Raw genomic sequence first — 121,896 nt, forward strand, 5'->3', positions numbered from 1 at the left:
TAGAGTCTTTGATTTTTCTTGAGGCAGAAACAGTAGATTATTGATAAACTTTCACCCTCCCCTCCCCCTTGCTTATCTAGGTAGGTGGGAATCATAGAATCCTATAGGGCAGAAGAGGCCATTCAGCCCATCAAATCTGCATTGACCATAATCCCACCCAGGCTCTATCCCCATAACCTCATTCATTTACTCTAGCTAGCCCCCCTAACACAAAGGGACAATTCAACATGGCCAGTCAACCTAAACCTGCACATCTTTGGAATGTGGAGCAGAAGTTACAATCAAATTAGCCATGAGTTTATTGATTGGAGGAGCAGTCTTGATGGGCTGAGTGGCCTCCTGTATTCCGAAGTTGTATCTATGTTTGCATGTTTGTATCTTTTATGTCTATCTGAGAAAGCAAACTCATGCAATCATTCCAAAGCTAATGCATCTGGAGATTAAAAACTGATTTCGCGTTTTTTTCCCTCAGAATTTTGCTATCTTATTTCAAGTGTTAAACCCAGTAAAGCAATTCCTTTTCCCTGAACGATGAATTCACAATCTGACCCAAGCCAACCATGAAATGCTCAAGGTTGGCCATGTTATAATGCTGGTACGTACGCAACCATTTTCCCTGTGTCAGTGGGAGTGTTTCGTCTTCTCTGCAATGTTAAACTTGTCTTCTGTCACCTGCACAATCTACCAGACAAATAACAATGACAAATAACTGTGGACCCAGCACTGATCCCTGAAGCACACTAATCTTCCATATTGGAGGAAGTTTTGATTTGAGTTGATTTATTATTGTCACATGTATGGGATACAGTGAAAAGTATTGTTTCTTGCGCGCTATACAGACAAAACACACTATTCATGGAGTGCATAGGGGAGAAGGAAAGGAGAGGGTGCAGAATATAATGTTACAGTCATAGCTAGGGTACAGAGAAAAATCAGCATAATACAAGGTTGGTCCATTCAAAAGCCTGACGGCAGAAGGGAAGAAGCTGTTTTTGAGCTGGCTGGGACATGAGCTCAGACTTTTGTATCTTTCCCTCACAGAAGAAGGTGGAAAAGTGGGCAGAATTTTACCAGCTCACCATGCACATCGATGGGTGGAGTGAGCTGGTAAAATTGCGCGAGAGCCGAGATATCAGGATAGCGCCCAATTTCTCAGCTGTCACGATTTTACGAGAGCTAGATTTCTGGTGAGGTCAGCCTCTCGCTGGAAATAGGCAAGAGGCTGAATACATTATTTAAATTTATTGATATTGTGTTTTACATGTGATTAGCGAGCCTGGCACTCCATCACCTAGGTTGCTTGCCGTTATGGCCTCGCTACGAGAAGTTCTTTCCGGTGAGGTAAACACCTGGTCTGCATGAACGGGGAACAATCATGTTGGCCTTGCTGGTAGAACTGGAGGCCATTGAGGCTCCATGGGACAAGTAGGGGTGCCACTTGGGCAGTGTCAGCCTGGCAGTGCTACCCCAACACTTTGGCACTGCCAGCCTGATCTATGGGGTGGGGCTTGGCTTGGGTGGGCTTATGGGGTGGGGTTTATGGGGGTAGGGGATTATGGGTGGGGCTTTTAGGGGCAGCCCGAATGGGAAGAGAGAGGGGAGCACTGCTAATCTGCAGGTCCAATAGGTATGGGGATGAAGGAGGGCCCTCTGCCACTGTACATCGTGATTGTTGTGGAGGGTGCAATCGGTCTGAGTAGCGGTGGCTGCATTTCAGGCAGTGTGGGGTTCATGAATGGCTGCGGGGAAGGGGGAAGTTTGTTCAGGCGGCCTGACTGTCAGACGTCTAGCTGCTGCTATTACACGTTCAGAATCAGAGGTCTGCGCATGCGCAATAGCTCCCTCTGCAGGCTGGCTGGTGAATTAAGGCCAGCCTACTGCCTATAGCAGCTAGAAATAGTCTAGACTATTTTTCCTTGCACTATGTGCACTAGATTGGGTATGAAAACCTGAAGGAAACCCACATAGACATGGCGTGAATGTGCAAACTCCACACAGACAGTCATCCAAGCCATGAATCAAAGCAGGGACCAAGTAATGCCACAAATGAAGGCATTACTTGGTCCCTGGTGGTTTGAGGCAGCAGTGCTAACCACTGCAACTCTCCTATTTTCACGCTAGTTGGTTACTTAGAATCATTCTCGTAAAATTCTATCCAGTATGTCCTGGGTGCATGGAGTCCTTGATTAAACTGGCTGCTTTCCGAGGCAGTGGAAAGTGTAGATTAGTCTAATGAAATGCACATCAATACTCTCTTTTTCAGCATCTTATTTATTTTATTCAGATACTGTAATTCCTCTTTCCAAGAGGAAAGGATTACACATTTCATGCTTCCAGGGTTTTTATTTTGCTGATAAGTTGAAATGTTCTGATCATTTTGGTTTATTTTTTGACACATTAAAGAAAAGCCTGTTTATTTTTAACTCAGATTGATAAACACAAAGCCTAGCACTCAGAAAAGCCGAGTGATAATATACTGGAGTTAAAGCTAAACTAAATGCAACTTGTTCAGAGTAATTAGTAAATAATTATGTTTGTGTACTACTAGAGCAGCGCTCACGTTGAATTTGAAGTAGGTTTCCTAAAGACAAGATGAGGATGGCACTGTGAGACAGTGGTTAGCACTGCTGCCTCAAAGCACCAGGGACCAAGTAATGCCTTCACTTGTGGCATTTCTTGGAATCTGCTTTGATTCCTGGCTTGGGTGACTGTCTGTGTGGAGTTTGCACATTCACCCGTTGTCTGCATTGGTTTCCTCCGGGTGCTCTGGTTTCCTCCCACAGTCCAAAGATATGTGGGTTAGGAGGATTGGCCAAGCTAAATTGCCCCTTACTGTCAGGGGGGTTAGCTAGGGTATATGCATGGGGTTATGGGAATAGGGCCTGGGTGGAATTGTGGTTAGCGCAGACTCAATGGGCTGAATGGCCTCTTTCCGCACTGTCAGGGTTCTATGATTCGATAATATTCTGAATTCTCTTTTCAAAAAAATATCTGATATTGTGCAGAAGGCAATCTGAGCTAGAATGTTATTTATAATGCTGCAGGCAATTCATTGTTTCCCTTTCTGCATGTGCTCTTAATAAGCATAAAGCACAATTGCCAATTCTATAAAACTAAAAGCCAAAACATTTTATTATTTGGGAATCACTTCAAAGCATCCCGATCGGCTTTCTTCCTCCAGATGAATGAAAGGTTTTTTTCTGAATACTCATCAATTTTGATTTGCGATTCATCTTAACTATTTACTTCACTTGTGGCATTACTTGGTTTCTGCTTTTATTAGGCAATTAATTTGCAAGAAAATTCATCGCTGCCCATTGGTGGATCAAGTCAATGGCTGCAGCTGGCAGTGTGAGATTACTGCTCACTGATTACCAACTGCATAATATTATTGAAAGTGTCTTTCATTCTAAATAAACATAATTCTATAAAATATTGCCTGGGGTTTCCAAACCATTAGCTACTGTTAAAACCTTGTAAATATTTATAACAAAGCTATTTAGTTTCTTTTTATGCACAGAATCAACTCCATTTGATCTTCACTGGCAGGCTTTTGATGACCACTGCTATTTTTAATTCATTATCACATTTTGGTTAAAAATGAACCTCTAAAGTTGATACGTATTCTGTTGCTGCACATATGAAATTATGATAAATTAGCTTCATGTGTATCCCATGCTGAGGTTAACCTGCAGCAGTGTGTAAATCAGTTCTCCTGGGTCTGCAAAGAGTTTGGACTGACAGTCAGCCTCAGAAAGGCCAAAGTTATGGGCCTGGATGTGGAGAGTTCCCTCAGCATCAACAACCTCACTCTGGAGGCCATTGGCAGGTCCACGTACCTCAGATCAATGATTTGCAGCAGCCTGTCCCTTGATGCTGAAATCAGCACCAAAATTGCCAAGGTGGCAGATATCTAGTCATAGATGAGAAAGCAAATGCGGGCCAAGAGTAACTGATCAAAAATAAAAAGCTCTGTGTGTACTAGTATTGTATTCTCAGTGACCTCCTTTACCATTGAGGGATGGATAACTTATGCAAGCCAAGAAAAGTGGCTGAACAGCTTCCATCTCCACTGCTTCAGAAGAATATTGGGCATCTCTCCAGAGTGCTGGGTATGAAAGTCCACCAGTGTGCAGGGACTCTCAGCAATTTCACCCTCTGGAGTAAGCGGAGATTCCATCAGCTCAGTCATAAGCTGAAATGATGACGGCTGCCTCCACAAACACACACTTTATGGTCGCCTGTGTCTGTGATATGAGGGTGTCTGCATTGAGAATTCAAGTTGACTGGGATCAGAATCCTTGCTACTGATCAGAGAGTCTGGAGACAAGCAATCAGGAAGGACATGGGAAAATGCAGAGGATGAAAGAAATGATCAATGGTGGCAAAGAGAGCCAGCTGGAAGAGAAAAACATCAGTCTACCATAGGCCAACACTACTCATCCTTGTCAGCTGCCACTGACAAATTGACCTCTACAGCTACAACAGGCAGTGTTCAATGTAGAAATGGCATTTTGATTTGATTTATTATTGTCACATGTATTAACATACAGTGAAAAGTAGTGTTTCTTGCATGTTATACAGACAAAGCATACCGTTCATAGAGTACATAGGAAAGAAGGAAAGGAGAGGGTGCAGAATATAGTATTACAGTCATAGCTAAGATGTAGAGAAAGATCAACTTAATATAAGATAGGTCCATTCAAAATTCTGATGGCGGAATGGAAGAAGCTGTTCTTGAGGTGGTTAGCACATGATCTCAGACTTTTATATCTTTCTCCCAACAGAAGAAGGTCGAACAAAGAGTATGTCCAAGGTGCTAGAGGTCCTTTATTACGCTGGCTGTTTTTCCGAGGCAGCAGCAAGTGTGAACGGAGTCACAGATGGGAGGTTGGCTTGTGTGATGGACTGCATTATGTTCACAACCCTTGAGAGTTTCTTGTGGTCCTGGTCAGAGCAGGAGCTATGAGGTGCAGCCCATCATCTCCTAAGATGGATATATGCCATTAACAAGTGCACAGACTAAAATCTGCACAAAACCTTTACTCTTTCAATGTATTTTATGTGATAATGCGTACACGATAGGTGGGGTATTATGGCCTCACTCGATCCGAAACTGTAAAATTCTGCCCAAGGTCAACAGACATTTCCACGTTCCCTTGCCCGCTCCGATTCCTGTGGTGGGCGAAGCTGTAAAGTTCCGGCCAATGACTTTGGGAGGTTGGGCAAAAATTAAGTCCATAAGACAGCTGCTCCACTGTTCATTCAAACTGATATTTTTTCTCATTCCCATTCTCCTGCCTTTTCGCCATAACCCCTGATCCCCTTATTATCAAGAACCTAGCTATCTCCGTCTTAGGGACACTCAATGACCTGGCTTCCATAGCCTTCTGCGGCAAGGATTTCCACAGATTCACCACTCTGACTGAAGAAATTCCTCCTCATCTCTGTTTTAAAGGATCTTCCCTTAGCCTGAGATTGTGCCCTCTGGTACTAGCTTTTCCTACTGGTGGAAACATCCTGTCCGCGTCCACTCTATTCAGGCCTCGAGGATCCTGTAAGTTTAAATAAGATCCACCTTCATCCTTCTAAACTCCTAAAAGTATAGACCCAGAATCCTCAGCCATTCCTCACAGGACAAGCTCTTCATTCCAGGAATCATTCTTGTGAACCTGCTCTGGATCCTTTCCAAGGCACATCCATCCTCAGATATGGGATTCAAAACTGTTCATAGTTCTCCAAATAGGGTCTGACCAGAGCGTTATACCACCCCAGAAGTACATCCCTGCTCTTTTATTCTAGCCCTCTCGCCATGAATGCTGACATTGAATTTGCCTTCCTAACTACCAACTGAACCTGAATGTTAACCTGAAGAGAATCTTGAATAATGACTCCCAAGTCCCTTTGTGTTTTTGATTTCCGAAGCATTTTCCCATTTAGAAAATAGTCTATGCCTCCATTCCTCCTTCCAAAGTGCATAACTTCACACTTTTCCACATTGTATTCCATCTGCCACTTCTTTACCCACTCTCGTAGCATGTCCAAGTCCTTCTGCAACTCCCCTCCTCCCCGCTTCCTCAATACTCCCTGTCCTTCTACATATCAGCCAATCCTCTATCCATGCCAAGCCCTTAACATCATGGGCTTTTAACTTATTTAACAGTCTATGTGGCACCTTGTCAAAAGCTTCTGGAAATCTAAATGAATCACATCCACTGGTTCTCCTTTATCTAACTTCCTCATTACCTCCTCAAAGGACTCTAACAGATTTGTCAGACATGATCTCCCCTTGATAAAGCCATTCTGACTCAATCCTAATTTATCATGCACTTCCAAGTACTCTGTGATCTCATCTTTAATACTGGACTCTAAAATCTTCCCGATGACTGAAGTCAGACTAAATGGCCTATAATTTCCCATCTGCTGCCTCCTTCCCTTCTTAAACAGCAGTGTTACATTAAGTACTTTCCAGTCTTCTGGTATCCTCCCTGCCTCCAGCGATTCCTGAAAGATCACCACCAATGCCTCTACAACTTCCTCAGCTATCTCTTTTAGAACCTTGGGGTGTAGTCCATCTGGTCCAGGTGAGTTATCCACCTTCAGTCCTTTCAGTTTCCCCAGAACCTTCTCCTTAGTGACGGCCACTACACTCATCTGTGCCTCCTGACTCTCCTGGAGCTCTGGCATCCCACTGGTGTCTTCCACCCTGGAGACTGATGCAAAGTAACTATTCAGTTCCTCTGCCATTGCTTTGTTTCCTATTATTTCTCATTGTCCAGTGGTCCAGTGGCTATTTTTGCCTCTCTTACTTGTGTGTGTGTATATATATATATATATATAAATAAACTCTTCCTATCTTCTTTTATATTACTGGTCTCCCCACAGAAGGTGACTTTGGGTCGTAGGGAGTGCCTCAAAATGTTGCTCAGATGTTCCTGTTGGAAATGAGGCAAATATCATCCATTGTGTGTGTGTCTATGTGTTGGCGGGGGGCGGGCGGGGTGCCACCTTCCCATCCTTCCTTTCTGATTTGAGTCCAACAGGTTTATTTGGAATCACGAGCTTTCAGAGCGCTGCTCAGGTGAAGGGAGGTTAGTTCACACCCATCTGACGAAGGGGCAGCGCTCCAAAAGTTTGTGATTCCCAACAAACCATGTTGGACTTTAACCCAGAGACTTCTTACTGTGCCCCCATCCCAATCCAACGCTGGCATCTCCACATCATCCCTGATTTGTAACAGTGGGGAAATAAGACAGTGATGACATTGCAAGGTATGTGTGGATTCCCCTGCTTGCTCCAGCTGCAAGGTTGGCGGGAGCGGCGCGCGTGCACGATGGCGGGGGGGAAGGAAGCGGCACGCGCGCGCTCGATGGCGGGGGAGGCGCGCGCGCGTTCCCGGAGGCGCGGGCACAGGTTGCTGCTGGGGTGGGAGGGTCAATACAGGCAAAAAAAAACTCAGAGCAAATGCCAAGGTGCGAAGCCAGTGTGTGTGTGTGTCTGAGAGCCTCATGCAAAGCGCACAGTGTGTGCAGAAAGTTCAGCAGCAGCACATTCCCGAGTGCAACCCCTCACCTGGGGGTGGGGGAACTGAGGGAGGACAACAGGGGCCCCCACCCAAGGGGGGAGGACAAGAGGGTCCCCTCTCCCTCCCCGGGGAGGGGTTGCTGAGGAGTTTTGGGGAGGTGTTTTGTTTTGTGTTAGTTGAAGCTCACTCACACATGCTGCATCCCCTCGCCGGTGGAGCCAGCCCCCGGGGGCGAAGATGAGTGAAGAGGCTGCGAGCCCCTCAGGCGGCGCCGGGGGGAGAGGGCGACAGAAGGACAAGCTCCCACCCATAGTGACAGCCTCACTGACGCCAGCCACAGCTCCCGCGGTACGTTCCTTGTGTTTATTTTTTATTTTTTGTTTTTAAAAGTTGTTCCGTAATATTGAGTTCACTCACTCAGTCAAGTCGTTTGGACCAGTCTGATTGTCACAAGACTTGAAGAGACCGGGAGGAAGATGGCTGTTTGGAAACTCTCCCAAATGGCACTGTTTGCCTTTTTGTTCCAAAATCTGGAATTGTTTGTTTTAAAATCACTCTTCAGTATGACCAGTTTATGGAATGAGAGGCAGAAACAGCAATGCATTTGATGCTCTAAGTTGCCACCTCTACCCCCCCCCCCCCCCCGCCAAGAGCCCACCCCCTGGGCTACCGCTCATACCTTGTGCCACCTCCACTCTTTTGACACCTTACGAAACTTTCAGACTCTTGAGGGCAAGGTAATTCACCACAAAACATCGATTTGGAAATTGCTGCATGTAAAGTTATGAGAGATTGTTTGTCAGTTTTGATTTTAAGCTTTCCTGAGATAGTGTCACTTAAAAAATTTGATGTTAAATCTGTTTTCGGTTACAGTCTGCCTCTTACTCAGATACTGTAAAAAGGGTTGAAAAATTAATTTGATTAACTTGTTGGCCAGACTTTGAATTAGCCTTAAAGTCTACAATTTTGATTGAAATTATTAATGCCACATGTATTAGGAAAAGTAATGTTTCTTGTGCACTGTAGAGCCAAAATGTACTGTTCATAGAGTATATAGGGGAGAAGGAAAGGAGAGGATATGGAATTTGTAAATGTTAACTGGTCGTTAATGCTATGACATGAGCAGAGTTTCTATTCATGCAGTAATGTCACATCTTGTAAATATTTTCAATATGAGGTAGAATTTTAACAACTGGATAATTTGGTCAACAAACAATAATTTGTGTAATATTTTACCGAAAAGGTGTAAGTTTATTTTCAATGCTGATTTATTTGTCTGCTAATCTCTGGCGAGTTGACCAGTTGTGTGATCATGTTTGAAACAGCTAAGTAAAATGTTGCATTGCAATAATGTGACAAATTGAGCTGAAGTTTGTAGGATTGACATAGCAGGCTACAAGATGAAGGAATGTAAAATCACTGGCAACAGCGCACCCCTCTCTGGTGAGCTCAATGCATACTATGCCCGTTTTGAGCAAGAGGTCAAGAAACTGCACCCTCCAACCCAGAAGCCTCAAACGAACCTGTATTCGAGGTCACCATTTCAGACGTCGAGACGTCATCTTGAAAATCAACCCACAGAAAGCGACTGGCCCAGTTGGGATAACCAGACAAGCACATAGATCCTGCACAGATCAGCTAGCAGGAGTATTTGCAGACATCTTCAACCTCTCTTTACAACAGTCTGAGGTTTCTATCTACTTCAAGAAGACGACCATAGTCCCGATACCAAAGAAAAGCCAGGCAGTATGACTTAGTGACTGTCGTCCAGTGGCATTGACATCAATCATTGTGAAGTGCTTCAAAAGGTTAGTTATGGCACGAATCAACTCCGGCCTCCCAGATTGCCTGAATCCACTACAGTTTGCCTATTGCCATACCAGGTTCACAGCTGACGCCATCTCTGTGGCCCTGCACTCAACCCTTGAACACCTTGAAACAAAGACACCTATGTCAGACTTCTTTTTATCAGCCTTCAACATCATTATTCCCATGAAACTCATCTCCAAACTCCGTGGCCTGGGGCTCAGCTCCTCCCTCTGCAACTGGATCCTGAATTTCCTAACTCTCAGATTGCAATCAGTAAGGATAGGCAACAACACTCCTCCAACTTGATTTTCAAGTTTGCTGATGACACCACCATAGTGGGTCAGATCTCAAACAATGACGAGATGAACAACAGGAAAGAAATAAAGAATTTGATGAACTGATGCAATAACAATAATTTTCCCTGAATGTCAACAAAACAAAGGAGATAGTCAGTGACTTCACGAAGCATAGTGGAGGACATGCTCCTGACTACATCAATGGGGACGAAATAGAAATGATGAAGATCTTCAGGTTTTTAGGTGTCCAGATCACCAGCAACCTGTCCCTGTCCTTCTATGTCGACACTGTAGTTAAGAAAGGCCACCAATGCCTCTACTTTCTCAGAAGACTAAGGAAATTTGGCATGTCAGCTACAACTCTCACTAACCTTTTATAGATGCACCATAGAAAGCATTCTTTCTGGTTAAATCACAGCTTGGCATGGCTCCTGCTCAGCCCAACACCACATGAAACTGCAGAGGGTCGTGAATGAAGCTCAGTCCATCACTCAACCCAGCTTCCCACCTATTGATACTGTCTACACTTCCTGTTGCCTCGGAAAAGCAGCAGCATAATCAAGAATCCCATGCACTCTGGACATTCTCTCTTCCACCTTCTTCCATCAAGAAAAAGGTACAAAAGTCTGGAGGACAAATACCAACCAAGTCAAGAATAGCTTCTTTTCTGCTGCTTTCAGACTTTTGAACGGACCTATCTCGTAGTAAATTGATCTTTCTCAACACCTTAGCTATGACTACAACACTACATTCTGCACTCTTTCCTTTCCTTCTCTATGTAAGGTATGCTTTGCCCGTATAATACCCAATAAACAATACTTTTCACTGTATACTATTACATGTAACAAATCAAATCAAACATTATCAATTAACTTTTTTGGTGACTAACTTTTAAATGCATTCCAATCACCAATTACAAAGAAGGTTCCATTTTGAATTACAATTTAATAGAACTACTTGCATTTATATATTAAGAAAAGCAAAACACGGCAGATGCTGGAAACCTGGGATAAAGACAGTGCTAGTAAATCTCAGTAGGCGTGGCAGCATTTGTGCAGAGTGAAATCGCTCTGCAGAAGAGTCATACGGACTTGAAGCATTAACACCGTTTCTCTCTCCACAGATGCTGCCAGACCAGCTGAGTTTTTCCAGCATTTTCTGCATTTATATAGTGCCTGTAACAGAGTAAAACATTCCAATGTGTTTCATGAGAGTTTAATCAGGCAAGAATTGATGATGCCTAACAAATTTGATTGAATTCTTTGAGCATGTAACTAAGTATATGGATGAGGATAGTGCAGTTGGTGTAGTTTACATGGATTTCCCCACGTGGGAGACTTATTAAGAAGGTTAATGCACATGGAATACAAAGTGATTTGATAAGGTGGATTCATAATTGGCTTAGTGGTAGGATTCAGAGGATGGTGATGGATGGCTGTGTTAGTGACTGGAGGCCAGTGACCAGTGGCGTACCACAGGGATCCATGCTAGGCTCCCTATCGTTTGTCATTTATATAAATGACATAGATGACTACGTGGGGGGTAGGATCAGTAAATTTGCCAATAATACGAAGATTGGCCGGGTGGTTAACAGTGAGGTCGAGTGTCTTGAGTTGCAGGAAGATATAGATGAGATGGTGAAATGGACAGATAATTGGCAGATAGAATTTAACCCTGAAAAGTGTGAGGTGATGCACTTTGGAAGGAGTAATTTGACAAGGAAGTATACTATGAAAGGTCTGACACTGGGAAGTTCTGAAGAACAAAGGGACCTTGGCATATTTGTCCATAGATCCCTGAAGGCGGAAAGACAGTTTAATAGGGTGGTGAAAAAGGCATATGGCACAATTGCCCTTATCAATCAGGGTATAGATTACAAAAGCAGAGAGGTATGATGGAGTTGTATAGAACTTTGGTGAGGCCACAGCTAGAGTGCTGTATGCATTTCTGGTCGCCACATTATAGGAAGAATGTGAATGCACTGGAAGGGGTTCAGAGGAGATTCACCAGGATGTTGCCTGGGATGGAGCATGGGTTGTGTTGTTTTCTTGTTTTCTCTGGAGTAGAGAAGACTGAAAGGTGATCTGATTGAGATGCTCATGATTATGAGGAGCATGGACATGGTGGATAGGGAGCAGCTGTTCCCCTTCATTGAAGGGTCAGTTATGAGGGGACACAAGTTAAAAGTGAGGGGTGGGAGGTTTAGGGGCGACCTGAGAAAAAACCTTTACTCACAAGGTGGTGATGGCCTGGCATGCGCTGCCTGAGAGGGTAGCATCCTTTAAAAAGTACCTGGATGAGTATGTGGCACACCATAACATTCGAGGCTGGGCGAAGTGCTGACAAGTGGGATTAGGTGGGGCAGGTCAGGGCATTTCATGTGTCGGTGCAGATTTGATGGGCTGAAGGGCGTCTGCTGCACTGTAGGATTCTATGAAGAGCTGGGTTTTAAGGATTGTCTCAAAGGAAGACTGAGAGATGTGGGTTTAACAAGGGAATTTTGCAACTTAAGAGTTTTCATAGGTGATGGCACATCTGCCAACGTTAAGTAAAGGAAGTGGGTAATTAATATGAAGAGATCAGAATGTGAGGAACACAGTTCTTGGGAAGCAAGCTGCAGCCTAGACAGATGTCAGGCCGTGGAGAAAAAGATCCGAATTCTGAAATCAGTCTGTCTGTGGATCAGGAGCCAGTGACAGCTGACAAATACAGAGTGGCACAGTAGTTAGCACTACTGCCTCACAGCTCCAGGGACCTGGGTTCAATTCTGACCTTGGGTCATTGTGTGTGTGTGTGGAGTTTGCACATTCTCCCTGTGTCTGCGTGAGTTTCCTCCCTCTCACTCTGGCACCAGCATAATTAAGAATCCCAGGCACCCTGAACATTCTCTCTCCCACTTTCTTCCATTTGGAAAAAGATACAAAAGTCTGAGGCCACATACCAACCGACTCAAGAATAGCTTCTTCCCTGCTGCCATTGAGTATTTGAATGGACCTACCTTACATTAAATTGATCTTTCTCCACACCCTAGCTGTGACTGTAACACTACATTCTGCACTCTCTCGTTTTCTTCTCTGTGAACGGTATGCTCTGTATAGCGCGCAAGAAACAATAGTTTTCATGTGTGATAATAATAAATCAAATCAGAAATGTGTGGGTTAGGTTGATTGGCCATTCTAAATTGCCCTTTAATGTCAGGGAGATTAGTGGGGTAAATATGTGGGATTATAGGGATAGGGCCGGTATGGGATTATTGTCAGGCTCAATGGGCTGACTGGCCTCCTTCTGCACTGTAGTGACTCTGTGATGCGAACCTGCTGCAAGCTAGGGTACGGACATCTGATTTAGATAACCTAAGTTTATAAAGCATGGAAAACAGTTGAGTAGTTAAGAGGGTGTTGGAATAATGGAATCTGGAGTAATATGGCCTCAGTTAGGTGACACAGTGGTTAATAGTGCTGCGTCACAACACCAGGGACCTGGGTTCATCTCTGGCCTCGGGTATCTGTGTGGAGTTTGCACGTTCTCCCTGTGCCTGTGTGAGTTTTCTCTGGATGTTCAGGTTTCCTCCCACAGTCCAAAGATGTGCAGGTTAGGTTGATTGGCCATGCTAAATTGCCTCTTAGTGTTGGGAAGCCTAGCTAAGGTAAATGCATGGGGTTCTGGGGATAAGGCCTGGGTGGGATTGTGATTGGTGCAGACTCGCTGGGCCGGATGGCCTCCTTCTGCACTGTAGGATTCTGTAATTCTATTTGCATGACAGGCAGGTAGGATGCTTTTTACTGGCTTTGGCCCTGACAAGAGGAGGACAAGATCATGAAAAGACAGAAGTCATCTGTCACTGCCTTCGTTGACACCACAACGTGCTATACTGAGCTTCTCAAGGCCACTTGAGATAAACAGAGACTGTGAGCAGATGAGAGCATTGCTGTTATTGGAGATACCTATTGAATAGTTATTGAGTGAAATGTTTGAGAAAGGTTGAATGAAGATAGGTCGCCCATCAGATTGTCATTAACGTTATGGTCGGAACTCTACCACCTCGCCCGCCATGGAATCGGTGCTGACAAGGGTCCGACAATGGAAATCTCTGTTGGCCTCGGGCAGTAATTTCTGGTCTAGCCCAAGCGCAACCGTAAAATCCTGCCCAATGTTGTTTTCTGAACTGGTATGATTTACTCAACCAGATAATGTGTCATTTTTATATAACTGTAGGATAATGCCAGCACAGTTTGCTCAGACCTAGTGACGCGTTGTGGTACTCAGGAGGGGAACAGAAAGTATTAAGGAAACTATGACTTCTCATCTTGCTGCTACTAGTTGTTAGTTGCAAAAAAATTGATGTTTTCTTTCTTCAATTAATGCTCTGATTCTTAATTGCACTCTTCAAATGATATGGGCCTAGGTTACTGTCAGAATTACAACTTAGCAACCTAGTGTCTGGTGTCCATGCAACGATGGGGAAGTGATTTTCCTTCCAACTTGGACTCAGTAACAAGAACAGGTGAGTGATGTATGCCGCGACACAAATAACATTTCTAGTGCCCAGTTTCATGGCCTCTTCAGATCAGATGATAGCAAATTGGAGAGAAGTTGCATGTGCTTTAGATTTTTGATTCCTTTTCGATTACCTCTGCTCACACAGAATGATCAGAACCTCTCCTCAAACAAAGATATTCACTTGGGGCCCACCCAGAAGGAATATTCTGATGTTGCAGCAAGTATTTCAGTCACACATTTAAATAGAAAAACGGAATCACAATTGACATTTTGACTTCTTTTTGCAGAGCAATTTGATTTTAAATACCTTTACTGTTCTTGTTCTCTCCCACAATTCGCGGCTCATTTTTTTTCAGAAAATATCAACATTTCATTAAAAAGCATTAATCTGATAGAATCATTTCAGGGATTCAAGGAAGTAAAAATGTTTCTCTCTAAATCTTAATTGATTATTTGGGGTGAAATTGGAAATTCAATCCCAGAAGTGGAATCAAAGAAAACTAATGCTGAGACTTTTTATAGTGTGTGACAAACTTGTGGCACTCCCTGTTTGTTGGTTCTGCATGTGTTTGGGGAATGTGACTGCAGACAACAGGAAATTTGTTAAATGGCTGCTGTAATGCAGCAGTGTAGGCCATGGGCCAAGCTGCCAGAAGGAGAAGATCAGACAGATAATCCTCAAAGTAACTTCTCAGAAGAGAGTGGGAAGAGATTAATGCCAGAATCTTAGGATGTTCATACAAAGTTCAGTAATCTCACCAGAGTTGTCAAAAATCTTCCCTCATGACCTGATTTATTGTCTCCTCACACCTGCAACATTTATAGAGCCACGAAGCTCAACACTCCCTTAACCCTCCCACAATCAATGCATAGCAATCTGTGCCTTGACAAAGCGTTGCCTGGACTTGAAATGTCAGCTCTTTTCTCTCCTTACAGATGCTACCAGACCTGCTGAGATCTTCCAGCATTTTTCCTTTTGGTTTCAGATACCAGCATCCACAGTAATTTGCTTTTAATCTACTGCTTTCTCCTCTGCCTGTCGCACTCTGCATCTCCCTATCTCAGCATTACCTCATGTTGCACACAACAGCTACACTATTCAACCATAACTGGTACCTTCTCAAAATGTCTACATGAGGTTGCCACTAACAAAATTCTTTATTTCTTAAAGGTAAACAGCATGCATATTAGAACATGATGCTTTGTGTATAGCAATGTTTAAAAAAGGAGGTAGACAAAAGGCGGGTAACCATAGGCTGGTTAGCTTAGATTCAAGCATTTTGCCTACTATAGAAGTTATCATCAAGGATGAAATAGTGAGATATTTGGATATAAATTGTTCCATTGGTGAGACATAGCATGGGTTCATGAAGGGCATGCCATGTTTGACTAATTTGGTGGAATTTTTTGAGAACATTATTAGGGTGCTTGGTACTGTGAGGGTTAATGTAGCATTAGGGAAACAGTACTACCCATATTATGATGGAAAGTTAATCACATGGGACTGTAGAATCTAGTAGTGAGTCTGGTAGAAGTTAGCACCTTGTCAGGTGTATGTATGTATATAGTGTGTGTTATTAAAGTTATTGTTCAACCATACAAGCCTGTGGACCTCTTTATGAGGCAACGTTACAACAATCGACAGCAACAAGAGAAAGTAAGAATCCTTATGCTTTGTGTATAGCTCTGTTTGAAAAAGGAGGTAGACAAAAGGCGGGTAACTATAAGCCAGTTAGCTTAGATTCAAGCATTTTCCCTACTACAGAAGTTATCATCAAGGAAGAAATAGCGAGATGTCTGGATATAAATTGTCCCATTGGTAAGACACAGCATGGGTTCATGAAGGGCATGTCATGTTTGACTAATTTGGTGGAATTTTTTGAGAACACTACGTGTGCTTTGGACGTTGGGGAACCTATGGGTGTGGTGTACCTGGATTTCCAGAAGGCATTTGACCAGGTGCTGTGCCAAAGACTGCTACATAAGATAAAGGTACACAGTGTTACGGGTCATGTATTAGCATGGATAGAGGATTGGTTAATTAACAGAAAGCAAAGAGTGGGGGTAAATGGGTGTTTTTCCGGTTGGCAATCAGTGACTAGTGGTGTGCCTCAGGGATCAGTGTTGGGACCGCAATTGTTTACGATTTGCATAGATGATTTGGAGTTGGGGATCAAGTGCAGTATGTCAAAATTCGCAGATGACACTAAGACGGATGGCAGAGCAAAGTTTGCAGAGGATACTGAAAGTCTGCAAAGGGATGTAGATAGTCTAAGTGAGTAGGCAAGGGTCTGGCAGATGAAGTACAGTGTTGGTAAATGTGAGGTCATCCATTTTGGTAGGAATAACAGCAAAATGGACTATTATTTACATGGTAAAAAATTGCAGCATGCTACTGTGCAGAGGGACGTGGGTGTCCTTGTGCAGGAATCTCAAGGAGTTTGTTTCCAGGTGCGGCAGGTAATTAAGAAGGCAAATGGAATTTTGTACTTCATTGCTAGAGGGATGGAGTTTAAAAACAGCGAGGTTATATTGCAAGTGTATAAGGTGCTGGTGATGCCACACCTGGAATACTGTGTACAGTTTTGGTCTCCTTATTTGAGAGAAGATATACTGGCACTGGAGGGGGTGCAGAGGAGATTCACGAGATTAATCCCCGAGTTGAAAGGATTGGCTTATGAGGAGAGACTGAGGATTATAATTATAATTCAGAACAATGCGAGGAGATCTTATAGAAACATATAAGGTTATGAAGGGATTAAATAAGATAGAAGCAGGGAAATTGGTTCCACTGGCGGGTGAAACTAGAACGAGGGGGCATAGCCTCAAAATAAAGGGGAGCAGATTTAGAACCAAGTCGAAGAGGAGCTTCTTCACACAAAGTGTTGTGAATCTGTGGAATTCCCTGCCCAGTGAAGCAGTTGAGGTTACCTTATTGAATGTTTTTAAAGCAAAGATAGATAAATTTTGAACAGTAAAGGAATTAAGGGTTTTGGTGAGCGGGCGGGTAAGTGGAGCTGAGTCCACGAAAAGATCAGTCATGATCTTATTGAATGGTGGAGCAGGCTCGAGAGGCCAGATGACCTACTCCTGCTCCTAGTTCTTATGTTTTTATGAACACCTATGGAGCAGCCTGAACCATTACAGTGGTGAAACCCTAATGGTGCTCCCCCATCCATTGCCTTATTTTGGATCCTTGGTTGCCAATTGCTGTATGACTATGCTTGCGAAAAGAAAATGACTTTCTGTATTCACTGGCTGAAAATCACTGACTACATTTTAAAAGGACTAAAACAGCTGAGCCAACTAGTTTGTAATTTCTGCACAGATTCCGAACTATCTCAAGTCTTGAAAGTCTTAATTAAATGTTCATGGATGTCCATCCCTTGAGTGGACATGCTGATTCAAAAGCATTTGTGGTGTTCACACCACCTATTATTGTCTATGCACTTATCAAAACTGAAAATCCAGACCAAAACTCATTCCAGACCCCACGTCTCCAGCCTCAACACTTAATAAAGCAAGCAAGGGGAAACCCAGTTCATAAGTAGGTGTGAATAGCCACCGTACATTTCCCGTTGAGTAGCAATAGCTTCTAACTTATAATCATCAATGGAAGTATTAATCATGTAATCACAAGATCAAAACTGGCTTCAAATAACATATCTGATTTACTCCACAAATCAGGGAGGAACAAGACTGTCTGGAAGCTAAGAGAAGAGCAGATCTTTGTGGACCTGATGCTCCAAACATCTTGTAAACTTGAACCCTCTCTGCCATTTGATTATCCATGTGCAAGAGATAGAGATTTATTTTTAAAAAATCATCCTAGTGGCTGCTGTCTCCAGAAGGCAAGATACGTTGACCTCCAACTTCTTCAAGCCTTGACATTAAATTCTGAGGAACCACCAAGTAAGCCTACAAAACTCCTAAATCTTTAACTTTTATTGGACTCAAAAGCCTGTTCAGTCTATCCTCACACTCTGACTCATTGGCATGTGTATGCGCATGAGAAGTTGGAGCATTTTTAAAATTATTTTACGTACTTTGGGCGACTTAAAATAAGCATTATTCTTTTGAAAAACTCACATAAAACCTGTCTCTTTGTGTCTTTTATAGTCTTAGCACTTAAACAGTTAAACACTCACCAAATTGGCAAGCATCCTCATAGAAAAAGACTTGTGGTTAAACGAGGGTGGGAAAAGAGAGGATCTATTCTATCTCTCCTCACCTGATCATATCATGCTTAAAGGACAGGAACTGAGCAATTCAATTGTTGGGCCATCCTGTTTTGTGTTTTTTTGTATTTAGAATATAAACGTGTCGAAACCTGCTGAAATAAAGGTGAGTAGCCTGTAAACATCTTACCCCTCAGCACGCACGGACACATGGAACGCATATATTTTTGTTGGACTGTCTGGAAGTGAGGTATGGCTTTGTTAATAAGATACTTCATCTTGTTGTCTTAGGGATATGAAAAGCTGGCAACACAAACACTTTAACTTGCGTCATTGCGGCTGTCTCCTTTGTGAGCTGTTTGATAAGTATCCTTTGTCGCTGTAACACAATATGTTGATGTAACGTTCCAGAATCTGATTTAAAACAGGCTTTCTCGCAGTTTCTCCCTCAACCTATTTCACTTCCACGATTTGAGAAATATTGAGGTGTGCAAAAGCCACTTTTACCAGCATGTGAAAATTATTGTACTCTTAATGTTACCTGTATTCGCCAGAGTAAAGATTTTCCATGATTAGTACTTTCAGAGAAACAATCAATCCATCTTTGCCATAGAACGTTGAATAACATGCATAGTGTTGGGAAGTAATGGCTTTGGGATTCCCAGGAGATTTGCGCCATTGGAACCTGCATCAATGTCGCAGAGCCTGATTAAAGATGAAAAAACAGGCGTACGTCGCTTTTACCACTCAATTATTTCTTGAGGTTTTTGTGCCACTCTACCCTTCCTTCACCAGTTCAACAACTGATTATCATTAAATTCAGTGCTGCGATTGAGTTTATGAATTTAGGTGACTAGGATTGATTGCCACTGTTGTTGATTGGCACCGATATTAACAGGAATCGAAGCAGGGCCGTATTTAAGAGGCAGTGTTGCTCCTTGTACAGATCCCAATTCTGAATCTCTCTGATCAGAGCAATGAAAGCCCTCATTTTTTAAAGTTTTAATTCAAATAAAAGAAAATCTGGAATCAAAAGTCTAATGACCATAAAATGATTGTCAACTGTTGTAAAGACCCACCAGGACCCACCATCCTTATCTGGTCTGGCCTACATTTGACTCCAGAGCCACGGCAGTGTGGTTGACTCTTAACTGACCTCTGAAATGGCCAAGTGAGACATTTTGTTCAAGGGCAACTAGGGATGGGCAACAAATTCTGGCCTTGCCACTGGTGTCTGCATCCCATGAAATAAATCTTTATACGTACTTCTGTGTAATACTGTGATCAAGAGAAGTTATGCAATTGCAAACAATATGAAATGGTTGATTTTTTTCCCCTGCATTACCTTTGAAACCACCATTTGATGTCAGTCACGGGTGATATACAGCGTCTTGAAATCTACAGAGCCCAGCCATAGCCAGTATGAAAGTTCCAGAAAAGCTCTTTTTTTGGTTCTTGTAGCAGTATTTTTAGGTAACCGTCATATGCATCGGCTTAATGGTATATAACTAGGATCGCCAGTGCTGATTGGACCCTGGAGATCTGGTCGCAAGACGTATACTGCAGTCTTCAAATGGGATTTTGTTTACTTAATGCCGTGACAACTGCTCTCTCGTAGGGAGACGAGGTGACAAATGGTGTTTTTGAGGTTGCGAATGCTCAGGTTGGTCTCGACAAACTGCTCACTGCCTCAGCACACTATAATTGTGAAATGATGTCAATCCAGCACACCACAGTATCTTCACAATAAGGGCAGGCACCTGCTGATGTTTTTTAAAATTCATTTGCAAGGGTAGTGGTGTGTTTTGTTTTAGACATAATGTGATCGTGCTGCTGCCAGTGCAAGGGGCTTTTGCTGGTCACGTTTAGATAGCGACGGACACTGAGACCTAGGTAGAAAAGGTATACCATGGCCTGGCTACCGATCTGAACAAAATCTGTTGAGTTTTATAAACCATCCGATGACAGGAGGCTGTGGGACAGGGCTATACAAAGTAGCGGTCAAAGATGAATATTAAAAGTAGCTGTTGTTTTCCTTCAGATATAAGATCTGTTGGGATTTAAAATAAGCAGGAAGGTATGTAAACTCAACTGACTTAATAAAAATGCATAACAACATATTAGCAGCATTAAGGTTGTGTTTACTGCATCCAAGAAGTACTTGCTGCACCTGACCTGTGGAAAGTGCAATCGCATGATTGTTCAATTACTTTTCCACACTGCTGCAGTTACACATAAGGCACTTCACCCCTAGGTCACCTGCAGTAGTGTCCAGGAGATCCATCGCCTATTGCGACTCTTAATCAGTCCTAGATGGTTGGCAAGCATAATACAACGTGCGTCGTGTTTATATTATATGTTATGCAAGCTCCTGTATATAATTGTTTCTTTTCAAAATTATTCCAGCTATTGTTCAAAATTTATTGTTTTGCTCTTGAATTTGTTAAAAAGTGTTCAATGTATTTACCTACCCTAATGAGATTTCCCTTGGGTACCATCCTCATTCCATCTTGGGTATTTGCTATGGCCACACAGAGGGAGGTTGGAACTAGACTTATGAAAACAAGTCCATAAGGGAGACTGTGAATGGTTAGTATGAATCATCAGGAACATGGAATATAGAATGAAGGTTACAGTATGGAAGGAGAGTATTTGGTCTGTTGTTTCCTTGTGACACTCTGCAAAAACAACTAAGATATACTCACTGCCCCCCTGCCCCCCCAGCTGCTGTCTGGCTATCCCTCCTGCTTCCCATTTTTTAAATCTTCAATTCCCTTTTGAAACCTTTCACTTTATTTAAGCATAGAACATAGAACATTACAGCACAATATAGGCTCTTCGGCCCTCCATGTTGCGCTGACCAGTGGAACGACTTTAATGACCCTGTAACCTAAACTATTCCAATGTTGTCCATATACCTATCCAATGACCATTTGAACGCCCTTAAGCAGTGCATTCCAGATCCTAATCACTTGTCAAAAAACAGATGATCATCCTTTCGCTGTTGGTTCTTCTTGCCAGTCGCTTTACATCAGTGTCCTTTCATTCTCAGCCTTTCCACCAATGGAAATAATTTCTCTTTGGCTACTCTGCCGAAACCACTTGTTATTTTGAACACCTGGATTAAACCTTCATTCAGACTCCTCTGAGGAGAGCAATACCAGTTTCGGCTGACATCATTAAAGTCCCTCATTCCTGAAACCATTTTCATAATTTTTTTCTGTACCCTCCCTGAAGCCTTCATATTTTTCCTAAAGTGCAGTGTCTGGAATGGGACACACTGTTCCAGTTGCGACTAAACCAGTTTTTAATGAAAGATCGTGATATTATCTTTGTTTTTGCACTCTTATGCTTTCATTTATGAAGCCTGTGATCCTGTATGTCTTCTTGACCACGTCTTAAAAAAATTACATTCTCAGTTACAAAGTCAATGCACAGAGTGGATAGCCAAAGCTCTTAATTCACCTCTTGTTGCAAAAACCAATTCAAATTGAATCCAATTCATGATCTCCACAAGAAAGACATATTGGATTTAAGCTGATAAGAACAGGCATTGCACTTGCTCTTGGACTTGACCCTACACTTGATTTTAGCCAAACTTGACCACTATGTTAACCTGCAATATCATGTTCAATGATATGTGCATCTACTCCCAGATCTCTCTACTTCTGTACCCCATTTAGAATTGTACTCTTTTTATTGCCCCTTTCTACCAAAATAGATCATTTCAATTTTTTCATAAATATAAATTTGTTTGTCTAATCCACCAGCCTGTCCATTGACACTTGAAGTCTCTTGCTACCCTCCTCACTGCTCATGATATTTTCAAGCTTTGTGCCATTTGCGCATTCTGAAGTATGCCCTCTACATACAGGTCTAGGTCATTAATACACATCAGGAAAAGCAGTGGGACTGATGCTGTCCTCTGTGAAACTGCAATGTATGTAAAAATATGAGAACATCTGTAATAGAGTCAGAGTTGGGCCATTTGAAGATAATGTTATTCAACAAGATCATGGCTGATCTAATTGTGGCTTTAACTCAACTTTCCTGCCTGCCCCCAAAATTCTTGATTCTCACATAGATCAAAAATATACTTAACTCAGCTTTGAATGTATTCAGTGACTCAGCCTCTGCTGCTCTCGTGGACTGTATTCTAAGAATAAGCTGAGTGAATCTTTTTCTAATGCAATTATCTCCTTTCTTAAACAAGGAGACCAAAATTGTACACAGTACTGTAGGTGTGTTCTTGTGTGTGGACTTATCAACCTCCTGTACAGCTGCAGCAAGACATCTTTTACATTTCATCTCCCCTACCATCCCCCTCCATTTGCAATAAAAGTCAACATTCCATTTGCTTTCTTAATTGCAAACCACCTTCTAGCCTCAAAACAACTGTACACTGCTGCTACTCTATTTCCAGTCGCTCAGCCAACTTTGCAGTGCTGCCACTCCCTGTTATATTCCATTAGTTTTGATCTTGCTGGGAAGACTACTATGTGGCACTTAAGTCCACATACACCATATCAGCTGCATTATCCTCATCAACTCTTTCTATTATTTCATCAGAAAAATTCAATCATTATTTAATCACAATTTGTCTTTCAGAAAATTCATACCAATTCTCCTCAAATAATCCATACATGCCCAATTTCCTGTTAATTTGGTCCCTGATTATTGTGTCTAAAAGTTTTCCTTCTGCCAGATTTCAATTGGTTGGGTTTATTTTTACACCTTTTTTTAATAAGAATGTAATATTTACAGTTCATGAGTCCTCTGGGATCACTCTTGTATCTAAGGGGGATTGGGAGATTTTGGTCAGTGATCCAGTAATATTCATCTTTGCTTCCCTCAGCTTGTTTAGATGCATCCCATCCAGCTCTGGTGACTTATCAGTTTGAAGCACCACTGGGCTTTCCAGTTTCTCCTGGTTACCTATTTTAGCTCATCAAGTATCTCAGTTACTTCCACTCCCACTATGATTTTGGTAAGATCTTCTTCTGAATATTCATTTGGGACCTCAGCCTTGTCCTAAGCTCCCCGCATGGGATCTCTAATTGACCCCTTCCTTCCTCTTTTATGCTTTTACTATTTATATACCTATAAAGGATTTTGGGTTTTCTTTTATGTTAGCTTTATATTAGCTGCCAGTGTCTTCTCATGCTATTCCTTGCACCTCTTGTTTCCTTGTTTTTACTTCCCTTTTGAACATTTTATATTTAGTTTGCTTTTCCCTTGTACTATAATCTGATATTTGTCATATGCACCGTTTCCTATTTCTGTGGAGATCTGGCTTTGTTTGCCTTATCTTTTCCTCCTCGTGAAAATGTACCCCAACTGTGCCTGATCCTTTTCTTCTTTCAAGGCAGTGCCTTGTTCTGTTCAGTTATCAAATCTTTGAGCATACCTGGGTCAGATCCATTCTCCGCCTACTGGAATTGGCTTTCCTCTAATTACATATTTTAATGCTGGACTGTTTCTTGTCCTTTTTCACAGCTAAACCCTGTGGATGGTCATTGACCCACCTCATTCCATATATTCTGATCCAACAATGTCGCCTCCTCTGTCGGGCAAAAGAAATCTTCCTGAATGCACTTCAGAAATCGTCCCTCTTCTCTGCCCTTTACAGTATTATTATCCTCGTGTACATTAGGATAATTACCCTCGTTAGCACTATTCCATAGCATTTGGTGAGTTATGCCCTATAAAAAGTGTTAAAGATGAGACCTATTTGTGGGACATGCAGTTTTATAGCTACTGGCATTAAAGTGACAGAACAACTTCCTTTCTTGTTCTTAGAAACATTTGAGCACATCATGCCTAGTGGTCACAGCACTTTTTTGATTTGATTTATTATTTGTTACATGTGTTGGGATACTGTGAAAAGTATTGTTCCTTGTGCGCTATACAGACAAAACATACTGTTGATAGAGAAGGAAAAGGAGAGAGTGCAGAATGTAGTGTTACAGTCATAGCTAAAATGTAAAGAGAGATCAATTTAATATCAGGTAAGTCCATTCAAAAGCCTTCTAGTATTTCAGAGGACCATCTCAATGCTCTGGGGACCCAGGTTTGACTCCACCATGACGAATGGTAAAATTTGAATTGAATTCAAATTGAATTGAATTCAATTGAATTGAATACTGGCGGCACGGTAGCACAGTGGTTAGCACTGCTGCTTCACAGCTCCAGGGTCCTGGGTTTGATTCCCAGCTCGGGCCACTGTCTGTGTGGAGTTTGCACATTCACCTCATGTCTGCGTGGGTTTCCTCCCACAGTCCAAAGATGTGCGGGTTAGGTTGATTGGTCATGCTAAGAAATTGCCCCTTAGTATCCAGGGAAGTGTAAGTTAGAGGGATTAGTGGGTATCATATGTAGGGATATGTGGGTAGGGCCTGGGTGGCATTGTGTTCGGTGCAGACTCGATGGGCCGAAGGGCCTTTTTCTGCACTGCAGGGTTCTATGATCTATGATCTAATATAAAATGTCCAGAATTAAAAGTCCACTGATGACCATGAATGGAACAATTGGTGATTGTCCTTCTGCTGGTCTTGTTGAAGGGAGGCAAAGAGGCACCAAAATCCTATTTTCAACTTTTAGCAGTTTTATATCCACTATTAACCAGAAGCACCTAATGCTCTTCCAAGAAGTAACTCCTTCCCTGATCCGGTCTACATGTGACTCTAAATCCACAGCAACACCATTGACTCTTGGCTCCTAGCAAGCCCCTCAGATGAAAGGCAATTAGGCATGGGCAATAAATGCTGGCCGAGATAGCAACACTCTTGTCCTATGAAGAAAAGAAGTCTTGTTTCAACTTGGTATTCGGATTGTGTTGTACAGTCACCGATTCTGATTCTTCCCATAGTCTACAGGTTTTCAAAACTCTAGTACATATAAGCAACCCACACTTACCTTCATTTATCCAGTATCTTTTAGGCATTGCCTTTCTTGTTGGTGTCTCTACATATAACAAATACTGGAACTTTTCAATAGTTTGTTCCATGGACCACATTTACTATGATGAAAAAACAGAAAGACTCCTTTGAATCCTTGGTTTGGATTTTGGCTGTAATCTCATTTTCTGTCATTCATTAATTTAAGTAACAGTCGTTTAAATAGTGCTGAAAGACATGCAGGCAGCATAAGAGGTGTGATAATTTGGTTATGATTTTTTGAGTCGTGTAATTACATTGTATTTTGTGCCAGATTTGATCTTTATGTTTCATTCTGTGTTGCAACACTTTTTATTCTTTTGTATCCTTAGATAGTCCACAACAAAATGTGAGGATTCGTTTCTTGTGTAATTTGAATTAATTTTAATAAAGCTTGTGTTACCAATTATTAATATCCACTTTATGGGCTCATTGTTTAAGGACTTGTTTTAATCAGGCTTCTTCTGCTTATCTTGTTGCAGGGAGGCGAGAGAGGCCCCAAAATCCAATTTCCAACTTTTAACAGCTTTATCTCCACCATCACGCAGAAGCAGGAAGGCATTGGCTCCCCCACAAGAGTTGTCTTAGCAAATGTCAAACACGGTAATCGAATGTCTGCTCTGGACCGAGTGTTGATTGCTGCTTGTTGTGAGGTTGTCTTCAAATGTGCTGTTATCTGTTTGGCAGCATTTTGTAAACACTTCCTGCTCAATTTTGAAATCTGCTTTTTTTTTCGAATTATGTAGTTTGTTTTTCTTTTGGGGTCTCCTTCTGCATTTCACACTGTACCCCCAGGGAAGGCAAGTGGATGACCTGTTCTTGGAACTCTGTTGATAGTACTTTTGAACTTGCATTATCCTTTCAGAGGCCTTAAAATGGGAGCTATGTCGCTCAGGAGTGATCATGATGTGGAGATGCTGGCGTTGGACTGGGGTAAACACAGTAAGAAGTCTCACAACACCAGGTTGAAGTCCAATAGGTTTCTAAATAAATAATGCTAAAGACCTATTGGACTTTAACCTGGTGTTGTGAGACTTCTTACTGTGTTCAGGAATGATCACAGGCCATTCGGGCCATCTTTAAGGGCAGTGGCAATCTGAAAAACTCTTCTCCCAAGATGCTATTGAGGCACAGTCAATTTGAAAAATTTAAAACTGAAATTGTTAGATTCTTTACTTCTGTTGGGCCCAAGTAGTAAGATTTCAGAACCAAGATGGGTCGATGGAGTTAAAATACAGGTCAGCCATGATCTCATTGAATAGAACAGGCTTACGGGGTTGACTGTCTTCCCCCTATTCCAATGTATCCAATATTGAGAAGTCAAAAGGAACTGTAATAAATAAAATTTGCCTTATTGTAGTGCAGTGCATTAGTGTTCCAGCCTCAATGAACTGCACCTATTTAACTTTATGTATAAAGTAAAATTTGAACGATTGCTTCAAGAACAGGAAGATAGTGGGAGGATGTATTGGTAGTGTGCGCAGTGTACATAAGAAATGTACATTTGAAGTATGGACTACGAATTTATTATGTGGAAAAATATTTGCAGGAAGTGTCTGTGTGGAAACAATGAGCATGAGAAGTTCATTCAGCCCTTTGAGCTTGCTCTGCCATTTAATAAGATGATAGCTGATCTGATGGTAACCTCAAATCTGCATCTCGCTGACCACTCCCACCACCTCTTCCCTCCCCCATCCTAAAAAATTATGATGTGATTAGGCAAGAATTAGGGAGCATTAGATAGGAGCAGAAACTGTCAGGTATGGGCACAAACGAAAAGTAGAGTTTTTTCAAGGAACAAATACTGCATGTCCTTGATAGGTATGTCCCTGGCAGGCAGGAAGGAAATGGCCAAGTGAGGGAACCATGGTTCACAAAGGAGGTTGAATGTCTCGTTGAGAGGAAGAAGGAAGCATATGTAAGGATGAAAAAACAAGGTTCAGTTGGGTCGCTTGAGTGTTACAAAGTTGCAAGGAATGAGTTAAAAAAAGGACTTAAGAAAAGAAAACCCCAGGGCTTTTTACTCTTGTGAGAAATAAAAGAATGACCAGGATGAGATTAGGGCCAGTCAAGGATAGTACTGGGAACTTGTGCATGGAGTCAGAAGAGATAGGTGAGGCGTTGAACGAATACTTTTCTTCAGCGTTCGCTAAGGAGAGGGGCCATGTTTTTGAGGATGAGTGCATGATACAAGCTGATAGGATGGAGGAGGTAGATGTTCTGAGGGAAGATGTATTAGCAATTTTGAAAAACCTGAGGATCGATAAGTTCCCTGAGCCAGATGGGATACATCCTAGGATACTTTGGGAGGCAAGGGATGAGCTTGCAGAGCCTTTCGCTTCGATCTTTTGGTCTTCACTGTCCACAGGGATAGTGCCAGAGGACTGGAGAGTGGCGAATGTTGTTCCTCTCTTCAAGAAAGGAAATAGGAATGACCCTGGTAATTATAGGCCAGTTAGCCTTAATTCAGTGGTCGGTAAGTTAATGGAAAGGGTCCCGAGAGATAGGATTTATGACCATTTGGAAAAATGCAGTTTATTCTGGGATAGTCAGCACGGTTTTGTGAGGGGTAAGTCTTGCCTCACAAATTTGATTGAATTCTTTGAGGAGGTAACTAAGTGTGTGGACGAAAGTAGAGCCGTTGATGTCATATACATGGATTTTAGTAAGGTGTTTGATAAGGTTCCCCATGATAGGCTCATGAAGAAGATAAGGATGTGTGGGATAGAAGGAAATTTGGCTGATTGGATAAGTAACTGGCTGTATCATAGAAGTCATGATGTGGAAATGCCGGCTTTGGATTGGGGTAAACACAGTAAGAAGTCTCACAACACCAGGTTAAAGTTCAACCAATTTATTTGATAGTAAACTCACCTGGCGAAGGGGCAAACCCCGAAAGCTTGTGAGTTTACTGTCAAATAAATTGGTTGGACTTTAACCTGGTTTGTGAGACTTCTTACTGTGTATCATAGGAGACAGAGGATGGTGGTGGAAGGAAAATTTTTGGACTGGAGGCCAGTTACCAGCAGTGTACCACAGGGGACAGTGCTGGGTCCTCTGCTATTTGTGATTTTTATCAATGACTTGGAGGAGGGGGCTGAAGGGTGGGTTAGTAAATTTGCTGATGACACCAAGATTGGTGGAGTAGTGGATGAGGTGGAGGGCTCTTGCAGGCTGCAAAGAGACATTGACAGGATGCAGAGCTGGGCTGAAAAGTGGCAGATGGAATTTCACCCTGATAAATGTGAACATTTTGGTAGGACAAACTTGAATGCAGTTTACAGTGTCAACGGCAGTGTTCTAAGGAATGTGGAGGAACAGAGAGATCTTGGGGTTCATATCCACAGATCTCTGAAGGTTGCCACTCAAGTGGATAGATCTGTGAAGAAGGCTTATAGTGTGTTAGTGTTTATTAACAGGGGGTTTGAGTTTAAGAGCCGTGGGGTTATGCTGCAACTATACTGGATGTTGGTGAGACCACATTTGGAATATTGTGTTCAGTTCTGGTCACCTCACTGTAAGAAGGATGTGGAAGCATTGGAGAGAGTGCAGAGGAGATTTACCAGGATGTTGCCTGGTTTAGAGGGTAGGTCTAATGAGGAAAGGTCGAGGGAGCTGGGGCTTTTCTCTTTGGAGTGGAGGAGGATGAGAGGCAACTTAATAGAGGTTTATAAGATGATGAGAGGGATTGATAGAGTGGACGTTCAGAGACTATTTCTTCGGGTGGATGTAGCAGTTACTGGGGGGCATAACTATAAGGTTCATGGTGGGAGATATAGGAGGGATGTCTGAGGTAGATTCTTCTCTCAGAGAGTGGTTGGGGTGTGGAATGCACTGCCTGCTGTAATAGTGGAGTCAGACACTTTAGGAACTTTCAAGCGGTTATTGGATAGGCACATGGAGCACACCAGAATGATAGGGAAGGGATAGCTTGATCTTGGGATTGGACATAGCTCGGCACAACATTGAGGGCCGAAGGGCCTGTACTGTGCTGCACTGTTCTATGTTCTAAAAAGTTGACAGATCCATTTAAAAGTGGGGCACCTACAATACCTTTCAGAAAAGTGTATTCACAGCGTAAGAAGCTTAGATACTTAAGAACTTAATACCACAATGAAAACAATATGCAAAAGAGAGAATGGAATATAAAGAGCGTAAGGGACACTGAAAGTGATGGAGGGAAAGCAGAAATTTACAGGGAATCTAATCCTTAACTGAATTTGGCTCGTAGTGAAGCCAGTGTTTCATTTTAAACCTGGACGACATCCCATTTTTAATATAGCTGTATTTTGCTAATTTAATTTATGTGCAGAAGATGTAAAAGTCTTGGAATGTTATCACGAAAGCATTCCAGCTTCAGATTTTCAGAACTCTATAATCGCCTTGCAGAAGATGATGGCCTTAGAGTCCGGATTTGGGTGTAGCATGCTTCTGGAAGAAGTATTTGTGTGAACCATTTGCATAAGAGGCATAAAACTCAGGCCAGTTTTTATGCTGCAATTTACAACATTATTCAAGTAGTCTCATTAAATAGCTGCAGGCTTCCAGAAAACCAGTTCATGACAGTAAGTTGCCTTTGTGTGGAGGCTTATCATAAGAAAACATCCCAAAATATTTTACAAAGTGTAGGGAAAGAATATAAAAGGAAGTTTACAAAAGGCAGAGAGATCTGCCAGGTGAAAGGCACAAAGGATTGATTTAAAAGATGAGTCTTGAAGTAGTCTTGAAAGGTAGAGAGAATGGCATGGTGGCACACTGGTGAGCACTGCTGCCTCATAGCACCAGGGATCCGAGTTTGATTCCCGGCTTGGGTCACCATCTGTGCGGAGTCTGCATGTTCTCCCTGTGTCCGTGTGGTTTCCACCAGGTTCTCTGGTTCCTTCCCACAGTCCAGAAGATGTGCTGGTTAGGTGTATTGGCCATGCTAAATTCTCCCTCTGTGTACCCGAACAGGCGCCGGAGTGTAAGCCCACTTGTGACAGTAATAAATAAACGAGAAGTGGAGTGGATTGGGAGAAGTGTTTCCACAGAGTAGGACCAAAGTGGTTGGCCGGGAAGATGGGTGGAAAACGGGATCAACACCCGGGGACTGATAGTGAAGGATGGAATGCCAGGAGTCCATGTTGGTTGGCAAAGAGAGGAGCAAATTAACAGGCAGCTGAATTTTGAATATGTTGGAGTTTATTGAGGATGGGAGGCCAGGAAAGAGGACAATAATGAAATTGGAAGAATTTAAACCCATAAGAATGGGCAGCTAAGCAAATTTGAGATTGTGATTGCAGTTCAGTTAACTTATGCCCATCTCTGTGTTTAACAGAGGCATATATGAATGCTTGTGAGTAACATACTTAGCAAAGCCAGAGTTTAATTAGAGCAGGAGGTAGAAAATGATGCCTGTAATTAACGTCCTTAGGAGATATTAATGAGTTCCTTTTCAATTAATTTAGCTTTAAAATTTATCCTGCCCAGCTTGGGTTTTGAGTGGCTCAGGAGCTGGCCAGGGAAACAGAGGTAGGTTTCAGCTGCAGTTGGGTAGGTGGGTATTTAAATCTATCATTGCCTGTTCTGAATAAAAGCTCATTTATTACGGCTGATCTCTTAGTTTCTCTGGCAATTGCTAGCAAAGCCCTTTTGTGGATACAGCTCTTTCTAAACTTTTGGAGGCTTTCAGACTGCTAAAACCAGGTTGTTGGATGTGTTTCACAGCACACCAGAGGAGGAAGCTTATTACCACCCACAGCAACAATGACGGCCATGGTGAGATCTGGACATGTGCAGGAGGGATGTGGACAGGAAGCTTTACAGATGTCATGAGTTTACAGACAGAGGCTCAGCTTCCTTGGCTTTTTGGAAGAGCAATGTTTCCACACGTTGAATTTGTTTCATCGGGTGTTGACACTCATCTGCAGATTTTTAGAAGAAGTTCTGATATCTGACGGATCTAGTCTAGCAAGCATTCCTTCCAGTCTGCTACTGGAGACATCTCAAAGGTCTGTCTGTCACTCAGCTGCACATAAATGTGTAAGACCAGTGGTAGGTGGATTATTAGAGATCTGGGAATTTTGTAAACTCCCTATCTGATAGCAGTAGTCAGAATGCATAGGTACTCTGATTTCCCCAGGTACAGTGTTCCATTTATGGCAGTCTGAGCAAAAACACATTAACCAGACATTTTTATGAACTGCAAGGAACACTTGTCCATCTGTTTGGAAAGGATGTATGCGCAGATTTCCAAGGGAGCTTTTGTGATGCTTGTGGCAGTCCAACATTCCAGACCTTTATGTTCCAGGAAGCAGACTTGAGGCTCTTGGGACATGATGGATACTCCTTCATACTTGGCTCATTATCCTGTGAGGAAGCTCATCAGTGAGGTGCAGGAGCACTACAGTGAGAGCCAGGCAAACAGCTGATGTGTCCTCGAGCAATGCACTGGGATGTTGAAGATCGGTTTCAGGTACCTAGGTAGGACTGGGGGCCTCCTTCAGTACTCGAGGATGGTGATGTGTTTCATCCTGAAAAAGATTGTGCAACAGAGACGATTAAAGATGCCAGAGGATGAAAGGGCTTATCACTCATTTTTATATGAGGAAGACATAGAGAAGGAGGATGAAGGTGGGGCACCCATTACCAGACCAGCTGCCCCCTGCTTCCGTTACTGCCTGGGATGCAGTTAGTGTTGACTCATATTGGGAAATATAGATGGAGTTCTTTGGCTTTCACATATGACTGACATCAACAACCTTACACCTCTTGCCCATTTCTGTAACCAACTCTTCAATTATGCATTCATCCATATTCTGCTGGAGGTTCACTGCATTAAGTCCTTGATCACAGTGGCAGATATCTTCCTCCCCATTAATGGGGGAGGGCATAACCTTCCTACTGAGTGAGACTGATCAGTAGTTCTGGTGCTCCTTCATTGAATCTATTTGCTACCCTCACTTTACGTGCAGCAGCCATCCTCCTGACTCCTCCAGTTTCCATTGTGGACTGTCCCTTTATATAAAGCTGGGAACATTTGCTGTAGACAACCCATCACTCCTATTGTGCAGCTTAGAGCAGCAAAACGCAATATTCAAAATTTGTTGTTTCAATTCAGTTGTGATTGTAGATTCCAACCCATCTATTGGATTCAAAGTTTAACCCATGAAATTCCAAATCCCCTGCTTAGGAGCTGTGTTCAGTTTAATATTAGTGGTCACCGAAAGTGCAGTTGGTTATTATTGCAAGATGATTTTTGCGACGGAAACACTTTCATATCGCTATAAGTCAATATTAATCTCAATGTTCTTTGCTCATAAAGTTGAAATAGACTTTGATTTATGCCCTTCCAAACCTCCTGTAGCATCTGTGCTTGAGAAATGAAATTTATTATATATTGTTCCAAAGCTAGCTAGTTTTCCTCTGCTTAGCATTCCGAATTCAAAGTGTTTTTGTGACATTGTCAAGCAAGCTTATTGGGATGTTGGAATTTTACTCAGTCCTCACAACTAAGTATAGTGGCCGGAACTCTACCACCCCGCCCACCACGGAATCAATGCAGAGGGAGGATCGGACAATAGAAATCTCCATTGACCTCGGGCTGGAATTTCCGGTCTTACCCGAGCGAGGCTGTAAAATCTCACCCAGTGTGTTGTAATTGATGTAATGACAGGTAGGAGGGCTAAAGCTTGAATGTGTATGTACTCAGTCATTGGGATTTAATATACTATGACGGGTCAGCATTTTCTATAGTAAAGACCATTGGCCTGGAATATCTACGCTGAGGTGTTTGTGGACTAAATTGTTTACATCAGCATCATGTGCTTCTAATGTTATGGTGGTGGATCACATGGTTGAGTAACAAAAATCTGGAGGGAGCAGAAGTTCCAACCTCGTACAAGATTTCCTAATGTGTCTATAGCAGCTAAAGGGTAATGGTTTTAATAAATTACAGTCTCAAATAGCTTACTTTGGGAACGTAGTCAAGCCTCAAAGAACTCTGTCTGGCCCTGAACACACTGAATCATGGTGAACAGCCAGTGAGTACAAGACTTAGGAAAAGCTCCCAAGAAACAGCTGCAGACTTGGTCGATCAAGAGACCCTTAAATCACGGACGAAAGAATGGATTCAAAAGTCAGTAAATCCATGCATCACAGGTGCAAGCTGAAATACAGACCCGGAATCCAGATAGCAGTGAGCACTGAGCAGAATCAGCAAGCAACACCAGTGAAACATCTACCATTCCAGGCTTGGTGCAAGAATAGAATCCACACCAGCACTCATAGCAGGCTTAACACTGGCATTTTCAGAGAAAATGTTTTCCAGAAATAGAAGCAGTTTGCGCACAAAGTACAGAAGTATTAAGTTAGTATGTTACGTTATGCAGTCAGAGCTATTGCTGATGCCATAATAGTGAGGTAGGGAGTTGATGAGACTCTTAACTTCTCACAAAAAGTCCAGCTCCTCACAATGGGCCTCCCCATGTGTACAAATGCAGCCGAACGATGCACGATCTGTCATTCCGTTCCCAGCAAGGTTTCTGAGATTGGGTGCCCCAACTCTCACTGCAGGTCTTTGTGTAAAGTGAAAGGAGCCAGTAAGAGTGCAAGCTGTATAGACAAACCATGTGAGTATGCAACATACACGAGTAGAAAGAAGGATATACAGAAAAGATTAGAATATGAATGGCATGCTGAAAATGTAAGATACATCGGACGGAGTTTCCCAGCTATTCCTGCCCCCACTGTCAATGCCAGCAAGAACAGATAATTTGGCGCTCAGCCAAATCTCCTTTCAAAGCAGCGAACTGGAGAATCCCAGCTGCAGGTGAGGTCTGAGAATCCGGCCCATAGAGAAGAGAATGGAAAAGCTTGAGCAAGGGAAGGTGTGAAGTGGAGAGTCGCAGACAAAAGACAAAGAGATCTCAACAGGAGCAGGCGAGAGAGTGAAGGGTAGGAAGAGCAAAACAGAAAGCGTTAGAGTGGACAAGCAGGGTGAGGATCATCAGAAGAGGAAATATTATTTGTACTTTAGCAACATTTTTTTAAAAATTGTCTGTACTGACGTACTTTATTTGTTTATAGGCAGGGATTAAATTAAAACGTTTCCTTTCCCACCAGTTTGAGGTTGGGGGGGGGAGGGGTGCGAGGGGAACAACAAATACTTTCAATTTGATTGATTTTTATTTGTAGCACCTTCGGTTGCATTTCAAAGATAAATGTAGAATAAATGCAGATTGCTTGTTTTCCACTGTCGTTCGGGCTTTTTAATAATTCTTCAGATCTTATGCCTTCTGTCACACCATATACTTTGAACTACCTGATGCACCTTCTTCACTTTTTCCGAGTGCAAATGTTTGAAGCTCAGGTTGTTTTATGTGCCAAAGGACTCCATTCTTTTCCTGCGCAATATGTGTGTCACAGAGGGCTGTATGCAGATGTGTTGTACAAACATTCCACATGAGCTGGATCCTTGGTCAATTGATTGGTGCGAGTTCAAAAGCATTATGTGCAGAAAGTGCTCGGAGTGATAGATCAGATTTAGATCACTCTGATCTATCATTTCGTTAGCCTTTGTGGAAATGTAGATGTTAAAAGAAAAAGTATTTACATTTAAGACTGCTGAAATTAGCCTTTCAGTATTTACACATGATGCTGCAGAAGTAACTTGAGCAGATTTTGAAGCCTGTGATTGAATTGCACTTCTACTTACGTTTACACAAAATGTGCAGCAATAGTTAGGAATGGCAGTGTAAGAGATTACATTCACGCCTAGTTCCATCATTCACAACCTGGAACTATATTTTGGGCACATTTTTATTTCAAGCAGATACATTTTTGAATACATTTGTTTCAGTTGTCGAGTAACCGGTCTTTCGAAGAGATTAATACCATTGTTGATTTTTGTACCCCGTTCTCTTTTCTGTGGACCCTGTGTGTCACGTTATAAATACATTTAGAAAAGAAGTTCAGGTTCCAGACCCCTCCTTTGCTACAGAACTGCAGTGAGTCCATGATTCTTGTTACCACAGCAACAAGATTCTCAGAATACGTTGAAGCCAGCTCCAGTGGAGGAACATATTTATCCTTATTGTAATTACATTTGCCAAGTAACATATGATAGTGTGACATTGTAATATCTCAAGGCAGTAGCTAAAAAATTGAGCCGACTCTGAGTTTAATATTTTGCAAACCTAAATTGTATTTCTAAATTATAGTCGGCTTAGTCCGTATATTTTTTGTTGTGCTTGAATTAACAGCAAGCTATTCTGCCTCAGAAATGAAGTGATGAGAAATATTTAAACTGTTCCAAATATAGATGATCCAAAGCTGCACAATACACCTGAGCAATGTTTTGTGCTATTGTGTTCTCGTAGGATATTTCTACTTTGAACTTTGGTTGTATTTTTTTCTGCGATTATGTGCCTGAGTTTTATTTAATGTCAGTTACCGAAATATTCAGTTTTCTTTTGCCAAGCAACTTACTCGCCATCAAAGAGTTTTTTATGCATTACTTAGCAATTTAAATTTTGCAATTAAAAATACAATGTGATCAGTACCAAAATCAGATGTGCGGTATATTTTTATGGATTTTTATGTCGCCACTAGTGATTCTGATCATATTTTTAAAAAATAATCTACATATTTGCTAGCTCCTTAACTGTCTTGAAACAGTTTTATATGTAACAATGTGTTGATGTGCCAAAGATTTCAGTCTGTTAATGTTGTGTGCAATATTGTGTGATACATGGCCTTCAGTGTCGCCAAGAATTAAGGCATCATGATGCCACAAAGTTACATTTATCGATGGGGAGAAGGCCAGAAGAAGTGGGGAGCCAGCATGATGGGAACCATTATAAACATGCGTTAACCACTGCCAAAGTGGTTTAATTTACTTCGGCTTTTTAATGGAGCGGCATGGTGGCACAGTGGCTGGCACTGCTGACTCACAGCACGAGGGACCTGGGTTCAATTCTCAGCTTCGGTCACTGCCTGTGTGGAGTTTACACGTTCTCCCCGTATTTGTGTGGGTTTCCTCCGGGTGCTCTGATTCCCTCCCATAGCCCGAAAGACTTGCTGGTTAGGTGTATTGGCCATGCTAAATTCTCCATCGAAGAGATGCTGGACTGTGGTGAAAGTTAGTTTATTTTTTAAAGTTTATTTTATTAGTCACAAGCAAGGCTTTACATTAACACTGCAATGACGTTACTGTGAAATTCCCCTAGTCGCCACGCTCCGGCACCTGTTTGGGTTAATGCATCTAACAAGCACGTCTTTCAGACTGTGGGAGGAAACCAGAGCACCCAGAGGAAATGTGCAAACTCCACACTAACTTGGTAATAGGGTAGGTTGGGGTGAGTAGAGGGACCTGAGTTGGTATAGAGGGTACAAGGGATGATGCGACAAGAGCTGACATGGAGAGTGCATGGCTGGTGAGTGGATTTGAGGGTTAGAAGAAAAGTTATTTTTTGTTTTACTGTTTTAATCGCAAGTGAGACAAAGTCCCAGAGCAATGAGACTAGCTTTTTAATCAACCCACCTCAGCATTTGTGACCCAAGCTGGGAATCGAACCCGGGTCCTTGGTGCTATGAGGCAGCAGTGCTAACCACTGTGCCACCATGCTGCCCACTAGACAACTAGGGGATTTTCACAGTAACTTCATTGCAGTGTTAATGTGAGCCTACTTGTGACTAATAAATAAACTTTAACTTTAATGTACTCGGAGCTACTCAAGTTAAGATAATCTTGGTGGCTATCGAGTTCAGATTCTTTGCTACCATTATTTAACATCTAATGAACCCTCCACTACATAAGGGAACAATAATCCAAGCAGTTTGTGCAGGTGACATGTTTGCTGTAAGCCCTAAAGAAATTCTGGTTTGTGGAAGATAATGGAATGGTCCTCTGTATGTTTGTGTGTCCATGTTTGGCAATTCTTCCCAAGTCCATCAGCAGTCTAGTGGTGATGAAACACACAGCCAATTTTTTTTGCTCTGGAGTGGAAACATTCCGCGACTCAGGAGAAACTTCTCCAAAGATTCACGTCATCGTTCCAGGGCATGTCGTTAACTGATTTTGGGCCTGCTGGCCCTACAAACCATCTGGAGGCAGCCACAAAAGCTGCCAAATGCTGAGCTGAGCTGATTAAAAAGCTAGTCTCGTTGCTCTGGGACTTTGTCTCACTTGCGATAAAAACAGAAAAACAGTCCTTTCAGCTCTCAAATCCACTCACTAGCCACACGCTCTCCATGTCAGCTCTTGTCACAACATCCCTCGTTCCAACTTATGTCCCTCTACTCAACCCAACCCACCCCATTGCCAACTTAGTGTCACCTCAAGCCAATACATGACTCCCCCTCTTGTCACATGGTCCTTTATAGCCCCTATGCCAATTCAGTACCAACTCATGCCAACCAATGAACCTGCACCCACCATCCTTTCCCATTACACCCTCCATGTCAACACACCTAGTCTCCACCATGGGCAGACCTCGGGAACCATGGCGAGAATAAATAAAGTTCTAAGGATCTAGACAGATTTCACCATATTTAACAAAAACATTCATTGATTAAAGCCCATTCAGTACATTTACATCCCTTCAAATACTAAATTTTTTATATTAAAAAACAAATATTTGTATGCATAGTCTTATATCTAAGATAGCTAATTAATATATGACAACTTGGAGCTGCCAATCAAACTCTGAATTTACAAAATCCATCTCTACCCCAGCCTTTGCATTGTGATAATGATAGATTGTGAAAGTATCAAGCGGCACAAGTCTACAATGGTAACTTTCAGGTTACATCAACAAACCATCTATTGAAATTGCAAGTATGATTTTTTTCCAACAGTTTTATTTAAAAACCATATGCACTTTTTACGTGAATTTGTGTTTATTTTTACCAATCATAAAGGTTACTTGGACCCCTCAAAAAACAACTTCCAGTAAGTTTCGACTTTGCCTCAAATCATAGAATTCCCACAGTGCAGAAGGAGGCCATTCAGCCCATTGAGTCTGCACCAACCACAATCCCATCAAGGCCTTATCCCCATAACCTCAGGCATTTACCCTCTTGTGGCATTTTTAGCATGGCCAATCAACTTAACCCGCACACCTTTCAGACTGTGGGACGAAACCGGATCACCCCGAGGAAATCCACATAGATATGGGGAGAATGTGCAAACTCCACACAGACAGTAACCCAAGCCGGGAATTGAACCGGGTCCCTGGCACTGTGAGGCAGCAATGCCGACCTCTGTGCTGGTCTCTGTCGATATCTCACGGGTCATGTTTTGGAAATCCCAGTAACGAAGGCAGCTGCACTTTTAAATGTGACCTGCAGATGTGTGAAAGAAGCCTCATCCCAGTTTCTCCCCCATACCACTGGCAGAATTAAAAGCAAAAAATTCTGGAAAATAATCATCAAGGCAGACAGCAACTGTAGAGAGAGAAACGGGGACCAGAATTCTCTGGCCCATCATGCCTGCTGCTGCTACCAGTATGGGTGGAGAATTTGGCACTCAGCCACATCTTCATTCAGTGCAGCGGACTTGGGGAATCCTGCCCATAGCTAACATTTGAGGTAGGTGACCTTTTCTCAGTACATATGTCATATTTGGGATTCATCAGTCCATTCTCATATATGCTATTGCACCACATGCTCCGACTGTATGTTTTATTCTAAGTATTAATCTGGCAGCATATAATACTTAGTTGAATTGTCAATTACATTATATTGGGGCAATGATTCACCAAACCAAGAGCATGTGTTGAAGTTAATATCAATAATGGTCTCGGAATTACAATGGTCAGAATGACTTTGAAGGTTTTATGAATGTAGAACACTTGATTGTGGTAATTCAGCCACTGAGAGCTCCAACATGTGAAGACATGAATAGATGGGATGTCAGTGCAGGCCTGTGATTTCCTCCTCAGAATCATGCCATCCTGAAAAGACATTTAACTGAGGCTGGGTGTTTCTCATGAAGGAAGAATGGGTAAGCTTCAGGTTGTAACCCCAGAATATCTGATAATACTGTTGACCAGTGATTCCTGCCAATCCTTTTAAGGTGGTATAGTATGTAACCTAGGAGAAATAACAGAAATAGGAAAATAAGAGAAGAAAGCTAATGGTTCGTTATGGATTTGAAAGGGTGCAGTGAATTGCTTAAAAACAAGTGTTGAGTATACCTCTGTGTTGCATTATTAGACAATGTGGGATATGCAGGGAGTGGAGTGGGGGACACTCAATATAATTATCCAAGACAATAAAAAATTGGGACAATCCACATTAGAATAGTTTCTCACTCAGGTTAGGAACATGTCTAATCTGGGGTGGATCCAGGTAATCTACTGTTATTGTAATCTGTTGTTATTGTAGCGATTTAAAAAGTGTATCAGAGCTTGGACACGTTATAAAATATTATTTAAGATGAATTATTATACTATCAATTTGTTGTGACGTGACATTCTTTCCACTCTTCTTATAGTGCGAGAGCTGCCACCTATTAATCCAGATGTACGTCAAAAAAAACGCATTTCAATCGAGATTTTGCCTCCTGAAATGAAAGCCCCATTCCCTCCTGAACCTGTACTTCCCATTTGTACCAAAACAGTGAAGGAATTTCAGTAAGTATTCAGAACAGACTGTGTTAAGCCTGTTTCCCTATTTGCCCTTTCTGTATTATGCTCTTTGCTGCTTAAAAAGTGCTGTTAATTTACTTTTCATTATGAGTTCATTGCAATATCAAAAACAGTGAGGATGAGCGTCTTTACTTGGAGATGCAATCATAGATAATATCTTTGTTCCTGGAAATTTACAGAACTGAGGAAACATGTTTTGAATATAGGTAGAGCTGAGTGCTTTTGAAATATACTGCCAGAATCTGTGTGGTGATTCTCATGTTATTGGTGGGAGTTTTCCAGTTGTCCACACCTGTGGGATCTCCTGGTTCCGCCAAGGGCAGAAAAATAGGAAGGACAACTCACCAATGCATTCCCACCGGCAGGGAAATGTCCCAAAGTTAGGCTGCTGATCGGATTGATTGTCCATTCCATGGAGATGGGCAGCCAATTCAGATGGCCAAGGCTCCCTCCAACTGGGGGTGATTTTTGCAGCGTTGCCATAACTACCCCAATGGCAAAGCATTCCTCCGCTTGTGGAGACTGCCAGCTCATTGAAGGTAGCCGAGATTTGGCGGGAGGGGTGTACCATCAGAACAGGGGCTCTATGACCCCCTGATGAGGGCATGTTTGATCCTGTGAAGGGCTTTCCTTTTCACCCCAATGTACCAATAGACCCTGGGAGTCTTCAGTACATCCATCCTGTGTTGGCCAATGGCGGCATCTCCATGTTGAACTGCCTTTGCTTGCTTACCTATCTCTGCAGTGCCCACTTCAACCCTGGGGGCCTGCCATGACTCTACAGCTCCCAGCCCTCTAATTGGGCCTCAGACATCTGGTATGCTGCCTTTAATGAAATGATGGGTGTCGAGATGACCAAATAGGATGCCACCTCCCGGGAGAATGTACCACTGGTTCTGCTGCAACAAATGAGGGCTTGTGACCTCTATGTGGTCCATGCTTACAGGGTAATCCATCCAATTGTTTTAGCTTCAGCTGTAGCTCAATGCCACTGCCATTATTGCAGCTCTAGCCATAGCCCACCATTATTTAACTGATGACAGTCTATCTAAAGACAAACAAATTTGTTGATAGCATACTTTTCAAGAAAAATATTGAAAGCTAAAAGTTGAAGTCCAGTCACTTGGGACAAAATAGTGGTCACCACGGCACGCTGCAGAAGTCATGGTATGTCACACGTTACTCGTCTTCATCATGGATATCAATATGTTAAGATATTAAAACAACTTTATCTTTTATCCTCAGAGAGGTGAGATCGCTAGTTCAAATCCCGAATGTGAATGGAAAGTGAGGTCAGCTCACTCATGTATTATCTTAAAAGGCTTGGTCTGTAAAGTGAAGTTCTGGAAGTCAAGTTATAGCAAACCTTCCTGTAATAACCATAGACTTTTCCACAAAAGTCACTGGAGTCATCAGAGTAGAAGCTTCCCAGGCTGTGGGGTTTGGGGGGTGGGGTGGGGGGCGCTCAATATAATTATCCAAGGCAGTAGAAATTTGGGGCAATCCACATTAGAATAGTTTCTCACTCAGGTTAGAAATGTGTCTAATCTTGGGTGGATCCAGGTAATCTGTTGTTCTTGGTGTCCTGATGTTCTCTAGATCATAGCTTGTGATCCCCTGCCCATTCTCTTTTACAAAGGCTGAAGACCTGTGAAACAGTGGGTATTTTTGTGGGAGTTCGCCAAGCTTTATTCAGTTTCCCGATCCTGTCTCTCATTTTTAAGCAAGTTGTATGAAAGTTAAGGGTGGTTTTGAGACCTGTAATTGCATTCATTCTCTTTGCTTTAACTGTAGGCCTAGATACATAAAAAAAATTTGGCATCATTATTCACAGTGAGCAACTGAAAAGCAGTAAGAACGTGTGGGCATCCAGGACACGTGTGGTATGTCACCAAGCATGTTGGAGAAAGCAATTAAGTTGCAGTCAATGACTGTTTGTTTGTTTAATCAGGATTTTTTTCAGAAAGCATTTCTTGCCCCTCTTTGACAACCAGACGCCGGTTCTTGTAATCTACATCAGTAGTCAAGTTCACACTCTGTCTCTTTTTGATGTGCCATTTGGACGATAATGCAACTTTCTATCTGCCTCTGATTGCAGATTGCAATTGCAGCTGATTTATTTAACATGGATAAAGGTGCCTTCGTTGGGAAAAGTGGCAGCATTGCTGGAAACCTTTAAGTAAATATATAAATGTAAATTTTTAAATTAATTTATGAGATGAAGGCTTCACTGGCTAGGCTAGTATTTATTACCCATCCCGAATTGCCATTGAGAAGGTGGTGGCCAGCTGCCTACTTGAACCACTGCAGTCCGTGTACTGTAAGTAGACACTAATAGTGTTATTAGGCAGAGAATTCCAGGATTTTTATCCAGTGATGGTGAAGAAACAGTGATATATTTCTACTGAATTCAAAGTCGGAACGGTGAGTGAGTTGGAAGGCAACTTCCAGGTGATGATGTTCCCATATGTCGGCTGCACTTGTCCTTCTGTGGATTGTAGTGGAAGGTACTGTCCAAGGAGCCTTGGTGAGTTCCTGCAATGCATCCTGTCGATGGTACAACCTACTGCTATTATGGGTGGGATTTTCCGGCTGCACTTGCCCCAAGACTGGAACATCCCATCTGAGGTCAACGGACCTTTGCTTGGTCCGTGCCCTGCCCGCTATAGTGCCCGTAGTTAGTGGGACAGGAAAATTCTGCCGTATGTGTTGATGGTGGCAAATGTGAATGTTTGTGGGTGGGTGCCAAACAAGCAGAGTGCTTTGTTCCAGGTGGTGCCAAACCTCTTGAGACTTGGAGTTGCACTCATTAAGGGAAGTAGATAATATTCCATCACACTCTTGATTTATGCCTTGTAATGGGTGGAATGGTGGCACAGTGATTGACACTGCTGCATTATAGTACCAGGGACCCAGGTTTGATTCGGGTATTGGTGACTGTGTGGAGTTGGCATGTTCTCTCCATGTCTGCGTTGGTTTCTTCCAGGTACTCCAGTTTCCTCCCACAGTCCAAAGATGTGCAGATTAGGTGGATTGGCCATGCTAAATTGACCCTCGGTGTCCAAAGATGTGCAGGTTTGGAAGATGATTGGGGTAAATGTGTGGAGTTATGAGGATAGGGAAGGACACTGGGCCTGGGTAGGATGCCTTGTAGGAGACTCAATGCAGGCTCGATGGGCCTAATGGCCTCCTTTTGCACTGTAGGGATTCTATGGAGATGGTGGACAGACTTTGGGGAATCGGGGGTGAGTTACTCACCACAGTATTCCTAGCCTCTGACCTGCTCTTGTGTCCAAAATATTTATATGGCTGGTCCAGGTCAATTTCTGGCCAATGGTGGATCCCCAAGACATTGTTGGTAGGGGATTCAATGATGGTAATGTCAAGAGGTGATAGCTGGAGATAGTTGTTCCTTGTTAAAACTGCGAGACAGCTCTCCAAACTTTGGCACTAGCCTCCAAATATTAGTAAGAAGGATGGGGCTGAGTTTACTGTTGTCGCTTCCAGTGTCAAGGAATTGGGTGATTTGTCCAGTTTGTCCAATCTGAGACCATTTAGTGGTTTGACAAGGCTACATGCTAGGCCATTTCAGAGGGCATTGCTGTGGATCTGAAGCCCCATGCAGGCCAAATCAGTAAGGATGGCAGATTTCCTAATGGGATATTAGTGAGCCAGTGGGTTTTCATGACAATCGATAATGGTTTCATCATTAGAGTTTAATTCCAGATTCTTCATTGAGTTCAAATTCCACCTGCTGCAGTGGGATTTGAACCAGTGCAGTACCTTGAGTGTCTTTGTTACTAGTCTAGTGATAATACCACTAAGCCACTGAATCCCCAAATGCAAATGGTAATGATATGGCAAGCATGGGACAAAGGAGTCATTCTACATTGAGGATTTTGAAATTATTGTCTTTATTTTTGCTCTAAATTGCATGTGGGCCATAAAACCTTCTAAGAATTTTGAGCACTCTATTTGAAATGTGGACTGATGGTCTATTCAAGGATCCAGTTGCACCACAGTGGACTTTCACTGACCACATCAGTCCATTCCTAATCGAAGAATATCGAAAAATTATGCTGAAAGGATATGTTTATTTTATATTCAGAAGGCTGAAACTGACCCCAAACCACCTTCAGCCTTCATATTTAATGAAGATGGGGCAAAGGATAGGGAGCCAACAGGTACCCAGGAAATGAGTTGGCAGTTTAATTATTTTAATGAGCTGGTAGCCTCTGATGTACCCTGCTCTGCAGTTGTTGCCCAGGTTTCTCACATTTCGGGTAAATACAGCATCTGAAAGGCTGTGTGAATTTCTCTGTGAGAAGGTAAGCGCATTTACAGCACAGCTGGTGGGCCAAGAAGAGCAGGAGTACTCCCCAAACTCCCTTTCTTCCCACAAAAAAAGACACCCAAGGTTAGAGATCGAAGTTCACCAAAGGTTCAGACATTGGCCCAACACCACCATCCACCTAGCCCCCAAGAGAATGCGGATCAGCAATATTTGCTCCTACTCTGGAGTCTTCCCCTGGAAATTGAACTCATCAGTCAGACTGACTTCTGGGAAAGCAACCTGCCCCGCACTGAAAAAAAGGTCTTTGAGTTTAGCAAGCAAAATTCTGTCCACAAAGGGTGTAACCTGCCCCTCTGTTAGCCAAGCTGTGGTCTCGATTTGCACTTTGCATTTAAACTGCCTTAAAGCAGCTACCTTGAAGACAATACCTTGGTTTGGATTGAGCCAAACTTCATTTTTCATTTTCGAATAATACAATTTCTCACACAGCATTAGCCCTACTGATCATCACAATAAACCCTTTTGCAGTCGTTATAATTTTATGTACAAGAAACTTCAAAGCAAGTCATTTTTTGTAAATCTGTCGGTCAAAAATCAAATTGAACCACTATGTCTTTTTACCTGGTGGTACCTGGGATCCACAGAATTTTACTGGCATAGCGGTCAGCACTGGTGCGTCACTGCGCCAGGAACCCATGTTCGATTCCCAGCTTGGGTCAGTGTCTGTGTGGAGTTTACACACTCTCCCCGTGTCTCTGTGGGTGTCCTCCAGGTGCTCAGGTTTCCTCCCACAGTCCAAAAGTTGTGCGGACTAAGTGCATTGGCCGTGCTAAATTCCCCCTCAGCGTACCCGAACAGACCCCGGAGTGTGGCAACTAGGGGATTTTCACAGTAACTTCATTGCTGTGTGAATGTAAGCCTAATCGTGAGACTAATAAATAAACTTAAACTGATTAGGGAAATTGTTTCTAGACCATCAAGGCAAGAAAAAAAAATGTAGAATCTCAGAACTAATCCGCAGTATGAGGATTGCTACCCTTCAAAGACCCTACATGGTGGTTAATTTTACAGTTCGGAAGTCGTGAACTTTGCAGATTAGCATTATTTGTTGCTTGTATTCAGAAGTCTATCTGTCAGTAACAAGATCTATTGGCTCACGGTAGACCTGTTTTATACCATCTAACTCTGATCCAAAGTAGATGGTAATTAAGGAGTACAGCATTTTTCATCATTCAGTGATGCAGGTGATTAAATGAGCTAAACTTTGCGTTTGATTAGCAAATTATAAATTCATTTTCTGATTGCAGAGAAGATGTGGAAAAGGCCAAGATTTCAGGAGACTGGAAAATTGTTCATGCTTTTTATTCAACAACATTTGACTCATTTCTGGAAATGAATGCAGCTTTCAAGGTAAGCCGACCACAGATAATATTTCACCTTGCTCCTGTAATAATTCCAGGCTAGTTTTCACACGCACTGATTCTAAATACACAAAACAGATTATCTAGCTTTCAATATTATTTTGAAGTTGTTTGGCACTTGTTTCTAATGAGACACATTTCAGAATGATGCCAGTGTTTCGTTCCCATAAAATGCAGCGATCCAATGGAGAGGTAAATCACAATACAGTGCTTCATAAAAGAATTATTCATTTATTTTTCTAATCGTGTCTAATTATGACTCAATTTCCTTGTATAACTTGGATCTAATTGCTGCCTGTAGAATATATTACTGCCTTTTTCCAGCCTGCTTCTGAATGCAACCTGATTCATTCCAAAGGGACTTTTTTTAAAATTTATGTATTAAATCGCATTAATATTGAATTTGCTGAATATGTGAAAATCCAGCAAAGCAGTGAAGATGGACTTTTCCTGAATATACACTGGGCAGGTTGCGGGGGGTGGGGGAAGTATGGGCATTTTCTACCCCCGTTTTCGGAGGGTGGGGAGGAATATTTTCCATTCTCATTTTCGGGGTGGGGGGGTCTGATAGTGGTTTGGAAACAGCAGAGGGGCTGGAGAATTGAGCGGGGCACTGAAAATGGCTTTTACACTGGTGGGATTTTCCTGCTCGATTGTCCCCATCCCCCACCAATGATGTAACGGGAATACCAATTTTAAAAGTCAGGGTCCCAATTTACATCTAATTGCTTATGCATATCAAGCACGTACACTTGATTTCCCCCCTCATCACCCCCTAATAAGCCACATTGGACTGACGATTCACATTGGCACAAGGGCCAATGAGGGTTGGTGCAGAATCGATGGGCTGAATGGCCTCCTCCTGCAACTATAGGGATTCTGTGGACATGCCAACGTGAATCATGACAGGTCCATTACACACACACAAACACACACACACACACACTGCTCCCACCCTCCCCACCTCCTCCCCCCCCCCCCCCCCCCCCCCCCCCCCCCCCCCCGACCCCTGGCAAGCAGAACCCACTATCAGCGCACAAGTGAGTATAGCACTCAGGGGCAGAGGTTCATGCCCAGGCAGTACTGAGGAGTGGAGTGGTTGCCCTCCGATTTTCCCACCTGAGACAAAACTTTGGACTAAAATTGTAAAAACTTCTCCCAAGCTGAAGAGTGCGTAAAATAATCCTTTATCTCATAAAATATGAATAATATTTTGCCAACATAACGTAAACACAGTGGTAAACTGAAGCAGGAAAATAAGTAAGCCAAATCTAACTACATGCATTTATAGACCGAACAAAGAACATTACTGCGCAGTACAGGCCCTTCGGCCCTCGATGTTGCGCCAACCAGTGGAACCAATCTAATGACCCTCTAACCTAAACTATTCCAATATTATCCATATGCCTATCCACTGACCATTTGAACACCCTTAAAGTTGGCGAGTCCACAACTGCTGCAGGCAGGGCATTCCACGCCCTTGCTACCCTCTGAGTAAAGAACCTACCTCTGACATCCATCCTATAACTACCACCCCTTAATTTAAAGCTATGTCCCCTCGTGTTAGCCATCACCATCCAAGGAAAAAGGCTCTCACTGTCCACCCTATCCAATTCTTTGATCATCTTGCACGCCTCAATTAGGTCACTTCGTAACCTTCTTCCCTCCAATGAAAATAATCTCAAGTCCCTCAGCCTTTCCTCATAAGACCTTCCCACCATACCAGACAACATCCTGGTAAATCTCCTCTGCACCCTTTCCAATGCCTCCACATCTTTCTTATAATGCAGCAACCAGAACTGTCCACAATACTCCAAGTGCGGCTGCACCAGGGTTTTATACAGTTGTAACATGACCTCATGGCTCCGAAATTCAATCCCTCTACCAATAAAAGCTAACACACCGTATGCCTTCTTAACAACCTTATCAACCTGGGTGCCAACTTTCAGGGAGCTATGCACATGTACCCTGAGATCTCTCTGCTCGTCAACACTACTAAGAGTCCTTCCATTAGCCCTATATTCTGTACTCCTGTTACTAGGGCCTGTGACAGGGCAGTGTAGTTGGCCGTGTTATTATCCATTCTTCCCATATTAGGATGTTTAGATATTCTTTTGGTTCAGGTAATCTTGAACATTATGAAGCTTGCCTATTAGGATTGAGGAATGAACTGATTTCCAGTGGTTTTTGTTTTCATTGGCTGCCCATGTACATACATTTTTCTTTTGTGCCGGAAGATTATTATAAAATTATAAACACGCGCTGACTCAGTGAAGACCAGAAAATTTCGGAGTAGAATTCAACCCATTGAGCCTGCTCTGCCATTCAGTCATGGCTGATAAGTTTTTCAACCCCATTCTCCCACCTTTTCTCCCAATTCCTTAATCCCTTTACCAATAAGATGGTAAGGGATGTAGCAAAACTGAAAGTTACTGATTTAGAATGGTGGATATATTAATATTGAACACATGGGGAACTAAGTCCCAGCAGAAGCGTTAGTAAATTATTAAAATATTTCCTACCAATTAACTGAACTGGAACCTTGATCCCCAGTTTCAACAGATCACTTTGAGATTTTTACAATGGGACAATGGTTTTGAAATGGGGACAATATTCAGTGTCAATAGAAATCTTAGTGCACTGATCACCATTGAGTGCAGGGGCCAGACTGCACCAGGTTAACAACTTTCAGTCAAGGCAGAAGTTGGGCCGCTACTGTTGACCTTGGTAAAGAATGCAAAATCCTTTATGGTTATTAACTCTTGATTGTAGTCCAGGGACTGCTGCTGGGATGTGTGCTTAGATTCATAGACAAATATATCCAACACAAATGCATACTGTGGGCGGCAGGCGGCACAGTGGTTAGCATTGCTGCCTCATAGCGCCAGGTTCGATTCCAGGCTTAGGTCACGGTGTGGAGTCTGCATGTTCGACATGGGTTTTCTCCGGGTGCTCCAGTTTCCTCCCGCAGTCTGAAAAGACGTGCCGGTTAGTTGCATTGGCCATGCTAAATTCTCCCTCAGCATACCCAAACAGGCGCTGGTGTGTGGCAGGGTAACTTCATTGCAGTGTTAGTGTGTAAGCCTACTTGTGACACGAATAAATAAACTTTAAACCATACAGGGAAATAATGAAAAATAAGATGAAAATTAACTGTAACATTTAGTGACATCAAGGAATGAGAATGGCAGGATTTGATTTGATTTATTATTGTCACATGTATTAACAAACAATGAAAAGTATTGTTTCTTGCTTGCTGTACAGACAAAACATACCATTCATAGAGAAGGAAATGAGAGTGTGCAGGATGTAGTGTTACAGTCATGGCTAGGGTGTAGAGAAAGATAAACTTAATGCAAGGTAAGTCCATTCAAAAGTCTGACAGCAGCATGGAAGAAGCTGTCTTGAGTCAGTTGGTACGTGACCTCAGACTTTTGTATCTTTTTCCCGACAGAAGGTGGTTGAAGAGAGAATGTCCGGGGTGTGTGGGGTCTTTAATTATGCTGGCTGCTTCGCTGAAGCAGCGGGAAGTGTAGAAGAGTCAATGGATGGGAGGCTGGTTTGCGTGATCGATTCAGCAACATTCACAACATTTTATAGTTCCTTGTGGCCTTGGGCAGAACAGGAGTCATACCAAGCTGTGATACAACCAGAAAGAATGCTTTCTATGGTGCATCTGTAAAAGTTGGTGAGAGTTGTAGCTGACATGCCAAATTTCCTTAGTCTTCTGAGAAAGTAGAGGCATTGGTGGACTTCCTTAACTATAGTGTCGGCATGCGGGGGGGATCAGGACAGGTTAGTGGTGATCTGGACACCTATAAACTTGAAGCTCTCGATCCTTTCTACTTCGTCCTTGTTGATGTAGACAGGGGCATGTTCACCTTTATGCTTCGATGACAATCTCCTTTGTTTTGTTGCCATTGAGGGAGAAATTATTATTGCCGCACCAGTTCATCAGATTCTCTATCTCATTCCTTTATCTCTATCTCGAGATAGAGTTTGAGATATGACCCACTGCAGTGGTGTAGTCAGCAAGCTTGAAAATCAAATTGGAGGGCAGATTTGCACAGGAGACAGACCATTTTGCTGCTAAAATAAAACAGATCACCTGTATTCTAGAAAACTTATAATGCCATGCATCAGGTCCTCAACACTGATGCAAGGAATGGAAAATCTATGTAGCCAGGGCACTGGCTGGTATTTCTCAACCAGCAAAGGTAACTTCTATATTTGCTTCATTGTATCTGGGCTCATCACTTCAAAACTGGTTTTCCAAATCCTTTTGGTGCTTTTGCATTCTCACTTAATAAGATTTACAACATTAAAATTCTCTAATACTACAAGGAAATGTAAACAGTATTTATTTTGGCAAATCTCCTTCATCTGGCCATCTACTCAGTAGCAGCAACTGGAAATGTGTTATTAAAGCTAAGTGGTGTGCTGCATACACACACCTCTTAAATCCTACACTCCAATCCCTCCTCACTTGTTATCTTCACCTGTAAGTTAGTTAGCTTAAAATGACAAATCACCAAGGAAGACCCTTCATGACTGAATGTGCCCACTATAGATTCCACTGGACATTAACTGCAGTGTCTGATAAGAAGACAGTGCAGAATATCAGTCTCTCAACCCTCAAGTTACATCAACATTGTACTTGTCACTCACATAGTAGGTTTAACTCCCCTTGGGTATTCACACTATCCATCCAAATCTGACATCAGGGTAGCAGCAGCAGTAGATATGGTTCTTGATTGGACACTGATGGGGGCTTGCGTTCCAGAACCTTAAATGCCTGCAGCCATTGAAACAACTAACAGCAAGATGGAATCGAGGCAATCTCCAAACCGTAGAAGTGAACATATATCTGCATGTGTCTCAAATGTTCACAATGAGTGTATATCCGTGCCACCATGCCGTCAATGCGTCTTAATTATTCTGTTGCTATGTCCAAGTGTAGCTGTCACATCTGTAGCTATGGTGGAGGCAGCCTGCTGACTGTGTTGCCCTGTTGACTGTGAGGAGCTTGGTAGGCATCCTCCAGTGACCTGAGGTCAAGACAGAGATGTACCTTCTTCAGCCTGACATGCTAGAGGTGATGGGGTCACTGTTAGAAGAAAGGTGGAGAGAGAGGGCACCCTGATGTGTGTCCTGGCATGAAGCCCATGTTGTGTTTGGCTGGAGTCATAGAGCAATTCAGCACAGAAACAAGCCCTTTGAAAAATACAATACTGCAAGTGTGGCTGCTTCAAAAGTAGGTGACAAGATGGTGTTTTCACATGTTTTGCTGCTGCTTTGCTTCTGCATTGAGGCAATGGGTGGGATTTTCCACAGCATGCTTCACAGGGGTAGCCCACCATTGACCATTGGTGGGATCATCCTGTCCTGCCGCTGTCAATAGGATTTTCCATTGTTCGCACCCTCCACCACTAAGGAACCTGCAAAAGGTACGAAGGACCATAAAATCCTGCTGGCAAGACCGGCCAGAAAATCCTGCCTAACAGTCAATAGCAGTGAGAAGGAGGCATGAGTGTTACACTTTCTAAATTTCTGAAAATGACTTTTTAGGGATTTATTCAGTTTGAATTTATGATATTTATTACGGCAAATAAGAGTTGCTTTGGCTTCTTTTTAATGACTGTTTAACTTTTGCCATGTAAGGCAAGTGAAGGGTGGAATATTCCAGGCCCGTCACGGTGGGCTGAGGCCAGAGAGCATGACTGACTGTTCAAAGTCCATTGACTTTGATGGGACTTCTCCACTGGCAGGAGGATTTGTAAAACTTGGTTCTAACATTCACCAAAATGTCGATCTTGTTTTCACTGTGTTGCTGCTTTATTTATTTTTGTCTAAATTAAATCACTATATTTTATTTCATTTTCTGCTAATTCATAGCGTGATGCCAGTGCACCTTTTAACACCGTCGATGATCCGGGCATTAATGTTGAGTTTACAAACTGTGTCTATGAAACCTTACTGAACACGGTGAGTGTACGTTTTATCTTCATCAAATATGAAAAAATTAAAAATTTCAATTCAACCGAATACCCTCCATGGAAAACAACCTTTAGGGAATGGCCTTTTATAAAATACAATGACAGCATACTTTAGCTGTCATTTTGAATTTGGTACATGCTTATGCTAGGGTATGAATCAGAAATCCCAAGACAGATAATGAAGTCAGACTGGGCCCTGAAACTTTTCTATTTTGGCGTTAATGTGAGAATATGATGTTTCTTTCCAGGCACGATTTTACTGACGCATTGGAAAGCTTTTATGAAAACAAATTTTATTTACCAACACAGTTTAACTAAATAAATGAACTGGCTTAACAATTGAACAAAACTTAAGCAAGGTGCACTTCTTAATTGCTAACCTTCTGAGTTATAAGGAGAGACTTGATAGACTGGGACCTTTTTCCTGGAGTGTAGGAGGTTTAGGGGTGATCTTATAAAGGTCTATAAAATAATGAGGGATGTAGATCAGCTAGATAGTCAATATCTTTTCCCAAAGATAGGGGAGTCTAAAACTAGAGGCCATAGGTTTAAGGTGAGAGGGGAGAGATACAAAAGGGTTCAGGGGGCAATTTTTTCACACACACAATGGTGAGTGTCTGGAACAAGCAGCCAGAGGTAATAGTAGAGGCGGGTATAATTTTGTTTTTTAAAAAGCATTTAGACAGTTACATGGGTAAGATGGGTATAGAGGAATATGGGTCAAATGCGGGCAATTGGGACTGGCTTAGTAGTTAAAACTGGGCGGCATCGAAAATTTGGGCCGAAGGGCTTGTTTCCATGCTGCAAACCTCTATGACTCTACAACTTCTCACTGGGTTCCAATTTAAGGAATATTCCTCTTGTAATCTTAAACCCCAGGCTTACTTGCTTGTCTCAGGTTATTAGCTCTAGAGCTTTCAGAGAGAGAGAGAAAGCCATTGCTTCCTTCTGACAGTCCATGCGGCAAGCTGCTTGTATTTTAAAAATGAAAGTGAAACAGTAATTCATCCCTGCAAGCGTAGCTACTCCAATTAAGCACATGATTCTGTCATTGTCAATCAACCTAATCAAATTTCTCCTTTGAAACCCCAGAGGAAAACTAAGTAAACACAAATACATTAGCTCAGCTCAAATAAACACCCCAGATACTTATCCTCTTCTCCAGCTACCAATTTTCAGACAGATTGGCACCTTGCCAATTCTAAATATACCCCTTAAAAGAAACATGATATGCATATATTTCCTAAATATACAATATCATTGCACTTAAATTATGTTATTTTGCTGACTAATCTTACCTTGTGGCCAAAACAATAGTTGTTACACCTATTTGCACTTGTTGTGATGCAAATCTATAAAAATAGGTTTTGATCAATCCATAAATATTTGCAATATTGCATATAACTTAAAGTAAACGTTCATTCTGAAAAATTCAAATGTGTTGCTGTCCCATCGCATACCCTGAAATAATTGATAGGATTTTGCTTCAAGGATTCAGTTAGTTAAGATAATGCACCAGCAGAATAATAGGGTGGAATAATAGTGTTTCTATTCTGATGAAACAGCACACACATCAATCTACTATAGATAACGCCATTGGAGATCTGGTAGGACTTCATAAAATTTGAGCATACACCTTCTTTTGCTAAACATTCATTTGCAGTGAAAGCTGCACATTGTGGATATTAATTAACAAAATACAAAGGAAATAAGAACGTATTGATCCTTTTCTGTGCAATTAAAATTGAGTGAATGTCTATAACAATCAGTTGCAATTGCTATTTTCAGCCCCAGGATATCCAGAAAACTGTATTAAAAGGGATTATTAACAGTCTGCTGAGGGAATGGAAAGGGTAAGTCTCAGAAGCATTTTTTGAAATAAGGCTAACAATTGCTTGGTTGTTCAGTCTATCAATTGGTTCAGTAATCTGGAAAGTGTTTGTAAGAGATATGCATGGATGGTAGATTCTGTTTGGATTTGTTATGTATAGGGAAAAGCAATATTATAATTGAACATGGTCCCAATGATTTGATGGCCGCAAGTAAGGGAAAGGCAGGGAAAAAAAACAATTTTACACATGTTCCTCTGTTATTTTCAGTGGGAGGCAAGAACACCATGTTAGAAAATAGCAAGATTTTCCAGCCAAAAGAATAAGAAAAGACAAGTCCCTAGCTACCAATTAAGGGTATTTACATTCATTACTACTAATATTTAGTAAAATGTTTTAGAATCCCTACAGTGCAGAAGGAAGCCATTCAGCCCATCGAGCTTGTACCAACAACAATCCACCCAGGCCCTAAACATGTAACCCCATGTATCTACCCCGCAAATCTCGCTGACTCTAACGGACGATTTACCATGTCCAATCAACCTAACCCACACATCTTCGGAGTGTGGGAGGAAACTGGAGCACCCGAAGGAAACCCACACAAGCATGGGGAGAACGTACAAGCTCCACACAGACAGTCACCCGAAGCTGAAATTGAAACAAGATCCCTGGTTATGTGAGGCAACAGTGACAATCATTGTGCTACCATAAGATATCAAGTACTGTTTTTGGACACAATGCAGAAGTATAATAAACAGCAAGAGTAAAGTTGCCATAGTCCCAGGTGACATAAGAACTAGGAGCAGGAGTAGGCCATCTGGCCCCTCGAGCCTGCTGTGCCATTCAATAAGATCATGGCTAATCTTTTCATAGATTCAGCTCCACTTACCCGCCCACTTACCATAATCCTTAATTCTTTCACTGTTCAAAAATCTGTCTTTGCCTTAAAAACATTCAATGAGGTAGCCTCAGCTGCTTCACTGGGCAGGGAATTCTAATCCTTTGTGTGAAAAAGTTCCTCCTCAACTCAGTCCTAGATCTGCTCCCCTTTACTTTAAGGGATATGCCCCTGTTCTGGTTTCACCTGCCAGTGGAAATAACTTCACTGCTTCTATCTTATCTATTCCCTTCATAATTTTATATATTTCTATAAGAACCCCTCTCATTCTTCTAGATTCCAATGAGTATAGTCCCGGTCGACTCAGTCTCACTCCCCTTCTGAATGGGAAGAGCTGACTGGTGGTGATTGAACGTTAGGATCACTACATCTCAGGTGAGGGGCAATTGAGAAGGCAGGGCCTGTGTGAATAACTTCTGCTGGTAAGAGAATTGAACCCACGCTGTTTGTATCACACTGCATCACTAACCAACCGGTGCAAGAAGGATGTCCCGGATGGTGGGGATGTCCAGAATCAGGTATCAAAGTCTGAGATTGCAGGTTAGCCCGTTTGGGATGGAGGTGAGGAGAAATTTCTTCACCCAGAGAGTGATCAGCCTGTTGGACTTGCTACCACAGGAAGTTGAGGTCAAAACATTGTATGTTTTCAGGAAGTAGATAGGAATAGGTTTTGGGGCAAAGGGGATCATTGGATATGGGGGAAAGGTGAGATCAGGCTATTGAGTTGGATGATCAGCCATGATCATAATGAATGATGGAGCAGGGTTGAATGGCCTCTTCCTGTTCCTATCTTCTGTGTTTCTATGCCAGTCAACTGAGCTAAAACGACTCCCGCACGGTAAGATTTTGGGTGAAAAAATTTCTGGTTCCGGGAAGATATCATTGGGGCAGAATACAGGAAAGGGACAAAATTTGTGGCAGAACTTGGTAATCTGGGTTCCTTTCTGATCTTACCTATACTGCAAAGTCGGTACGGTGATGTCTGTGCTCTGAAGTCCCACTATTATTCTTTTATGATGTTATTTATTGGTGGATGTGGGGAACTAATGTCAGTTTCTTAATGATGTCGATGACATAGCCACAATATAAAAGCGGTTCCCTGAAATTAATAGTATTTCTGGATAGAGAAATCATTTAACTTTCTATTGATTTTTGTCAATCAGTGTGTAGTCATGTGTAACCCAGTTAATTACATAACCTGCAGTGGATTATAATTGCCATGGTTGAGGAGTCTGAGTCTATACTCGATGGAGTTCAGAAGGATGATGAGGGTTCTATTGCTACTTACAGAATACTGAGAAGCCTAGAAAGGGTGGACATGGAAAGGATGTTTCCACTAGTGGGAGAGACTAGAACTTGAGGACACAATCTCAGACTGAAGGGATGCTTCTTGAAAACTGAGAGGAGGAGAGATTTCTTCAGCCAGAGTGTGGTGAATCTCTGGAACTCTTTGCCACAGAGGGCTCTGGAGGCCAGGTTATTGACTGTCTTTAAGGCAGAGATAGATAGGTTCTTGATCAATAAGGAGACCAAGGGTGACAGGGAGAAAGCAGGAGAATGGGGATGAGAATCATGTCAGCCATGATTGAATGGCAGAGGAGACTCGATGTGCCAAATGAGCTAATTCTGCTCCAATTTTTTACGGTCTTATGGAGATCATTCACCCTTGTGTAGATGACAAAGTACGTTTACACCATCATGAAACAGTGGTACAAGTTTCAGTCATACAAGGTGGTTTACAAAAGACAATGACAAGAATTTTCCCATCCCGTTACCATGGGAATTTAGGTGGGGGGGCGAACTATGGGGAGAGGTCAGTTGACCTCAGGTGAGATTGTCCAGTTTTTTGGCGAGTGTGGCTGGAAAATCCTGCCCAATTCTTCAACAATTATGTCTTGATAAGTTTTTGATTTGTGGAGATGTTACATGGTCCAAAATTGAAAAATATGATTAATTTGTGAAGAAGTTTGAGCAGCTGTGTTTTATAGACCAGGTGCTGAATCTCATGGTGGCTAAGATGCAAAAGGGGAGGCAAGCAAATTTTGAAATGGTTTGCCATTCCCTAAGGCACTTTGAAGAATGGAGGAGATCACAAATTATAGAACATCCACATACAAGTGGATGCCTTGAAAGACTGAAAAGATTTCTCTTTGTGCACTTTCTCGGCTCACTTAGCCTTTGCTTTGTAGCAGGCCATGCTTACCAGAGGTTGCACCATAATAATTGCAGTCGTATGATCAGGATCAATGATGTTGTACCCAGTAACCAGCACTCAGCAGCACCACAGGATAGGACCTTTCGATGGGTCAGCATTCTCAATATCTTCCAATCCTTTTGACAGCTTTCTATTGCATCATAGAATTTTGGTCATAGGAAGAAATTGAATACTGTTTTGTAAAAAAAAACAAGTTTTGTATTTGTGCTCACTGATGTTTTCACCGTAACTACAAACGCAGCATGCAAAGCATTCTGAAACCATTGGCAACAGCGTGAGTTTTGACTTGTTCTGTTTCCAACTATTTAATGAAATCCAATTAAGATCTTTCATACCCCATTCTATTTGCTCTTTTTTTCCTTTCTCAATTACCCATCACAATTTCTCATTCACCCCTCATCAAAACAGAAAGACTTGCCTTTATACAATGTTTTTCACAGCCACTGGACGTCTCAAAGAGCTTTATGACCAATAAAGTACTTTTTGAAGTGTAGCCACTATTGAGATGTAGGAAAAGGGGCAGCCAGTTAATGCACAGCAAACTCCCACAAACAGCGATGTTACCGCAGATAATGGTGACATTAATCACCAGATAATGGCCCATAATCTCTGGACTCTGGGGTGGAAAAGAAAAATATCAGCAAAGCTGTTTGTTGGGCCATCTCGTTAAAGTAACTTTGAGCAGTGAGATTCTTGTGTTACCAGTGACCAGCCTCTCATTTAATCACAAAGTCGTGTTCCCAGACCTACAATTGAAGGAATTCTGTGATTCACTCACACTGGAACGTCTCACCCTAATAAGGACAGAAACAGAGACAGTTGGCAGCTGTTTAAAATGACATTTACTGGGTGGAATTTATTTTAGTGATAAATCTTGAAGATTAACTGAGTAGGATTTACAGACTGCCCAATGTAGTGCAGTTACATTTACAGAACACATTCCATAGACTCTGCTGAGCCGCTGGACTCCTTTCTCTGTTTGTCACACATAATTTTACATTGTATGATAGTTGTACTTTTTTTGTGTTAAACTGTGTCTTAAAATGCACCCAAGGGTTTAATAGTTGGGATGCGTTTTAAAGATCATCAAAAATGTGCTTAAAACATCTGGTAATTACTTGTCAGTTTGTATCTTCTGCCATTGATCATTACCAGGCAAAAGTGAAGGGGATACTAATTTAACTGGCAATGTAAAGGGAGAAAGTTACTGTGAAAGATGACTTTTGGGGAGTTTTACCAACCAGATCCATACAGAGCTCTGGAGGTTATGTGTGTATTTATTGGCTGGGATCTTGGCAACTCCAGACTGCCTTTAAGCATTGTTGCCAAAATCCAAGCTGCCACCAGCACTGTCAGAGAGGCAGAATCTATCAGGGGGTAAGGTCTTTGTCTGCCTGCATTATATCTTTGGTATTGATATTGTTTAAAAACTGTTAATTGATATTATTCCCATAAGCAAAATTAAATGAATGAAGTACAGTTAATAGCACTACTGTCTTAATTAACTGAATGATATGAAAGGTTTCTCCCTGTACTGTATCAGGACCTAAAGAATTTCCCTTTTCCTATTGCAAGAGTTTAATTTTATATTACATTTCTTCAATAGCATCAGAACAGAAAAAACAATTATTATTTTAAAGTCACGTTTGATGACTTTGCATCTGACTGCCACACCTGCTCTGATGCTGAAGGAAGGTCTATATGTGGCTACACGTATCTCTGACTGACTGTTGCTTTGTAGGCAGCTGGGTTATAAAAGATAGAACAATATTTACAATTGGTTGAATCTTTCGAGGAGTTTCCACTTCAACTGGACTTCCAAACCAGGCTTCCTGAGAAAGCTGGAGTCACAACCATCTAAAGGGCCTGATGTTGAATCAGAGTTTGACTGCTTTCTCTGAAAGAGTCGTTTATCTCTGGAGAAATCTCTCTCTTTAAAAGATCCTGGGTTCAGTTACTAATCTATGTTGAGTTAACTGGTGGCACCTGGACTGGTCGTGGGGCTATGTGGGGAAGCCAGATTGGTTACAATTTCCCAATAGTCGAACACCCGACCAGCACACCTGTCCCATAAGGAAGGGGAGTGGGATTTTCCATCCCCCCACTTAAAGGGAGGCAGCCCGCCATTGGCCGACGACGGGTGCAGTCGATGTCAACTGCTCTTTCTGTGGTTCGCACCTTCCACCATAAGGGTACCTGTCACACGTGGGGATGGGAGCACCATCGCTGAGACTGGCCGATCCCTCCAACAGTAAATTTTGGCCAAAGTGTTTGGCTGGTGTAATCACAGCATGAAAAATTTTGTGGAACTGTGCCTTTACGGGATAAGGAAAGAGTACTACTGTTTGATTCTTGAAAATAATATTGATTGGTTTTATTAGTAACTGATAATGCCCCAGTTTTATAATGCTGATATGGTTATTGGTGAAGCATGTCATTGCAAATTCATGTAGAAACTTTACACTCCCAGTTCTACTTCTGATTCACGTTGAATTTCTGTTGTCTTTCTAGACCACGGACAAAAGATGACCTTCGAGCTTACTTTTTACTTGTGCAGGTATGAAACTGTTTCCTGTGGTGAAGGGCTTTTCTCTGAAAAGACATCACTAATATCAGCTGCATGGGCTATAATCCAGTGAATTAATACACTACCCACTCACAATCCTTTAGAATATTCCTCCTCTAGCTATGCTCGTGGCCTCCGTCTGCACTATAGGGATTCTATCGTTCCAAACACTGCCGTAGATTAATTGGGGCAAATGACCTGTATCTGAGCCGTAATTTTTAAAACTTGGATTTATTTATTAGTGTCACAAGTAGGCTTTCATTAATATTGCAATGAAGTTACTGTGAAAAATCCCCTAGTTGCCACACTCCGGTGCCTGTTCGGGTACACCAAGGGAGAATTTAGCACGGCCAATGCACCTAACCAGCACGTCTTTCAGACTGCAGGAGGAAACTGGAACACCTGGAGGAAAGCCATGCAAACACGAGGAAAACATGCAAACTCCACACAGACAGCAACCCAAGCCAGGAATTGAACCCAGGTCCCTGGCGCTGTGAGGCAGCAGTGCTAACCACCGAGCCACCATGCCACCTTTTATGTAATATATTTGTCATAGTGTTGTTTCATATTCTGAGTATTGAAAGAGTTAAACAAGAGCACTGTCATTTGCTTGGATCTTGGGCTACTAATCAGATAACCAATACTATACATTAGTTTTTCTCTTTCCTGTAGAATCCACAGTTTACAAGCACATCGACATATGTCATCTACGCCCATTTGTTACGGCAGACTGCCACTTTGTCTGAAGCGGATCTTCACTTTTTAGTTCACTGGTTTAAAAAGTAATGTATTTTTTTCTTTCAATAAGTGTTAAGTATTTTGAGTCAGATCTGGTTTATAATTAGCTCTGTTACAAATGGTAAATATTAACTAGTGGGGTAAACCATGGGCTATCGAGTGCAATTCTGATTTGTTCTGAAATCTCAGTGTCACAATGTTTAGTAGGAGAGTCACATCTCTCAAGACCTTTTCTTGGCTCTAATCCATTCAACATCACACGGGTGTTGCCTAACTAACTGGTTGCATGAGGAAAAATTGCCAAATTGATATTGATGGATCTCACTCTGATGCAAATGTCTGCTATCCGTATTTGACATGATGTGGAGATGCCGGCGTTGGACTGCAATAAACACAGTAAGAAGCCTCACAACACCAGGTTAAAGTCCAACCAATTTATTTGATAGTAAACTCACAAGCTTTCGGGGTTTGCCCCTTTGTCAGGTGAATGGAGAATTCTGGCCTCAGACAGAGATATGCTTGTGAGTTTACTGTAAATAAATTGTTTGGACTTCATCCTTATCCTAACCTCAGGACAAATCCACAGGGAGAACGTCTGAAGTGCTGAAATTTGTGTGAAAATTTATTGGATTGCTGAAATAATTTTACCAATATAAATTGTTTGTAGAAATAATTTGTGAACAGCTTTAATGCGATCTCATTTCCCTTCCTCTGTTGCCTTCCATTTCTCCAATCCATGGGAGTAATTCTAGCTTAAGTGGAAATCAAATCTGAGTGAAATGTAAAATGAGGTGCTGATTCATATTCATCCATTTTGTCACACCAAGTCAGAATTACCTTCCTGTTGTCTATAAATCATTAATGCAGCGGGAAGAATACTGATCTAACTGGGGCGGCATGGTAGCACAGTAGTTAGCACTGCTGCTTCACAGCTCCAGGGACCTGGGTTCGATTCCCAGCTTGGGTCACTGTCTGTGTGGAGTTTGCATAGAAAAACTACAGCACAAACAGGCCCTGCGGCCCACAAGTTGCACCAAACATGTCTCTACCTACTAGGCTTACTTATAACCCTCTATCTTACTAAGTTCCATATACTCATCCAGAAGTCTCTTAAAAGACCCTTCATCTCTTAAAAGAGATTAGCAGGGTAAATGCTTGGGATTATAGGGATAGGGCCTGGGTTGGATTGTTGTTACTGGCTTGATGGGCCAAATGGCTTCTTTCTACGCTGTAGGGATTCAGTGATTCCCCCCCCCCCCCCCCCCCCCCCCGTCAAACACGTAGCTGTTAATGGTGTAATTAACTTTCCTGCAAACCCTAATATACAACCCCGTCATGATGATTTGTTGCTTTGTTCCTGTTTTGCTATTTCCCTTCACCCACCCTGGCCATGATTACTGTTGATGTTGCTGCATTCATAGTTGACGTCAAGTGCTGTTTTTGGCAAGACCCACCAGAAAATATGAGATTCTTCTCCTGTGAGAGAGAATATTCCGTTATTGTGAAGTGTTTGGACTACTGTTTGGGATGAAAGCTGAGCTGGCCGGCAACTGCAGGATAGGAATTTATAACCATGATTAACTTGGATGCTGGGCCACTAGTTAAGAAACTATTTTGTGAATAATACGTTAAAGCCATGTTTACTTCAACTAATAAACTCTTACCACAGAAGTTTTATTTTTCATGAAACAATCCAGATAAGATCAGTAGTGAAAAGTGATCTTGGTTAGCACTGCTGCCTCGCTGCACCAGGAACCTGGGTTTGATTCTGGTCTTGGGTTGCCGATTTTCTCCGTGTCAGCGCAAGTTTTCTCCGGTTTCCTCCCACAGTCCAAAGATGTGCAGGTTACGTGGATTAGCCATGATAATTTGCCCTTTAGTGTTAGGGAAATTAGCTAGGTAAATACATGGCTTATGGGGATAGGGCCTGGGTGGGAGTATTGTCGGTGCTGGTTCAATGGGCCAATTGGCCTTCCTCTGACCTATAGGGATTCTATGATTCAGAGGATCAAGATTGGGATTATAGGGGGATTGAATATAAAAGTAGGGAGGTCTTGCTGCAACTGTACAGGGCGCTGGTGAGGCTGCAGCTGGAGTACTGTGCAGTTTTGGTCGCCGCACTTACGCAAGGATATTTTGGCCTTGGAGGAGTGCAGAGGAGGTTTACTAGGCTGATACCGGAGCTGAGGGGGTTGAGCTATGAGGAGAGGCTGAATAAACTAGGCTTGTACTGGTTAGAGTTTAGAAGAATGAGGGGAGATCTCATTGAGACGTATAAGATGATGAATGGGATGGATAGGATAGAGGTGGAGAGGCTCTTCCCGCTCAGAAAGGACAGTAGGACTAGAGGGCACAGCCTCAAGATAAAGGGGGGGCGGTTTAGAATGGAGTTGAGGAGGAACTTCTTCACTCAAAGGGTGGTGAATCTCTGGAATTCTCTGCTCGTTGAAGTGGTGGAGGCTACCTCGCTAAATATAGTTAAGACGCGGGGTGATGGGTTTTTGATAAGCGAGGGGATTAAGGGTTATGGGGAGAGGGCGGGAATGTGGAACTGAGACACGACAGATCAGCCATGGTCTTATTGAATGGTGGGGCAGGCTTGAGGGGCTAGATGGCCTACTCCTGCTCCTATTTCTTATGTTCTAAGATGGGTGGATATGTTTTTTAAAAAAAATCAAAGGGAAGAAGAAGTCACTGGTGGACGTAATTTCTAGGCCCCCTTATAGTAGCTATAAGTATAGTAGAGTATAAATCAAGAAATAATGGGGGGCTTGTAAAAAAAAAAGGTTCTGCAATAATCGTGGGAGATTTTAATCTTCATATCGATGGGGAAAATCAAATTGGCAAAGGGAGACAAGAGAATGAGTTTGTAGTGTATTTGGGACAGTTTCTTAGAACAATATATTCTAGAATGAACCAGGAAACAAGCTATTTTAGACATGTTAATACGTAATGATACAAGATTAATTAATGTCCTCATAGTAAAGTATCTTCTTTTTAAGAGTGATCCTATATGGATGGGCGTAACTTTCTGGCATTTCTTTACCAAGTGTCAACTGGGGTGAGAAAAATGGTCTGTAGCCCAGCAGCCCCACTGCTGGCTTTTCCCACTATGCTTTATTGACACTTGGACAAAAGAACTCTTGGAAGTGGGTCCCACAACATCTCTCAGATGGGTTGGAAAGGTTGAGTAATTTGGGCCCACACTCAATAGAATTTAGAAGAAAGAGAAATTATCTGTTTGCAAGGGAACTTGACAGGGCAGATGCTGAGAGGATATTTCTTCTTGTGGTGAAATCTAGAACTAAGTTTAAGTTTATTTATTAGTGCCATACATAGGCTTGCATTTACACTGCAGTGAAGTTACTGTGAAAATCCCCTAGTCGCCACACTCCGACTGCCCGAGGGAGAATTTAACATGGCCAGTGCACCTAAACAGCATGTCTTTCAGACCATGGGAGGAAACAGGAGCACCCAGAGGAAACCCATGTGAACATGGGGAGAACATGCTGACTCCGCACAGACAGCAACCCAACCGGGAATTGAATCTGTGAGGCAGCTGCACTAACTACTGCGCCACCACGCCGCTCAGGAGGCCACAGTTTAAAAAGAAACAGAGATGAGGAGGATTTTTTTTCTCTGAGAATCATTAATCTTTGGAATTATTTACCCCAGAGAACTGTGGAGCCTGGGTCATAGTATATATTCATGTGTCAGCTAGACAGATGTTTGATCTATGAGGGAGCGAAGAGTATTGGGGTCAGGCAGGAAAGTGGAGTTACGTGTAACATGTAATCAGATCAGATATGATCTCACCAAAAGGTGAAGCAGGCTCGTTGGATGAATGGACTACTGCTCCTATTTCTTATGATCTTATATAAGTTTTTACTAATCCCTCGTATCCTGGAAATCCTAACTACTTTCCATGGTATAGTGGGTCAGACCACATTAATTTATTTTACCCTATAGCTGATATTTATGCATGGTCCATTAGTGCTTGCATGTGCCCAGTCAGTGTATTAATAGTGATTACATGGACAAACATCCAAGGAACTTGCCTTTTAGTGAGCAGAAGAAATAAACCTAATCCAAGCTCATGAGGAAAGTCACAGGAGCTTATTCTGAAATAAGCATAGTGAGCTCAGAAATCAAACCTGGGACATGCGTGGCTCAATTATCCAATTGGTGACCTTTCAAAGGCATCTCTGAAAGCATTTTGTTTCATTAAATGAGCCCATCAACCTCCGAAGGATATTGACTCACTGCAAGATCGTCTTGTGTTTTCATCAGATTGCCCCAAAGGAGATTTAAGCAGTTGGTGGAGAGATTGCTGCAGTTTGTATCCTTACGTCTATTTCCGGCAAAGCCAGATGATCTACCACCCATGGCAAAGTGTACATGGTGGATTCCTTCAGCAACAAGAGTCTTGGCTTTGCTTAGTGAGTATCTGTAGGTTACTATAAATTGGCATTTCTCAAATGTCAATGTGAACATGAATCAAAAATATGATTTATTTGGTATAATGAAAGAAATTTGAATTAGATCATTGCAACACCTGTATTTTAAGCATGCCAGGAGTGAAATTGGGCTCAGTAGCCCCTGTTTTTTGGACACGCTGATTTTTTTAAACAACCAAAGTGGAATCCCACAGGAAGTGTGAAGGACATCATATTTGTAAAGCAGTTTGTGTTGTCTCACCACGTGCAGATCATACCCCTGTTATCCTCCAAATCATGCACAGTATCAGAATCTGGGCTGGTGGCTGCAACTGAACAAAGTGGTTGTGTCTTTCCAGCTTCACTTCTTGAGCTCCCTGCACTGCCTGGGCAGATTCTGGTGTTTGGGCGTCTGAAGTAAAAAGAGGGACAAGATTTGGCGTGTGACAGGTTGGGAGAGAGAAAGTAAGACGTGCACACTTGCGGCATCAGCAGCTTGTAGGACAGAATGGGTTGAGAGATGTGGGAAAAGCAGCATGTGAAGGAGGATTAGGTATCTGGATAGTGGCCACAACCTCAGCAATGTCCTTTTCCACGTTGGCCAGCACAGTGTCCTCCGTGGGGGTTAAAATATGCAGGCAAACCTCTCCTGCAGCCCCACTAACTCAGTTAATCCCAGTACAGTTTCATTAAGTGGCTGGGATTCTCTTGTCCCGCTGCAGTGAGTGGAGATTTGGCTGAACGCCAATTTTTCCATTCTTGCTGGCCTGCAGTGGTGAATGGAGGGAGAATGAATAGCTGGAGAATTCCGGGTCAGTGTCTCTTCATATATGTTGAAGTGAATTGTCAACCCCAATTTATACTCACCACCTGCTCACAATTATACATATTTAATGTACCATTAACTTTAAGATGAGGTTTGATAGACGTTTTTCAATATTTAAATAGTTTTGCTGATGAATAGAGAGAGTTATTTCCTCTCTTTGGGGAATCCATTGTGGGAAAAATCAGTCACCAATTGAAAAGTGAGGAGAAACATTGGGAGAAATTTCTTCATTGGGGAATTGCACGTCTTGTCATGAGGAGTGGTTGAAGCAGAGATCGCTAAATCTATGAAAATTGGAAGATGTTTGAAGCAGAGGAAGAAACAATATTAATAACTGAGATCAAGACAGTGAGATATGATTTGGATTGCTCAATGGGCTAAATGGTCTCCTTTTCTGTATACTGAGTTTATTGCATATTCAATTTTGTTTTGTAGTGGATTTAATTGATTATGTTTCATTTGTTAGATTTTAATGACATCTTAATGATAATTGCTATTGCTACAAAAGTTGGATTTTACTGGCATTTTAATGGTTTACTATTACTACAGATGCAGCTAACAGTCTGGCAAACCCACCAATTATTCCTTTCATGGATTTCTACAACTCTACCTTGGATCATATTGACCTTATGGAGGAATATCACATCTGGCAGTGTTATGGAAATTCTCACAGGTGAGAAAGCAGGAGGTGCCATGCATTGTTTGGAAGGCAGTGGCATAATGGTATTGTTGCTGGACTAGTAATCCAGAGACCGAGGGGAATGCACTGGGGACCCGGGTTCGAATCCTACCACGGCAGATGATCAAATACGAATTCAGTAAAAATCTGGGATTAAAAGCCCAATGATGGCTTGGAACGATTGTCAATTGTTGTAGTAACCCATCTGGTTCACTAATGTCCTTGAGGGAAGGAAATCTGCCCTCCTTACCTGGTCTGGCCTACATATGCCTCCAAGCCCACAGCAATGGGGTTGTCTCTTAAATGCCTTCAGCGATGGACAATAAATGTTGGTCCAGCCAGCGATGCCCACGTCCCATGAACAAATAAATAAAAAAAAAACTAAATGAATGTGGATTGTGGTCAAAATATATATTGACTGCGGTATATTTATGGCAAGATTTTCTGTGTTTCGTATCAGTGGTTGTTGTGCCAGTTTCACTGATGCCGATAGTGATGTGGCAGATCAAAGATAAGTGGATTCCACTAATGTTCTAGTGCGTGCCAACTGAATAGCTTTTAATGTGGCTAAATATTGCCTGCTAATGGCAAACACACCCAAACAGCTCGCAGATCAGACTCACTGGCCAAGTCTGTTTTAACAGCAGTCATACACATTCAGATATTTAATATGTTCAAAGTTGGTTGCTATTTCAATTTTTGAAAAAATATGTTTGCGTTGGTGTATGAATTTCCTCCCTCCAATTTTATTATAGAGCACTCACCTGAACTTGACATTCTGAGGAATATTTTACAGTTCTGGATAAAACCCAGACCATTTTCTCAGTTCATTTTAATCATGCTAGGAATTTAAATCAATGAAACAACGGGTGAAAGAATCAAGTAAGTCACTGACAGCTTTTTCTTGATTGCAAGAATCAAACTAGTGAGAGATCAAAATAAACAGAAAATGCTGGAAATAATCAGGCCAGGCAGCATTGTAATGTCTGTATGAGTCCAAGTTTGGTGTGCCCTAGTCTCACCAGCAGCAACTGGCCTCTCACTCCCCCCACACCCCCTGTTTAAAGCAATTGTGAGACTCACCACTGAAAGCCATGGCACCCAACAGGCCAAATTTTCAGGATTTTTGGAAATGGCCATCTTATTGGCATCCCATACCGGGCAAACACTAACCACTGTTAATTTACAGGAAGTGGTTCTTCTGTTCAAGCTAAAATTAATTCCAAGGGTGGAATTTTACAGCCTCTCCTGCTGGCTGGATTTTCCAGTCCCGTTGAGTTGATGGATTTTGAATGGCTCGAAACACATTGCAGTTCCATCCCTGTCATTTACAGGGTTGTAAGATTCTGCCCTGAGTTTAGTTAGTTCACACTTTTGGAATTATAAGAAAAAAGTGAATTAAAATAGGAAAAGAATTGCGTTGGAGGGGAGGGGGTGTGGAAATTGTGATGTAACATTTCCTGCTAATGAATTTTCTGAAACAGAGGCTCCTGGTTTTCTTCACAGCTGCCAGCTTGTTTAGCTGATCTGTTTTTAATATATCCTAAAAAGCCATGCTAAGAAAAACAAGCATTTTAAAATGCACAAGGTTAAACTTCCAAAATGTGTGGTTCTGGGGTAGGAACGATGTACAGTAAAATATGCACCTGAAACACTGCTTTCCACCATTCTCTTGTGCAAGTCAAGTTAATTATGTGGGCTACCTCTTGAAGTCTGTGCAGACACAGATGAGATTAAGAGCACATTTGAAACAATTTGTAGAGAAGTACTGCAGTCTACCGTGCAGCCTGTGCCAAATCGAGGGATGTATAAAAAAATCATTCATGAATATGCTGGGCCAACATTTATTGTCCATCCCTAATCGCTTATCTTCACTGGAGCTTGCAGTGATAAAGCTCTAATACCACACAGAATATATCTTATGAATGCCCAGACTGCTGCTTTAAATACCTTGGTTTGAATCCACAATAAGCTGGTGGATCAGATTGAGAGGCAGTGCTTTATTATTCACATTACTAATGAATAATGGGTGTAATGGACTGGATGCAGTCCAGTCTTATACAGAACGTGTGAGGGTAATACAGGACAGAGAGGTGGATATCCATGGCAGTCAGCCTTCTGGGAAGCAGATGACATGAGTAAACTAACTGGATGTCTATTACTCCCAGACCATTGGACAGACTGAGTACTGTATGTACAATGGCTGTCTGTCAAGGTTATATCACACCCAGTCGTCCAGCTTCTCTCACAGGCAGCACGGTGGTTAGCACAGCTGCCTCATAATGCCAAGGACGGAGGTTTGATCCCCGGCTTGGCTCTTTGTCTGTGTGGAGTTTGCACGTCCTCTGTGTGTCTGTGTGGGTTTCTTCCATTCCAAAGATGTGTGGGTTAGGTGGATTAATCATGCTAAATTGCCCCTTAGTGTCAGGGGGACTAGCTAGGGTAAATGCATAGGGTTATGGGAAAGGGGCCTGGGTGGGGTTACGGTCAGTGCAGACTCGATGGGCCGGATGGCGGTCCCCTGCATTGTAGGATTCTATGTGCCAAAAAGTGACAGTAGCCATTTGCACTAGCAGATGTGGCAGAGATAGTTAAAGGATAGTGTGAGGACATGATCTTCAATCATGGGCCAATTCAAACTGAGGTGTTGCTTAATGTTATGATCCCAGTTGGGTGGCCTGGCTTATCACACAAATCGATTCATGAGTTTGTAATAGCTTGTGTAAATCACCTTGACAGCTTGACAATATTACATCTGAATGTTTTAGCACTTCTGTATTATCCAATCTGATTACTGGAGGCTCAACTTGAGATTTTTTGACTTCGCATTAATTCTCGAATGGCTCTGATACCATTATTTCAGTCCCTACTTCTTGTGCTACTGTGAATGCACTCCTATCCTGGCTGTTTCTTTTGTCATAATATTGCTTTAACATATTAATGTGACGCACTCGCTGATTTTTCCTCCTGATTGGAGTATTAATATGTCATTTACATCACTGAGTTTCTCTTTGGTTTGATATGGTCCAGTCAACCTCACTTTTAACAGCTCATCAGAGGCAGGTAAGATAAGGGTTGATGGGGGGGAGGATCTCCCAGGGAAAACCCAAGTGCCCAATTGGCGGGAAAAACGGGAGATTTTCCCACCTTTTTTGGGCGTCCTTAGTTGTATAAATCTCCAGCACTCTCTGCTGCACAGAGGGATTCATGGCGGTAAGTTGCCGGGGTGGGGGACATCTCATCTGGCTGGAGTGACCAGCATCAGTATGCTCAGTGGCCCCTCCTGATCACTGGCCTTCTGATTTTTTTTCCTCCCTCCCTCACTGATTGCCAGTCTCCTTGACGACCCCACCAAGTGCAGCTTTAATCACCTCCCCCTTCCTTCTCCCACCAATCCTATTGCAGAGTGTGCAACAAGCTCTCCCCCCGCCCCACCACCACCACCACCACCACCACCGATTGGCCCTGCCCCCTTGGCAGTGTCCCTGTATTCCCAGTGGGGTTTTAATGGCCTCTGTTCCTGCCAGCGGGGTGATCGCATAATTTGTTCCTGTGTCTCTCAGTAACTTTATTAGTTCCTTCTAGGTTAGAAGAATAACAGAATACTTCTTTCGAAACAAAATCTTTAAACCCTTCCACAATTTTTTTTTCTGAATTTGTTAAATTAGTCTGAGACCATAAGATATAGGAGCAGAATTGGGCCACTCGGTCCATCGGGTCTGCCCCGCCATTCAATCATGGCTGAGGAACTATCTCCACCTTTTTGGTAGATTCTCCGTCTTCACTGTGCATCTTCACTATGGCTCCTATTTAGTCACTTCTCTTTTCCCAAGTTAATTTTTCCTAAAGATTCTTTAGGCATTCCTACAATTGCAATAGGTCACCCAATTAATCTCCAGCAATTAGTTTTAGTATGTCCCGTTTTATTGCAATCTATTTTCTATACTTCACTTTTGGAGTCTAGCCCTATATCCTTCTGTCTGTACCCTTTATCATCACCAGATTTTCTATTCCTTCAATTTCCCCTTTGATTCTTACATGATTATTTCCCCACATCAGACAGTCTTGTGTGAGATATCATAGGTATAGCCAAAACCAGGCTTCTCAGATCTTTGCTACTTGACACTCCTCTGAATAAGTCATAATGATTACTGGGCTGCTATTTTGGAATTTTTCCACAATTATAATTTCACACGTGCTCAAAATTATTTGTTAACTTTTTCAAAACCATTGACCCCACAGCATTTCTTTCTCCATTCTACGAATGTTTCATTTGGTCTTTTCTTTAAAATCTGATATACTTCAGATACAAGTTCATAAGCACCGAGTATTGTCCTTTAACCACTTCATAGTCTGCACATTGCTCTTCCAGCATAGTTGTGACTGTCAGGACACTTTGTAACATTTATGTCCAAACATCCATTGGCCACTTCAACTTCACAGCTATCTTCTCAAATGAGATGGAATATTTTTCAACTCCATCCTCTCTCATCGCAGGCCCCAGATGAAGACTCTGTTGTATCAATACTCGATTCCTTAATCAAACTACTAGCCTTGCTTTTGCCCTATACCCTAAGTTTCTTTTCTTTAGCAAACTCATGATGTTTGAATTCTTTCTCTCTTTGAAATGTTCTTTCTATGTTCTATGAAACTCCCCAACTCTGTCCTTACCTCTTTTCTCCTTTGCTAAGGTCAAGCTAATGTTCAAGTTTCCTCACTTCCATAACTTTCAACCTTTTTTCTTCTTTTTCCAATTCAAGATTTTTCATTGCTTTTTCTTTTTCTATCTCAAGCTGTTTTGCTTGCAACTGAATTTTTGCTAACTCTAGCAGCATTTCAGTTCTTTTCACCTTTTTAATTCAAAATTCTGGGCAATTACTTTATCCATTGTTACAAAATGCTGCTTATATTTCTACATGCAGTTTACCTGGACATTGTCTTAAATGAAGCCTCATTCAAGAGTTTACAATGACCTACTGCTACTTCTTTCACTCCTAGAGAAGTCAAACCCATTTTTGTTTCCAATTGGTATAGTATACTTCACATCAAACCACATTCCTGTGTCGAATGCCAACCACCACTACGCGTTTTTTTTCAGGAACCCCACTTAAATTCAAAGTTTTTTTTATCCTGCAAGAGCCCCCGCTTTGTCATAATCCCAACTGATAACACTGGACAGTTCAGATTTCGGAGTGTAAATAGGCCTGATAGATCCTAACATTTTTCAGGGACGTTGGAGGAAAGTTAACCTCACATTTGTAAAATCACATTAACTATGTCTGTGTGTGTCTGTGTCTACACATACAAAGATTGACCTTGCAGCTGCAGGTTCACCTGAATTTTAGGCACCAAGACCAGTTTAAAAAAAAAACCAATTACCCTGCAATCTCTACCAACTGATCTTTGTGTGGGTCGCATGGGTGGGAGGCGGGGGGAGGAGGAGGAGGTGTGGAGATCCTCAGTGCAACTTTAGGATTCCGCTCCGTTGTCCTGCCCTGAAACTTGGAGGTTACTTTTCCCCTTTCTGAATTTGCTGATATGAGTTGCTGCACAGAGGACGGGTGTTCCTACACTTTCACAGTTGATAGGACCACCAACCTACCCAGAACCAGTTGGTCTGTTGGATGGGCCTTTGGTCAGCAACCAATTTTCTCTTTAATCCCTTAAATGATGGCACGTAAATAATAATCACATTTGTTTCACTTTATCTCCTCATTCTGGACTTCTTGAAATATCTATACATAAGATCATTTTTCCTGTCCTCCAGTTTGGCTCAAATATTATAACAGCAACTTTGATTTATGTAGTGCTTTTAAAATAATAAAACACAGAAGTGCTATCATACAAAAATTAGACAGTGAACCGCGTCAAAAGCAGTTAGGTTGGATGGCCAAAGGGGCAGATTTAAGGAATGACTTGAAAAGAGAGGGAAGGGAGATGGCAATGTTTAGGGAGGGAATTCCAGAGCTTGGGCCGAGGCAACTGAAGGCACAGCCACCAGCAATGAAGCAATTAAAATTGTGGATGCTCCAGAGAAAGACTCAATGAAGGAGCAGAGAAATCTTGGAGGGTTGTGGGGTTGGAGGAGGTTAACAGAAATGGGGCCAAAGAAGGATTTGAATACTAAGATGAGTATTTTAAAATTGAGGCAGCACTGTGGTTAGCACTGTTGCCTCAGGGACCCGGGTTCAATTCTGGCCTTGGGGAACTTTCTGTGTGGAGTTTGTACATTCTCCCTGTGCCTGCGTGGGTTTCCTCAGGGTGCTCCAGTTTCCTCCCACAGTCCAAAGATGTGCAGGTCAGGTGGATTGGCCATGCTAAATTGACCCTTAGTGTCCCAGGATGAGTAGGGTAGAGGGATTAGCAGGATAAATACTTGGAGTTATGGGGTTAGGGCCTAGGTGGGATTCTTATCGGTGCAGATCCCATGGGCTGAATGGCCTCCTTCTGCACTGTAGAGTTTCTACGATTCTATGACTGATGTAGGTCTTCAAGCACATGTGGTGAAGCAACATGACTTGAAGCGAGTTAGGAGAGGAGGAGAGTCATTCTCACGTTACAGGGGATAGGATGTGGGAGACCAGCATTGGAACATTGAGCCTAAAAGTAACAAAGGTAGGAATGAGGGTTTCAGCAGCAGATGAACCGAGGCAGGCCCAGAGTTGGGCGATGTTAGGGGACAACAAGGTAGATGAGGGAAGGCAGTTTCCCCTGGCCGCGGGGGTTTGGGGAGGTCTAGAATTCAGAGACTCAACAGTCTCAGAACAAAAGGTAAACCATTTAGGATTGAGGTGAGGAGGTGTTTCTTCACTCAGAGGGTGGTGAATCTTCAGAATACTCTACCCCAGGAGAATGTGGGAGCTCAGTAGGTCTCTAGACATCAGAGGATATGGGGAATGTGCAGGAAAATGGAGCTGAGGTAGAAGATTAGCCGTAATCTAACTGAATAGTTGGAGGGGCCGAATGGCCAGATCTTGCTTTTATGATCTTAGAAATAAACAGCCTTTGTGATGTTATAAATATGTGGTCAGAAGCTCAATTCAAAGTCAAATATCTCACCAATGTCGTGTAAAAGACAGAAAAGTTATAATTTTGGAAGGCTATGAATGAACCAGCTTTTGGTGTATTTATAACTGACATTTCAAGACAATATATTTTGAATTCACTTGAAATTGTGGCTGTTGGAAAGTAGAAGTTTACCTTTGTACCCCATCTTGCTGCATTTAATCCAGAATTGAAGAATGAGCTCTTATTTTTTCAAATATGGCATTAGAGTGCCCCCTTGAGCAGATTAGATACATTGCGAGGCATGTATACTGTACTCTTTTAGTTATAGACATGTTCATGGTATCTCTACAGTGCAGAAAGAAGCCATTTAACCCACCTGCACTGATAACAATCTTACCCAAGCCCTATCCCGATAACCCCTTGTATTAGCCTTGTCAGTCCCCCAACAATAAGGGGTAATTTAGCATGGCCAATTCACCTAGCCCGCACATCTTTAGACTTTAGGAGGTGACCGGAGCACCCGGAGGAAACCCACACGGACACTGGGAGAACGTGCAAACTGCACACAGTCAGCAACCTGAGGCTGGAATTGAACCCGGGTCCCTGACGCTGTGAGGCATTAACCACTGTGCCACCGTGCCGCACCATGTTTGTCGTCAGATTTTCACGTGAAATGCTCCTCAGCCTAATCTTTAACCATCGATGGTTATGGTCAACCTCACAATTGCATTGCACCTTCTGAAGTTACAAGTTGTGATATCTGTATTTAAATCAAGGATTTTTATGGCTTACAAATGGGGAGATTTTAAGTTATAAAATTGCTTCATTGTTTGAACTGTACAATTTAATGCAACGAACATGTATTTATTTTCAGAATAAATCTGTCTAATGGCCCAGACCAGGTTATTTACTGATATTGAACATGTACTGCAATTGAAGGTGATCTATAATTGCCTTGCATCTCTTCTGCATCTACCTCCAGCACCATCTAGCACGCTGTGCTGTGTGTAAAACCCGAGAAACTCTTCGCCCACAATCCTTTCATTATCTGTGATCATAACTGGGAATCATAGAGCCAGACTCCTCAACAACTGATAAGAAAATTATGTGTGTGGGGAGCTTCAGATGAGTGATTCAAGTGAACTGGAGAGTGAAGTGTGATGTTAAGTGATTGAGTCGACTGGTTCTACTGGATCTGATTCTCCGCCCCACTTTCACTCAGTGTACTCCTGTACCTACTGAATCAGCCCCGTTGGGTTGCCGCTTACCCACCTAGCTGTCCTGTCTATATCCAGCTATTGTGTCAGTAGACCTAAGCACCTGCACACCACCTACTTCTCCATCCAGTACAAATATATTCCAGTGCGTTTATCATGAGTATCTCTGCCCAACATCCATCAAGCCTGCTTGCATGTTCCGCTTCTTACCTGCTTAGTGGTTTTCGGTTCCACCTAATTTGATTTATTATTGTCACATATATTGGGATACAGTGAAAGTATTGTTTCTTGCACATTATACAGACAAAGCATAGCATTTGTAGAGTACATAAGAGGGAAGGAAAAGGATAAGGTGCAGAATAAGTGTTGCAGTTACAGATTAGGTGTAGAGAAAGATCAGTTTAATATATGGTAGGTCCATTCAAAAGTCTGGCAGCAAAGAAGAAGCTGTTCTTGAGTCAGTTGGTATGTGTTTTCAGACTTTTGTATCATATTCCCAATGAAAGAAGGCAGAAGAGAGAATGTCCTGAGTGAGTGGTGTCCTTGATTATGTTGGCTGTTTCTCTGAGGCAGCGGGAAGTGTGAACGGAGCCAATGGAGGAGAGACTGGTTTGCATGATAAGCTGGGCTACGTTCACAACTCTTTGCAGTTTCTTGCAGTCTTAGTCAGAGCAGGAGCCATACCAAGTTGTGATACATCCAGAAAGGGTGCTTTTTATGGTGCATTGTAACAATTGGTGAGTGTTGTAGCAAACATGCAGAATTTCCTGAACCTCCTGAGAAAGTAGAGGTGTTGGTGGGGTTTCCTAACTGTGAACGTGACTTATGTGACTGTTCATGCTGAGTGCACGTTGACCTAGATAGTTATCAACATCTGGCCCTGTCTATAAGGCTATGGTTCATTTGGTAGCACACTCGCTTCTGATTCAACTACCGAGACTTGAGTAGCAGTGTCTCAGCTGATGCTCCAATGCAGTACTGTGGGTGTGCTGCACTATTGTAGGTACCGTCTTTTAGCTGAGACATTAAATCAAATCTGCTCTCTCTGGTGAGTGCTAAAGCTCCCGTGACATTTTAAAGAAGCGCAGCAGTGTTATCCTGGCCGGACTGACCAATATTTATCTCTCAATCGACATCACAAAAACAGATCATCCAGGTATGATGAAACTGCCAATAATGGGAGCTCGCTCTGAAATTGGCTGCTGCTATTTCTGCATTACAACAGTGAGTACACTTCAAAGGTACTTAATTGGCTGTAACATGAATCTTGGGGTGACAAGAGACTTTCTTTCATTTCGCTGAGTGTTTCCTGGTTTACCTTTATACTCACCTGAATGTTGAACTGCTTCACAACTGGGCATGCATTGCCCTGTGGTAGAGCTGCCTTCGAAAGGTCTGACATAATTACAAGTCTTGCATCATTTGTAACAGCGTTGAGCTACTAATTCGGGTACCTATATACTTTGAGGATTTTTTTTTATTGAATTATAGGTTTTCCTTCTGCCAGTTTCCTTTCATTCTCTCCTTAGCAGCAAAGAAAATTATTATCCAGAGGGACTCTGAGCAACAGATGATCACAGTGGCTAGGGTAAGTGAATATTCAGTGATTTATGGAAACGAATTTCAGTGAATGTTGGATATTAGACTGTCTATGTGACCACAGACTCAGATAAATTCAGAATCCCCCAACAAATGAAGACCAAAAGATGATAAAGAGAGAGAAACTACAAGGGCAAACTAACAAGGAATATGAAAACTATACATTATATATATATGCAGAGAGCTTCTTTAAACATATAAAAAAAAAGAGCAAAGTGAACATAAGCCTCTTCAAAATGAATCTGGATATTTATGGGCAACAAGGCAATGGCAGAGGAGTTAGATATATCTTTCCATAGAAACATCAGTGCAGAAAGAGGCCATTCAGCCCATCGATTCTCTGGCAGGGTATTTTAGTCAGGCCCTATCCATCACTCTATCCCCGTATCCCGACACATTTACCACGGCTAATCCATCTCGCTTACACATCTTGGGACATTAAGGGGCAACTTAAATGATCCTGCACATCTTTGGAGTGTGAGAGGAAACCAGATACTCAGAGGAAACCCACACAGACACAGCTAGAATGTGCAAACTCCACACAGTCACCCAAGGCTCCAACGAACCTGGGTCCCTGGAGCTGTGAGGCAGCAGTGCTAAGACTGTGCCATCTGTGCATCAGTCTTTACGGTGGAAGCTACTTCGACTGTCCCATTAATACTAATACAGAGAAGGAATTAAGAACCACCACTAGAGAAGTAGTATTAGCCAAACTAATGGGGCTAAAGGCGGATAAGTCCCCTGACCCGCATCCTAAGATCCTAAAAGAAGTAGCAATGGAGATAGTATATGCATGGCTGTAATTTTCCAAAAATTCTTGGATTCTGTAGAAGTACCTGAGGATTGGAAAACTGCCAATGTGACACCCCAATTGAAGAAGGAAGGGAGGCAAAAAGTGGGAAACTATAAGCCGATTAGCCTAACGCATATTGTTAAAGTGTTGAAAACAGTTTTTTGAGGAAATCTCAACCAGAGTGTATCCAATATATATGTTTTATTTTGGACTTCCAGAGGCATTTGACAAGGTACCTCACAAAAGATTAAGCCATAAGATAAGAGCCCATGGAGTTGGAGGTAGTATATTGGCAAGGGTAGAGGATTGGCTAATGGACAGGAAACAGTGAGTGGGGGTACAGGTTTTTTTTCCTGGTGACAAGTGGGGCTCCACAGGGATCAATGCTTAGACTGCAACTGTTCACAATGTATATTAATGACTTGGAGGAAGGAAGCAAATGTACTTTAGCCAAATTTGCAGAAGACATGATGGAAAGGCAAGTTGCAAGAGAGCCAGAAACATTTTATAAAGAGATATTGATACTTGAAGTAGGTGGGCAAAAAGTTGGCAAATGGGGTATAATATGAGAAAATGTAAAATTGTTTGTTTTGAAAAGGAGAACAAAAGAACAGAATGTAATTTAAACAGAGAAAAACTGCAGAAAGCTGCAATACAAAGACTTGGGTGTACTTGTCCATGGAACACAAAAAGCTAGCACACGTAGAGCAGGTAATCAGGAACACTAATGAAATGTTGGGTCTAATTGTTGGAGTGTAAGAATAGGGAAGTCTTACTGCAACTGTATAAGGTACTGGTGAGACCACATCCAAAGTACTATGAGCAGCTTTGGTCTCCTTATTAAAGGAAAGATATTAGCTCATTGGAGGCAGTTCAGAGAAGGATCACTAAGCTGATCCCAGGAATGGAGAGATTGTTTTATGAGGAAAGGTTAAACAGATTGGGACTCTTGGAATTTAGGAGAATAAGACATGATCCCATGGAAACATATAGGGCCTGATTTTGCCATCAAATTGCTCCCGTTTTCAGGCACGAAAACATGATAAAGTCAGGCATTTGGTGAGTAGCGCAGTCCATGCCCACCTCTGGGTCCATTCCCCCTTTACCAATTGCCAAAAATGGCCGCTGTCTGGACCACACCTGAAACAGGCGCGACGTCAATTTAAATCGACTTAATAGGCTGCCCCCCACCCCCCCCAAACTTACCGGCACATTCTTCTTTACCACCGCGTTCCCCCGTACAGACTTGGCGTGAAACAGACATGGTCTGCAAAGGTCTGATTCAGGTGCTCCAGTTTCTGACGAGGTAGGTTCAGAGCTTCTGGCAGCTCTCTGACTAAGATCGGTAGTGGGGGGTTGTGGGAGCGAAGGACGGCTGGTCACATTGCTCTTTGATGCCCCCTGCATGCGATCAATGAGGGGGCAGGGGGGCCACGATCAGTCTGGGCAGCAGGAGGGTGGGGAGAATAAGGGGGTCAGTTATGTTGTGGGGGTGGAGCAGTGTCTTTGGAGGCCAGGGGGAGGCATTATCTGGCCTGGGAGCGATGTGGCAGGGGAGCCCTTTTCAATGTTCTTTTTTACTGTGCATGCACAGTTGAAGGCTATGACCAGAACTGCTGGGTTTCGGGTGCGTTAAGCCCCGTCCACAGTCTTGTGCAGCACGATTCGGAATTGCTGATATTTTTGCAGATACGGGGGTGCCGAAGAACAGGCCTAAAAGTCGGATCTGAAACACTCCCAGTTTCAGCACTTAGAATCAAAATGGTAAAATTTGGCCCATAGGGTTCTTAAGAGGCTTGACGGGGTAAATGCTGAGAGAATGTTTCCCCTCAGGAGAGAGTCTAGGACCACAGGGCATCATCTCAGAGTAAAGGGGGGCCAATTTAATACTGGGAAGAGGAGGAATGTCTTCTCACGAGGGGGTTGTGGACTTTTGGAACTCCTTGCCACGGAGAGCTGTGGGAGGAGAGACCTTGTGTATATTTAAGGCTGAGATAGATTTGACGGTTACGAGGGAAGTGGGCATGAGAAATGTCAGATCAGCCATGGTCCTATTGAATGGCAGAGGCAGTTGGAGGGACCAAAAGGTCTCGTCCTGTTCCTATTTCATCTGGGAAGAAGTTTTTTTTTTAGCAATGCATTGTTAACCCTTGTATTTCTTTTTCTATCTATTGGTTACAAGCTAAAGTTCAAATTTCAGTATCGGCTGCTCTTTGAACTTGGCATCCTTCCTGGTAAGTTTTTAGTAAATACCTGGCAGGATTTGCTAGGTGGAGCATTTCCTGTGTACGATGGATTTGGGATTAGACATTCTCAATCTGCTTTTCCAGCTGGCATGAGCAATTCATCAAAGACCCTTAGACAGCATATTCCAAACACACCACCACTTCCATCTAGAAGGACAAGGGCAGCAGATAAATGGGAACATCATTTATCCTCATCAAGCCACTCACCATCCTGACTTGGAAAAATATCTCCATTTCTTCACAGCCGCTGGGTCAAAATCCTGGAATTCCCTTCCTGATGGCATTGTGGGTCACATGGACGGGAGCATTCCAGGAAGGCAACTCACCACCACCTTCTCAAGGGCAACTAGGAGTGAGCAATAAATGCTGGCCAGCCAGCAACACCCATGTCCCACGAATGAATAAAAAATAAACGTTATGTGACAGTGCTGTGAAACAGATGAGGGGCAGCACAGTGGTTAGCACTGCTGCCTCACACCTCACAGCGCCAGAGATCCAGGTTCAATTCCCAGCTTGGATGACTGTCTGTGTAGGGATTACATGTTCTCCCCATGTCTGCATGGGTTTCCTCAGGCATTCTGTTTTCCTCCCACAATCCAAAAGATGTGCTAGTTACGTGCATTGAACATGTTAAATTCTCCCTCAGTACTCAAGCGTGCACTGGAATGTTAATGTAAGCCTACCTGTGACTCTAATAAATAAACTTTAAACAATAAATAAACTTTAAAAGTACTCTCAATATATAACAATTGGTTAAAAAAATAAACACGTATAGTTCAGGAAACTTTAAGCAATTTTAAAAGAAGACTGCTTGTGGCTATTACTAAATGGAAAAAATTCAATTTCCTAGCACTGCTTCTTTCTTTCTTGTGTCAAAAAAGAAAAATCTAAGTTATGTTGTGTTTATTGCACTGGTGAATGTTTAAAATTCAGTATTCTTCAGTCAGTATCCTGTCTTTTCTTTCCTGTATAGCAAAGCTTGGTTGATAAAGTGTGCCGTAGGCAAAAGCCAGACATGAACATGCTTTTTCTAAACATTAGAGTGAGAAGATTGCATTTGGTTAATGACTCACTGGATGAGGTAATGTGAATTCTTTCATTTTAAAAACTGACTCATCCAATTATTTAAATAAATGTATCCTTTTTACCTTCTCAGGACTGTAATAAACAATTATGAATGGTTAAATATTGCTATTCGTTAATTTATTTTGTGAAAGTATCTTCCAAGCTGTCATTTATATGGTAAATTACTTTTGCAGAGCAGCACCAGCTGTTGTAGGATCATAGAATCCCTGCAGTGCAGACTGAGGCCATTTGGCCCATCAAGCCTGATGCTGCCAGATTTACTTAGAACCTTCTTCTGTTTGTATTTCAGAATAACGATTTACTGTTCATCTATGTGTTTGATCTAGGATGCGGACTATTTACTGGGTCCATCACATTCTCTAATGTTGTGAAATGTAATTTTGTTTGACATGGGAGTGTTCGAGTGAGAGATAAAGTTAAGAGCCCTGCTGGTGAGACGTGATTTCAGTTCATGTACAGAGAAAATATGCCTTTAATTCATAAGAGCTGTTTATTTGAACCTAAGTATTTTTCACCATTTGGCTCTTAATTTGAGTTTTTCTCCCAGTAACTTCTCAAATATGAGGCAGGATTATACTGGGGTAGGAACATTGATGGCCATGTTATTATACATAAGAACATAAGAAATAGGAGCAGGAGTAGGCCATCTGGCCCTTCGAGCCTGCCCCGCCATTCAATAAGATCATGGCTGATCTGTCGTGGCTCAGTTCCACTTTCCCGCCCTCTCCCCATAACCCTTAATCCCCTCTCTTATCAAAAACCCATCAACCCGCTTCTTAAAAATATTTAGCGAGGCAGCCTCCACCACTTCAACGGGCAGAGAATTCCAGATATTCACCACCCTTTGAGTGAAGAAGTTCCTCCTCAACTCCGTTCTAAACCGCCCCCCCTTTATCTTGAGGCTGTGCCCCCTAGTCCTACTGTCTTTTTTGAGCGGGAAGAGTCTCTCCACCTCTATCCTATCCATCCCGTTCATCATCTTATACGTCTCAATGAGATCTCCCCTCATTCTTCTAAACTCTAACGAGTACAAGCCTAGTTTATTCAGCCTCTCCTCATAGCTCAACCCCCTCAATCCGGTATCAGCCTAGTAAACTTCCTCTGCACTCCCTCCAAGGCCAAAATATCCTTGTGCAGGTGCGGCGCCCAAAACTGCACACAGTACTCCAGCTGCGGCCTCACCACTGCCCTATACAACTGCAGCAAGACCTCCCTACTTTTATATTCAATCCCCCTCGCTATGAAGGCCAGCATCCCATTCGCCTTCCTGACCACCTGCTGCACCTGCAGGCTGGGTTTTTGCGACTCATGCACAAGGACCCCGAGGTCCCTCTGCACCGTCGCCTGCTGCAGTTTTTCGCCACGTAAGTAATAGTCCTTCCTACCATTCTTCCTACCAAAGTGGACCACCTCACACTTGCCAACATTAAATACCTTGTTATCCTCAGTGAAGAAATACTATTGACATAAGCTGGTCTTTTGTCTGTCGGACATGGTATTGGCAAAAACTTCCATGGATAAAAAAGGAGTCAATCGCCTGCTAAAGTGTTGTCCTTTTGGCTTGATTTCAGTGCTGGAATATTTAAATTCTGCTGCCCAGGTCTTAACTCACACCAAGCTCCATTTCCCATCACCCATTTTCTTGCTAACCCACATTGGCTCTCAGTCAAGCAACATTTTGATTTGTAAAATTCTCATTTATGTTTTACATGGGCTTCCTCTCTCTCCAATCTCATCCAGCCCAACAACCCTCCAAGTTATCTCCTATCCTCTTATTCTGGCCTCTTGTGCATCCCCAATTTTAATTGCTCTACCTTTGGTCACCATGCCTTCAGTTACCCAGGCCCCAACCTCTGCAATTTCCATCCTAGACCCCTCCACCTCACTTTTCTCCTTCAAGACACTTCTTAAAAGCTATCCCTTCGACCAACCTTTTGGTTATCTGACTGGATGTCACTTCTATATGACTTGGTGTCATACTTTGTTTTATAATACTACTGTGAAACATCTTGAGACATTTCATTATGTTAAAGGTGCTATATGGGTATATGTTGTTTTATACGTAGGAGGATTTTCTTTTCAGAAGGTTGTTTCCTTTGGTACAGACTCTGCAAACTATTCATATTTCCTGTGGGTAAACCTTCAAAAACGTTATTTCATGGTATGTGTCCTTTTTGCCCATGTTTACCAAAACATTTCCAGGATATCCATCATATGTCACCATCCAAGTTACTCAACTCCAAACAGTTGATGCTGCAGATGGCATGCCCAAAACCCCAGTAGTACTAGGACATTACATACTGTATAATATCCTTAAATCTTTAACCATGTCATTTTTGAAACTTGCGTTATGTGGCCGGGATCTAAATGGGGTTCTTTGGGGCTTGCCTGTTCTCCCAAAGTAAGCTGAGACAGTAGTTTGTTAAAACCATGTTCTTTATTTACAGCCACTATGTAAACACTGGGACCTCTGCACAACTTTGCAATTTCTGCTTCCTCCAGATCTCTGTCATTCAATCATGTTGTGTTGCATCATCATTACATCAGCATCATGTGTTTCTGATAATCTTTTATCCGACATCGCCACCCCAGTTCCCCATCATATTTATATCCTCTACATCCCTCTTGGAGTTTACAGGGTTCATCTCTGAAGTGCCTTGACCAACCTTCCTGATTTGGTTCTGATCTCGAAGATATTCTGTAATCTCCCTTCTGTCGGTGTGAGTGTCCTTAATTCTCTTGCGTAGCTGTAGAAGTTCGGTTTATTTCTTTTTCTTCAGTATTTGAGTAGTAGGCCAAGTTTTGATTGGCTTTTTTTCCAAGGATATTAACTTGCTGTGGTTTCTCTTTATGCTGCCCTGGTCTGTATCAGTCCTGTATGATCTCGGCTGTGGAACTCTTTCAATGATTGTACCTTCTCTGTGTTGGGTGTATGCCCATACTCTCTCCATGGGCTTCAGCACTGGTAGCTCATGTTCTCTTATACCTGTGGTTAATGTTACCAACCTCTTTCTTTTTCTGATCTTCCTTGAGTCATTTCGCCATCTTGTGGTCATTCGTGGTGATATTGGGTTTAAGTTTCTGTGTCAGAGATCAAAGTTCTGTTCTCGACTTTTTCATAACTTTAATGGAGAAAAAGTATTCTGCGGTGGTAAGAATCGATAACTCAAGAGCAAGCTAAAGGTCTTCAGCAAATCTTTGATTTGTATACTTCTCTCACCCTCTTTATTTGCTGGAGGATAAGGGAATGAACTGGTTACATGAATGAATTTTACTCCTATGCAAAATTTTGGAATAACTCAGAGGAAAGTGCGACACGTTGTGGGACACTACAATGTGTGGAATGCCAGGAGTTCCATAAATTCTCTTTGTCGATTGAATGACTGTCTCTGCCACAATGCTTTGCAATCCATTTAATATTCTGGTTACTACAATTTGATTACCAAGAAAAGACCAAAGAGACTTGAGGTTTTCTCAGCTTTGAAAGGCAACATGACTGACTCTGAAAACATCATAAAAATTGATCTGGAAAACTATCTGAAACCTAACTCACAAAAAGACAGAGATATAAAGGTTCAAATTAGTCCCAAGAGAGAATAAGCTCTGACATCTAAAAGATTTTTTACAGGAGAGTGGTCAACACATTGAATGAATGAATTCAGAAATATAATAGTTAAAGCAAAGATGCTAGATTCATTTAGGAAAAGGTGATTGGACATCTATGGGATCTTTCTTGATAAATTAGCTAAAATGAATAGAGCAAATGGTATTTCAATTTCTATCTTTTGTTGTAGCACATCATCATGGCAGACATTATTTATATCCATTATTAATGAAGTCAATTTGACCATAGACACAATGTAACTTTATTTAATAAATGTACCGTATCACACATATTTCAATAATAACTTTCTTTTGTTATAAAAAAGAGTTATAAATTTGAATTGCACGCAAGATTATATACGAGAATATGGTGACACCAAGCACAATCCTGGATAAGTAATATACATTTTCCTATCACCTCTCTAGATCACTCTATATTAATTAATCTCCTATGGCATTACACACATGAGTCACACTTGTGTCGTAAAATGAAGCTGCATTGGTATTGCGGGGTTGGGCTAGTGGGAGGGCAGGGGGGGTGGTTGGAAACAAATTAGTTAAGGCGCAAGTTATTGAAGGCTGCACGCTCCTTAGCCTATAGTAGTTGGTTGGCTATTTTCCAGCCAGACTAACACCTTTAAGGAATGAATAAACCAAAGGGTCTAATTGCTGATGATAAGTAAGATGTACAAATGGCATTCTGCATAACTGCTTTGACTGCCATGTCCTATTGGAAATGCCACTCCAGCTGTGGTCTTATTGACCAACTGACTATTTTAGCAGCTACAAACAGCAAACCTTGCTGTGATTTCATATAAAAATGACAGCATAAAGTTCAACAAATTATTCATTGTTAGATCAAAGTCATGTTTTCTATTTCACATTCTGTATGTCTTTAATTTAATGTGTCATTTTCTTTTTATGTTCTGTATCTCATCTGCACTCTGGGCACCTCTACACACTACAGTTAACCAGGAAAAGGGCAGATTTAAAAAAAAAGTTGAAAGTCACCTTTGTTGGAGAAGCTGGATTAGACATGGGTGGTCTCACAAAAGAGTGGTTTCTTCTGCTTATTCGACAGATCTTCCAGCCAGATTACGGTAAGGCTTAAAAATAATAACGTTCATTAAAATCAGTTTTTCTGAAAGAATTTCTGATTGGGAGCAAGTGAACCTGCGGAAATCGTGCGGTAATTTAGTCTTCCAATTCTCTATCCCACATGGTCTTGAATAAAGGTAATGCTCTGTTGTCTCAGAATTAAATTTGTCTCTCTTCATATTCGGCGGGACCACTATTTGAAGCAGCTGCCCCCATTTCCACTTCAATCACACGTTCGTGAACTTTGTTCATGCAGGAGGGTGCCAGGGGTTGGGTTGTTTGGGCCAGTTGAAGGGCTGCCTGGTGGGTCTGCCCTGGACCTGGTCAAGGTGACCACTTACAGATCCAGATTTGACGTAGCCTAGGTGGGTGGTGGCTTTGGCAGCCTGCATGGTGGCACAGTGGTTAGCACTGCTGCCTGAGCTCCAGGGACCCGGGTTCAATTCCAGCCTTGGTTGACCGTATGAAGTTTGCACAATCTCCCCATGTCTGTGTGGGTTTGCTCCAGTTTCCTCCCAAGGTCCACAGATGTGCAGGTTAGATGGATTGGCCATGCTAAGTTGCCCCTTAGTGTCCCACGATGTTTAGGTTAGATGAATTAGCCATGGTAAATGTGTAGGTTTACAGGGATCAGATGGAGGAGAGGTCCTGAGTAAGATACTCTGCAGAGAGTAAGTGCAGACTCAGTGGGCCAAATGGCCTCTTGTGCACAGTAGGGATTCTATGATTCCTCTGTGGCCTTGTCCGTGCCTTGGAGAAGCCCACAGATAAACTTGAGATCTTGCAACTGGAGGGCACTGCAGGGACCAGAGCCCATTGTGGATGTTGGTAATATTATTTAACTTTACAGGTTTATTTTGTTTTATTTATTAATTGTATCTTTCTACAAAGGAGACAGCCCTAATCTTGGTTTCTTGACCTAGTGGCCAAGAAACATACTGGGTTACTTCGAAAAGGTAACAGTTGTATGAAGCTGCACAAGTTGACACTGTCTGAATTCAGCAATGTTGCAGCAGATGGCAGCCTCTTCCACATCTTGGTAACTATAGGCCAATGAGCTAAAATAAACCTTCTCAGATAAGTAACCTTTTGAAGTTAGGAGTAACCTCTACTTTGTTTAGCAGAAACAATTTATTACATTTCCTAAATTGACCACAGTGTAGTGTCATAGGCCCAGTCACCTTCAGCTGCTTTACTACTGACTTGCCTTTCATCGTAAGGTCAGAAATGGGCAAGTTCTGGTTGCACGATGTTCGGGATCATTTATGACTCCTCAGAAACTGAAGCAGTCTGTGCCCATATGCAGCACAACCCACACCATATTCAGGATTGGGCTGATAAGTTATATTCATGCCACACAAGTGCCAGGCAGTGACCATTATCAACAATGCGGACATTCAACAACACTAACATCGCAGATTCACACATCAACATGCTGGGGCTTACCATTGATGAGAATTGATGAACCAATTATATACATACTGTGGCTACAAGGGCAAGTGAGAGGCTGGGAATTATGTGGCAAATAACACACCTTCTGACTCCAAAAACCTGCCACCATTTGTGAGGCACAAGTCAGGAGTGTGATGAAATGGTCTCCACTTGATTGATTGAGTGCAGCTCCAACAATACGTAGGCCTCAACACCATTCGGGATGAATCAGCCCCCTTGAACACCGCCCCATAACCAGCTTGAACGTTCACTGCCCGTATCACTGGTCCACAGTGGCAGCATGTACATATGCAAGATGCACTGCAGCAACTCACCAAACCTCCTTCAACAACACTTTCCAAATCTACAACCGCTACCCCATAGAAGGACAGGTGGGAAAGTGTGAATTGTTCATTTAAAACACTTCTGTACATTTACAATTTTAAAAATTATTTTAGTGGTAGAAAGCGTCACTTTTATGCATACAATCAGAATGAAGATCTAACATTGAGGCTAGTTCTGGCAAGCAGATATCTAGTTTAAATAAATATTTCCAATTGGTACATTCTTTTTCACTGCACTTAAAAAAAAAAATCATAGTTAAGGACAATTCCGGACAAAATCTGCAACGTATTTTTTAAGATACAGATTTTATTGGTCATTTAAAGCCTGATTCTGATGCCTCTCATGTTAGTTGCTGACTGGAAAATGGAAAAAAATGTAATCGGCAGAAGTGTTAGATTTCACTTAGCCAATTACACATTATTCACTTCTTTTGATGATAGGACAACGATCAATGTTTGCATTGAATATGCCTTAAAATAATAAAAATGTTACAAATGATACTATTGAATGAGCCGTTGGCAAATTTGTCACCCTCGGTTACAAATAAATGGATATTCATTCAGAGAAAGAGTGTTGTTTGTGTTCACTGTGATTTCTAAAGCTGCCGCACTTAAAACATGGCATCAGTGTTGTGCTTCAGGGCAATCACCTTATATTGTTACATATCTGTAGAGAAAAACTAGGGCTTGGCTGATCAGATAACTTAGTTAACTGCAGTGACTCAAGTTTATTGATTAAATGTGGGCAAAACAAGTCTCTCTGCAATCAGTAAGTAATAAATATAATGTTTTTTTTGCTTAATAGATAAATTTAACGTTTTACCCTGAGTTGAATGAGGGCTTGACCCTCAGGGTGAAATTCTCCCATTTTGAAATTAAGTGCCGTGTTGGGTGGATTCCGCAGTGCTTTTCCCGCTGGACAGAATGGTGGGATCCTATGCTAGATTCTGTACTTGGAATCTCATTCATCATGCACAGGCGAGTTTCTCTCCAACTTCCCTTGCGAGCCTGCAACTGATTCACCCGCCCGTCCTCAGCTGACGGGTTCAAAGGTCCTGGCGCCATAATTAAATACTTCTATCGATCTCTCCAACGCAGCTGTCTTCTCCACACTGTGCAGGATGTCCGTATCCCACAGGGAGAAGGTTAGCAACCTCAAGAAGAAGCCTTTTCTCCAAGGCAACCAACTTCCGCCCCCCTCCCCTCCTGTTCCTCCTGAGCCCATCACCTATCTGCGAGGCTCCCGTGCCCCACTTGGACCATCAATCCTCGGAAGCCTTCGCACACTCCCTTCCTGAAGCAGTGTGGTATCCCGTTGATCCCCTTGTTGGTCAGCATTTCATGTCGCCTTGTTGGAGTTCAGTTCCCCTCTTCTCAGTCTGCCTTCCATTGTTCGTCTTCCTCATCCACCTCCTTCCCCCCTCTGCCTGTCATCGTGCGACTTTGCCCTACTTCTTGCCCCCTCCCTGTACAATCCTCCTTCCACGTTGCCCCCCTTATCTTCTTTAGCACCCACCCCAATTCCCACTCACTTCTCACTCCATCTCCAGTCAGACTTCAGACCTTTGTTATGGTGGCTGCATGAGACCCTTATAGTGCTGTCCAGTTAGTCAGTGGTGTGTACATAAGAACATAAGAAATAGGAGCAGGAGTAGGCCATCTAGCCCTTCGAGCCTGCCCCGCCATTCAATAAGATCATGGCTGATCTGTCGTGGCTCAGTTCCACATTCCCGCCCTCTCCCCATAACCCTTAATCCCCTCTCTTATCAAAAACCCATCAACCCGCTTCTTAAAAATATTTAGCGAGGCAGCCTCCACCACTTCAACGGGCAGAGAATTCCAGAGATTCACCACCCTTTGAGTGAAGAAGTTCCTCCTCAACTCTGTTCTAAACTGCCCCCCCCTTTGTCTTGAGGCTGTGCCCCCTAGTCCTACTATCCTTTCTGAGCGGGAAGAGTCTCTCCACCTCTATCTTGTCCATCCCATTCATCATCTTATATGTCTCAATGAGATCTCCCCTCATTCTTCTAAACTCTAACGAGTACAAGCCTCGTTTATTCAGCCTCTCCTCATAGCTCAACCCCCTCAACTCCGGCATCAGCCTAGTAAACCTCCTCTGCACTCCCTCCAAGGCCAAAATATCCTTGCGTAAGTACGGCGCCCAAAACTGCACACAGTACTCCAGCTGCGGCCTCACCAATGCCCTATACAGCCGCAGCAAGACCTCCCTACTTTTATATTCAATCCCCCTCGCTATGAAGGCCAGCATCCCATTCGCCTTCCTAACCACCTGCTGCACCTGCAAGCTGGGTTTTTGCGACTCATGCACAAGGAACCCGAGGTCCCTCTGCACCGTCGCCTGCTGCAGTTTTTCGCCACGTAAGTAATAGTCCTTCCTACCATTATTCCTACCAAAGTGGACCACCTCGCACTTGCCAACATTAAATTCCATTTGCCAGTTCCTGGCCCATTCGCCCAGCCTATCTAGATCCTTCTGTAGACTCTCCACACCCTCCACACAATTTGCCATTCCACCAATCTTGGTGTCATCAGCAAATTTTGACACCATACACTCGGTTCCCTCCTCCAGATCATCTATATAAATGGTAAATAGCTGAGGCCCCAGCACCGACCCCTGGGGCACTCCACTAGTCACCATCCGCCAATCCGAATAGCACCCATTGACCCCCACTCTCTGCTTCCTATTTGACAACCAATCCTCTATCCACGCTAACACCCTACCCCCAACTCCATGTCCCCTGACCTTCTGCAATAACCTCCTGTGAGGTACCTTGTCAAACGCCTTCTGAAAATCTAGAAAGACCACATCCACCGGCTCTCCTCTATCCACCGCCCTAGACACATCCTCATAGAACTCCAGTAAATTTGTCAGACACGACTTCCCTTTAATGAAACCGTGCTGCGTCTGCTCTATCAAGCAATTCCTCTCAAGATGCCTCGCTATTTCCTCCTTGATGACGGATTCTAACATTTTACCCACAACAGACGTTACACTAACCGGCCTATAATTCCCTGCCTTTTGCCTGGCACCCTTCTTAAACAATGGCGTAACATTAGCCGCTTTCCAATCTTCCAGCACTTCCCCGGAATCCAGCGACATCTAGAAAATAACCACCAAGGCATCCACTATCACCTCCGCCATTTCTTTCAGAACCCTCGGATGCATTCCATCCGGTCCTGGCGACTTGTCCACAATCAGCCCCTCCAGTTTGTCGAGCACCTCCTCTCTAGTAACAGTAATGTCATTAAGACCCTCCAGTCCTACCACCTTTCCATCTCTAACACCCGGCAAATTATTCACATCCTCCTCCGTGAAGACAGAAACAAAAAAGTTATTCAGGACCTCAGCCATATCCCCATCCCCTACCACTAGGTCCCCCTTCTCATCCTCTAAGGGTCCAATGTTCACCCTAGCCAGCCTCGTCCTTTTTATATTTTTATAAAAACTCTTGCTATCCTTTTTTATATTAAGCGCTAGCCCAGCTTCATAGTTTCTCCTACCCTTCTTTATCAACTTCTTTGTCAATCTTTGTTGACATTTAAACCTCTCCCAATCCTCTTCTCGCCCACTACTCTTAGCTACTCTAAACGCCTCCACTTTTAATTTAACACTTTCCTTCACCTCCTTTGTTATCCACGGCTTATTACCTCTCCTCCTACTGTCCTTTTTGACCATCGGAATAAATTTCTGCTGAGCACCAAGAAAGATCTCCTTAAAGAGATCAGGAGCACCAGGAGGGAAGGAGACCCCTGTACTCCTCAACCCCAGATCAGTGACACAGAAGAGTCTGTGGGTCCGGCAGCACAGTGCTGTCCATGAAGACCAGCTTGGTGTGGAGATGGGAGGTCAGAACCTCTACCAATTAGAGTACACTTGCTAACCAATCAGCATTCTCTTCTTGTACAGTATCAATTTGTCAATTTCCTTCTCATTGTACCCTTAGAAACGTCCTGCTGAGTGTAAGATGAAAAGCTTCCACAAGAAATGTATTTTTTTTACACATAATGTTATAATTATAGTTTCACCTGATATTATAATTACAGTGACACTGCCAAATACAACATTTGTAATATATAATACAACATGAATCAAAATCTACTTTAGATATGTCGGGGTGATTTTCCCCCCAAAAAATTCTAAGTGTCGAATTCGCATGAAAACTGGAGAAGATCATGCTGGTTTTTCTCAGCGGATGTTTAAAAATGAATCTCCCACACTCTGTGCATTGCAGAGTGCCCTAGAATGACTCACTCTAACAAGCTGTGAGCAGGGCTATACCCACTGGAGAGGTCAGTAGCATAGTGCTGAGTGGGCCACTGCACGTGCGCTGATCTGGGCGGAAATCGGCACATACACAGTAGCCCCGCACTGCCAGTCTCCCGATTTGCTGGCCAGCCCCACGACTCTCGCAACACTGGCCATGGGACCCCTCCACCTCCTGCAGTCCCAATTGCAGAGTAGCAGTGGAACACTCCACTCCCCACACTCTCTGCCCCCCCCCCGCCCCCGCCCCCCCCCCCCCGCCCCCCCCGCCCCCCCCCCCCCCCCCCCCCCCCCAGAGGCCCCATCCGCATTAGGCTTCGCATCCTTGGTGTAGCCTCATGCCTAATAGGCAGTGCCAAGATACCCCCTGGCACTTTGCCTCTTGGGCAGTGCCAGGGGCCCAGCCTAGCATTGTCAAGATGCCAGTGGCATGGGGGCACTCCCTGGTGCCTGTACCTCCAAGGGTCCTCGATTGATGCCCCCCCCCCCCCACCCTTCACTCCAGCAGGGCCAGGATATGTTAGCAGACCGGGAGACTTCAGTCCCAGGCCCACTAATTAAGGGCTGCATTCATTAGGCAGCCGCTTGAATCTCCCAGTCCACTGTGCTAAAATGGGCAGTGCAGTGGGATGGAGAATTGCCCAGTTATTTTTAATCTATCTTGTAGAACTATTCATTTGCTTACGTAAAAGCAAAACACTGCAGATGTTGGAAGTCCGAAATAAATCAAAATACTGCATAAACTCTGTGGAGAGAGAAACAGGTTAAAATTTTGAGTCATTGAACCTTTTACAGAATTGAAAAGGGATAGAAATGTGATGGAGATGGGGGTTGGGGCAGAATGGAAAGTTAGTGACAGGTCAGAGCTAAGGAGAAATTGACAAAGATGTCAAGGATATAAGACAATGGGAATATTAATGGTGCCATTAGGGACTGAAGTGGTAAAAGTAGGATAGCAGAATATGTTAGTCAGAGAGCAAAGGTCAGTGCTCAGAACAATGAGGATGTAGCTTCATCAGTCTTTTGGAGGGGGGCAGTTCCAATTTTCACTTATCTTTATGTGAATAATTGCTTCCTGACATCACACTTATACAGTCTAATTCTAGATTCCCAGGGCAGAATTTTCCTGTCTCACCCACTACAATTCTCATGGTGAGTAGGACAGAAGATTTGGCAGACCGTGCAAAGGTCTGTTGACATTGGGCAGGAATTTCTGGCCTTGGGGGTGAGCGGAGCCAGAAAATCTGTTCCCTATGCAACCCCACTCTCCCCAAACACCAGAGGTCTCTATATATCTCCCCTATCAAATGTCTTAATTGTTGGAAGGTTTGTTGCTCTCATTAAGAGGTCTGGGGTCTTCTATGATTGAATATAGACCATTTACCAGTAACCCATCACTCTATACAGCCTTGCATGTATGCTGGCTCCATTGCTGTCTCCTTCCAGATTCTACAGTCTACCATCATGAGACACTCCACATCATACCATGGGAGGTACTGTTCTCTGGTCCTACATTACCCCTTATTAACCTGACCACCCTTATACTACATCACCTCTATTTGATCAGTTGTCCCAATATGTATAAGGTTTTCAAAATGGCACACTAGATATAAAGACTCTCGGAATAAAATACAAATCAAACCTAACGATAGAGCCAGTTAATGAGAATTCAGGATTTCAGATAAGTCTTCAGAGCAGCATGCTCAATGTTGTTTTGCTGATTGAGTATAATGTAATGATTAGGTGATGGTGGCATTTCAGAATCTGTGCTGCAGTTCAACATGAAGTGGTGCAGCAGACGGGATAATACCTCCATAAAGGTATGAGACCAAGTAACATAATTCATCAAGTGTGTCCATTTTGAAAAGGATCAGAAAATGATTCCATGCAATCTTTTAATCGGGTTCTTGTATCCATAGGTTGTTGGATAAGCAGGGAGGAAAAAAAACATGTAAAATAACCAGTCTTGTGTTTGAATGTGAAATACTTCTTCCACTTGCATTGCATTCCCAGTGGAATTCTACACTGCTGTAGCATCTGTCCATCATTCATCATATACAGTCCATAAAACAGTGTTACTCAATTCATACAAGAAAGAAACTGGCTGAATTTTTATCTAGCACTTGTGCAGCAAAGTTGTAAAGGGACCTCTCAAGATGTCTGTCGTTCACTCTGGTTAACTATTTGCAAAATACACTCTTGATACATGAAAGATGTTAGGATGGATTTTTAAAAGCAAGTGGGGGTCCATATTGAAAGGGGTTGGTGGCATTTAACTTGGTGCACCAATTGGTGTGCCAGTTCACCACCACGCTGTCTGCTCCCAGCCATTTTGAAAGCGGGCACTGGGGTCCAGTTCCACGTGATGATCGTGCCTGGCTCCCTTTAGACATGTGCGCTGTGATTTTAAAGTCTTCAGCCAATGGCCAGCCAGGGAGCTGACTTGTCACGTAAGTAGTGACGAGGTGGGTGGTGGGGGCAGCGGGAGCTCCTCCTGACGCTGGAGGGAGCCTCACCAGCCAAGGTGGGATTTGTCAATGTTAGAAAGCAGACTGTAAGAATCAAAGGCAGATAAATTAATTGTATTTGTCATGATGTTGGAGGGGCACTCCTCCGGGGAACAGCCAGTGACTTCAGCTATGGCCCAGCAGCATCTGTGTGTCCTGGGCGCAGTGTATGTCCCTTCTTTGATCCATTGGAGAAAGAGAGAGTGCAGTCCCCCCCCGCCACCCGCTCACAATATTCAGCCCTGTGAGAGGTCCCTTGGTATGTTTTCTGTGTGAGCCTGTGGTGGCCTTTTCACTCATAACTCTGTGATGTAGCCATTGCTGGCTACCTATGTTTTTTGAACAGTGTTACAAATGTCAGTTCATTGTGTTTAACAGGAATGTTTGTATTTCAACGGGATTCCCGGTTTCATTGGTTCAGCAGCTTTAAATGTGGAAGCTACTCTGAATTTCGACTGGTTGGAGCTGTATCCTTTGCAATTTTATGCCAATGCACTATGCAATCAGCGGCAGGTGTTCCAAAGGAAGTATATCAAATAGGGCACTTCAAAATCAAATGGTTATTTTGTGAGGCCCTTTGGGATAAGAAAAGGAGAGAAGTCTTTTTATAAATGTTAGTTACAAGCACAAATTAAATGTGTTAAATGGTTCGAATCCAGGCCACAGCAGAAAAGTATCCAATACTAAACACAAAGCAGTGTGCATGAGTTTGTCAAAATTGCCTCTGAGCATTGACAAGAGGAGAGTGATAAAACATTCTGCAGTGTCAGAACACTGTACAAACTCTGTGGGTCAGGAACTGATTTTAAGCTTTGCTCTTACTGAATATAGTTACTGGCTACTTGCCCTGTTATTCTCCTCAAACTCCTTTCATCACCAGCAAGGTCAATTGTGTTCTCTTGTAATAGGATTCTCTCCTCCAGTACCCGCATTTGAAAACCTGAATTCAGATTCAAATACACATAGGGACTGGAGCTGTAATCAGTTAAAATTTTGGGAGCCATTACTCACTAAATCCTTATTGTGTGGGCGTCTATGAACACAGCGAACACGGAGGTCACGTAGGGGTTCTGCTTTGCATCACTGTGTTACAATTTAGGATAAAATGGGATTCTTGATGTAAATCATCAACTGCTCTGGAGTTTTAATCCTTTGAAATAAGGCAACATGCTGGAGTTGGAGCTGAATTTATTTCATATTTCTTGCCCACTTGTGCTTGATAGTTTAAAATAATCACTTGCCAATTATCCTACCTTTTGGAGGAGCTTTTTTTTCTGATTTTAGAGAAGTATCTGTTTCTGCAGATTTTGGAAAGTATTTGCATGTTAATTAAAGGATTTTTCCGAAAGGTGCCAGCCTGTGAACATGCTGCTATCTGTGTGCAAATCACCCAGAGCCTCCAGCAAGAGATACCCCATGAATTGTCAACCTCCCCACGTAGTTGGTTATCATTCTGTGTTTAGTGTCACAAAAATATTTCATGCTTAACCTCCTCGTGATTTTCATGAAGTTGCTGCTTTTGTGCAGTAATTGCCTGTAAAGATTGCCACAGAAAATCTTTTTAACAATGCAATAATTGCTCGTGATTTGTGATCGGCCTCTCTTGCCCAGAAAGTGAGCTATTAAAGGATTCCCATTTGTTGAAAGTTTCAAATGTTGAAAGTTTTAATTGCAAACGTTCAGATTTGTTTCTGGGTCTTCCTTTTGAGTTATTAGAATCTCTCTTTGGTCTCTCTCAATTCACTGAATGGGATTTTGCGGCCGTGTTCTCCACCGTTGCTTTTGTGGTCTTGGAGGTGGCTCTGCAAAGGCCACCAACAGGATCTTCCGGTGTGCCAAGGTCTGTGGTGTTTTGTGTGGCTCTCTTGTCCCGCTGATGGGAAGCCCACTCTGCGGGGGCTGAAGTTGGGGGGGGGGGGGGGGGGGGTGGGGGCGGCTGTTGGTTTACCTATGGTGGGACCGGAAGATCCCACCAGCTGGAAGGTCCAGACAATCCCGCCAACTGCTTATTTTCCCTTTATTTTTTCCTTTCTGCATTTGATTTGACTTTGAATTCACCTACACCAATCCGCCCTCCTTCTAGATTTGTTCTCTGAGTTATTTTCAGTCATTTAATCTCATTGTTTGAAGCATTATGTTGTTTGACCCTTTGTTCACCAAAGTCCCAGAGGTTGTTAGTCCTCATCGCACTTTTCAGTTTGCACTTCCTGTAACTTTGTGGGCAAGAAATTGTTGAGCCAAAGGATGCAGGAACAAGTCTGCCTAGCAGGCCATGCCATGAGATGCCCTGTTCCAGCAAGTTGTGAGCTAATAACAAAGCATCACAAGGTGAGTTGCCATTTGGAGTTTTGGTTTTTCAATGTAATAGTCTACGATTAGGTGGCAAAATAATGATTAAATGTACCCATTGGCCAGAGTTCCCCGGTCGTTACTGCCCCACTGCTGCTGCAAGCAAGGACGGAGAATTTGGTGCTGAGCCAAATCTCCGTTAACTGCAGCGGGACCAGAGAATCCTGCTGGCATGAATGGCCTGAGAATTTCTGTCATTATTGTTCTAAGTCTATATATTTTTTTAAAATGGCAACTTGTGTGGAGAAAAAGATATGTCATGAGTTATATATCACTAAGAATCATTGGACAATTTGCTCCATCATTAGGTGTGTAAAAGTAAGAGTTTGTTGCCAGCCTCCCTGTGAATTTCAGGGATTGTTGTTTTTGCACCTCAGATAGTTAGGGCTTGTAATTAACAGCAACCCTTTAATGATGAGGTGTATGTACTCCTACAAAGCCATTTCACTTCAAGGCCTAGAAAGGGAACAAGTGAATTTGTAGAGTATTGCTCTTGTAGTTAGCAATTTATCCCCAGAGAATTTTAAATTTTGATTTCTTTTTATTTTTCTTTGGTAGCACTGACTCACTTGTGTTTTGACCTTAACACTTCCGTCGTGTAGCTGATGGGTCTGGCTGTGTATAATAGTATCACCCTGGATGTTCGATTTCCACCCTGCTGCTACAAGAAGTTGCTGAGCCCTCCTGTTGTTCCTTGTGATCAGAATGCCACTGTTGGAGTAGCATCGCTTACACTCGACGACCTGTGCCAGCTTATGCCAGTAGGTCTCTTAGTAAAATCTGCAGTTCAAGATCTTTCATTGGACCAGTAGTTTTAAAGATTATTTCTGTTGCTCATTTACACTTGTATAATTTTTTTTTATACAAAGGTTCACACAGCTTAAACTCAATCTGTTGTTACTTAACTTTAACATTTGTTAAATTGAGTTGATTGGAATCAAGAGAGATTTCCGAAAATACTTGAAGGATATGTTGCCCAGGTAAAGAAGGGCATTTTTTCCTTTAACCTCTAGTGGCAAAGCCATGTAATTCAAAAGTAATGAAGGCAGCCATTGTTATGGTCATTTATACAAATGGAAGAAGATGTGGTTTATGCAGTTACAAGTGAGAGATTCAATAGCTGGTCAGTATCTTGGAGTAGAATTTGAAAGGTAACTTTGGTGGCTTCTCTGTTGTGACCAGCATGAAGACACAGATGAGATGATGTTGCTTACGTGCAGAATTCCTAAAAGCATCCCCTTATGCAGGAAAATAAGTTCTGTAACCTAGGCTTTGTAATTACTTGTCGGTATACAGTGGTTCAGTAGATGAGGTCAGGCTGTGAATAGCTGGCCAGCATTTGCTGTCTGCACTCATTTGCTGTCTGACTATTTGGGAAAAGTACTAATAGGTGCTAACCCCTGAGACATAGCACCGAAACAAAGCTAACAATTCCTCTGGCTGGTTCCTTGTCCAGTGCAGATTTCTACCAAAGTATTGATTTAAAAATGCCAGAACAATTTAAATGAAGTTTCAGCTGCAATGGAGATAGATAGCTGATGAGTGGATTTAGTAAAAGAAAACAAGCTAATGCATTCACGTGGCTATAGGAATGGAGCATTAAGTGTACAATAAAAGAAGTTTCATGTTCAACTTCCAGATAAAATTGAGACTTGAATTTGTGCATTGAATGAGGTTGGGTCATTCACTATTAGAACATTGTTAGAATGGGAAGTGCCCATCTGGGAAAGAGCCCAGAAAGACCATAAATTCTCCCGGAAAAGTAGACCTCCTACTGCTGATTAGGAAACAGCTCCGTTGTTGAACTAAGTAAAGCCATTGTACTACTGGCTGAAAGGTAATCTGACATAAAGTTATAAGAGAATTGTAGACAATATTAATAAGTGAGCTTTGTGAAATAAATTATTAACATTTAAACTTGTAATTTGTAGGAATTGGGTCATGGACTTCTGGCACTTCTAAATTACAAAGGCAATATTGAGAAAGACTTTTGTTCCACATTTCAAGTAAGTTCCTCATTTTAATTTAATTTCAAACATTTTTTATTATTGAGAGAACACCAATTATTGAAATCCCAATGATAAATGATAATGTCAGAATCATCAGAGCTTTTAACCAATTCTAATTCTGTGTCAGTAAATTTATTATTAATTACATTTATTGGCACTGGATTTGCTGTGTTCATTTATGAACTTCAAAATATACTTGGGCTGCAAGTGGAGAGTAGTGGCAGGTAACTAGAGCTCTTTTCGTTAGAAAGGAATAGGTTGAGAAGTTTAATATGGATGTGCAGTATTCTGATGAAGTAACTATGGTCCATAAACCTGGGAAGAGAGTAAGTTTTCTTTTAAATGGGTATGGTTAGGACATGGGATTTTCTGCAGGAGACAGTGATGAATGCAAATCCTCTACGAGCTTTATAAAGGGAAGTGGATAAATATTTAAGAAAGATTTTAAAGGCGCATGGTAAAAGAGTAGGACAGCATTCACAAGCACAGAACTCTCCCACCCAACCACAGCTGCCCACCGTGCTGTAAAATCCTTATCAAGAAAATCCTTACAGTGCAGAAGGAGGCCATTTTGGCCCATCAAGTCTGCACCGACTCTTCAAAAGAGTATCTTACCCAAGCCAACCGCCCCCCCACGCCACCACGAATCCCTATAACCCTGCACATTTACCACGACTAATCCACTTAATGTACACATTTTTGGACACAAAGGGTCAATTTAGCATGGCCAATCCACCCAATCTGGACTGTGGAAGGAAACTGGAGCATCCAGAGGAAACTCACACAGACATGGGGAGAATGTGCAAACTCTCATGGGAGATCTGAAGTTGAGCATAAGGTCATGATACAATTCGTTTTAAAAATGGTTTTGCAAACCTGTTGGAACAATCTAATTCTAAAATATTACAGCATTTTGCATTGGGTGGTATTCTGTCACAGAAAGATGTGATATTTTCTGTAACACGTATAGAGACATATGCCGAGAAATTCTGGCATTTCATGTGTTTGTATAAAACTTTGTTATTGTTACAGAGAAATTGTAATATTAAAAAAAAATTACCTACTGCTTTAAAACAAATAATTCTATGTGAATGTGTTCAATGTTCAAACCTTTCAATCCTGTTCTTGAATCAAAACCGACAATCCATTGTTAGTTTTACTGTTTCATAGTTTTTACCCTGTGTTTATTTCAGGTATTTCAGGAAGAATTTGGAATTATTAAATCATACACCCTCAAACCAGGTGGTGACAAAATCCCTGTGACCAATCAGAACAGACAAGGCAAGCGACGGTTCTCGTTCAACAGCCACTCTTCACGTTGCTAGTTTACATGAAGGCGCACTGAACAGTTTAAAACATTTACAAAGTTTTACTCAAAAAGTATTCTAAATGCGTTACTCGATGCTTTATTTTGCTTTCTGTAATCATTATCAGAGCATCACTTGTCACAGTGGGCAGTGGTCCATTTCTTTCATGATGAATATTTTGTTGCCAGTGGTGTTGGATGAAGCAGACAGCATGATTTTGTCATTGAGTTCATCCATGCAGTTAAACTGCAAATTGATTTAATTTTTAAATGTTATAGGTTTCTAGACATAACAATGTGAGATAAAATAGCAAAATTCTGGAATGTGTTTTATAATTTAAAAAACTTAACCAGAATCCTATTTGTTAAAAATGAAGGGAGGAATAAATGTGCTTTTTCAATAATGAATATTTTTGTTATTACAGAGTATGTACAGCTTTATGTCGATTTTCTTCTCAATAAATCTATATACAAGCAGTTTGCAGCGTTCTATTATGGGTTTCACAGTGTCTGCGCCTCCAATGCTTTAATGGTAAGTGTTTTCCAAACAGGAAATTGTTGAAAATACAAAGTTATTTACCTCTCTGGTTTAAAGGTCTCAGGAGCAAGGTAATAATTGCAATGCATCATAACATGTTCCACTGTATGAAGGATTGTATTGCTGCTGAAGGATAAAATGTTTCCGTTTTTGAATCGGATCTCATTATTTGACATTATTGCAATTGCAGAGACATGGTTAAAGGAGGGACAGGACTGGCAGCTTAACATTCCAGGATTTCCTTGTTTTAGACGGGACAGAAGGGGAAACATAAGGGAGGGGGAGTTGCACTGCTGAGTAGGGAGCACATTACAGCTGTGTTGAGGGAGAACACATTGGCGGGATCTTGCAGCAAGGCATTATGGGTGGAACCCAGGAATAGGAAGGGGTGACATTGCAATGTTGGGAATGTTCCCAACCACCCACAGGAGACAGAGGAGCAGATGTGTAGTCAGACACTGGAAAAGTGTGAAAAAAGCAGGGTAGTCGTGGTGGGTGACTTTAGCGCTTCCTCTGTATTGACTGGGACTCCCTTACAGCCAGGGGCTCAGATGATGGGCAATTTGCTAGATGTGTCCAGGAGGGTGTTTTGATACAGTACATTGACAATCCAACCAGGGAGGGGACTATACTAGACTTGGTATTGGGAAATGAGCCAGGCCAGATGGTCGATGTTTCAGAGGGCTTAGCTACCATAATTCCATAAGATTTTGGGTCATGGATAAGGACAAGAATGGCCCTCAGGTGAGAGTGCTTAATTGGACATTTAACCTACACACATTTCCTTTTCAGCTCACAGTCTAACTCCATTTTGAAAGTCTCAATTGAACTTGTCTCCATCATATTCTCAGACGATGCATTCCAGACCTTAACCACTCATCGGGATTTATTCCACCTATTTTCCTGCCCTTTTCATTACATTTTGATGTTAACACTAAGGCTGTTGTTAGGCCAGGGAAGGGGGAGCTTTGTCCTGACATTAGCAGTGTTGAGTGCTGATGAAATTAGTAAAAACTGGAAAATAACCTTATCCCCCATTGTTGAAAAACTTCACCCTGATAGTTACAGAAAGGCTGCTAGTATCACTAAGTTGTACTTTGAAATACGAACCAAGTACGACTAAAATAAAATGGTTACTGCCGAAATACTTCAGAAATCCTGCAACTCAATGACGACTTGAACTGGTTTTGCACCTTTCCGATCAGATGCCAGTCTTCCAGGAGCTCCGGTTACCCAAACAGAGGAGGAAACTAAGAGAGACTCCGAAAGCACGGTTAAAGTTGTAGGAGGTCTTTGAAGATCAGAAGCAAAGAGAAAGGTCAAGCAGTTTGTCTGCCAGCATCAGGCTTGTGGGGTTAATGGCCAAACAGGAAGGTGTACATTCCCATCAAAAAAACTCTGCATAGGATTGGTATAAATCCATTCGGGTTATACTTATGCTACACATTACATTACCTGAATAGTATATAGTTGCATTTTCTAATACAATATTGTAATTAAACTGGGATAGAAAGTGATTATTAGCTTTGCGAGGTGGCTCTCTGCTTCACAAAAACATCCCGGTAGTCATTAAATTGCATTAAATACTTTATAATTCCTGGGTAGCCATGAAGAATAATTACACCCTTTTGAGGTTGTCATTGCTGCATGTGGTTACTTTTGTTCCGATATCCCTGCTGCTTCAGTTAGTTCAGTTGAGTCATCTGACTTCGATCTCCGGGGAGTTAAAAATATCTCTCCTTCACCTTGCTAAATTAATGTGTCCTCTATTGTTCTAACTTTCATAGCTCTCTTCGAGAATAATGTAAAACATACTTTGAATATTATTTTATCAAAGTCCATTATCATCCTCCCCAATTCAAGCAATTTTACTAAAATCCCATTATGAACCATCCACTCCTGTTTGCTGTAAGAGCATTACTTGAACTTGGCACAGGAGCAGAACACATCCCAGATCTTTCAATTGAGCTGCTGGAATTTTCTAGGCAACTCCCTCATCTATCATTAATAGAGCCTTGACATGCCCTTTTCTGCCTATTAAACCAACAGTGCAAATTTGTTTGCTGCCCTAAATGACCTTAAAGAATGCGTCATATCTTTGATCACCCTAGTTATTTAATGCCGACCTTAACACATTCGCTGTGGCTGCTAGGCTCTATTTGCAACTCTTCCGTATTCATAACAAGTATGGTTTATAGCTACCTGCTCTGCAAATTAGTCTGATCTTGTTTGAATTTTTGTCAGCGTCTCACAACCATGTGAACTCCACGACCTGGAAGACAAACAGGCACACAGGAGCACCACCACCTGCAAATCACACCACCCAGAGAGTTGGACATAGACCACTCTGCATTCACTGCTGCTGGGGCCCTACTTGACAGCATTGTGGAAGTACCTTGGTACAGGGTGGAGGATCATGAAAGAAGAATGCTAATATCTCACGGGCAACTAGAGAAAAACAATAAATGCCAATCTTGCAAGAGATTCCTTCACCGCAGATTCACAGAATTGTTACGACACAGAAGGAGGCAATTTGGCTCACTGATCAATTAATCTGGTACCATTCCCCACCTTCTCCTTGTAAATCTACACACTCTTCCTTTTCAGCTAACAGTCTAACTCCCTTTTGAACATCTTGATTGAACTTGCCTCCACCATATTCTCAGACAATGTATTCCAGACCTTAATCACTTGCTGCTTGAAAAGGTTTTTCCTCATTTCACCATTGCTTCTTTTGTCAGTTATTTTCAATATGTGCCCTCTCACAATCCTTCCATGACTGAGTACGGTTTCTCCCTATCTACTCTATCCAGACCCTCATAATTTTGAATACCTCTATCAAATCTCCTTTCAGCCTTCTTTCCTCCCAGGGAAAATAGTCTGAGCTGAACCATTTCTCATGAATCTTTTCTGCACCCTCTAATAACTTTATATGTTTGCTAAAGTGTAGCATCCAGAACTGATGCAATACTCCACTAAGGTCTCATTAGTGTCTTCCGAATTAGGGTCTTTTACAAGTTCAGCAAAACTGCCTTGTTCTTGTACTTCATGTCCCTATTAATAGAGCATAAGATATTGTATGCTTTATTAACTACTTTCTCAATATATCCTGCCTGCATTAAAGATGTATGCACAGATAACCCCAAAGATCTCTCTGCTCCTGACGCCTATTCTGAGTTGCTTCCTCTATTTTATATTGCCTTTCCATGCAGTTGTTGGGGTACACTGTGGAAATCTTGCGATTCAACATTCTGTGGTATAACATGATTGATTTGTTTCACAGCGATGTGAGCGCAAAATTTAATTTTGGTTTCCAAATGCAGAGAAAATAAAAGGCTGATTCTTTCACAGCTGCTTCTCCCAGAAGAAGTGGAAATTCTTGTGTGTGGGAGTCCTGAGTTGGACATTTATGCACTGCAGAAGATTACACAGTATGAAGGTTACTCAAAGATAGACCCCACAGTCCGGTAGGCCATCCAATTCTCCACAAAATTATGTAAACTCTGTATTTGTAATTGTGTTTGTTTTTGGTGTCTGTATTTACAATGGTGTCTGTTTTAAACAAGATCAGATTTGTGTTTCCAGACAATTAAAACAAAGTTGCTGCCGGGGCATCTTTAAACTTTCACAGTGATGGTACAAAATACTAGCTCTGGTCTAAGATTCACACATGACATTCAGGACATCTATTTCCAGAGATGCCGGTCGTGGCTCAATGGAATTCTTGCCTCTGTGTCAGGTCGTTGTGCGTTCAAATTCCACTCCAAATGCTGGGGGGTAAATTCCAGCTTGACTGCACCGCTGGGGGTGTTTGCTTTGAGATAAGACGTTAAACCAAGAAGGTTCTTTCACCCTTGCAGGTGTGACCGAAAGATCCTTTTTAAAGAAGAACAAAGAACAATATTGCACAGAAGCAGGCGCTTCGGCCCTCCAAGCCTGCACCGATCATCTGTTCCTAACTAGACCATCCGTTTGCATCTCTCTATTCCCAGTCTGTTCATGTGGCTATTTAGAAGCAGAGACTTGCATTGTACAGCAACTTCATTGCTCCAGGATGTCCCACAACACTTTACAGCCAAATACTTTTAAAAGCAATTACTGCTGTAATGTAGGAAATATGGCAATCTGCAAGGTCCCACACAAACTGTAATGAGACAGTGACTAGATAATCTGTGTTAGTGATGTTTGCCGAGAGGTAAATAGTGGTTTGGAAAACGGGAATTCCTCTGCTCTTAGAGGAAGCACTGAAGGAATACAGAGAAAATAGAGAAGAACTCAAACAGGGAGTTAGAAGGGCAAAAAAAGGTGATTACGAAATGTCCTTGGCAAACAGGATTAAGGAGAATCCCAGGGCATTTTTTACATACATTAGGAACAAGAGGGTTGTCAGGGAAAGAGTCGGACCTCTCCAAAACAAAGGACGGGAATTATGCTAAGAACCCAAGGAAGTAGGTGAGATCCTAAATGAATACTTTGCATCAGTATTCACAAAGGAGAGGGATACATTGATTGGTAGAGTCTCAATGGGATGTGTCGACCCGTTAGAACAAATCACAATTACAAGGGAGGAAGTGTTAGGTGTTTTAGGAAGCATTAAGATAGACAAATCCTTAGGGCCAGATGGCATCTGCCCTAGATTACTGAGGGAGACAAGAGGTGAAATTGCTGGGCCTCTAACAGAAATCTTTGTTTATTCATTGGACACAGGTGAGGTCCCAGAGGATTGGAGGATCGCAAATATGATCCCATTATTTCCAAAGGGTAGCAAGGATAACCCACATAATTATAGGCCAGTAAGCTTGGCGTCCATGGTAGGGAAATTGTTGGAGAAGGTTCTTAGAGATATGCATTTAGAACAAAATAGCCTCATTAGCGATGGACAACATGGTTTTGTATGAGGGAGGTCATGCCTGACACATTTGGTTGAGTTTTTTGAGGAGGTGACAAAAATGATTGACAAGGGAAGGGCCGTGGACGTCATGTTTGTGGATTTTAGCAAAGCATTTGATAAGGTCTCTCATGGCAGGCTGGAGCAAAAGGTTAAATCATACGGGATCCAGGGTGAACTAGCTAGATGGATTCAGAACTGGCTTGGCCAGAGGGTAGCAGTGGAGGGGTCCTTTTCTGATTGGAGGTCTCTGACTAGTGGTGTTCGGCAGGGCTCTGTACTGGAACCTCTGCTGTTTACAATATATATGAATGATTTGGAAGATGATGTAGCTGGTCTGATTAGTAAGCTTACGGATGACGCAAAGATTGATGGAGTTGCGGATAGTGATGAACATTGTCAGAGAATACAGCAGGATATAGATAGACTGGAAAATTGGGCAGAGAAATGGCAGATGGACTTTAAATCCAGATAAATGCGAAGTGATGCATTTTGGTAGATCTAATGCAGGGGGGAGCCATACAATAAATGGCAGAACCATCAGGAGTATAGACACACAGAGGGATCTGAGTGTGCAAGTACACAGATCCTTAAAGGTGGCAACATGGGTGGAAAAGGTGATGAAGAAGGCATATGGCATGCTTGCCTTTATTGGATGAGGCATAGAGTATAAAAGTTGGTATATGATGTTGCAGCTATATAGAACGTTGCTTAGGCCACATTTGGAATACTGCGTCCAGTTCTGATCACCACACTACCAGATAGATGTGGAGGCTTTGGAGAGAGTGCAGAATAGGTTTATCAGGATGTTGCCTGGTATGGAGGGTCTTAGCTATGAGGTGGGATTGGTTGTAAAGTGTTGTGGGACATGCTGGAGTGACTCACCTGATGAAGGAGCAGCGCTCCAAAAGCTCATGATACCAAATAAACCTGTTGAACTTTAACCTGATGTTGTGAGACTTCTTACTCTACTTAAAATGAGAGCAGTCCTTATCCGTGCTGTTTAATTCAGTAAAATTATGGAGTAGTTTCCTTTCAATAAGGAAGAATATAATCACGGACGCCATCCTTCTGAAATGGTGCTACCCAGATTATTGTTTGTGATACTAAAGTGTGGATTTATTTTCAAAAGCCTTGCTGTAATTAGTGGGAAGGTGCTTACTTTATTATAGAGTTTGTGCGTTTGCTTCATATTCTGCAGTTCAGGTGAGTTTAAACCATTGTCAAGGATTTACTGACTGGTTCTAATTGTTTTCCGGAGCCATCAAATTAGTGGGTTGGGTTTGGGCTGATCTATAGCTAAGGTGTTATAGCAAGAGTTATTAGGCTCAATGGGGAGGGTGGAATCCAGTGAGGTAATGATTGGTTTTGTGCCAAAGTGAACAGCAATTTCTATTTTCATGCATACATTTAATATAGAAACATTCCTAAGGTGCTTTACATTGAGGGGGGAGAGGGGATGGGGTGGAAGAGAATGGAAACTGAACAGCACTGCAGAAATGTCTGTGTCAGATGGAAGGAAGGACTTTTAAGATGGAGAGGCATAAGGGCATGGAGAACAGGTTCTAGCAATTCAGAGCAAGAATGGTTAGTATGCAATTACCTTTATTTACGCATAGCTTCCTGACAGAAATGTGACTGGATTGTTCAGCATCATAATTCTCTCTTCTACCTCTGGGAACTAGGTTCCACCATTGATGTTGGCTGAATCAATAGATATCAGCTTAGACAGGTGAAATAGAAATCTCTTCCATCTGCCTGCAAGCTCCAATGTAGAGGAGCTTTTGGAGCAGCCTCAAAACCAAGTTACCACTGACACACAGCACACTTACAGAGTTCACCCTGTGGATGGTGTGAGAAATGGATCTCTGCATTAGAGTTACTTCTTTTCATTCAGGTTCAAGGCACGTTTTGAAGGCAAATGAAAGAAGGAGGCTAAGCCAGCTTTTTTATCCATGAGAGATTGCCGGTATTCCTGTCCCTTTGAGATAGAACTAAGAACATTCATTACCTCAAAAGAATTCCAAATGAGCAGGGAATAAGTGACAAATATGTATTAACACGTTGTTGTGGTCATTTGTGTGTGTATGTTGGAATGAATTAGTTTTGAGTTGGATGCTTCGAACTCTATGTGCCGCTACAATCCCTCCTCTGTCCTGCAAAGACATCTCAGTCCGGCAATGAGGATAGGATTGTGGATTCTCTAGCAGAATAAATTTGGTTGGAGAAGCTTCCAGGAAACCAGTAGAGGATATAGTTTTAAAAACCCAGTTTTGGTGAAAGCCTGTCTGTACACGTGGATGGACTAACCGTTGAAGTTGGCTGCATCAATAGGTATTGTTGGGTGAATGTGAAAGTACTCATGACTGACAGTCTTCTAGTGTACATCTAGAACGGTTAGATATGCACTTCACAGTCAATAATATCATCAATTTTCCTGATATTCTAGCTGTTAAATCAGGCCTTGGTGGAGAAAAGGGTAGTATTTATGACTAAGGAAAGGCCCTGGAGTGTATGAGCTGTTGAGGAGGGGTGTTCCATGAAATTGGACAAAGGAGTGTGACAAGGCAATCAATTATAGAAACGTAAGTTGGTAGATGGTACAACGCTTGTATGTTACGACGCTTGTATATTACGATGGTACAACGCTTGTATATTATGACGCTTGTATATTACGATGGTACGACGCTTGTATATTACGATGAGTCTGAACTGATCGAGCTAACAGGTGATGCTTCTCCTTACAGAGTAGGTGCTCTGATCTCTTCTGTTGGATTGTGGTGAGGGGACACTGATTACATTTGCCTTATGCATTTGCCGTCCCAGATAGTGGAATTATGCTTTGAACATGAAGCATTTGCCATAATTCTATTGCTCCGCCCATCACAGAATCAGAGCGGGCAATGGGCGGTCAACGGAAATGTCCGTTGACATTGGACTGGAACTTTCTGCCCAGGTCAATGGACATTCCCACTCTCGTGCAAGCGATGCCATGAAATCCCACCCATTTGTCTTTAATTCTTGTATTAAGTCCCTGTATCGAGTTAGCTGCAGCCCGGAGAGAAGGAATTTGATTTTGTCTGTTTATCAGTACAACATGAATTACACATGAACAGAAGATTATAGTCATGCTGATGTGATGTCTATATGCCTGTCCCTATCAGAGATAGAGCCCAACAGACAAGACGTATTTTTCTTTTCGCATCTGGATGAGTTGTCTGTCACAGCTGATGCTGGACTATGATGAGTTTAATTTTTTTCTGAGCCTTTTGGATGTCTTCATGCAGGGAGAAAGGCATTTATCAAGGCTGAGGCTTCAGAGAAAATTTAGTGAGCCTTAGAACACTGCATTTGATCTTCAAAATAAACTGAAATCTTCAATTGGTTTTTAGTTTCTTGATTTGTAAAAGCTTTCTCCTTTACCTTTAGTTTAGAAGCAAATTAGAAAAGGTAGTTCAAATTAGCAGTCATTTACCAACCAATGAAACTGACATTATCCTGTAATGTCATTCCTGATTGTTTTCCAAACTCAGCCCTTTGCTTCATTACAGTGTGTCCCTTGCTGGTCTGGATGTCTCCACTCCTGAGAAGGTGAGCGAAAGCCTCGAACCTGGCTCTCTCTCTATCCTCTCCTCAGTATAAGTGTGTTCCTCGCAGATCTGGCTGTCTCCACTCCCGAGAAGCTAAGTCAATGAGTGCATGTATACTCCTAATATCAATCGTATTGTGATATTTTCCACCGTGACCTTTTTCTGGTAGGTACTTCTGGGATGTGGTTTTTGGATTCAGTCTCGAGCTCCAGAAACAACTTCTACATTTTACTACAGGAAGCGATCGAGTTCCAGTTGGTGGACTTGCAGATCTCAGTTTTAAAATTACGAAAGTTGATGTGCCCACTGATTGGTAAGATGCCTTCGTTATTCCAATGTCACATTGTTACAACTTTTCCCACAACTGCTATAGCATATAATGCAGATATTATGCCACAGTGCAAATTCAGATGAAATTTTGGAGATGGGGAGGTACTTCATATGGACTCACGGGTGCTTTGTGCTGACTTGACATATACTCTAGACGTGCCCTGTACTACTTGATGATGACTTCAATATCACTGTTCGTACCCGGCCAACACATTGTCTGTTTTATGTGTCTTCTAGTCCAATCTATATCCGTGTGTGAGTGACAATGTTTTTGAAGAATATCAGGTCACAAAGATTCCAGTACGATGACCTGCCTGTCTTTAAATATGAATCCCTGGATGCTGCCCAGCTCATCCCAATAAGGCTAAAATAGTCTCACATGTTCATGGCCATGATGGCTTGAATCAGGCCATTCTTCAATGATGATTCACAGTGTTATGGTCCTTGAGAGCTTGAAAGAGATCGTAGCTAACAGATAGCCCAAAAGGAAGTTGTTGAAAACAATATCGTCCAAATGGGATACAAAATGTAGTAGTTCTTGGGACTTCTCCACAAGATGTATGGACCAGTAACAATGCTTGGCATCAATCTTTGAGAAGAATTTTGCATCTGCAAATTTCAAATTTAACTCTTCCCTTGTGAATATTTTGCATGGACAAATTTCAAGTTTTTGTTTAAGCATTTTGGACCATAACATACTCTCAATGATCTATCCAGCTTTGTGAACCATGTAATTGAGCTGCACTAATCTGTGTGCTCTTTTACTCCTCTGATTTTTCTCCATTTAGCTTGACCTTCAATTTGTCTTGTAGGTAGATGCTGCACTTATGGTGCATCAATTAATGGACTTTCATTCATCTGCAAGTGTAATGTTGCAGCTCCCTTGAAACTGCCAAAACATTCTGGGCATTTCAATGTTAGGTCACGAATTAAGGTGATAGGAGAACAAAGAAAATTACAGCACAGGAACAGGCACTCCAAGCCTGTGTCAATCATAACCCTAACTTAAGAAAACTTCTGTCCGTATCCCTCTACTTTTTCCCATCCAGATGCCTTTTAAATATTGCTAATGTGTCTACTTCCACTACATCCTCTGGCAATGCGTTCCAGGCATCCACCACTCTGTGTGGAAAAACTTCCCTTGCACATCTCCTTTAAACTTTCTCTCTCTCACCATGAACCTGTGCCCCCTTGTAATTGACACGTTCTCCCTTGGAAAGAACCTCTGACAATCACCCTGTCTACGCCTTTCATAATTTTGTCGATCTCTATTAGGTTTCCCCTCAGTCTCTATCTTTCCAGTGACAACAATTCTAGTTTATTCAACCTCTCGTCATAGCCAACACGATTGAGACCAGGCAACATCTCAGTGAACCTTCTTTACACCCTCTCCAAAGCTTCCACGACCTTTTGGTAGTGTGGTGACCAGAACTGCATGCAATACTCCAAATGCAGCTTAACTAAAGTTCTTATATAGCTGTAACATGATTTCCCAACCCCTGTACTCATGCCTCGGCTGATGAAGGCAAGTATGCCATATGCGTTCCTAAACATCTTGGCCACCTCTGTTGCCACTTTTAGGGAACTGTGGACCTGCGTGCTCAGATCCCTTTGTGTGTAATGTTCTTAAGGGTTCTGCCATTTACAGTATAATTCACACCTAAATTTGATCCTCCAAAATGCATCACCTTGCATTTAAACTCTATCTGCTATTTCTGTGCCCAAGTCTCCAATCTATCTATATCCTATTATATCCTCTGACAATCCTTGGCACTATCAGCAATTTCCCCAATCTTCATGTCATTTGCAAACTTACTAATCAGACCATCTACATTTTCCTCCAGATCATTTGTATGTACTGCAAACAACAGAGGTCCCAGCACTGATCCCTGCGGAACACCACTAGCTACACATCTCCATTCTGAAAAACACCCTTATACTGCTACTCTCTGTCTTCTATAACCAAGATGTGGGTATGCCGGCGTTGGACTGGTGTAAACACAGTAAAAAGTCTGACAACACCAGGTTTTAGTCCAACCTATTTATTTGATAATATACTCGCAAGCTTTCGGGTTAGCTCCTTCGTCAGGTGAATGGAGAGTTCTGGCCTCAGACAGAGCATATAAAGCACAGACAGCTTAGAGATTACTGATTAGATTCTGATCAGTACTCTCTAAACTGTCTGTGCTTTATATGCTCTGTCTGAGGCCAGAACTCTCCATTCACCTGACGAAGGGGCTAACCCGAAAGCTTGCGAGTATATTATCAAATAAATAGGTTGGACTAAAACCTGGTGTTGTCAGACTTCTATAACCAAGCCAGTTCTATATCCATCTAGCCAGCCCACACCACATCACAAGTGATTTTAGTTTTCATTTGAGTCTGCCATGTGGAACCTTATCAAACACTTACTAAAGTCCATATAAACTATATCGACAGCCCTTTCCTCATCAATTTTCTTTTTCACCTCATCAAAAAAACTCAAAACAGGTTGGTGAGACATGACCTTTCCCACACAAAACTATGCTGTCTATCACCAACTAGTCCATTTTCCTACAGATGTGCATATATCCTGTACCTCGATATATCTTCTCCAAAAGCAAGGAGTACTTTCCGAGGTTGATCTGTCTTGTGATGTCTGACTAATTCCATGGATTGTGAGTGTGCAAACAATTGCGGTTTTACTGTAAATCTTGACCTGTCAGAATCACTTCATAATTACGTAGCTCTTTGACACTTGACATGTTGGGCTTGTCTAGCAGATCTTTCTGGAATGCTTTCATGGGATTAGATGCAATCACCAACTCCACAATTCTGTCTGTTAGCTCAGCATCATAAAAAGTACAGTTCTTCACTCTGCACCTGCTGCTGAAGCGATTGTCAAATTATAGTCAATGAGTATGCAAGCTTAACCTGATCCTGAAGAGATCTTCCAATGTGAACCACAGCTTTTGGAGTATTTTACTTCTCCTGTTAATCCTGACCCATTCTACCTGTGGAGAACTTTATTCTCAAATGCTAGGTGACTTTTTATGGTGTGCTTATCTGATTCAGACACCCCTGAATCAAGAAAGCATTGCTCTGTACTCTGTTTAAGCCTTTGAATTGCATGGTAACATAAGAACATAAGAAATAGGAGCAGGAGTAGGCCATCCAGCCCTTCGAGCCTGCCCCGCCATTCAATAAGATCATGGCTGATCTGTCGTGGCTCAGTTCCACTTTCCCGCCTTCTCCCCATAACCCTTAATCCCCTTGCCTATCAAAAACCTATCTACCCGCGTCTTAAATATATTTAGCGAGGCAGCCTCCACCACTTCAACGGGCAGAGAATTCCAGAGATTCACCACCCTTTGAGTGAAGAAGTTCCTCCTCAACTCTGTTCTAAACCACCACACCCCCCCACCCCCCCCGCCCACCTTATCTTGAGGCTGTGCCCTCTAGTCCTGCTGTTCTTTCTGAGCGGGAAGATCAAACGGTAGCAATGGTAGATCAAACTGCAATTCAAACTGGGAAATTCTGAGGACATGCTGAACTTCCTTCCTTCCTTCTGTAATACCCTGGATGAGTATCACTTAGCTGCTTTTGCACGCTTTCCTAAAGCTCTGTCTATGAAGGCGAGCTGTGGCAGGAGCACACCACAAAGTGATGGTTTTTTATGCAGTTTATTGTTCAGCAACTCCTGAAGCCACCTGTTACAGTCGTAACCTTCTCTGATCTGATTTTTATGATTTTATTTTTTGACTCTCACTTGCTCCCCATCAATCCTGTCCACACTCTGGCTTTTCCGACTGAGCGAACCTGACACTGGGATGGGGGCGGAGGGGGAAGGATCTGGGTAAGCTATTTGAGTCTGCACCAACTCTCCATGGGCTGAATGACGACCTTCTACACTGTTAGGGATTCTGTGATTCTATGACACTGTTCCTCTTGACGTGGTGTTCTACTGACAAAACCATGAGGGATCTCGTCTGCTCATCAGCTCATTACTTGAGCACTAACTCAGCACTGTTTCCTTTGTAGTCACCACTCTGCATTTTCAGCGCTCTTCAACTCTGCAACTTTTGTTACAGTCTGTCAAAAACATTCAGGCTTGTCGTAACACATGTAGCACCATCTAAAACTGTTCACCATTGTCCGACCTATACTTGCTTAAGTCGTGGATGCAGAGCTGTGGCTGCTGTGTAGACGGGAAGAAAATCAGGAAAAAATTTGAAACTTCTTTGAAATACTCCAGCTATTATTGTACTAAACTAACTTTAAATGATGAATCAAGACTAGTTTTAGTAATTTGGCACAATTCTTGGTAATTATATCTTAGAACTACACGTTTGAGGGCGCATTTACACTGCGGCTAATGATCTAATGCTTGTAGTCCTAGTTGGGTTCCAGTCGGGGAAAATCCTGTTCCCATTGCATGATTAGAATTTAGATACAAACACAGAGATCTTTCCTAATTGAATATGCCACTGGCAGAGCTGTCCCCCCAAACAGCAGAAGTTAAACAGGGTGGGGAGAATACCTCTGTTTTAAACATCTAAATCAAGGAAAACCACCCCCCCTCCCCCTTCTGTACTTTTTAAATTAGGTTTGATACTGCTGCACTAGATTTATGTACTATCAAAGTCATGTACTAGGGAGCTGCACTCGTACTTCATTTTTAGCAGTTAGCAAAAAAAATTTGATACACAGAGGTTAATTTGCTTCCATTCACTTCAGTGATACATGCCAGTGGGAAAACATTTCCTTTAGCTTTTCTCGTTGCATGTCACAGCTGTTAAGGGGTCACCCAGCTCTAGACCTACAATGTGAGTTTAGGGTCATTACGAAAGGGGAGGCAGTGGCCTAGTGGTATCATCCTAGACTATTAATCCAGAAACTCAGCTAAAGTTCTGGAGACCCGGGTTCCAATTCCACCACAGTGAAATTTGAATTCAATAAAAAAAAGTATCTAGAATTAAGAATCTACTGATGACCATGAAACCATTGTTGGTTGTCAAAAAACCCATCTGGTTTACCCATATCCTTTAGAGAAAGAAATCTGCCATCTTTACCTCGTTTGGCCTACTTGTAATTCCGGAGCCACAACAATGTGGTTCACTCAACTGCCCTCTAAAATGGTGACTCAAGAACAGCTCCTTCCCTACTGCCTTCAACTTTGAATGGACTTACCTTAGCTTGATCTTTCTCCACACCCTATCTCTCACATTCTGCATCTTCTTTCCTTCTCCCCTATGTACTCTATGAATGGTATGCTTTTCTGTATAGTGCACAAGAAACAATACTTCTTGCTGTATACCAATACTTGTGACAAATCAAATCAAGCCACTCAGTACAAGGGCAACTAGGGATGGGCAATTAATACTGGCCAGTCAGTGATGCCTATGTCCCATGAATGAATAAACAAAAACTTCATAGCACATTGCTCTAATGCTAAGCTTGTAGTTAACTGCCTGGTAAGAGGAGTATTAGGTGTCAGTCAAACAATCAATCTACATTATTGTTTTGTATCCACATTATTTTGTATCTGCCTTTACAAACCATGTTAAGTATAGAACAGAATCGTGGGTAGTGAATATAAGGAAAGGATCATTTTTATGCAGTGTTTGAACAAGCCTTTCTAAAGTTCATTTTTCTGATCCAACAGGTTACCTGTCGCCCACACCTGTTTCAATCAACTCTGCCTGCCTCCATACAAGAATAAGAAGGAACTCAAACACAAGCTAATGATTGCTATTTCAAATGCAGAGGGTTTTGGTCTGGAATAGTAACAAAACAACTTTACCACAACACCGACTTGCATTTACACAGAACTTTTAAAGTAGAATAATGAGATTGGTGCAATATACTTGCTCGGAATGGTATGTGTCTGTTTAATGTGTCTGTACTATGGGGTAAGTTCTGTTTCATTCAGTTTAGTTTGTCCCTTTAAAAAACTCCAACTTTATGTTGAGTTCTAAAAAACCAAAAAGGAAATGGATTTAAATACTGTGGATTGCTGTTGTTTTGTGATGTACAGTAATTGCTGCTACATTTGTAAAATTAGATGAAAATTCAGTAGGAATTATTGAGCCTGATTTTAACTATATATGTAATTACATTTTGAGTGAGTTAAAATTTCACCTTGTGTCTTACAGCTCCAGATTTATACCAAATCATGTTTTTGAGTTGTAAGGTTATTATTTTGAGAATACCCTCAATGGGGATTATATTCATCCATTGACCATGGCAGCTAAAGCAATAGATAAGTATGTTATTAGATCATAGATCTGATCAAGCCATGGAAAAGCTATGGAATTTGTAATTTATTGAAATCTTTAGCTTTTAAAATCTAGAACTGCAGCAGTAAAGCCACATGTGAGTTTCTGAACCCTGAGGCTAAACTTCCCAGCCCAATGGAGTGGAGACAGGTTTGGAAATAGGAGTTGGAGGCAAACAGTGGGAAATCCCGTCAGGATTGAAGCTCCGGGTGACTTGTTCAAAGGTAGGCTGCCATGGGAATTGGCAACATGATCAGTGAAGATGGGCAGGCAATGAAGCCAATTAAGGAACCCATCAGGACCAGTTTATACCGGCACTGCCCATAGTATTGGGAGCCCAGAAAGCTGGCCTCTCACCGAATTAATTGGCAACATCAGGGCTACAATATTCACAAGGTCAGGGAATGGCCATAGGGACTCTACTCAAGGAGTTGGCCTTCTCAGTGCAGTACTTAGACATTTTACTCATCACTGATGAGCTTCCCCCTACGTCTCCCTCATCTTCAGCAACATTCAACTCTCAGGCTGCCATCCAGATACCTATGGGTATCTCAATTGGGCCTCCCACTTCCTGGATCCACCCACCAATGTCCTGAAATTGAAGTTGAGGAGGAACAACTTCTCTCAGAGGGTGGTGAATCTCTGGAATTCTCTGCCCGTTGAAGTGGTGGAGGCTACCTCGTTGAATATGTTTAAGTCACGGGTAGATAGATTTCTGATCGATAAGGGAATTAAGGGTTATGGGGAGCAGGCGGGTAAATGGAACTGATCCACTTCAGATCAGCCATGATCTTATTGAATGGCAGGGCAGAGTCAAAGGGCTAGATGGACTACTCCTGCTCCTATTTCTTATGTTCTTATGAAATGGATGGCGAATACAAAAATGATCAATCCGGAGACTCACTCACCTAAGTTACTCTGGTGACCACGCTGTGACCCTGTGCAGATTTAAGACGCAAGTATGATCCCAGAACCTGAAGTCTGATACCAAATTTCACAGCACTTAATAAATCAATGAACTTCATTTTTTACATAAGATCTTAAGATTGATAGTTCATAATAGTGAAAATGTAATTATTTTTAACTCTTGTCAAAAAATAAAGTGCTCTGGGAAAATTGAGAAATTTGCCAAAAAAGCTTGAAGCTTCAAACTGAATCATTCAGGGAGTAACTTTGTCAGGATCTTGTGATTTGAATATTTACTGTCAACAAACAGAGGCATCTAAAAGCCCTGACCTTGCTTTCAACTTGCAAGGCTAAGATAGAACTACACACGACAACCTTGGATACATACCCTGTGCTGGGTTGCTGAATGCTCTGTTGCACACCATACAATCTCTCCATGACAACCTAATGAACATGAACCCCTCCTATTCGCAGTACAAAGCAAAATGTACACAGACAGCATCCATCCTGCAAAGTCTCAGCAGCAGATTCATAACTGGAATACACAATAAAACTAATGACTAGTGAAGAATGAAACAACAAGCCAAAGCAGCATCGCCGCAGCTTTGTTTATCTGCTGTAAGGGAGTGCTGAATGTTACGTGATCGTGCCTGTGCCAAGCACCCACTTCTTCCCCTTTCTTAGACTGTCTGGAGAAGCATGGAAAACTACCAAGCTTGGTCTCAACAGAAGCATAGCCCCATTCCCACAGCTCTTCAGGGAGATAATAAAAGCAGGAAACACTCAGCAGGTTAGGCAGCACTTGTGGAGAGAGAAACAGTATGTGGGTTGTATTTTGTTGAGATCATCAGGACCTTGTTGTAGGCTCAGTTCCAGCTTTGGAACACAGAAATGGTTTGGAATTGGCTTGGAATCTTCCCTAAAGCAGCCAGTTAAGAAGCAACCTCCAGAACTCCTTTCCGATTTATGGATGGAGGGCTGTCCAGGGAACCCTCTGGCCCAAGTAGGAAGACCTGCGGTGATGTCTTGCAGGGTGGCACAGTGGTTAGCACTGCCGCCTCACAGCAGCAGGGACCAGGGTTCAATTGTGGCCTCGGGCCACTGTCTGTGTAGAGTTTGCATGTTCTCTCCGTGTCTGCATGGGTTTCCTCCGGGTGCTCCAGTTTCCTCCCATAGTCCAAAGATGTGCGGGTTAGGTTGATTGGCTATGCTAAATTGACCCTGGTGTCAGAAATTAGCAGAGTAAATATGTGAGGTTACGGAATAGGGCCTGGGTGGGATCGTGGTCGGTGCCTCAATGGGCCAATAGCCTCCTTCTGCACTGTAGGGATTCTGTGATGTCCGGCCAGAGGTGGGTGCTGCCAGCGTAGGGAGGAGAATGTGAAGGCACGTCCGAGTTATCAAAGTACAAGAAGTAAGTATTACCCCTGCTGCCAGGCCTTCAATGTGGAGGAGTAATGTAGAAGAGACCTCTTTGTCCCGTCTGCCATCAGGAGGACCCCCCCATCACTCAGTGGGGGAATTAATTGAGCTAAATTAGATGGCTGCTGCTGCTGAGTAGCCAGTGCCAGTCAGGCCACCACCTCTTGCAAAATCGTTCAGAGATGGGATTATACAAGGGAGCCGCCCTGACACGGAATCTCTCATTTTCCTCCCAGCATTGCCTCCAAACCTGTCTCCGCGGTATCAGAAAATTGCAGTGTAAAATTACAGGTCAACATTCAAGGAGGTATTTGGGAATTATAATTTTTTTTTGATGGAACAGATTTGCACACTGACAGCCGAGTAATGACACTTTTCCTGATAGCAGTTTTATGAATCAGTAATGCGATGCTGTAATTATGGCTGATGTATTGTACCTTACAATCATTTTTAAACTCAATCTTTGAATGAACAGATTATTGTTCAGCTGGAGACTTATCATCAATGTCATATTCATGTGAAAGAACAGTGGTAACGCACCACTAGTGCACCATTCTGTACACCTCCAGATTTGTGGCTGCTGAATTATATTGCCAGATTTAATAAGCTAGTAATGAATCAATGTTGACTGATTTCTTCCTGCTACCATTTGGGATAAGGTTTGACAACAGAGTAATGAGACTGGTAATTCAGAGGTTGATCCTATCTAAACGGTATTTGTAAATGTCAAAACTGAGATTGCTAGATTTGTCAGAAGTGGATATTAAGGGTCATGGGCCCAAGATAGATGGACTTGAGATACAAACTAACCATGATTCAATGGCAGAACAGGCTCAGCGGTTGAATGGACGTTTTTTTTTGTGCTGAGATATCAATTACTTCCGAGAGAGATGTTTTTCGTTCGAGAGTGGGCCAACTAACAATAGGCAAAGACTTATTTTTAACATGGAGTAGCACTGTGGAGTACAGAGCAAAAATTTATAGCAGTTTATTCGCACAGCATTTTACTTTAACTGCATAAATTTTTTTAGAACTGTCGCGTTTTATAATATAGTTTAGTAATGAGAGATTTATATCAAGTATCTTATGAAATTGAAATTTTTGGTTTTTAACAAAATGCTTGTTGGCCAACTTACTATGAAAATTGGCATCTCTGAAAACTTGTGTACTACCTGTGCTGCTAAAGGTGATATTATTTCATTTCATATTATATGTAATATATGGAAATTGGACTCAATGTAAGATTAAAAGTATGTTTTAAGTAAATAGAATAATACATGCATATTGCACTCATATATTGCTGCTTTTTGGTCCTTAGCTATGTAAATTTTGTTTTATTGAGGTTCTAATTGAAGGAACTATTCAGCCCATCATGTTTTGTGCCATTATCAGTTCTATACCTTATTTCCAGCTCTTTTCCTATATCCATAATTTCTTTTTCCTCTTGTCTCTTAAATTGTCCCAGTTTTGATGGCCATTTAGATAATGCTTTCTATATTCTAACAATTCTACAGTGGGAAAAACAAAATCTACTAACCTTTTTCTGTCTGTGTTTGTGGTGCTGATCCTCTTTTATGCCTCTTTATTCACCAACCAATGGAAGTTTCTTCACTGGATTATTTTCTCAAATGCTTTCAAAATTCTTCTATCAGATCCCATTTATTTTTAATCATCAGTGCTCCTGTGATGTTTGGCTACTTTTTCAAATAACCTCATCATAAGCTATATCTGCATATCCGAATATGGCAGCAAATTTTCCCATTCCGCCCTCCAAGGGAAGCGTAAAGGGTGAGGGGTGGACCATCGGGTTGACCTCAGGCGGGATTTTCTGATTCCAGAGCAAGTGTGGCCAGAGCATCCAGCCCACTGGGGGGAATTCTACAGTGTTGTAAGCCATTGCCACTACCAGCAAGAATGGAGAATTTGGCACTAAGCTAATCTCCATTCACTGCAGCAGGACTGGAAAATCCCAGCCACGTGCGAGGTCAGAGAATTCTGACCATTCTTAGTGACTGTATATCACCCCATTCTCCACAGTTTCAGTAGTGCTTCCACACCAAAACTGATATTTTAAGAAATACCTAACCAGTACCTTGAATTACTGTCTTTGTATTCAGTGCCTCCAGGCATGAAGTTGGAGTGTGGATACATGGAGCCATAACAAGCTTTGGCAATCAGGAGCATTGATTATGAGAGTAAAGATGTAATGATAAATTAATACAAGACAATAATTAAAGTACTTTGTGCAGTTTTGGATGCCTCGTTAAACACCATAATCTTCTGTCTATCACATTTACTGAAGACAGTAAGACTTCAAAATTTTTTCCATACACCCAGATATAGATTGATGTTGGTTATTATCAGTATTACCCAGGCTTTCTCATCTGAAATGAATGTTACAAATCCACCAAGCTTCGTGTGAGGAATTCACCATTGCTACAATATTTTGCACCCATATTCCTAGTGTAAATTTGATGTGAACTTGTCACTCTGTCAAGGAGCAGGAATTGACAGAACTAACTGTGCAATATTTTCACTGATGCTTGCCCATTGACCAGCTTGTATAATACTGTGTACGTCAAATCCTTCAGTGAAATTGTTATCAGCAAACATAAGAAAATGCATTTTACCACCCTTCCTTATTATTCTAATACATATTTGGACCCAATCTGGCAAAGACTAATTATGTCAAACCTCAGTAATATAGGTGACGCAAATCTCATGCACACCATATTATTGAAAAAGATCTTTCTGTAGAATTTAAATTTAGCGACATTCTCCTCGTCTCGTTTCTTGTGTGTCTTTCTGTCTGCTTTTAAGTGATACTGGTGCATTTTTGCTATTAGGAAATCTATTCATTGGGAAATGAATATTGCACTGTGTGTAATATTGGAAATATTGTCCATAACAATACAGGATTTTGTGATGTGCTATTTTATTTATTGCTATGTACTTTGTGTGAATAGCAATCAGTTTTCTATATTTGAATGCTAATGTTGTGATGTATTTTAATAAATCTGTTTAAAAAATTAATCTTTGTTCCATAAGGTTATCGGCATTAAGTTATAATCATTTATACTGATTTGATTTCTTAAACAATTGTTTAAAATCTTAACTTAGTACTTGTTGAGCTTGTTTTTATGACACTGGCATTACAGCACAGCCATAAGAAGGTGAATTTTCCCAGGCTGTTGGATGAGGTTTTAAAGGCAGAGGAATTGGATGTTGGGCTGGTAACCCACCATCTTTCTGCCTGTCTCTGGATTTCCTGGGGCGGGTGTCGATGAGGTCAGGGCATCTCTGTTTGAAGCTGGAAGCCAATGGGAAACCATTTTACAGGTGGTGTGGCTCTTCCCAATGGTGCCTGGGCCCCTCACTGTGTTGGAAACATGGCAAGATAAAGAAGGTATGAGTACAGCAGGTAATCAGTAAGGGCTCAACCTGCCAACATTGCAGAATTGAAATGGGGGAAAACAGCATTCGATGGGTGAGCCATAGTATAAGGTCATTGCTGAGGGGAGCAACTCCTTGAATTAAGTTCTCTCGGTGGTTTGCAGCATGAAGAACTTGATGTCATTCCACTGAGGCCAGCTGGAGAGATAAATTGTTGACCTTTGAGGCTGTCTCCTTACACGGGCTCCATGCACTCTGAGGCTGGCATTCTCTGAGAAGAGTACTTGTCTCCATGCCCTCAGAGCTTCTATATGACTGCAAATGTTACCTCTGTGGATTGTGAGGCTATCCGTCCCCCTCAGGTCCCATCTTCCTTCTCCTTCAGCAGATTTACTGTCCACAAAGCACAGTTCTGCCGCTGTACCTTCTTCCGGTGTCCCTTATAAATAGCTGATGTAAGTGCTGCTGGTGTCCCTTTAAATATCTACTGTACATGCTGTCAATATCCATTTAAATAGTCATATGCCAAAATCTAGCTGCCGTTTATCTTAAGAGTCCCGCTGATGGTACACCTCTGTCATGGGTTTCCCAACAGCGAGGGGTGCATTCAATGGGAAACTCGGTTGACAAGGGTGGGACCATAAGATCCCGCCTCCAGCAAGTGGCACACAGCCTCCCACTGCCGCGAAACTCACTGCGGAGAGAACGGAAAATTCCATCCATGGTCACTCTTTATTTAGGCTTTGACTGCTCTTCTCACCGGCTGCACCTAATTGGATGTCGATCCTGGATGCGCTTATAGCAACTTCTTCATTCGAGTAGAAGTTAGTATCCCCGCCTGTCACGTGGGAGACCAGGATTCAATTCCCCAACAGGGAGCCACCAAGTTCCATGACAACGCAGTAGCAGTGTTTGTTACAGATGGCACAGTGGTTAGCACTGCTGCCTCACAATGCAAGTAACCTGGGTTCAATTCCCAGCTTGGGTCACTGTCTGTGCGGAGTTTACATGTTCTCCCCATGTCTGCGTGGGTTTCCTCTGGGTGCTCCAGTTTCCTCCTGCAATCAAAAGATGTGCGAGTTAGGTTGATTGACCAAGTTAAATTGCCCCTTAATGTCAAGGGGACTAGGTGGCGTAAATGTATGGGGTTATGGGGATAGAGCCTGAGTACAGAGTCAATGGGCCGAACATCCCCCTTTTGCTCTGTAGGATTCTATGATTCTAAATAACTCCTTTTGTGTCTCACTTCACTCCCTTACTATTTGATTTGATTTCCTATCTGTTATCCCTAAATTAGGGTGGCATGGTGGCACAGTGATTAGCACTGCTGCCTCATAGTGCCAGGGACCTGGGTTTGAATACCGGCTTGGGTCACTGTGTGGAGTTTGCACATTCTTCCCGTGTCTGCATGTGTTTCCTCTGGGTGTTCCTGTTTCCTCCCACAGACTGAAAGATGTGCTGGTTAGGTGCATTGACCCGAGCAAGTGTCAGAGTGTGGGGATGAGGATAATTTTGCAGTGGTTTCATTGCAGTGTTAATGTAAGCTTTACTTGTGACCAATAAATATACTTTAAATTGGCTGGGCTCCTCAGAATTTAGCCGGATGGCCTGCTACAGGTGTCATTAAGATTCTGCCTATTTGACAATAGAGATATCTTGTAAATACAAAGTTAAAATAATTGCTGCTACTGTTAATTAAAGATGAATATTAATAGTATAGACACAAAAAAATTTGATGACAATACTGAATGTTAGAACTCACTCTAAACTTACTGTTTACCTAATAGTCTATTTTCCCAATCCATCACTCTATATGTTAAATAATCCAAGATCATCTTTTACTTAAACAAAACCCAGATGTTCCATGTTGCATACAGTGAGATCCTTTTTTGACTTATGATCAATTATGTATCTCACCAC

General features: G+C 42.2%; 1 protein-coding gene across 2 annotated transcripts; it reads left to right on the forward strand.

Annotated features, from left to right (window-relative positions):
• Positions 1-7,706: 7,706 nt before the first annotated feature.
• Positions 7,707-119,580, forward strand: hectd2 (HECT domain containing 2). Of its 2 annotated transcripts, none has more exons than XM_080205519.1 (21): positions 7,707-7,873; positions 25,726-25,846; positions 39,720-39,858; positions 45,475-45,577; positions 51,484-51,573; positions 53,373-53,437; positions 59,038-59,083; positions 59,765-59,874; positions 64,121-64,269; positions 65,642-65,765; positions 75,488-75,584; positions 79,608-79,715; positions 84,291-84,423; positions 93,367-93,455; positions 95,940-96,098; positions 97,269-97,343; positions 98,540-98,627; positions 99,078-99,184; positions 102,542-102,657; positions 107,838-107,981; positions 113,643-119,580. In XM_080205519.1, the coding sequence occupies exons 1-21, from the start codon at positions 7,763-7,765 to the stop codon at positions 113,761-113,763; spliced, it is 2,295 nt and encodes a 764-aa protein (XP_080061645.1). In that variant the 5' UTR covers positions 7,707-7,762; the 3' UTR covers positions 113,764-119,580. The 2 variants fall into 2 exon arrangements, with proteins under 2 accessions (XP_080061645.1, XP_080061646.1); XM_080205520.1 differs by having other exon boundaries at positions 107,906-107,981; positions 113,643-113,723.
• Positions 119,581-121,896: the final 2,316 nt, after the last annotated feature.

This window comes from Carcharhinus amblyrhynchos, chromosome 17 (genome assembly GCF_965287045.1).
Source record: "Carcharhinus amblyrhynchos chromosome 17, sCarAmb.v2.hapA, whole genome shotgun sequence".
Taxonomy (NCBI): domain Eukaryota; kingdom Metazoa; phylum Chordata; class Chondrichthyes; order Carcharhiniformes; family Carcharhinidae; genus Carcharhinus; species Carcharhinus amblyrhynchos.

Bases quoted from the DNA above. Each gene is read 5' to 3' on its own strand.
- hectd2 (XM_080205519.1), top strand. From the start codon at position 7,763: ATGAGTGAAGAGGCTGCGAGCCCCTCAGGCGGCGCCGGGGGGAGAGGG. The intron at 51,574-53,372 runs GTGAGTGTACGT...TGCTATTTTCAG, and splicing joins ATGAAACCTTACTGAACACG to CCCCAGGATATCCAGAAAAC. The intron at 97,344-98,539 runs GTAAGTTCCTCA...TGTTTATTTCAG, and splicing joins ACTTTTGTTCCACATTTCAA to GTATTTCAGGAAGAATTTGG.